This window comes from Cryptomeria japonica, chromosome 10 (genome assembly GCF_030272615.1).
Source record: "Cryptomeria japonica chromosome 10, Sugi_1.0, whole genome shotgun sequence".
In the NCBI taxonomy this organism is placed as follows: Eukaryota; Viridiplantae; Streptophyta; class Pinopsida; order Cupressales; family Cupressaceae; genus Cryptomeria; species Cryptomeria japonica.
In genome coordinates, this window is record NC_081414.1 from 494,408,777 (window position 1) to 494,552,955 (window position 144,179).

Genomic DNA, 144,179 nt, shown 5'->3' on the forward strand with positions numbered 1-144,179 from the left:
AGTGAAAACAAGTTACCTTTCTCCACCATTATACTCCACTCGATTTGTGTTTGAGAAACTTAGAATAATACCATATTAGAATAGTTATATCTTCCTTTTACTTAGAATAATCCACTTCATTGTCTGCATCAAATTTCATTAGAATATTTCTTCTATCATTCGTGATTCATCTTCAAAGTATCGCTAACCTTCATGTGTCCTTTGATATGCGAAGAGTATCAGATTAGAAAGTCACTGCGTTGCACCTTTAGTTGTATACATTACTTGATATTTCCTGATATTGAACCCCTGTGCATCATAGGGAACAACTTGCCCATCGCAATTTACTGTAGCCACTCTGGTTTCAACACTCAAACACTATAGAACCCTAAAATTGCCCTAATTTTCACTGTCTCATGCCTTTCATCTTCATTATGCCCTGCTATCATTTGTTCATTATCCCACATTGTACCTGTGAGGCCTTCTTTCATCGTGTGGGGGAGATTTCTTCCTTTGTATCCTGTTGGAATTGTTATCCTGCGTGTTCAACTTGCATACCTTTGGACCCCCTGGAGATAATGTATCCCTTCTCTTTAGTGTCCCCGCACTTATCCTGCACCATGCTTGCTCAAGCCACACATGGGAAATTTTCATCTTGCATCTCACGTGATATGCTTATCCTATGTGCACGTCCAACAAGCCTTCACCCTTGCGCGAGATAGCAAACTATGATCATCGCTTTGCATTTCCCTTGGTCTTTATCCCATGCGGTCTTACCCAACATCCATGCACGTGCACAAAGTAAAAATTCATTCATCTCACCTCTGCATCCGCTCACCTTATCCCGCATGAAAATTCATAGGCTCACCCCTGGCTGTGGGATAAAGAGATAGTTTGAGATTGCAAAAATCTTTCATATTCCTTTTGCTTTAATTTTGCCTCTAGAGATAGGGCCCACCATATAATTAGTTAGGTCCATTTGTATAACCAGGCATTTGAATCAATTAAATGATTCAAATGATTTTATTAGCAACCTCCTTTTGTATGGTTAAAAATTTTGAACCAATAAATTGATTCCAAAATTTCACATAACCCCACTCTTCACTTTGCTTAGATATATCAATATCTATTTAAATATAACATTATTTAAATCATTATGATTATAAATAATATATATTAAACATTATAAACCTGAATTGGTCATATGGAGTCTCAGCCCTAGTTGAACCCCAAAGTGGGCCCGACTAAATTTTTGTTTCGTTTCTAAACCATTGGTCGGCTTAGAATGCTTTGATTCACTGACTGGAAATGATCGAGATGCGAGAAATTGAATGATCAACCATCAAACTAACATTTTTGCAACTTTGAACTTTGTCCAAAACAACCGTGTTGCCTCTGGAACAGGCTTTAAAAATTGGCCCAGACACTTGACCAAACCCTGCAAGTTGGTACGCTGAAAGATTGTAACATGAAGAATCTCGGGCATTTGATGGATTGTCAATACGACATCTAAGGAAAATGTTATTAACGCCCAAAGCTGCTTACTTAGGCTTGTTTTAAACTGAAATTGTTGAATCAACTTGAGGAGCACTCAAAACCTGATTTGAAAAAATATCAAATCACTGCATCAAGAGTCGCCACCTGGCATAGAGGTAGATGAATATACCCTGAACATACGTGCAAGAAGTCTTGACCTGATTAGATCACATGTGGAAATTATTCACCCTCAAAGTTGGCTTCTCTGAAAATCTGGACATTGATGATGCTGAAACCTTGAAAACGTTCATTTGGAAAGGGCTTCAAAAACTGGTCAAATAATGAGCTGGGGAGCCACAAGTTGGGAATTTGGTTGATAATCTTACAGAGAATCATGGGGTATAGCCCTTTTGAATTTCAGGTCAATCAAATTCAAAATATAAATTTTTAAATTGAAGTCCTGACTATTGTTTGACAATGTTCAGTTTGCAAAACTGAACTTTTTGCAAATGGAATCAACTTGGGAAACTCGTCAAATGGATTCATGGGGCTAAGTCACTTGCTATGGGGCTTCAAAAAATTGCAGGCAAACACAGACAACTCTTTGTTCGACTTGACAATCGACTGTTACAAAGATATAACTGCTCATACAAGGCTACTCAGAAAAGTGAAATAACAGCAAATCAACAACCAAACTTCTGGACCTCCAAAGGAGACTTCACAAACACATCAAACCCAATATGAGGAAGCTAAAAACAAGTACATAGCATCTCTATAATGTATATAACCATCCCCCAAAGGGATTTTGCATGACCTTTCTCTGATGCAAAAATATGAGCTCACCAAATGAGCTACAAAGGCATGTTCTAAAACGCGATTCTGAATGCAATCTACAAAATTTTGAGCCTGGGTCTTCAAAATTGGACAAATTTTTTTAAGTCCCAACAATGGCTCTAGCTCAGGGATACATGCCCCTTGCGAGCATGGCAAGATCCCAAATCTCTGAGGAGCAGACCTAGTGCCTACTCCATTGGGTGCAGAGTAAAAAAAGGTCTTCTCCACCCCAAACTGATCTGGGTTGAGCATCAAACCACATTTGATGGCCCAAGGCCACCTGAAAATATCAAACGATGCTTACCCCTGTCATAAACATTGTTTTCATTGGAGTGCATTGAAGCCAATCTGAAAGTATAGTTGGATTGCCAATGATCAAACATGTTGGAATCTCTCATCCAACTACCATATTGAGAATCATTAGTGCACTCACTATCATTAAACATCTAAAAAATTGTGCACAAACTGAAAATACAAATCACTGTGTGACAAAAATGTGTTATGATTATTGAAAAACACACTTGTATGCTACTCATAACACTTATCATGACTAAAATCACTATCACACCCTACAAAAGCATCACTCAACTGAAAATAAAAAGGCTCATTACTCGACATAAAACTGAGAACATAGGCATCATCCAACTCATTAGTTTGCATCAGAAAAAAATTGCTTTGAAAAGAACCTCCTTGTGAGTCATGTACACCATGCAAACCATCATCAAGAAAGGAGAAAGAATCATTCATGATTCTCTCATGTAACTGCAAATCACTGAGTTGATAGAAATTTCAACTTCATCAAGCTCTAAGTCCTATTTGATGTCATTCACATCAGCAACTTGGATGCATGATGGATCAACATTATCATTTTTCAATAATCCCTCATATGCATGCACCTTGCCTTCCTACTCATATGAGAGTTCATCACCATGGGGATTCAACGCATTGGGTCAGGGACTTGAACATATTTGGTAAATTGAATTCATCATCACTCTCTCCCAACCCATCACCACTTTTTTCATAGCCATCAAAAGTCATTTCCCCATTTTCACAAAGAGTGCCAACATTAGCAACCATACACACGCCATCAAAAGAAAAATCTGAGTTTTTACCAGCATGCATATCCTCATTATCAGCACACATGTCAAAGTTGAATTCAAAAAACCCCACACATTCAAGCTCTTTGTTCTCTTGTACATTAGCTAGTTCAAACATGGGAAGGAGATCGACAACAGGTGCATTGCTTAATGCATCATAAGAGACAACCTCACTGTCAAAAACCATATCAATAGGGTGTATAAGTTCATCGCTCTTTCTATGTGCATATCTTAGGTACTTTGCTACTAGCAAGTCTGCGATCCCTTCACTGTTGATTGAGAAAGTGTCCTTTTGCTCATTCATATGTCCCATGTTGATGTCCTCTTCAACTAAAAGCTCATTGGTTTCATGAGAGAAAATGTGTGTCATGTTATGGGAGATTGAATCTCCAACAACCTTCTCAGAATCACAGTCACCACCCAGAAGAAGGTGTTGACCCTCATGGTATTCAATTTCTACTTCATGGTTGTCATAACATTCACTTTCAGGTTCATGCTCTTCATTCCCCTGCTGCTCACAAGTATTATCCTTCTCATGTTGACAATGTGACTGATCTTCAATAATGTAGGGAGCATCATTATTAACTTGTGCACTCTCATCACACTCTTTCTCAACCTTGCCATTATCAGCATGCAAGTTTTTACCATCAAGTTGCATCTTAGACTTGAAACCTTCAAACATGTCAATCCTTGCAACCATCTGATCCATATTAGCTGGTTTTGAATTCCTTGGCCAGTGAACAATATCGTGTTCATACACTTGTAAAAATAAGTCTATCCACTCAGATTCTTGAAGCATAAAACTCATAGGAATACTTTGAAGTGCTTTCAAGAATCTTGAGAATCGTGCATAAGGGTGCTCACCCACTTGTTCCTTCATATCCAATTGAGCGCTTGCATACGCCATTGGGATCTCAACATAGAAGTTATGTTCTTGCGCTATTTGGGGTTGATAAACTTGCTCATATTGTTGAAAAGTATAAGTTGGGACATCAAGGACATACATGCTTTGAAATGTACATTAGAAACTTGACACAAGTTGCTTTTGTGCATACATTGTATCCTCACATACTAGAATATTTTGAAGACTAGGAGGTTGCTCATAACTCACTGTATCATCACTGAATCTTTCTAAAAACAATCCCCTGAAGCAATCCCATGAGGATACACTTTGTGTTGCTAAACTTTAATACCAGTCCTTTGCACCATCTTTCAATGACCTCACAAAGAACTTCACGATTATGTCTTCATTGCAAAACTAAAAGTCTTCAACAAACTCATTGAATGACTAAATATGGTGTAGTGCTAATTCATATTCATGTGCATGAAACAAATGCACTTGATCCTTAAACTCAATGGGGGAAGGGATGTGGGTACCCCTCAATGTTGTCAAAATTCAAAGGTCTATACCTCCCAGGGATGAACACCCTTCCAGGCTGACCTTCTTCAAGCTACTGACTATTCATTATGCCTAGGACAACATAATGACCATACATCTTGCTTGTCTTTACAATCTTCTCATATAAACATCATAGTTACACATACTTGATAACCTTTACAATAAGGTCTTAAGCAAAAGTAACATATACAGACTGAAAGTCAAACTTAAGACCCTTTGAATGCACCTATTTAACAACATAACACAGTTCTGCTTGAAACAAATTCAAGACTGAAACTTACAAAAAGAAGCATGAGAGATGGAAATATAATTCTTTCCCTTCTAACTGGCGCTTCAACACTAGATAAGGGAACATTTTAGAACTTCAAAATTTTATGGTTTTCAAAAAACTTCTTAAAAGAAGAATACCTGGAAAATATTGTAGCAGCTGGTCTCTGGCTTTGGACTAAGAACTCCCTCATAACTAGATCTCTTCTTTGTTCTTTATTAGGTTCTTTTATAACAAAGTCGCCACCTCCTTGCTGAAGAACAAGTTTTGAACAACAGAGAGTTGTTCAAAGCATTTTTCCATTATGGGTCTTTTCCAACAACAAAGTCATTTGATTTTAATTCACACAAGCTACTACAAGACACCCTCCAAGTTGAAAACATGCAACTAGAGACTCATGGGCAGCTCAATAAGCTTTAGGCAAGCTTATCACAAATAGAGTTGCCAATCTATTGGTTCCCAAACCAACAATCTCTGAGTTCTAGAGGAATTTCCACTAACTCATCAACAAACTTGGAGAAGGATTTGGCCAACGAACGAGATTCAGTCACAAGACTAACATCTCCTACACTTTTGGCTCTATGAGACCAAGGTGGGTGAACCTATGCAATGTCAAAACAACTAATAGCTTGAAAATATTCAGGACATTACATTTACAGCAGATCATCTCAATGAAAATGTACTACAAAAGATGGGTAAACTTATAGTTTTGGCTTTAACCTTAGTTTCTAAGCATCTATGCACTTCATTTAGGGGGGTTTCTACACTAATCCTACTCCTAATGCAAAAATAAATGCAAAAATAAAAGAGATTTTAAATATGATGATGATTCTAGACTGGATGCAAGCCCCATGAATAGTGCCTTATTAGGGCAGCAAAGTCAACATACAACAAGAAACCCTTGAAACTCAAACAGTGTCAAACATAACCAACTAGGTCTAAGTATCAATACATGACACTAACACTCTTCATCAAAGCTTTCCTGCAATCATACTTGAAAACCCTACATATACAAACACCATTTCTCATTCTACCTTAGGCATTTTAATCTCTTATTTGAAGAGAAGCTGAAAGATAAAAGGACACCAAACTTGTTAGGACAAAATAAAATGATCCTGGATCATATATTTCATGAAATGAGAACAATACATATAGGAGAAAACCTTTAGAAAGCTTGTCGAACTTGCTAGCACAATGGTTATACCTATTTGAAATAACAAAATATTACATGCTGAAAGAGAAAATTCAAACTACGCTAACTCAGAACTGTGCATGGAAGTCTTGCTTCCAACACTTACAAAAGTTGCACTCAGAATCCAGAAAAAATGAAAAGAAGAGAAAAATATATACATCAAGCAAGAAGACCTAAAAGCATCTTTGAAAAAGACATGTCTTCATCCTTGAATCTTGCAATCTGAAATTTTTCTCTCTTCTCAAAATTTGACTTAAAATCGAACCTGCATACTGCTGTAATTTAAAAAATCTGATAAATTTCCCTTTGGTTGCACCTGTCAAGTCTGAGTTTGCACCTTTGCCAAGATTTCATCTTTTGGTCATTGTCCATCTCTGATTGAAAAAGATCACCTTTTCCCCTCTGTGCCTGAAAACTGAAAAATATCCTCTTTAGGTGAAAGTCAAATCTGCACATTTACCCCTATATCTTTTATTGATCAAAAGTACCAAAAAGACCCCTTTGGTTGAAGTGACCTCACATTGATTATTTTCTACACATTTGTCTCTGAGTGAAAAATAATTTTAAAAAATCTCCCTCTTGTCTCCATATGCTTCCACATTATAATATGCGAGCAAAATTTACTAGCTGTAGGATTACTTAATCACTTTTCCTCTATCACTTGCTTTGTGAAAACAATTCCTTTTCCTGTAGGTAATTTTGTAATTTTCTACTTAATTGAAAATACCCACTCACTGCATTTGCCCTTGAGTAACAATATTCACTCTTTGCTAAACAATTTTATGCCATTAGAAAAATTCTTTCCTCTGAATAGCATCTTATGGTAAAAATCTTTTACTCTTTAGCATTCACTTCCCCCTTTTCAACAATAACACTTAACTCTTTGACTTTATGCCTAGATGAAAAATATTTTCCCATTTGTAGGAGAAAAGAATTTCGGTGTGGTTTTCCACCTTTTGGTAAAGAAAAACATATGCTACACTTTCCAAACTACTGCTATAGTTATATTTGAGTAAAAGCAACCATTTATTATCCCAGTGATTTCTTGATTGCAATCCCTGTATATTATTCACTCCCTGATCTTTCCTTAGCACTTCTTGTAGAATAAACTCCCCTTTCATTAAAATTTTTCTTATTTGAGTAAAACCACATAATTTGTTGATGCACTTTATATGGTTTGCCCAAATGGAACTCAGTCACCTTTGGATGGAGTAACTTTTCCTTCCCCAAAGTATTCACTTATGCTCAGGAGTTCTCTACTGTGGGATGGCCTTATTATTGCATAGTGAAAACAAGTTAGCTTTCTCCACAATTATACTCCTCTCGATTTGTGTTTGAGAAACTTAGAATAATACCGCATTGGAACAACTATATCTTCCTTTTACTTAGAATAATCTGCTTCACTGTCTGCATCAAATTTTATTAGAATATTTTTTCTATCATTCGTGATTCATCTTCAAAGTACTGCTAATCTTCATGTGTCCTTTGATAGGCAGAGAGTATCAGATTAGACGACCACTACGTTGTAGAGAAAGGTGTCTTTGGCTGTATACATTACTTGATATTTCCTGATCTTGAACCCTTGTGCATCATAGGGAACAACTTGCCCATCACAATTTACTGTAGCCACTCAGGTTTCAACACTCAAACGCTATAGAACCCTAAAATTGCCCTAATTTTCATTGTCTCGTGCCTTTCATCTACATTATGCCCCGTTGTCGTTTGTTCATAATCTCGTGATGTACCTACGAGGCCTCCTTTCATCGTGCGAGGGAGATTTCTTCCTTTGTATCCTGCCCGAATTCTTATCTCGCAGGCTCAACTTGCATACCTTTGGACCCCCGCGGGGTAGCATATCCCTTCTCTTTAGTTTCCCTGCACTTATCCTGCACCATACTTGCTTAGGCCATGCGGGGGAAAGTTTCATCTTGCATCTCACGTGATATGCTTATCCCGCGTGCGCGTCTAGCAAGCCTTCACCCCTGTGCCGAATAGCAAACTATGCTCACCGCTTTGCACGTCCCTTGGTCTTTATCCCACATGGTCTTACCCAACATCCATGTACATGTGTGGGGTAACAATTCATTCATCTCACCTCTACATCCGCTCACCTTATCCCGCATGAAAATTCATAGGCTCACCCTTGGCTGCGGGATAAATGGATAGTTTGAGATTGCAAAAATATTTCATATTCCCTTTGCTTTAATTTTGCATCTGGAGCTAGGGCCCACCATATAATTTATCCAGGTCCATTTGTATAACCAAGCATTTGAATCAATTAAATGATTTAAATGATTTTATTAGCGACCTCCTTTTATATGGTTAAAAATTTTGAACCGATAAATTGATTCCAAAATTTCACATAACCCCACTTTTCACTTTACTTAGATATTTCAATATTAGTTTAAAAATAACATTATTTAAATCATTATGATTATAAATAATATATATTTAACATTATAAACCCCAACTGGTCATAGGGAGTCGCAGCCCTAGTCGAGCCCCAAAGTGGGCCCGACTAATTTTTTTTTCCTTTTTGAACCATTGGTCGGCTTAGAATGCTCCAATTCACTGACTAAAATGCTTGGGATGCGAGAAACTGAACGAGAAACCATCAAACTAAAATTTTTTGTAACTTTGAACTTTGCCCAAAAAAGCTGAGTTACCTCTGGAACAAGCTTTAAAAACTGGCCCAGACACCTGACTAAACCCTGCAAGCCGGTATGCTGAAAGATTGTAACATGAAGAATCTCGGGCATCTGACAAATCATCAATACGACATCCAAGGCAAAATTTATTAACGCCCAAAGCTGCTTACTCAGGCTTGTTTGAAACTGAAACTGCTGAATCAACCTGAGTAGCACTCAAAACTTGATTTGAAAAAATATCAAATCACTGCATCAAGAACCACCACTTGGCACACTAGTAGATGAATATACCCTGAACATATGTGCAAGAAGGCTTGACCTGATTAGGTCAAATGTGGAAATTATTCACCCTCAAAGTTGTCTTCTCTAAAAAATCTGGACATTGTTGATGCTGAAACCCTTCAAATGTTCATTTGGAAAGGGCTTCAAAAAATGGTCAAATGATGAGCTGGGGAGAAATAAATTGGAATTTGGTAGATAATCTTATAGATAATCATGGGGTACAACCCTTTTGAATTTCAGGTCAACCGGGCTAAAAATATAAATTTTCAAAGTGAGCTCTTGACTGTTGTTTTAAAATGTTCATTTTGCAAAACTGAACTTTTTACAAATGAAATCAACTTGGGAAACTTGTCAAATGGATTCATGGGGCTAAGACACTTGCCATGGGGATTCAAAAAATTGTAGGGAAACACAGACAACTCTTCATTTGTCTTGACAATCCACTGGCACAAAGATATAACTGCTCAAACAGGGCTACTTAGAAAAGTGAAATAACTGTAAATCAACAACCAAACTTCTGGACCTCCAAAGGAGACTTCACAAACACATCAAACCTGATCTAAGGAAGTTGTAAACAGGTACATGGTATCTCTATAAGGTGTATAACCATCCCCCAAAGGGATTTTGCATGACATTTCTCTGGTGCAAAGATATAAGCTCACCAAATGAGCTACAAAGGCCTATTCTAAAATGTGATGCTGAATGCAATCTACAAAATTTTGAGCTTGGGTCTTCAAAATTGGACAATTTTTTTTGAAGTCCCAACATGATCCTTGTCTCAGAAACCCCCTTGCAATTAATATTCCTATATGTGCCATCAATACAATATTCATTACCCTCATAACATAACATTATCTTGGTATGCTTCTCTATGACCGATAATTTTCCTTCCTTTTGATCATCCATTGGGACGTTGTGTCTAATCTCTCTCCATTTCTACTAGTATGGGAATACCAATACCCTCAATATTGCAACATCAATGGTGATGAATGACCTTTAATAAGATGATAAAACAAAAAATGAACAAATTACAACAAATCATATTCAAAATAAATTTGAACTTGGGTAGTTAACACACCTGAAGTAGAAGGATTTGCACTTGTAGAACCCCTATGTAATACAGATGGTGATGATGGGACCAAGAACCTAGTCAAACTTTGTTGGGACTTATCATTAGTAGGCTTCTTGGGTCTCCCGGTTGTGCCACTCCTTAAAATAATCTTATAATGTGAATCCTCATCTATAGCAGTGGTGTGCTTCTTTGTTTTCATGTGTTTATTTAGAGAACTGACAATATTACCACTTGCTGGTACCAAACAAAACCATTTATTGCATTGTGTACATTCCACTCTTAATTTTTTTAATCCTCATATCCTATAAGTGTTGCTTCCACTACCTTGAACAAATTAGGCTCTTGTGTCTTGTTGAAATCATCTAGAAGTTTAATTGCTTGATCAATCTCAAATTGATCTCTAACCATGGTTGTCTGCTTTTCTATATTCAATGCTACAACTTTCACAATGGATCTTTATTTTAGGTTCTCTATATTTTCAATATTCTTTGAGAGTAAGTTTCTCATTGACAATTTCTTCTATTAAACTATTCAATTTTTTATTCCAAGATGCCAATACATCAGGATCAACAACTATGGTTTGTTCCATTAACTCAGACCCATCTCCAACTCTTGGCTGCTTGTGCGTACCTACATCCACACTCTCTCTATTGTGTTGAGGGTTTGGTGTACTTTCCACTATATTTGACTCAACCCTACCAACATACATTGTGCCATGTTTCCTCTTAATGCCTATAAGTGTTGTTGTAGCTTTCCTTTTTTGTTCATGCTTTAAATTTAAAGGATGCCCAAGCGCACTGATAAAATCGAAAGGATATTCAATGAGTTCATCATCCACAATTTCATGACGGATGTTGACAAGTGTACAACCTTTTGGACAAATGACTATGCCAACAACAAAATTTTCTTCACTAGTGACAATTATATATTCCATATCTACAATTGGATCCATCTGCATTATTTTCCACATGTACCTATCAGTTGGTTAAGTATTGGATAAAATTATAATAAAAAAAAATAGAAGTCTAGTTATAATATTGCTATGAAATTATGTGTATTTTCATCTCGGTGCATCCATAACTAAATGAAAAAAGAAAGCCAAATTTACACATGAAGGGGTTAATTTGAAAATGGGAAAATTAAGAGTCAATGAAGGTGTTTGCTTTCCTTGGCAGTTGCCCCGAGGAACTGTTTCTTTTCCTTGCTATTCCAATTGGGCTTACCGAGGGATGATTTATGAGATCTTTTAGTTTCAGATAAGTGTAAATCAATATTTGTTACTTGGACAGAAAGACACGACTTCACATGGAACTGCAATTGCATTTTGTAAGATTGCAAATCTCCATTTTGGTAGCAAAGTCTACCATCCTTGAGGCCATAGAAAGGATAAAACAAAGATTACACTGGAACTCGATGAGTTGATTCTCTGCCAGAACTGAAAAGTAAATGATCGAATTATCCAATTGTATCTATTTTTGTAGTCAAAGGTACAATATGTAGGTTTAAACATAACAAGTGGCAGATGGATGAAAGGGTCTTATCCTTTTCAACAAAACGACGACGATCTATAACAAACTGAATATTTGGGCAATAATTTCAGAATTAAATCCCCAAAAGCTTTGTTTTGAGATTTATTTCTATCGTTAGGATATGAAAGCTATGAAGGCTATAAAGTAGTGATTCCTTCATCAAGACCATGTACAAAAAATGGTGAATTCCTTTGGTGTTAAGTGTTTGTGTGAGAGCACGAATAATCTCAAAGAATCCCAAGAGGAGCAGATTGCCCGCCTATTCAACAAAGGGAACGATGAGGAGAAGATGTCTGTGATAAACATCTTAGAGATGAATTTCTAGGCTAACGAGCATGTACATGACGGAATTGTTTATGAGAACTTATTCTCCCCTATCATCCAGATTTTGGGATATGCCCTTGACGCTTATGATATCGTGCATCACACAGTGAAGGAGGAGAATGCTCAAGGTGTGAAGATTGCGTTGGGGACCCTTGCGATTGTGCCATAGTCAAAGATCATGCTTGGTTTTTTTGATCTTAATGCAGAAGGCGGAAAGACCAAAATGGCTAAAGCATGGAAGTTATTCAAAGTTGGGGTAGGCCAAAATTACAACTTGGATGAGTTTGAGGCCTTCATGAATGATAATGACGATCTATTCCCTACAGAGATCATAGAAAGGTTGAAAGTGATTGGAAAAAGGATTGGTTATCTGTATCACTAATCACCCCTGTGTCCCCTCTCTTATCAATGATCCCCCCTGTGTCCTTGTGGTGTCCCCTCTCTTAATATCTATGTTCTTGTTTTCAGTTTTTGAACATATGGGAGCTGCCCCCTTATGACAGTACTTATGTTAAAAAAACTTTATAGTTTTCTAATATATTATGTTGTTGTGACAATTTCTTTTGCTCTATTTGACATCTCCATACTCGCTCACAAGCATTTCTCTAATGTTTTTCTATTTTTTATTTATTTATTTTTTTCTATTGGTATTGTTAGATATTGTAAATTATAATCAGTATTCACTAGCTCTTAGTTACAGATCAAATGATGGTTCTTAATGTGTTCTTCACCCTAGTTTACTAATTTTTTTCATAGATGTAATAATGATTTCCATGGTCGACATTACTAAGTTAAAACAAATGAATGAGAATAATAGTTAAATGGAGGGGACAAGATTTTTTCTAAATACCTGATTAAGTATTGTTCCTCGGTCCTCTTTGACTATAAATCTTGATAAGGGCTTGAAGTTGCAGGTTTTTGTGAGGTTTACTTCTCGCCTTCTAAATTAACATTGTTTGACTCAAAATGAATATAACTTAAATTCAAAAATACATTTACTGCATCCAACTTTTCTTTCACAACGCCAATTTGTGCCTATGTTAAAATTGTTCTCTTTTTGGTGGCGTCTAACACTAGCCACAATATATTTCTATCGGCTAGTTAGCCCTTTCATCACTTTTTGCCCCTACTTCTGAGTTTCGGCGAAGTTCAAATCTCATCTTTCCGACTTGATGATATATACATGGAGGCACACATTAGAAGGGATGACCATTGGAAAAATCTATTTTTGACTCCCACAATCCACCGATGATGACACATGTGGAAGTTGCTGGTGAAATTCTGAGTTCCGACAAAGTTCAAATCTCATCTTGTCGACTTGATGATGTATATGTGGAGGCACACATCAGAAGGGATGACCATCGACAAAATCTATTTTTGACTCCCACGATCCACCGATGATGACACATGTGGAAGTCCTATGTCCAACCCCTACTTCTGACATTTGACGAATAAAAAATACCTTCGAATATTTGTATTCGGGATGGCAATTTATAAAACCCCTACGTCCTTAATATATCAGTAATATATTGCTTTGGATTTTGGGGATATTAAACCCCCCAATATGAACACACGTGATATCATATTGCCTAGCGGGTGAAGCCCTCGTGCATTAATCCAACAACAACGAATCAAATGGCATGATAGGTACATCAAAAGAAAAACATTCAAACTAGACAATTGGGCTCTGTTGTATGACTCATGGTACAAGGACACCATGGGCAAACTTCAAACTTGTTGATTGGGTCCTTATGAAATTGCAGAGGTATTTCCCAACGGTGCTGCCAAACTCACAACCTTGATGATGTTAGATTTAAATTACTAGTAAATGGGCATCGATTATGTCTCTATATAAAAAATCAGCAAGGAGGAGTTCATGCAACAATTTGAGGACAACATCAATTCTACTCTTCCTGTAGCCTTGAAGGTGGACTTCCGAGTTCACCACGTGACTAAAAGGATTACTTTAATTCTTTCATAAGAAATTCTTTGCGCTTATGTGGCGACCCTCTTGTCATGCCCAAGCTTTTGGGCACAAAAACGGAACAACAATTTTTTTTTGACGACATGAACTCGCAACAACAAATGGGTGAATAATCCAACCAGTCTCTCATTTTTAATCTTTATACAGAGAATAAAAGAAAACAACTTAAAGCTCTTTATTTACATATATTTTTTTTTTGCAACAATTCATAAAATTACATTTTTGCTTTTCTGCATCTAAATAGAAAATCTGTATCCGAATAAAAATCTGCAACTCCTAGATTCTTTTCCCAGCAACCTGCATGTAAAATTTTAGGGTTGTGACCATGGGGTGCTCACCTCCTAGCCTAGGCTTACTAGAAGCCACCCCCAAGCTTGGAGAATCAAGAACTAGACGGGGTTACAACCAAGCAATACAACAAGCAAAGGGGAAAATCAACACAACAGACACATCCCTTCCCAAGCTGAAACTCCATCACAAAATGTGATGCCTTACTAGGGTGGAAGTGGACCAAGTACCCTAGGGGAGAAATCTGCTAGATAGAACTTACAGCCAACTCATGGCACCCATGAAAGCATAACCAAAAATCATCCTTAATCCCTACACCCTTATGACCCCCAAAAAGGCAAACATGCCATATTTGCTCCCCCTTATGACCCCCAAGTGAAATAACACAAAAGAAAGCAGCAAGGGTCTCATGGACAGACCCTTGAGATCACTCTCATAATGAGAGCCTCTCACCCTAAGGGCTGTCAAGCTCCTTCCACCCCCAAGACCAATCTTTCCTCCCAAGGAAAGGATGATCTTGAACACTCCCCAAACACAACAATACATAAAACTGAAATAAGCAAGAAATCACATAGACTTTTACAAATACAACACAATTAAAGAATTACAACAATTTCCATTCAAGCATTCTAGAAATATTTGCATTTACATAAGAGGGAAAAGTAACACCAACCTTGACCTGCCAAGGGAAATCTAGGGGAAAGCTTGATGAAGAGCTACCCAATCCTCAATCTTTTTCTGCAATTCCTTAGCCCCAAATTTTCTATCCTAAAAACTGGTTTTTCCTCCAAAATTTCTCCAAAAATCTCCAAGGATGGAGAGTGGGTGATTAGCTCACTAAGCTTCCATTCTTAGCCTAAGAAGGCCTCTCTCACTCCTTCCAACCTCTTGGATAGAGTGAGGGATCCCCCATTGGGTTGGTCTTCCCTAGGTCTTACACACTCCCTAACCTAGGTACCTAGAGAAGGGAAATGGAATGGGGAAGAGGGATTACTCCCTTCAAGAAGGTTATCCTACCAAGGATGGCACTCCTATAGATGGAATTCGTCCATCTTGGGAAACCCACTTTTTTGGGTGGTTAAACAAGTCCTAAGGGGAAGACACATGGCCAATTTTGGCCTTCACCCATAGGTACCCCATGAGGCCTAATAGAAATGCTCTAAAATTGACTCTAGGAGTTGATTTGACCCTTAGAAAGCCCACCTGAAGTTAACCTACGGGTCAACTCTGAGTTGACCCTCCTTGTGGCTCACTAACCTAGATTTCTTGGTTCCTTCAAGGATAATTAGGAGATATAACAATTAACAAAAATAAAACTCTCCAAAAAGGTGACATGACAAATTGCCAACACAACATACTACATAGGTGTCAAGGGACACTACAAAATAATTCCACATCACAATACACACGTGGCAATTGTCCCTCAAACAATTTAAACAATTCAATAAATACAATTTACACTCATGCAACATTTTACATTTACGAATAAAATACAATACATATGGGGTGTTGCCTCTCCAAATAGACAACCCCTGGTTTTACGAACGCACATAGGCCTAGGCTTGATTCTCCATAATATTTCCATGGTCACATGGATAATTTCCTACACATCTCAATTTAAACATTAGTACTTCCCAATAGCCTTATATAATATAAAACACATAATCAAAATACAATACATTCATTCTGCAAAGACTGGTCATTATAAAATACGATTTGTCACAAATCAAAGCAATTCATCATAATCCTCAAAATTTGATCCATCTACAAGATATGCAAACATATTTCTAACATTATAACAAATCCTGAAATTCAGATAATAACATACATCATCACAATATTACCCTAATCTAGAATCATATAATATTCTATAATCCACAAGGCATAGAAATGGAGCATCAAATACATATCAATATTACCAAAAATCGTGGGACCATATAAAGTTCTATATCCATAGGGTGTCAAAACTAGCATCCATAATAGTTCCAATATGAAAATAATTGAAGAGATAGGATGGGTCGGGTAGGACCTCACACCTCTACTCCATTTTTCATTCCACTTCATTTCATTTTCCCTTTCGCTCACTATCACTTCACATCATTTATTTTGATGTTCTTGTTGTCAGCTTCACACGTGCCAAAAACTTTATCACCTCGTGGTATCCATAACTCAGTTGCAAGGCACGTAAATGATCTTTTATGTTCATTATTACTTAAAATGTATCTCTTATTATCATTTCATCACCATAAATGTATATATTTACGCATTCAAAGTGCAACTTTCCTCAATGATTCTACCTGTGTGGACATCTATTCCATTTTAAGTTGGGGAAGAGAATTAGGTTGTTTAATATGTTTTCAAAGAATTATATTTTGCATAATTTCAAGGTTTGAAGGGGTCCATTTGCATGCTTGAGGAAACTTGTAAAAAATAATTAATATTTTTTCTTAATTTGGATGCCTAGATAAGTGTGCATAAGGTAAGCGACCTTTGGGATTCCATTCTTGTCTTTTACCTACAATACAAGTGCTTAAAATGGAGGGAAAAGCTAGTGATTTTTGAGAAAAATAATTAAACTCTTCAATTTTTAAATGAGAATGACTTGGTTTATGATTTTATTCATTTTTCAAAGATGTGTACAACAACAAGGCATTGTATATGGTGCAACAACATTGACGCCACATTCTAGAAGCAAAAAATATGTTTTATTTCATTTTTGTAAGGAATTTTAGAGGTCAAGTTGAGGGAAATGAAAATGTAATTTTGGGTGCCACTTTTTGGTGCTTCACAAGGGTTTAAAAACTCTATAAAATATAGCCTTTAATTATCTTAAAAATCAATTAAAAAAATCAACAAGTTTGAAGAAAGGATTTACAAGTCATTGTAGAGGATTACATGAGAAAATTGTAAGAAATCAACTTGCCAAGGTGACAGGAGTAGAAGAAGAGAAGAAGAAAGTTGTAGGTGTCTTTTAGGTGTTCAAGGAAACTGTGAGAGCTATAGGATGAAGGAAACAATAATTTTTGAAAATATGAGTGAATTCAAGAAGGTGTGAAGACACGAGGATTTGAAAACTTGTAGGTAGGAGCTGCCTAGTAAACAATATAAAATTTTGAATTTTGTTTCTTGTTGAAATCCTCACTATATGTACTATTTATGGATTTGATTGTGAGAGTTTTTGCAAAATCTCTCACACAATCGAATTCAGAAATAACAGATTAGCTACATTACTTTATACAAGCCCAATGTCCTTTTGTGTTTGAATAAACTATATGTTTGTGAGTGCTCATTTTCTTTGAATAAATGTTCATGATAAATTCACATGCATCTCAAAGGGAGGACACAATATAATGGTAAAATTTGTATACCCATGCTAATTTCCATTTAGTTATGGGCTCACTTGATGAAATCTCTTTATGCAATTATGATGACAAATAGAACTGTTATATAAAGTTGGGTTCATTCCTTTATCCATCACCTCTCCAATTACACCAATTCTCATATATTTAACCCTATCATATTCACACCTACATTCATTTTGATACGTTTTCCATTATTAGCCTCATATTATCCCCATGTTTGCACATAATACCATACATTCACATATCATCTCGATATTAGCAATTTTTTGTATATTGAGTAAAAACACATGATGTATAAGAGCAATCTTGTACCCTCATAGAATTGACCCAGAATTCAAAATTGAAATATTTGTTGACTGTTACCCATTCCATTGTTCGTTATAAACCAACTTGGTGCACATTTGTGATCAACTCCTATGCCTTAGTATTCAAAGACATTCATTATGCATTATTGAACAAGATCTTTTTAGATATCCTTACAAAATCATATGCATTAAAGAAACACATCACTCTACAAACTATTCACTATGGAGCACCAAAATGAATCTAATTCTAAATAAAACATCATTCTAGGACATTTGCATGACCAAATACCATTTTATTTGATCTTCTTACAATCATAAAATGGTCTAAACAAGGGGTGGCCAAGGAGAATATAGCCCTTGTGATATGGCAATTTTCCCAATTTTCAAGCATTGCTAGTTCTTAACAATTAGCAAAAAACAAAGATCAAGATGAAACAAATCACATTAGTCAATTGCATTGCTAGTTCTTAACAATTAGCAAAAAACAAAGATCAAGGTGAAACAAATCACACTAGTCAATTGTTAGTAGGTTTATTACACTAGTTACAAATCAATTCTACACATTATGACATTCTTGTGATGAACAAGATCAATCTCATAAGACACATATTTGATCCATAGAATATTAAAAATTATTCTAATTAAAAAAAAAATTTCCAAATAGAAAGATCTATTGTGAATACTAAGATAATTGAAATTTAATGTTACATAAGATTTATTCCTCATTATTATTCTCCCAACTCAATATCTTAAGATTTATTCCTCATTATTATTCTCCCAACTCAATATCTTAATCTCACATATTTAATTCTCTAATTGAACATTCCATCATTAATGAATTGCCCAATCCCAAAATGCTAAATTCATTATTATTATTTATGGATTACGTTAATTAATCATAATCATAAACAAAATTTCCTTTCTGGAAACTACTCATCGAAAATGGACCTTTAAGAGCCTTGCTTAATATTTCACAACCACCTGGCGTCGTTACCCTGTCCCCGTCCCCATCCTCACCGGGCCTGGACTCACCTCAAATTTGAACTGCAGTTCTCTGAATTAAGTGAATGTTACTCCAATCGTTTTATGACACATAGGCAGGACCATTTTGAGAAAAAGACATAAAGAACTTCCGAAAGACAATCTTACCTTAACGATGTCCGAGTGGTTTGGAATGGTAATAGTAAGGGTCCGTGATCAGAGTTAAAACTTTTGAATTCCGGGATCTGACAAAGCTTTAAATAAATTGAGGGTGTGCTATGCTGAAGCAGGTATTGCAGATGTTTTTCAGCTGTATATGATTAAGCCAAACTGTCCGTCGAATTAGAATTTAACTCCAATTACCAGCAATTTTGTGGTGTAATTTCCTCCATAGACTTCTAAACCAACGTAGGCGGAGAATATATGATGAATTTAAAGACTGCAAGGGCAGTTTGTATGGCAATTTAGCAGTGTAATGTCTGCATGGCTTTATGCAGACAAGGGCAGGATTGGCATTGCGAATAATTCATCTGATCGTACGATGAAGCAGGTGGATCCGGGGAATGGAATGTGCAGGGTTCACCCCAAATTCAATCGAGGCAGGAAGCTCAACCGGGCGGGAAAGAGCCAAAGCTATTCCGTTGGACTTCTTGTGCTGCTTTTCTTCGGCATTGTGGGCTTCTTGCTGCTGGGTAATCAATGCTCTACATGATTTTAATATCTTAATATTCATATATATGAATTGCTCTTGAATTTACCTCATAATCATCACAACCTTGCTACATGCTCCGTAGAGTTACTGGCACTTCTGCAATAAAGAGGAATTAATCTTGGGCTATTGTGTTAAAGAGTGTTCCCCATTACCATTACACTACATACCCTTGGACCTTGATGCCAAAATTTAAAAATAATATATATACTTTTTATGTTCTATTGTGATGTGGTTAATCCTTTTGAATTTCACCGTGTTCATACGTAATTTTCCTACTTGTTACTTGTCTTAAGGACTAGCTTTATTTCGATGAATGCATTTAAAATGCTTTTTGTTTCAGACTTTTTATCTTTTTGCATGTATGACTCGTCTTTTGTATGATATTTTAATTTTTCCCAGAAGAACTTACAGTTAAAAATTCATGTCATAGTTTCATACTTGCTATTTAAAACTATCAATGCAAACATAAACTCGACCTGAAGATTCAAGTAGCCTTAAAGGTAGGTTTTCTTGGCCTTAACATCATCAGCTATTCCAATGTAGGATGTCTGAGTTTAACGCCATCACATTTCCATTGCTCATTTCTAAGATTTAGTATAAAACAAAGAACTCTTGGACAGCATTCTCTTGGAGAGCATTAAAACCGAATTGGGCCCTGGGTACTCTTTTAGCTGGAGTAGAATGCCCGTAGACTTTTACTAAACTATGCTCTTGCACCTGAAATATTATGATGTTATATGTTGAATAAACCTATATTATGCTTCAACGTATACCACTTATTAAGAACCAAAATGCCTATGAGGATGCACTACAATATGGACCTGAACCAGTATCTGAATAAAACGACATAATAGAAGAATAAAAAATGAAACGTTGACGAAGGGTTTCACTATCCGGACTGAATGATACTCTCCACTGGCTCCTATAGAATCCAAGACATAACAAATCGTGCTCATAATATGACATGATACCCATGTAAATAGATCGAGTAAGTTTTGGATTAAATACCATATCCTATTAGTGATTGTCTGTCTCACACCTTAACTAATTAACCACACATATAACACAACTACCCCAAACTACTCAGAGATATATGTGCCACACGTAAGCCACTATGAAACCTTAATTAAATATTCTGAAGGTTAAGTATCTAGAGATCTCTTTAACATTTTTTCCCCAATAGTTTACAGTTCTAAGGGCAATTATAACATATAACATAATAAATTAACAAAGAGTATGGGTATAGATACATAACAGAGCATAAAACTTTTTCCTCGTGAAGGTGCAAAATACTAAGAGGAAGAAAAAGTTTCTTTTTCTTTAACCAATATAAATTTGTACTACAAGCCCCCAGAAAAGATGGTTTTTGTCTTGGATGCCACAGTTGAATGAAGTCTATTCTGTTAAAATTCACCAAGGACTTGCAGTTGGTGTCATGCATTTAAAGTGTGCTTTGAACTTAGATGATAGTAGCACTAGCTGTTCACCACAATGCTAGACCACAGGGTATATTATATTGGAATAATAAAGTCTAAAAAAGAAAGATGCCAAAAGTCCTGAGAACTCAAATACAAGGATTGAAACCTAACAACTGATTAATAAAGAACCTTTTAAAATATGAAGGTCACTAGCATATAGAAATCTTGTCGAATCTGTATTATACTTAAAAGACTGAGGTACGAGTTCTGAAACTTTGGTGATAATTATTATAGCTTTCCAAAGTTTTACATTTTCAGTTTTCACATATTTCATATAGAATAAATTGGCTTCCTTTAAAATAAAGTTCTCTTGTATTGTGATAATTACTAGAACTTTCCCATAGGTTTACATTTTCACATGTTTCATACAGAATAATGAAATGTCCCCTTTTGGGATTACCTTATATTTTGCCATAATTTCACAAAATCCAAATGAAACAAGGGACATAATATAGTTAGAGATATAATCCTCACCAAGAATAAGATGAGATAAGTCTGTCTTGGAAACCTGCAACCAAGTTAGATAATAATATAGATATTGATCCATTTAATACATCCATTTCTAGGGTTAAGAAAAGATATACTTATAACACATTAATCTAAATGATTACATGGGGGCTTAACCATAACAAGGGTTGAGATGGGAGGGACATGATAAGGTGCCCTAAATATCCCCTACCCTAGGCCCAAGAGTGGAAACTCTGTCCCCCTTGGCCCCATGTGGTCATTAACCATGCTCATCAGGTGGTGTACCTAGTGGACCTTATACACCGTTCCCCTTTACCATGCCATCCTTCTCTCCTCTTATGATTGAGGATCCCTTCTAGTTCACCTCAACAATTGACCAATATAGGTTTTGTAGGGGAGACTGCAATAGGGTGCCCTTAACTCGACCCTAGGCCCAATTACAGAATCTCTGCCCCCCTTGGCCTCATGTGGTCTTTAACCAATCTCATGAGGTGGTGTACGTAGTAAGCCTTGCATGCCATTCCCCCTCCTTGCACTCCCTTTCCTACCCTAGCATTGTAGGCATATAGTGGTTCATATATTATCAAGTGCATAGATATATGTCTATCATATGTAACAATTCATGCATCTATTAGATATATATACATCCACCTACATATAATCATTATAAACACATAGATGTACTGAGAAATTAATTCTGCATACCACAAAAATTTGATATGTTATTATTTTAATCAGATCTGCTGTGAATGAAATATCTTTGCTGACGTTTTAGTGGCCTTCTACAATCCGCATTCTCTTATTCTTATACCCCTCTCTATCGCTGGGAGGTTGTGTCTTTTTGGGTGGACATCCCTTCTTGAAGGGTGGCGTTTCTTCCTAGTTTAAACGCTGCATAACCACTGTCTTAACGAACTGTTTTAATGACTCAATTTCCCCTTAACAACATATTCAATCTGCCCTTAACGACGTTTCTTATACTCAACAAATAATTGATTACCAAGTCTGGAGATCGCTGTTATAAGGAGAGGAGGAGCAAACCATATAATATTCTTCCATTCCTTTGACTGGTTGTAATGATGCAAATTTTTACAATTCTGAAATTGTTAAGTCTTACATACTGTAAGACAATTTCAACGATTGGTTTGCTGTTCACCACATATCAGATCGGGGGCATGACAAATAAATTGGTAACATTTCAAAATAAAGTGCTCTTTTATTGTAGAAATTGCATATATTATTTATTTTCAATACTTACATAACTCCGGGAAAGGACGGAAACATATAAAATTGCAAACATGAGATATCAGTCTTGACATATTCTCTCCATCAGCTGTGGGGACACGAGGCATCTCATTGCTCATAAATTATCCAACAGTGATTATACATGAGTTCAATCTTGTGGTTTCACATTAGGTGTCATAATCGTAGCTTCTGTTCATTTGAATTTGAAGAATTCATAATATGGCTCCTGAAACCTAGGCATTCTATTCTTATTAGACAGATAGGGCTTCTGAGGAAAGTTCTGGCTTATACTGTTTACTATTTCAATTATCTTCTAGACACTATATTTGTGCATCCTATCAGATAAATGCATTATATGGCCATTGTCTATGTTGCTTATGTTCCACCCCAGTTGGTTACTTTTAAAACTCGGGTTAAAAAAGTTCCAGAGATGAAATTATCCGGTTCTTTTAATTTTTGTAAATAGAGATTGATATAACTTGTATTATTACAATTTCTGACTTCCTAAGGACAGATTTCAAAGATGTGAATTGCGATTGAGAATTATATTTACAATCTACAGGTTGGCAGGATTCATCTGAGCGGAAGGAGTTCTTTGATAACCAGGTAATCAACAATTTAAGGCTCAGTTCTTTTCCAATGATTGGGAGGAGCAGATATTCTAATAATTTGATGCTGAAAACTGTATGGGCGTGTAGGCCAGAAAACAGTGAATAAGATGTATTGTCATGTGGGAAATGTTTGCTGCTTTTTAACAGTTTTTCTGAAAGTCTGCTACCAAATTATATATTTTTTTCAGATTGCAATTTGTATGAGCTGAGCAGGGCCATTCAACTGATTATTCTTTTCAGAATTCAGGACAAGATTCTATTTGGGCGGAGACAAAGCAGATCATCACCAGAGAGGGTATATGTTTTTCTCCAATTATTCTGATCTTCACTACCTACAGTTTTTAAGTAACATAGAGGTTGCATTGGTAGTATCTTGGATATCAAATGTCCTGTGTTTATCTTTATACTTTAGTTCATAGGGTATTGTTGAAGTCTGCCTGGTTAATAGCGACATGCTACTCATACCATATATAGCTGCCAGCTTAGCTTGTTTCTTAGTCCTATGTATATTGATAACTTTCAAAACATCATAATAAGAAATACTAAATTAAAATTGTTTGTTGGAAATGATAATGCTGATTTTTTGCTATGTATGCAGGGGATAATGAGATCTTTCAACAGAAGGATGGGAGAAAACTTGGTCGTGTTTTAGTTCATGGTAGTGGCAGTTGGGCCTCAAAAGTTCTGGGCTTTGGTCAGGGTTCTACTGGTTCAGGTCAGGATTCAAGATACTGGGATAAGGATGACAGGAGAAGGGATGAGAAGTATGAAAATGACTTTGAGATCTTGAATGCGGATGTTAGATCTGTTTCGAAACCACAAAAGATTGGCTTGGGTGATGAGGAGGAGGATGCTAAAGAAAACGGTTTCAATAGTCATGGAAAAAGTGGAGTAAACAAAGATATTGTGGGTCAAAACACAGCAGCTGCTCACTCTGATTTGGATAAAGGTAACAAGTCTATAAGAATGTCAAATGGGCAAGATTTGCAAAATGAAAGCTTATACAATGAACAAGGTCGTAATGAGCTCAAAATATATGAAGCACAATATGAGGCAGACTTGAAAGAAGAACAAGGTCTAAATAAGACAGGCTATGATGGTGGTTTAGTCAATGCAGATAATGGCGATAATACTGGAGAAGATATTGCAGGGAATTTGTCTTTAATTGGAGGAAGAAATAGGCATTCTTCACAGACACAGAATTCAAAGCAGACTACCACGGAGTATGTGTATGGTGATGGTGACTTATTTACAGAGAAGAAATTTTTTGATGTCAAGGACCAGCATCCTCGTCATGTGTCAGGGATGGAGAAGGATCATCGTCAAGATTATAAGGGAAAAAACATAATTGAAACTCAAATCAACATGTCTTTAAAAAATTCATATAATTCAGAAGTTGATAATAACAACTTTTCTGTGGCTCAAAATAACAAGTCTTTTAAAAAATCAGATGATGGGAATCTGAAACAAAGAATGGAGACCAATTTTGAAAAAGAATCATCAGCATTCATATCTAGTTTTGATCAAGAGAATGCAGTTAAAGAAATACATGAATGGTCACAGAATCTTTCCAGAAGGGAGAAACTGGTGAACTTGAGTGAAATTGGTACTTGGAAAATGGATAGTCAGAAAAGGAGTACAAATTCCTCAAGAAGCAAACGTAGGAAGCCTCCAAGTAAGTTTGTAATCACAGTAATTTATTGCTGCTATCACATAGTTCATGGATTAAAGAAGTTCTTGATTTTTTTGCTTCAATCTGTTGACTTGCCTCTTGTATTTTTCTGGTGTACATGTTTCTAAATACTCATTGAGACAAGTATAATATGCTCCTTTGCCTAGGCATTGTGGGCTTCTAAATTAAAGTAGTTCTTCCAGCATGTGGCCATCATAAGTTTGTGATACATCCCTTGTTATCCGATATGCATTAGAGTGATATTGTAACACATCTCTAAATGTTTTCCTTCCTGGCTTCTTCCTAAGTTATGTTGGTTTGTTGGCTTTGGTTTCTTTAATGAAAATTCAATAATTATTGGACTTAAATGCCTTACATGGTTTAGGGTGAGTTATTGCATTACTTCTGGTATTAGGTACTGGCTTCAGCTCAAACAATGTCATTTGCCTGGCTAATATAGGGAGGTTTTTAAAAATTTGATTTAATTTTACTTTCTAGATGTGTTTTTATATTCAAGTTAAACATAGCCAGTCAAAGTATATCAACCTGCCTTGCTTTTATTGTGACCTGTATTGTTAACAAAATGACTGACAATTTTCGCATAGTTTGGGATTAGATCCCACCTTTGAGCTTGACTCTATCTCAATTGGATATGTTTTATGGTCATATAAAAGCTGTATATGCATACCAGATATGCAGGTATGTGCCTCTAGGAGATTATGGTATGGCCAGGATCATATTCATGCATATATTAATATTACCCTTTAAGTACGTGAAGAATTAGTAATAATAATGCAGTTGTTATTCAGAAAATCAGGTTTTGTGGTTTGCCAAATCAAAACATGGTAGTAGGATAGTTAATTGTCAATTGCAGTGTGTAGAAATTAAGCATACCATTAGAAATAGACAAACATTCAAAAGAAAAGATTCAAGGGCATACACACAAGTAGAACACACAAATAATCCTCAAGAGTGTAACATATAATGCTACAAATGTAGGCATGCGAGTTACAAGTAGAAGATTCCAGAAAGCATGCATGGCACAAGTACTAGCATACAAAGAGAAAATGAAGATTCCTGAAACGGGCAAAAAAGACAAAAGCAAAATCTGTTACATGGATAAGGTACACATAGTAAGCCTTTTATGGGCTATGTATGCACTACCTAAGTAAATATTATCACTAACACAATCCATTATTAACTAATTAATAAAGGTGGCTAAACTCTTAGTTTAAGATACTGGGTTCTTCTGTTTTAGCCTGGGTCTTGGTATGGGTACTGTTCGGGTACGAGTATGGTTCGGGTTCTTCTTGGGTGCTTGGGTTCTCTATGGGTTCTCCAGTGAAGGACCTAGAGAGAACCTAGGCACCTAGGAAGTACCAAGGGCCATACCCAAGCATAGTTTCATAAATTAAATCCCCAGTTTCACTCTCACAACTTTGTGACATCATTTTTTATCAGAATATGCCAGCAAGCAAGCAATTAAATTTAATTTCAGTTGCATTTGCAAGCTATACATATGAACATGGGGTTAGTAAACTTTATATCAGCATTACTAAGATTGATTTCAGTTGATTTACATTATGCATATGTAGCAGCTGTTTGCTTATGTTTTGTGAAATCACTTTCCTTGTGTCGTTAATGATTTGGCATTTTGTCAAATGTTTGAAAAATGAAATTGAACCAGCTTCTGCACATGATACAACTAGTGGTAGTGGCAATCCAATTGATTGTGGTTCAAATGAAATTGAACCAAGTGTTGATATTGACCTTGATACTTCTGATGAAGAACACGAATATTAAAATCAATCATAATTTGAATTTTCATTGTGTAATGAGATTTTGAGAGTTGAGTATTTTCATTTTTGCAAATTATGAATAAGGTATCAAAATATTATGAATGAGGTATCAAAATATATTTTTTTTTTAATATTTATTGATATTTATAGACAATTATGGATTTATGAGTATCACTCTTCTTATAGTTATACACTGATATAATTTATATTTCATAATTTTAATGTTTGAACATATATATGATTTATGTACACACACACACATATTGATATTTATAGGCAATTATGAATTTACGAGTATCACTCTTATAGTTATACATGGATACACTGATATAGTTTATATTTCATAATTTTGATGTTTGAACATATATATAATATGTACACACAACACACACACATATATACACATATATACGTACATACACATATACACATACACATACACATCCGCATATGCATCCGCATACGCATACGCATACGCATACATATACATATACATATACATATACATATATATATGTGTGTGTGTGTGTGTGTGTGTGTGTGTGTGTACACATGTATATGTATATATACACATACACACCCACATATATATTGGCATATCGGTACCCGTACTCAAGGATTTTTTTTTTGCCGTATCTGTGAATCCGTACCCGTACTTGTATCTGTATCTGTATCCGTATCCATACTCGAATCGGTAACTTAGCTCTTATTTGAAAGCTGAAATGAGTGCATGGGATTCAAAGTTTGGAAAATCTATTGTTGAGTTGAAAGACAAAAATAGAATCTTGACCTTCAACTCTAGTTTGTGGAATGGGCTATACCGACAACTTCATCCAAAGCATTTAAATACTTCTTGAGACTGGTGGGATCATAATAACAGATGCAATCAAAGCCTGTCAAAGCTTGACTAGTTGATTCTGCTTGGTCCCTGCCTTCTGTTTTGGAAGGAATTACACAGTTTTTTCAACTCTCTGGAACTTGTCAGTTCTTCAAGACTTTGCTTGACAAGAATCATGGCTTGACTTGGAAAAAATTGATTCAACTTTGAAAACTCAGCAAGCTAGGCACATCAGAATATGCATAGTTCATTTTGTGAAGTTCCAATCATTTAATGTATTGCTCAAATATTTATTTATTGTTGAGTTTCATTACTATTGCAAAGTGGATTCTCTTGTTTCAGTTGCTGAGCCTTTACATGTCTGAGTGGTGTGATGTTGGAGTGGACAACAGAAATATTGCCCTATTAGTAGGGAATGTTTGCTGTGGAAGTACCTTTCAAGTGTGCAAGAAATGTATATGCAGTTTTTGTTCTGAACTCATATTTCTAAATCTATTTTTTCCTCGTCTATAAGTTTATGCTTGTTGTCACATACCTGTGGCAAGCCATTACATGAGTGAACCCAAATCTTTTAATTCTTTTTGCTACTTTGGATGCTTGGATATAATTTTCTGTCAAGAAATTAGAGTGCTTGTGTGCTCATCCTTGATGTTCCATGCTCAAGAATATTTTCTTGTATTTATTATCATGTGTTTGGAATGAGTGAATGCTATTGTTCTGATTAAATTTGTATGTGATGATGTGAAATTCTTTTGACTTTTCCCCAGCTACATAGTCGATTGTGCACAAGGCCATTACTATATCAGGGACTATATTTATGCTCATATATCTTTCAGGTTGAACTATTTCTATTTATAATGATTCAAGTAGAGATATCTAAGCCAAAAAATGTCAAGTCCTTTTTCAATTGGATAAGAAATGCCTTTCATTTCTTGATATATGTCTGCTATAATTTTCCAATCTCTCATGTAAATTGCTTTATGCTTTGTGTTTGTTTGTAACTGTTCAATGCTAACCATTATTGGAAATTTTAATTTTTATTACTTGTGCTAGCTGAAATTTATGTGCTTGCTTTCTTGTGTAAATTTTCAGGTCTTCCATGTGAGGTGGGATTCCTGAACTCAACCGAGGAGCTTCAAGAACCTGAAGAAAATGTGAAGTTTGCAAATTTTTCTTTAGAATATGTTCAAAGAGAGGAGAAACCTGATGGAGTTGATACATGGGAGCCAAGGTTTGCAGGTCATCAAAGTCTTGACGAAAGGGAAAACTCATTTTATGCAAGAGACCAGAAATTGCATTGTGGCTTTGTAAAGGGGTCCGAAGGATCATTAAGCACAGGATTTGATTTGTATGAAAAGGATGCCGAGTTCTTACGCACATGCCATATTGCTGTTTCTTCATGCATCTTTGGAAACTCTGACAACATAAGGGCACCCACGAGGAAAAAGGTATGTATTGCATAATGGGAAAAGATCAAATCTGTTTTCAGATTCAATGACACAGTCTGTAATATTTTGTGGTTGAGAAAAAGGCAAACAAAGCTAGGATAAAATCTCAGAAAATGGATGGATAAGGTTTAGGGTGTTATTTTTCATTGAAATCAGAAATGAAATGGGTGAATACATAAAGTGAGGTAAATGGCCAACCAAATCTCAGTTTTAACCTTGTAATTAACCCTTCCTTATCACTGGTGAATACATAAGTGAGGGAAACGGCCAACTAAATCTCCTTTTTAACCTTGTAATTAACCCACCCTTTTCGCTATCTTCTACACACCACAATTTTATATTTTAGCACTGCATTTATTTCCTATGTCAGTAAGCATTTATAATATAAGTTGATGACTTACATATATAACCATAATATTTAATATTCTTATACTCTTCCTTTATGGTCGTATATTAAAACATGAAAAGTTTCTCACAATTTTCGAACCTTTTTTTTGTTTATGCTTGTAAACATCTCTGCTTTGTAAACAGAATGGCCACACACACACACACACACACAACCTTTTTTTGTTTATGCTTGTAAACATCTCTGCTTTGTAAAAAGGAATGGCCAGCCGCCACACACACACAAACACACATACATTTCAGAACCTTTTTTTTTGTTTATGCTTGTAAACATTTCTGCTTTGTATACAGAATGGCTACACACACGCAACCTTTTTTTTGTTTATGCTTGTAAACATCTCTGCTTTGTAAACAGAACGGCCACGGCCACACACACACACACGAACGATAGTAGAGAGCAAACCTGATTTGGTTTTGGAATATGTGGTGTTTATAAGCCACTTTCTGTTTCTTAACAGTTTCTCTCATGTCCTTCACGTTGACTTCCAACTGTTTTAGTGCAAGTGCACTTTGTAAACAGAATGGCCACACACATACACACACAATCTTTTTTACTTCTGTTTGGTGTTGGCAAGATGACAGCCTTCTTGTCAATAATTTCTTCTCCAATTCCGTTTCAGAATTTCTTTGAAGCTTTTAAACAGGTTGGAAGTAGACAAAATCAAAAGTGAAATAGCCTTGATTTACTTACCAAGCATTGCGACATCCCACCCAAACCCAGAATCTCCAGCACAGATTTGGAATTTTGTTTAGTTTGTTTGGTCGGAGTTGATGATGGGCTACCTCCATAACATTCAAATCTCCATTACTCTTTTCAATTTCAACACCTCCCTCGACTAAAAAGAATTTAAGAGCCTATGTTGCTGCACATACTTGTCATTACCACATTAGAATAGGAAGGCAGAGCAGAGAGGTGATCAAATTGCAACCTTGGTAGAAGCTCGCAACTCCTCACTTGACTAACCACCAACGGCAGATGCACCACTGCTTCCTTCCCAACTTTCTACGTTGTGATGATCCACACTTAATTTCAAGGACACTTAAGGGGCCGCTGTTTGTTGTACCCATAATTTTTTTTGTCAAGTTTAAAGCTAACATCTATTGGTTTCCTAAGTGCAAGCCATGATTAGGTCCTATCAAGTTTGTTTTATCTCTGTCTTTGTGGCTCTTTTCTTAATGTCCATAGGACCATGGAATTGAGTTTTTCTGTCTCCAAATCATTAGATTCAAATTTTCAAGAGGATTGTCGGAGATTCAGAGTTTTCAGAGGATGCACCATTATCAAAGCATTAAAAACACTTAAACATTCAGAGCTGTTTATTTTAGAAGCCAATTTTTAGCCTGTACCATTTTTAGCTGCCATCAATTTTGAGAACATATTTTAAGTTTACTATCTTTAGTTGGAGTTATTTATAGACTGCACTATTTTTAGAGGTCTCTAATTTTAGGTGATTAGCTATTTGAGGAGTCAACTATTGTAAGATCATCTATCCTTAGATCACTTGTCATGTAAGAGATATGAGTTCTAAATGAGAGTTTACACAATAATTTGCTATCATCAGTTTCACTGACAATCTGTAATAGAACTTAAATCTCATACGAGTATTTAGCATCTAAAGTAGAAGTGTGGTTCATTTCCTTGATTTATTTTCATGCAATGTTTTTTAAACCTTATAAATAAGTGTCATTTTGCACTTATATCTTTAATGGTAATTTTCATGCCTACTTGTACTGAAACCGCTGTTCACTGAGTATTGTTAATTCATAATTGTTATTTGGTTCAATACAATTTATTATGCTTATGTTGTTTTAAATTTCTAATGAGATCTTTTAGCGTGTAGCGGTTATATTAAATTTCTTTTAGCAAATTTACAAGCTTTGTATTGTAAGATTACTTGAAGTTAGAGATTGTGTCTTTGTATTGATCCTTTAACTTATTTTATTAAAGCATTTGTGTCCTTGTTTGTGTCCTTGTGTTTTAATCTATTCAATCCTTTTGTGTACTTGCATTGTTGAGTCTTTGCTTTTAGTTGAACATTGTAAGCATGTAGTCTTTTGCCTTGATTTGAAGAACTACTCAATCTTTTGCACTAGGTGAATCCAAAAAGAGACACATTTAGTTTTATAAGCATGATTGCGAACTATCCCAAAAAGCATTGTAAATAAAATATTAAAAAGTACATATTGTTCATGACATTACATTAATTTTTGCTTTATATAGATCTTCACCTTCTAATTTGAAGAGCAGTTTTACAACACATCTATTCTGTTTTGTTTGACAGTGGAAGGTGTAAATTTTAAATGCTAGCACTGCTGACATAACCACCTCTAAGTGCATTGTCACCCATGCTAGAAACAAACCAAGGGATCAAATTGTAGGATATTCCATTGACAACAATGTAGCCTCATTTGTAATATTTTAGGTTTTGCCATCCTCATGATATCGTGAGGAGTCCCTTTTGCATGTTTACTAATAATGTGACTTGTCTTTGTCAAGGATTGCCACCTTCATACGTGGTCTATAAAATCATGTTGGATCGTCAATTATGCAAGGTTAGCTAAGCTGTTTGCTGCCCTAGATTACTTTCTAGTTCAGTAAATAATTTCAGTTTTGGGTGACAGAAAAGAATCTCTATTACCAGTATACTAAGCTACCATTAATCATAATTTTGTTGCTCCTTGGTTGAGGAAATGTGTAAACATTTGAGGTTCTTTCTTGACAATCACTTAGTGTAAGTTAGTCAACATTATGTTCCAACGCCATCCTTAATCCATGCCAAATCCCATTGGCTTCAACATTGTTATTTGACATTACTTACAATGAAATACTTTGCATTGTCAGATGGACTCCTTTTATTATGTACATTACCACTGTTATCTAGCCCATCATTGGAGATGAGTCTTAAATATTTGTTGTATTAGCAAATCCTGCATGGGGATATGATTGTGCCATCATTAATCCATGTATATTAATAGCATTTCCTTTTCATTACTTGCAAATATAATAGGGTAGTATTTCTTCACTCTAGTAACAAAAAGTTGTGTTTAATATAATGGTTTGTTGACATTGGGATTTGGGAAGCACTACTCATGGAAGCATATTCCAATTGGAGGAGTCATCCATAATCAAGTCAATTAGGCAGGTGTATCTTGTATACACAATACCTTACAAATATCTAAGTGAAATATGTGATCTGATGAAGTCTTCTATCATATTAAATTCGATGTCTTTTTTAGCATTCCTGCATGATACCAGAGAAAGGTATGCACATGTAAGTAAAATGTTGAAAAGGAAATTCATAAGAACACCTACATATCTGAAGAACAATGGATTGCACTTCTCTAGGATATCTGTTTGTAATGATATGATAATAGGCTGCCATCATCAAAGTAAGGGAATGGCCCAACTGCAACAAAAGGTGTTTCTCAACAAGCAACTAATCCATGATTAGATACATTCAGCTCATCAAACTTTGAAGCATTGTCCTCGCTATAGAGAATGCTAGGTAATTATAGATGCCTCATTTAAAAACCATGGGCATGGGGAAAATAGCTCATAAACATGTTGGAAATAATATGCCGTGTCTCGGTATTTAACACTAACTCCTCCTTTGTACAAAGCCATGTTTGTGGGACCCAGTGCTTAGGTTGCAGGAAATAGTGGTTTTTTTTTTTTTTTTCCAAAACTGGGTTCTTGCAGAGGGATTGGCTGTCGGTTGAAGTGGGTCCAGGTTAGTCCTTTACATTTTTTTCAATAGTTTAGCGTCTCTTTCTTTCTTTCTTTCTTTTTGGCAATGGAAAACAAAACACCAGCAAATATGAAAAGTGAAAAGGAAAGGGCTTCTGTTGAAACAAATCACCTAGGTCAAGTAAAAATTGAATAATTGGAAAAAAGTGGAAAATGAGTTTGGTAAATGCAACTAGTTTCAGGGTATATTTAAGCATAGACTTGCCTGCTTTAAATGGGAACAGACAAGAAGAAAATAGTCCCAAAAGGAAAAGAATGTTGTTTTCAGTCATAAGTTTAAATCTTTGTCAAACAGTAAAAGGTTTATGGGCAACAAAAGTAGAGAAGATTCAACCATTTAGAGCCCCACTTCTACGCCCCTTACGTGGTCTACAGGTCTCTATGTGCAAGAGCTCCTAAATACCAATGCAAGGTTAATGGCTTTGAAAGTGAAGGAACAGGAAAGAAACCATAACACCCTTGAGATCATAGTAGCGAATTGGTCTTTAGTGGAAGATGATAAAGTTTTAAAGAAACAGGTGGGAATGTCGCAAGAAGATCTTTTGGCTGGGATGCTTGAGTGTCAAAAATTGAAATCAGATTGGCAAATCATGAAAGGCTCAACAATAGCAAGTAATGGAGGGGTCAACTCTAAAGCAGTTCAGGGTGAGGTGCAAGCAATCCATCAAACAAACTGTCAGGGAGTGGAGGAGGTCTATCAAAAGAAGGCAGAACATGGGCTCAAATCAGTAACAATCCCTCTAACAAGAAGAGGAAGCAAACACACAGATTTTAAAAATGCAAGCAAGAGAGTTCAAAGAGAGGCAAGTTAGGGAAACAAATGTAATTATTAGAGTAATAGATTATGGAAAAAATGAAAGCACTTAAAATCTTGTAAGTGATTTTCTAAAAGACAAGTTGCTTTGGAAAGGAAAAATTTGCCAAGCAAGGAGAGTGGGAAAGATTTGGGAAGAGAGGGTTAGGCCTATAAAAGAGGTCATGGCAAGTGTGCATGACAAACAACATCTTTTAAGCAAAAATAAGCTCTTGAAGGCTCACATTTCTTCCTAGATGAAGATTTAAATAGTAGGCAGCAAGAGGTGAAAAAGGAAGAAGTGGCAAAATTAAAAGCAGCAAGAGATGAAGGAAAATGGGCATGGTGTACAATGGAAAAGCTATTATTGCCAATTCTGGGTCCTACAGTAAGGCAGGCAGCAAGTGGACAACAAAGAAAAAACTTTTGATTCGATAGTAGGAAGGAAAGCAATAGGGTCATTTTGGGCAAATAAGGGTGAAGACTCAACTTTGAGTCTTATGTGTCAAAATGAATAGCAATGAAGGCTTTTCCTGGTTTACTTAACTTTAGTTTGTTGGAATTGAAGAGGATATTCATGGAGGAGGGGACTTGGGTTAGGACCTACTGTTGAAGGTAGAGACATAACTTTTCTCACAGAAACTCATGAACATGAAGGTTGCGAGACTCCTACGTTTGAGGGTTACATGAAGTTGGTGGTTTGGAATAAGGCAGCTAGAAATGACAAAGTTAATGGTTGTAAATGTTAATTAATTTTCAATTCAAGATGCAAGTTATATTCAAGGTTATCTTTTCTTTCAAGTATATGTTATTTCTTAATATAATAAATCTGATTATTATCTGGTATATTGCAGATGGAGAAAGAGCATTTATGAATTTCGATGTCCTTCTCACAATCACCGATCGATACATATATGCCAATCAAGAAGATCAAGCAATACCTTGACCGGTCATGTCTATTAGACATGACCGATCAAGATATTACTTGATTTGCGCCCCTTCAAATCATAATTGCATTTAACCGATGTCAACCGGTGTGTATATAATTAACAAAGAAAACGATACTAATCGGTATTTTATGCATTACGATTAACAACCGATGTTAATCGGTAGTTTGGGCATTGGTTGCGCACCCGGTGTTGACCGGGATTCATTGGTGAGGTTATATATGTATCGATTGAAGAATATGATCACGGCAAGATCATATACAAGTGAATATCTACGTAGACTTGAGTTATCATGCATATAATTATTAGTATAAGATGAAATCTCAACATAGCATATCAAAGAGTAATTAAAATAATTATCGGACAAGGAATGATAACTGAAGTCTTATCTAGTCTATCGATGAGATAGATGATTGAATGAGAGACTTCATTTATCTCTCATTCAATCATTTACCTTACCGAGGCTATCATGTATCAACACTCCCTCTTAGCTAGGGAAGATAAATAAAAGACAACATATCTAGCATCACATTTTACATGATGGTCGGTATTCCTTACGTAATCTTACTCTCTAGAGGATCATATCACCTAGGCATGTGACATGAAGTATCATCAATCATTTGATACAAGAAATCACATCACCTAAACATGTGACATGAAGTATCACCTAAGCATGTGATACAAACGTTCATCACATCAACTTGTAATGACAAGATATCACCTAAGCACGTGATATCAGTATTGCCTAAACACGCAATACTTTAGGAATAAGTACATGAGAATAGTTAAATTCTCAACTTATCCAAGTTGTGGTGAGTGCACTAACATTTTATCCAAATGTTTTACCACAACACAATCATGGCACATCCATGGCATACCAGAGATCCAACATGACAACTGGTTTTAGCATCATAAGATCGTCACCTTATAATGTCTACATACAAGTATTCATTATCTGAGAGATCGTCACCTCTTAGATATGAACACAGGGGGTTAAACCCATAAAAGTTCTAACATGACAAAGAAGTTTACACATAAAACATCTTAATAAGTATAGGAGTACAAAGAAAATTAAATTTCAATCATACCAAGACCTTTTCTGAAGTGTTCAACTTTCACCTTTGAAAGTGGTTTGGTAAGAATATCTGCTGTCTGCTCTCTTGTACAAATGTATTCCAACTGGATCACATTCCTATCTACCATGTCTCGTACATAATGATATGGAATCTCAATATGTTTGGATCTGTCATGAAACATCGGATTCACTGAAAGTTTTATACAACTTTGGTTGTTGCAATGAATAATTGTAGGCTTCATTGGTTCACCGAATAACCCCACAAGCAGCTTCCTAAGCCATACTGCCTCTCGAGCAGCCATGGAGGCTGCAATGTATTCGGCCTCAGTGGAACTCTGTGCTACTGATGATTGTTTTCTGCTAATCCAGGATATCATGGCTGAACCTAAACTGAAACAACATCCTGAGGTGCTTTTCCTATCAGGTACACTTCCAGCCCAATCCGAATCTGTGAATCCGTGTAGATCTAGTTCAACTCTCTCATATTTGAGACCAAGTTTTAGGGTACCTTGTAGATATCTCATGATATGTTTTACTGCTACCAGGTGTATCTCCTTTGGTTCACACATAAACTGACTCAAGGCATTAACAACATAACAGATATCTGGTCTCGTACTTGCAAGATACATCAGGGACCCAATCATTTGCCTGTATAGAGTAGGATTTGAGGGTTGTGATTCTGCTGCTGCTTCCTTAAGTTTATGAAGGTTTGTTTCCATTGGAGAGGTCATGGGTCTGCAGTTTAGCATTCCAAATCTCTTCAAAATGTCCAAGGTATATTTACCCTGGTTTAGTATAATGCCATCAGAATTTTGCCATACTTCCAAACCTAGGAAGTAATGAAGGAGTCCCAAGTCCTTCATGTCAAATTCTTTAGCAAGGTCTTTCTTACACTGATCTATGAGGTGATCTTTTCCTGTGATTAACAAATCATCAACATATAAAATCAATATCAGCATATCACCTTTGTTTTGCTTATAGTAGAGATTTGGATCTGCATCATTCTTTGAGAAGCCTAGCCCTGAGAGATAAGTGTCAATTCTTTCATATCAGACCCTTGGAGCCTGTTTAAGCCCATAAAGAGCTTTCTTGAGTTTACATACATGAGATTCTACATCATGAATCTCAAACCCTTCAGGTTGCTCTAGGTATACTTCTTGTGTAATCTCTCCATTAAGAAATGCTGTCTTTACATCCATCTGATGTACTTTCCATCCTTTTGCTGCTGCAATGGCTAAAACTGTTCTTACTGAGGTATATCTGGCTACAGGTGCAAAGGTTTCTTCATAGTCAATTCCTTCCTTTTGTGAGAACCCTCTGGCTACAAATCTAGCCTTGTGTTTCTCAATGCTGCCATCTGCAGCATGTTTGATTTTGAAGAGCCATTTGGAGGTGACAACAGATTTCCCAGCTGGCCTAGGAACAATCTCCCAAACATCATTTTTCATAATGGATTGGTATTCCTCAGACATGGCATTCTTCCATACTTGATGTTTAAGTGCATCTGATACATTAGTAGGTTCTGCTTTTGAGAGATCATTCATGAGAGCAACGTAGTTGGTGAGTTTGTTAGGCCTTTTGCTTTCTCTGAAGGTTCCTGAAAGAGCATCATACTTCTGAGCTTCTTCTACAGTTTTGGTGGCCCATAGTGGTCTTTTCTTGAAATTTTCTCTAGGTGCGTTTTGAGTTTCACCTACATTTTCCTCAAGACTCTCCCTCTGAAGCTCAGGAGTAGGGTCTTCCTCTATGCTAGGGGTAGGGATATAGACTTCAGCTTCTATTGAGCTTTGGGCTTTTTTGAAGGCTAAGTCTTCTTCAAAGATTACATCCCTACTCAGTTCATCATTCCTCTGACCAGGTATATAGATTCTGTAGGCCTTAGAGGTTTCACTATATCCTACAAGTATTCCCCTTTTTCCAGAAGGCTCTAATTTTAGTCTTTTCTCCTTAGGTACATGAATATAGACAGGACACCCAAATATTCTAAGGTGGTTGATATTTGGCTTTGTTTTAGTAAAGACTTCTTTAGGGGTTTTAGCTTCAAGATGGGAGTGAGGACATCTATTTGGTATACATACAATAGTGCTTGTTGCTTCTGCCCAAAGATTGGTATTTAGATTTTGATCAAGAATCATGGCTTTGGCAGCTTCTACAATTGTCCTATTTTTCCTCTCAGCTACCCCATTTTGTTGAGGATTATAAGGTATAGTAAGCTCCCTCCTAATCCCAACATTTTTACAAAAATCTTTAAACAAATTTGAGGTGTATTCCCCCCCATTGTCAGTTCTTAAGGTTTTGATTTTATTTCCTGAGTAGTTTTTTGTTAGTGATTTAAATTCCTTAAACCTATTAAGGATCTCTTCTGATTCTTTACATTTTAGAAAGTAGATCCAAGTTTTCCTAGAGTAGTCATCAACAAATATTACATAATACAAAAATCCCCCTAAAGAAGGTATGGACATAGGTCCACATACATAAGAATGAACTAACTCTAGAACTTTGCTTGTTTTCCTAGTACTATTTTGAAAAACACCCTTAGCATTTTTACCTAGGGCACATCCCTTGCATGCCCCTGAATGATATTGCTTTAACTTAGGTAGGCTTGTGACAAGGCTTCCCATTGATGATAAAGCTCTAAAATTCAGGTGACCTAGTCTTCTATGCCAAACTTCATTAGCATCTGTAGTTTCATGGATTAGGGCTAGGTTGGGCTCTGTGCACAGCTCATACAAGTAGCCTTCTCTTTGACCAATGGTTTTAGCTTTCTTGATAGATGAATTCTTTGGCCAAGCCAACATTTTGTTGTCCATGAAGGTCACTCTGTACCCATTATCCTCTAGTGCTGATATGGAGACTAGGTTTCTCTTGATGCCTGGGACATATAGTACTCCTTTAAGTTGCAATGATACGCCTGACTTTTAGTTTGATGGGGCAGGTTCCAACTCCTCTGATTGGATGTGTGGAGTCATTCCGATAGTCACTTCCTCATCATTCTCCTCTATCATGGAGTCTAGCACTTCTCTAAACCTGGTAATGTGTCTGGATGAGCCACTGTCGATCACCCAGGAGTTAACCTTGTTTGATGCTTGGTTTGTAAGTGCTGAGTAGAGTACATACTTCTCAGAGTCATCTTCCCCTTTAGATTTTCCTGCTTTGGCAAATGTGGCTTGTTGTTTGGCTCTTTTTGGACATTTGGCAACATAGTGTCCGAATTTGTCACATCTGAAACATTGAATCTGTGAAAGATCCTTCTTGAAGGTGTTCTTGCCATGACGACCTTTCCTCTTCCTAAATTGTTTCTGCTTGCTTTTCTTATTGGAGTTTGTATTTAGGACTTGAAGATCTTCATCTATATTCTTTTGTTTGATCCCTTTCTTATTTAACCTTGATTCTTCTTGGAGACAATCTGCCTTTAGCGTTTCAAACTTTGGAAATTTATCCCTTGCACTGATGCCTTGGACGAATGTTTCCCATATACTAGGGAACCCATCTAGAGCAATGAATGTTAATTCTCTGTTTTGGATCTCATATCCAAGGGTTGCTAGCTCATCCCTTAGGGCTGATATCCGCATGAAGTAGGCATTGACTGACTCCCCTTTGATCATAGCTATATGATTTATTTCTCTCTTTAAAGCCAAGGTTCTACTAGCATTGGATATCTCAAATGCATCTTTAAGTGCTTTGAACATGTTGTAGGCCATTTCATGTTTCCTTATGATGGACATAATATTATTCCTCACCCCATCAACTATGATTTTGATGGCCTTTTCATTTCCCTCTATCCAAGTTGCTTTGTCAAGTTTAGTCTCAGGTTCTGTAGTTTCAGTTTTAACAAATGATTCGACTTTATTTTCTCTTAGAATCATCTGAATTCTGAACTTCCATGCTGAGAAGTCATCACCTCCTCCAAGTCTATCTTCGAATTTGATAGTGCTAGCCATTAGGAGAAATGTGATGTTGAATATATGCTTGTCTTGGATTTTGCACAAAATTGAATAGCCTCAGGTTCGATTTAACTATAGCTCTGATACCATGTAAATGTTATTCGATTTTCAATTCAAGATGCAAGTTATATTCAAGGTTATCTTTTCTTTCAAGTATATGTTATTTCTTAATATAATAAATCTGATTATTATCTGGTATATTGCAGATGGAGAAAGAGCATTTATGAATTTTGATGTCCTTCTCACAATCACCGATCGAAATATATATGCCAATCAAGAAGATCAAGCAATACCTTGACCGGTTATGTCTATTAGACATGACTAATCAAGATATTACTTGATCGCGCCCCTTCAAATCATAATTGCATTTAACCGATGTCAACCGGTGTGTATGTAATTAACAAACAAAACGATACTAATCGGTATTTTATGCATTACGATTAAATAACCGATGTTAATTGGTAGTTTGGGCATTGGTTGCGCACCCGGTGTTGATCGGGGTTCATTGGCGAGGTTATATATGTATCGATCGAAGAATACGATCACAGCAAGATCGTATACACGTGAATATCTACGTAGAGTTGAGTTATCATGCATATAATTATTAGTATAAGATGAAATCTGAACATAGCATATCGAAGAGTAATTATAATAATTATCGGACAAGGAATGATAACTGAAGTCTTATCTAGTCTATTGATGAGATAGATGATTGAATGAGAGACTTCATTTATCTCTCATTCAAATCATTTATCTTACCAAGGCTATCATGTATCAACAATGGTGGTATAATGGTTTTAGTGAAACTAAAAGAAGGGCATATCATTCAACTAGAAAGAGAAGACAAACAAGCAATATACTTGATTCAGAGTTATAGAAAATGAAAATCACATAAGAATTGCAGTGTGTTATTTTTCTCCACAAGTCTCAAAAACTTACAAAAACAATGGGCTAGAGAACATAGATCCTTTTGCGGCTTTAAAAAAGGATATTGCAATATATTCTTAGCAAGGAGAAGTTCTCTTAATGGAAGATTTCAATGCTAGGACTGCAAATGAACAAGCTAGCATTCTTTATTGCAAAGAGGACTGTGATCCCATTTTGTTCTCAGAAAAGATAAATCACAAGTGGAAAGTGGATAAAATGTTTGCAAGACTACAAAGTTAGCAACCACTTTGGTGGGGAATTGCTTTCTTTGTGTGGAGCCTTTGACTTAATTATCTGTAATGGTTTGGATAGATTGAAGATGTCTGGAAATTTTACTTGCAATACATACAATGGAGCGAGCATCATTGATTATGCAATTTGCTTGCAAAGGTTGATTGAAAGGATAGACGATGTTATGATTGGTGAACACATTTGAGATTTAAAATCAGACCATTGCCCGATTTACTTAAGGTTATCTTTGCATATGAAGAGGCTTGGTAGCAAAACTCAATGTCTTTGACAACCTCCTCCAAAGGGTAAAATTCTTTTGACACAAGAAAGTTGTTTGACCTTCAAGACAACTTTAGAGAGGTTAATTAAGAAGGAAAAAAGTTATCTGCAAGGTCTCAGCAGTTATGAGTTAATAAATATAATTCAAGGTTATTTCGGGAAATGCAAAAGAGCAAAAAATAAGAAATCAAAAACTAATTCCTTTCCGGTTAATGCTTGGTTTGATGAGGAATAAAAAATTGCAAGAAGAAGTTTGAAGAGTTCGACAAGCAAAAGTTAAATATTAAGTTGTACAACAAATTTTAAGAAAGAAAAAAACTAAATTCATGAGCACAAGACGGGAATAGTTAATCTACCTTGGAAAGATTAACCCAAAGCTTTTTTGGAAGGAGCTTCAGCCAAGAAAGAAGCAAACTGGACATAACATTTTAGCTGTTCAATGGTTTGAATATGCAAGAGAACTTTATAAGAAGGAATCAAAAGTGGATCCCCCTCCCTTAGTTAACACCACTACAAAGCTTTTTACCTTACATGAGGTTGAGTTTGGTATAAAAAAAGTAGGGGATGGAAAAACAAAGAACTTGGTTGAACTTCAAGTGCAATTTCTAAAATGAGGGATGAGAACTCTTGTGTCGCACATTATGAGAATTTTCAACATCATCATTCTACAAGGGTTCCCAAGAAATTGGAGAACTAGCCTAGTGATATCTCTTTTTAAGAGTGGTGATGTTAACAACCCTTCCAATTAGAGGACCATAATTATCAACCCCTTGTTTGCGAAACTTTTTGGTAGTATGGTTGAAAATAGAATCAGCAAATGGGTAGAAGAATTAAAAAAACAAGCAAAAGGTCAAATGGGTTTTAGGCCTAAGCATTCTATGGTTGATCATGTAATCACTTCGAGGCACATCATTGAAAAAGTTTGGGAAGAAAAGGAAGTTCCTTTTTGTTGTTTTGTTGACTTCAAAAAGGCTTTTGACACAGTCCCCAGAGATAGCTATGGTGTAGAATGGAAGAACATGGAATTCTTATGCATTTAAGAGCACCTGTTCATAGGCTTTGTGAAGAAGTTAAAGTCAAAATTAGAACTTGAATAGGCACTTTAGAAAGTTTTAGGAGTGATATTGGGGTCAAACAAGGGTGTCCTCTATCTCCTACTCTCTTCAGTTTATATACTGAAAAGCTTGAAGAATGGTTGAACTAGAAAGGGGTAGATGGTGTCCGTTTGGGAGATTTTGTGATCGAATTTCTTTTATATACAGATGACCTTATTTTGATTGCTAAATCAGCTCACCAGTTGCAAGAGCATTTATATGCCCTTAAAACATTTTTGTGGAGTAGTGGGGATGCAAGTTAATACCAACAAGACCAAAATCATGATTTTCTCCAACAACAAAAAACAAAACTAGCATAAGTTCTACTTCGAAGGTAACACTCTTGTAATACTAACTATACAAATACCTTGGGATTGACTTCGACAACAAGCTTAGTTGGGAAGGCTGTAGAAAAAAGAGAACTTTGGTAGGTTGGAAAGCTTTATATGTTCTCCAAAATAGATGTGTAGAGGTAGAGTTATGGGATTGGAAAATCATTCAGATTCTTTTTGGGCTTTTAGTGCTTTCAGTGGTGCTCTATGGTGTTGATTTTAGGCAATCAGATGTTAATCTAGTTACTTAAATTATAAACAGACTGAGAATAAGCAGAAATAATAATAAAAGCACACAACACAAGACACAAGTACCCTGGGAAAACCTCCCTCTTGGAGGTGAAAAATCCAGCAACAAGATCTCAGTTTATATTAGACAATATCAGTATACAACTTTGCTTCAACACTTGAAGCAACATATAAATAAGAACAATAGAATGCAGATTCCAAACTAGGGCACAAGGAATAGCTTGATAGACTTATCTGCAATAGCAAGATTTGCTATTTGCTGTCATGCAGATCTTTTGCAGAGCATAGGAGTGAATTCGCTGATCTTTGAATGTGATTCGCTGCCACTGAGATAGTTCGCTGGTTCCTAGGAATGAATTGCTGCCTCAAGAAGATAGTTCGCTGGTCTTGGAAGGATGATTCACATAAGACTCGCAGTGCTAAAAGTGAAGATGATACATTGTGTAGAATGAATTGCTGCCTCAAGAAGATAGTTCGTTGGTCTTGGAAGGATGATTCACATAAGACTCGTAGTGCTAAAAGTGAAGATGATACATTGTGTAGAATGAGTCTTGTTTATATACAAGATTCATGTTCAAGTCTTCTAAGTCGGCCTTAACCAATTCCCTTTATTTTACATATTTCAATTTGCACTTTTGGCGCCCAAATTGGTGCCTACATAATGTTAACGTGTCTAAAGTCGCATCGCTGCAAACTCCATCCGGCCAACGCAAAATAGAATGTACTCGCTGAGTATCCTATCCTCTCTTGAGATAAGGAAATCCCTAATGCTGTTTTATTGATCAAAGGGGATGATCTCAAGGTTTTGATTGTCAGGTCTTGACTGTGGGATTACTCAGTGGTTTGTAGTGTTTTGCTGGAAACACAAGGGGACTTACGGTGAGATGGGCAATTGTTGGATGAGTTCACTAAAATTCTAACAGTCTCGTTATCGATTGATTTCAGTTGGATCAATACTACTTCAGCTGGACTGCAGGGTTTCTTGATAAAAAAGGGAAAAAGAGGGATAGGATAAAGAGATATAGAAGATCTAACTATTTAACCAAGATAGCATATTTAAGAAAAATAGACAGACACCTCCAAATAACCAGATTAAACACTATCAGCTATTTAAGCACAACGTTTGTAAGAATCTAGTGCGATCTTCAAGGGAAAATTAAGTTTTCATGCTATTAAACATAACTTCAGAACTTTAACATTCATTCACTAAGTGTTCAATAACCAAACTAAGCATATGAGAAGGTTCAGATTAACCATGCAAAAGGAATGACAATCAGTCAGTCCCTAATGGTATGAACAGCGAGGATTCTATCAGATGTTTATCTAGAGAATGCTATAGAAAAATGAAAGACATAACAGAATAATTTAAATGGTGAAGAAGGAGACCATGCACTCACAATGAAATAGAAACAGCCTTAGCTTTGCATTAAATCCTGTGTAAATTTCGCCAGAGCTTCAACAACAATCCATGAACTTCTTACAAAATAAGGGAAAACCAGTCCCTTTAAATAGGCTTCCAAAAATAGATGAATGGCCAAGATCTAAATTAAACAAGTGGCCCAGATTCATCTTTACAAAAGGTACCCATACCCATAAATGGAGGGTAAATATCAGCAACCACCCAAAAGGGAGCAATAACTACCCAAAAAAAGGTAATTAAAAACTATCCATAATAAATAAAAAAGTGCACATGCACAAAGTTTAAAACTTTTAAAGTTTACAGCTGACTTGGAAGTCAAATGTGAACTTTTGGCCAAAAAGTGCTTTTTTAATTTTGAAAGAAAAATGCACTTTTAAGAAAGCACTTTTTCTTTTCCAGTTGTAGATTCTTTTTCTAAAAATTCATCTTCGCCATGCAAATACCCGCGAACATACTCCTGGAACCTGATGCACAATTGGAACAACAAATTGAACTGAGGCATAGGGGGATGACGAATTTTATACTGCATGCCCTCTAGATAACGGTCTACGTGCTTCAAACCATCCTACCAGCTAGACCGATTACGCTCAAAACACAACATGTCTAAATGTAGTTGACCGGCAAAACCAAGGTCCTCGGTGGAGTTGGCGATCTTGTCTGTTCTTAATATTTTCTCCCAGTCTGGTTGCATTACGTCATCGGACGAATCATTTTTCCACCCCAAAACCATTGATCGGAGGATTGTCTTGTCAAGTTCTTGCATGTTCTTCAGAATTCCCTCGCATGCATCTTGCTCTTTGTCAATGATCTCTCTTGTCTCATTCTTCATAGTGATAGTCCAGTACCATTCTTTAAAAACGTTGATATCGTGGGGGTCCAGGATGGCGTTGAGTGTAGGGATCTGTGCCTGGGTCCAGAAAAGAGCTCTTACAAGAGGCAAAGTTGTAGCAGCTACCTCATGGATTCTGAGGCATTCCCGTTTTACCTCGAGCAGCTTGACCAAAATGGTCTCTTGATGGTGGGCCATTTCTTTTACCTCTTCAATGATTTGCTCTCCTCTTTCTTTAAGGCCTTGCATCCATTCCTTGACGGCCTTGGCAGTATCCTGTACTCCTTCAAATTCTGTTGTGGTCCTCTGCGTCAATGCTGTCGGGGGAATATGGGATTCGGGGGCATTATGCAATGGTCTCAGGAGTTGATCAATGTACCCCTCGGCCTACTCAGCACGAACTCGATACACGTTCTTTTCAGCTGTTATCTCTTTGAGTTGTCTGAGCATGTTTTGTACAGAATCCTTGAATTCTTCCCTTTCCTGTTCCTTGGTGGCTCGTCCGATGGGGACGGTCATGATGCTATAATCAGCCAGTGTAATTTGATCTGCTGGCTTATCGACAGGCGGGGTGGCGATATGAAGGGTACGGTTCCTTTGCTCATCATGGGTTAGCCTGGAATACGCTTTGGGCTTTTTCTTCCCCTTGGCCTTGGCTTGGCCTATGCGTGAGAAGATGTCTTCCAAGTCGATGGGTGGCTTGGTGGCTGCCTTGCGCTGAGCTCGAGCAACTAACCAGTCTTGAGGTATAGTCTATGCTGATGATATGGTTAAATTTGCACTTTGTTCTTTAATGTTTTCAGTCGGCTCATTGCATATTTGCAGCTGCTCCGTGACGGGAGGAGTGGAGGAAGTGTCAAGTCCTTTGCTCGTAGCTGAATTCTCTCCCACTTCACTGAACAACTGTCTGGTATCTTCATGTGATGGTTGTTCTTCGGTCTTTTCAGGCTCGCGGGTCTCATCTGTCCTTTGCTCTCCTTCAACCGTGGAGTCATCCTTGCCAGTACTATGCAGCTGCAATTCATGGCGGCTTTGCTGGGCGAGTTCATGCAATTCAAGCCCTTGAGTAGACAGAATTTCTCCTTCCTCAACTTAATTCTTCGGTTCGGCAGATTCAATGGCTCTTATCTTTGTATCTAGCCTGTCTTGTTCAGGAGGATCATCAGCTCCGAATGCCTCGATAAATCAAGGCTACCCATCATTTGGTAGGTGAATTGGACTCCCTCATGAATCAGTCGCTCAATTTGCTGGTGCAACCACTGGTTAGTGTATCTTCCTGGGGCTGCCATAACCGCCTCAAAATCAGTGATTGGATCTTGTGACCAATCGATGCCTGGCAAAAGATGCCTTACCGCCTCGAATTCTTGGACCTGTAGGCAATTTCTAGAATCTGTTAACTGATCTGGGACTCGATGGTATTCATAGAGTTGCATTTGCTGCACACTCAGCCTTGAATATCCGCGCTGTCAGACTTCATAGTCATCAGAGTAGTTCTTCCAATAATCTTCAACTGACTCCTTTGCTTTGTATCGCTTGCCGTAGGCTCTCTTTGCCAGATTGTTGTGATCAAAGCATTTCCTTGGGAAATGTTCTTGTAGGCCGTAGGAGGCTAGTTCTGTAAGGGATTCCTCGGCATGAGCTAGCCTCTTCAGATGGACATCAAGGTTACCTATGATCATAGGGAAGGTGAATCCTGTTTGCCTCTTATCTTTGAGTAAACTGTTCACCGAACGTGACTGCCTTGCGACTTCCAAGAGAACTATTTTGTCGGTCGGGTATCGTGGAAGTCGGAAAGGAGCACCCTCAAAGCCAGCTATTTGGATGTAGGAGAATCTTGGGAACTGGATGAACCAGGCGCCATACCTCTGTACCAAAATAGTAGCTTGCTTTGAGAGCCTTATGTGTAGTCCCCCTTGCATCAGCCTGACTAGGCGCATTGTGAAGGCGTCATTGACGTGCTCACACTGACCAACTGCATAGGCAGAGCTATTCTTTTCCCTTTGAGCTATGTCCTGATAGTGTAGCTGTGGATAACAATCATATACCTTCACCTGATTGGGTCCATTCCCAATCTCACCCTTCATGATTAAACCTGGAAGTGGTTGGTTTTTGGCGAACATGTAGACTAGATAGGATGTCATAGTAAAGTACTTTTTCGCCTCAAGTTCGATCAATTGGGTATGGATGTTGTCACTTATGATCTAGGCCCAGTCGAACTTGGATTTCCCAGCGAAAACTTGTTCTGTAAAGTAGAACATCCACTCTTCAAAGTAGTTGGATTGGGGGAGTCCCATAATCCCACTGAGCAATGTGACCATATCTCCATGCTCATTATGGAAGTCGCTTCTGGGGGTCTTTTTCCCAATCTTGATGCTTGGAGGTCTTCTCTCTTTGTACCACTCCTCATTTATCAGTGTTCTGCATTTGGCAGGGTTCGTATCATATGCCACCTGTGCTTCATCTATAGTTGTTGCTATGGGGTTCTTCGAGAAGGGGATGTCAAAGGTGTCGCCAATGGCTTCAGGAGTGAAGTCAGCGAGGACCATATTCTCGAGGAGCACCAATCTGGTGTTTGGTTGGTAATGCCGGCCATCCTCTACTACCAGCTCATAATTTTGCACTGACGGGGGAAATCTTGCTGCTTGACCGATGCCACTTTCCATCATCCGCCTAGGCTTGCCATAGGCATTAGGGGAGAAAACTCGGTCTTTGAAATCTTGAATATCAATGTGCCCCAGGTCAGTATCACCTACATTTTCCCACATTCTGAACTTTCGATTCCCTCGCTCCCCCTCTCTGATACTGATATTTCATCTTTTCGACTCTGCGAGGGATATCTGACTTGGATGCTCGTGATGTTTCGGCTGCACCAAGTGTCTTTGATGATTCTACCGCCGATTTAGGCATTTATCCTGCACAGTTGGATGCGAATTACGAGACGATATAAAGGAAACAAAGCGGGTTAGTTAAAAGGGATACGTTAGCACACAAGGATCAATTTGAAAACTGGATTTAAAGAAAAGCATGATACTTAAGCTAAAGAGCTTGATTATTTAGACATAAACATTTATGAAGCTTTTTGACTACGAATTTACTTATTCGGCTGCGGCTCAAGGACTTAGGCGATTTCGACTGCTGAATTTACACTTAGGCATTTTAGGATCAATTTTCAAAATGGACGAAGTTTAAGATTTTCCCTGATTCTGAAAAATGCGTTTCCTAGTTAACTCATGGGAATAGACTTCTAATTTCAATTGCTTCGCCTAACGCCTTATAAACGGGAAAAGATGCGGTTTACAGATTTAATCATTTTAACCAATTTTGCACAAACACATCTGTCCCATTTTGCATATATTTTAAATGATTTTAAGAGGGACAAAGCAAACTTACCTGGCGAAATTAATGGTTTCCTTTGGATTTTGAAAAATGTCTGTCTTATGCCCTACGTTTGAAAAGATAAATTCACAACTCGCAAATTTGGGATGGGAGAGTTCTGCAATTTCAAATTTCAACGGTTAACTCCCTATTCCCAATTTCGCACCTAAGTTTGGAGATAGAGATGCAGCAATTTAAAAACTTAGATTTGGCAATTTTTACCTTGGTGATTTTTGGCTTGGGCGTGATTTAGGTTAAAAGCGATTTTGAAAAGGTGTTGTAATGTTAAGAAATCGCGATTTTGAGTTTTGAATGGCTTTCAGACTTCACGTTACAACATTCATGCAGTTTTGGGCGAATTTCGGAGAATGGGGGAAGGGTTTGCGAACTTCAAACTCCGCGGTTCTTTCTCTCGCTGCGTCAAAGATGGGCATTTTAACCTCAAGATATCTAATACTTGCCAAAAAAAATCGCGGAATTACCTTGGATGGTGAATTTCGGCTATTTGGAGAGTTTTGCAAGTTTGTAAGTTTTACCAAAAATCGCGGTTCGGGGAGTCCTTCCGGATTTCGGTGATTTGGGACGCTTTGCAAGCTTTAAAACCTTCAACTCTCTCTCACACTTACCCTCCAAATTGCTATTTTTGGGATTTTGGTGGCACTTTTCAAACTTTAAACTTTTTCGCACTATTCCCTTATAATGCGAATTTCGGGGTTTATGTGCCTTTTGCAAACTTTTATCTTTCACGCACTTTACCTTATTATGCGAATTTCGGGGTTTATGTGCCTTTTGCAAACTTTTTTAATTTCTCTCATTTTTTCCTCCTTATGCGATTTTCGGGCTTGGGAAGGAGTTTATCAAGTTTTACTTCTTGCATTTTGTCCAATACTGGCGAATTTTGGGGATTTCACCCACTTTGCCAATTTTAGAAACTCACGTAATTTCTCCCCCTTAGTGGAAATTTCAGGATTTTGAGAGGTTTTGTCGACTTTGACATTTTGCATCCTTTTATCTCTCCTATATATCTTTTGGCGAAAATCGGCACTTTGGGTCCTCATGCGACCTTCAGACGCTTTATCTTTTACTTGGGGGATTTTGCCAGTTTCTATCATTCCAAGCCTCTCAGGTGATTTCACAAGTTTAAACGATCTCTTGGAATTTTTAAATGCCCGAAGGTTAAATTGATCTTGCGAAATCACAGGCTTCCGCACATGACATCATCATCTCATGGACTGATTACGGGCACGCTCAAAAGGACGTGAGACACCCTGCGCAGAACACAACAGGGCGAAGGTGGAAAGACCAAAAAAAGAAGAGGGGGACCCTGTCGGTGACGGGGAGCGTGTGCAATGCACAACACATAACTTGCAAGTTGTGACACGTTTCCTTTTGTGCCTAGCCCTATTTGACATGAGATGCTTAACCACACGTTACATTTGGGCCCAACACTATAGACATAAATTGCTTAATCCACACGGTACATTTGGGCCCAGCCCTATAGACATAAATTGCTTAATCCACACGGTACATTTGGGCCCAGCCCTATAGACATAAATCGTTTAACCTTATTACAATGAGATAATATTTTAATTGCCACAAGGCAACATTAAAATATGATCCGAACTAGCTAACCATTTCAACACTCCCTCTTAGTTAGAGAGGATTCTATGAATAATCAAGTCTCAAAGTGGCTACCACCATGGCTACTCCCATGGATGAAACAAATGATATGTTCACCATAGCTACTCCTAGAGGGTGAATGAACTCATCATGGAATTTCTTCCATGATACCCACCATACCTACTCGTAGAGGGTGGGACCACCATGCCCACTCGCAGAGAGTGGAATTTCTTCCATGATACCCACCATACCTACTCGCAGAGAGTGGAATTTCTTCCACCATACCTACTCGCAGAGGGTGGAACGAAAAACTATTACACAAAAGATGAGGCTTCCTTTGAAGCTGAAAGAAACTGGCTCCCTCTGAGCTTGACAAGCTCCCTCTGAAGCTAAAGATGTCAAGCTCCCTCTAACATTTCCTCCTTTTAGAAAAGGAAGTCTTCATTTGATCTTTGCTCCTCCTGAGATGTCCCTATGCCAACTTCTACAGAGGAAGCAAGAGGAGTGGACCTGAATTTGCAATCCCGAGCAAAATGACCATACTTGTCACTCTTAAAGCATTGGATATGAGATAAGTCCTTCTTCCTTTTTGACTTAGGGGCAGGATCTGAATCTCTGTCTCTATCCCACTTCTTTCCTTTGCCTTTAATCATATGCGAAGCAAGGACTTGATTGTCTACATCATAATGATCACACTCAATTCCTCTTGCTATCAATCGTGACTCTTCTTGTATGCAATCTGCTCTCAAATGATCGAACTTGGGAATATCTGGTCTTGCACTAATTCCTTGAATGTAAGACTCCCAAGATGCCGGAAGACCATTGAGGGCAAGCATGGTCAAGTCACTGTCATGAACAACCTTCCCAATGGATGAGAGCTGATCTCTCAAATCAGAAATCCTCATGAAGTATGCTATGACAGATTCACCTTTCATCATCTTGATGTGATGAAGCCGCTGCTTCAAAGCTAGGGCACGGTTGGTGTTGTTGATTTTGTACATCTCTTCCAATGTCATGAACATTTCGCTGGGAGTCTTCAACTTGGAGATGATAGGTCCAATATGATCCTTCACGGAGTCAACCAACATTCTTTGAGCTTGAAAATCTTTCTTCATGAAGTCTTTTCCTCTTCTGCCTCAGGTTCAATGGAAGATCTCTCCACAAAGTCTGCAAGATCACTTCCATTTAATGCAAGCATGATTCGGGATCTCCATGACATGAAGTTGGATGCACCATCCAATCTATCTTCAACCCTGAGACAGTTCAACATTTTGAATGAAGTAATAAGAGCAAAAATGGAAGGAGGAGGAATAACTACAATCAATCTGATTACCCCTAATTCGAACTTGGCTCTGATACCATGATGATTTTAGGCAATCAGATGTTAATCTAGTTACTTAAATTATAAACAGACTGAGAATAAGCAGAAATAATAATAAAAGCACACAACACAAGACACAAGTACCCTGGGAAAACCTCCCTCTTGGAGGTGAAAAACCCAGCAACAAGATCTTAGTTTATATTAGACAATATCAGTATACAACTTTGCTTCAACACTTGAAGCAACATATAAATAAGAACAACAGAATGAAGATTCCAAACTAGGGCACAAGGAATAGCTTGATAGACTTATCTGCAATATCAAGATTTGCTATTTGCTGTCATGCAAGTCATTTGCAGAGCATAGGAGTGAATTCGTTGATCTTTGAATGTGATTTGCTGCCACTGAGATAGTTCGCTGGTTCCTAGGAATGAATCGCTGCCTCAAGAAGATAGTTCGCTGGTCTTGGAAGGATGATTCACATAAGGCTAGTAGTGCTTAAAATGAAGATGATACATTGTGTAGAATGAATCTTGTTTATATACAAGATTCATGTTCAAGTCTTCTAAGTCGGCCTTAACCAATTCCCTTTATTTTACATATTTCAATTTGCACTTTTGGCGCCCAAATTGGGGCCTACATAACTTGCAAGTTGTGACACGTTTCCTTTTGGGCCCAGCCCTATTAAACATGAAATGCTTAACCACACGTTACATTTGGGCCCAACCCTATAGACATAAATTGCTTAATCCACACGTTACATTTGTGCCCAGCCCTATAGACATAAATCGCTTAACCTTATTACAATGAGATAATATTTTAATTGTCACAAGGCAACATTAAAATATGATCCGAACTAGCTAACCATTTCAACATATGGGTGTGAATTGTGGGCTAGTAGTATATCTGGCTCTAACTGTAAACAAATTGAGAGTTCAAAAGTGGTTGATCATAAGCAAGTTCAAAACAAGAGGTTCAACTCCATATGAGATTATGCGTCTATTGAAGCAATTGCAAAGGTGCGCCTCATAAGTTACTAAAAACAAATGGAAGGTAGTAGGTGGCCTAAGGTTTTTTTCAATGACACCATGAGAAAACACAAAAGGCCATGGATGAACCAAAACAACAAATGGATGAGAAAATGGAATATTTACTTAAATGATTGTCCTACAAGTAACAAAGAGAGAAAATATTTTGTTTTAGCTACGTTCCGCAAACATGTGTGGGGTAAAGTGCTTGGGAGAAAAAGAAGCATTATCTTGAAGAGTTCAACCCCACATGTGACCATCAACAGTAACTGTACATAGCAGCTACTATCTTGTGGAGAGCCAAGATTCTTATTGCTCAATTAAGATTAAACTCTCATCAACTTGATGTGAACTGGGAGGTGGAAAAGACCTAAAGAAGCATGAGAATACATGGTGCGCATTTTTTGCAGTACTGGGGTAGTGGAATCAGAATAACACTTTACATTGGAGTGTGATGCCTTAAAGGACATCAAAAACAAGCATGCCAATTTAATGAAAGCTGTTTATTGGCACGTTTTATTTAATGAGGAGACCATTGAGAAGACAGAGGATGCTTATCACCTCCTTGAATAAGAAAATGACTAAAATGTAGGAGATCAAAACAACAAGGCTGGCTGTCCCATAGGCTATATTTTAGCTTCGTGGACATTAAAGGATCTATCTATCTATCTTTGTTTTAAAAAGTAGTAAAATTTCTGAGGTTAACCATGTTGATTCTAGACTAGTACTAATATGGGTGACATTTTTTAGGAAGTTTTGGGATCATAGTGAGTAGGGGTTTAGTGAAAAGAGCCATTCCCATATCTCTTGGAGACTATTTAACTTAGCCCTCTATTTCGAAATTAGTCATCTATCCTTGAACATGTATCCCACACTCTTTGTGACTAAGCTTGGGACATTCAAAATTTTGAGCTAATGTGTTTTAGTATAGAATAAAAAAATATTGTGAGAATCAATCTCTGGCCTCTAAATCATATGTCATTCAACATACCACATAGCTAAATTTGGAAACAAATACAAATAAGAAAGGTAGTTTTTTTAAGAAAATCGTCCCAAGTCTTTATGGCTCTTTTCACTCAAATTTTCTATAAGTTTGAATGCTTTGAAAATCGTAGTTCCCATGCTACATCTTTATTTGAAAGTTCCATCCATTTGACCTTAATCATTTTGGCTACCTTGTCTACAAGCATCTTGTATGAGTTTGTATGATCCCTTTAGGTTCCAACAATTTGTCTTTACATGTAAGATTGTCTAATTGACTATGCTCATTTCTACATCTTCCTTAGTCACAAAGCTTGTTATGTATCATTTAACCTCAATTTGTTTGTGATGCCCAAAGCATAACTTTAAGTTGATGTTTGGTCAGTGTTGGTTTACTACTTGTTTATTTTTCAATCTTTATTCATTACTAGGTTGTCTTTGAATGTGGACAATATGTTATGCATTTCTTGTATGGTGGTAACTATTTTGGTAATTTTTAACATTCTAGATTGCAAAATCATTGAGCTATGGAGTTTCATAGCTATACATTGTGTTAATAATGGTCATCTTTGTGGCAGAGTAATGTGCGGTATCATACCAAAATTTTGCTAAATGCAATATTTTGTCATTTTTTAAAAAATCTCTTGGACATCCTCAAGTACACTTATAAGCATGGTTTAACAACTTTGAGTAACAATATCTACCCATTTATCTATAGTAGTAGGAATAACTCATGTTAGAGTTGACCACATATAAAGTAGTTAGGCAATGCATGGAATTTAGAGATGTGTTAGTAATTTTACAGTCATTGAATTCAGATTTGGTCGCAGAAATGAAAGGAGCATATTTAGTTAACTATTCTACCAAAACCAATATTTGATTTTTGCCTATGTTACACAGAGATTCGGAGATGGGTAAGGATGGGTTTTCAATACTACAGTTCCCCCCTTACCCCCATCCCCAAGATTTAGGAAATGGGATTAGTATACATATATGTATATACGCATGTAAATACACACACACACACACACACATAGATGTGTGTGTGTGTATACATACATACATATTTATACATACATACAGGCCAAGGGAACATTCTTATTGTCCAGTCCTCACCAAATTGACCAAAAATCCAATTTACGCTCTTTGTTCCCTATAATTACTTACATGCCCTCTAGTGAAATCTCTATTGAAAATACGGGAGCCAAAGGGCATAACCTTAAATTTGCCAATTATGATATCCCATGGATGCAGCTGTCCATTGAGGATGTGTTGTCCTCATTTTTGTTTCCAAAAATGAAGGACCACTACGAGGAAATTTTTATGAAAAAATAAAAATTATTACTCTATGGCACGCTTCCCGAGGCATAATTATGACTAATCCTTGGACTGGCTTAATCCTCAGTCCGTTCTCGAACTACGTTTCGAATTTCGTCTAATTCTGAGTTCGTTTGCTATGCCTTTCCTTCAAATTCGGGTTTTAAAACCCAGACTGCAGGTGGAGAATTTTCTTCAAACTGCAAGTTTTAATGATATTCATTGTTGTGGTCTTTGTAGGGGAATTTTTGATCACTTACATGTGCATTTTTTTATTTCAAATATGTCACTTGTAATTTATTTTAAGTTTCCCATTTAATGTTTTTATCTTTTTATTGTTTTTTGGTCATTTTTAGTTAAAATAGGGTTTTTTTTAGCTCAACTGCAAGTAAACATGCAGTTTGTCCAAAAAACCCCTACTTTAATGGGTTTTACATGTAATAGGGATTTTAAATCCCCATTACATGTGTGCAAGTGTTTAATACTTGTTGTAGGGATTTTATTTCCCCCTTACAAGGAATTTAAAACTTGCAGTTTGTCTTTCAAAACCCGATTTTAGCATAAAGTTCATTTTTGACAATTTTTAAACTTGTCATTTGTCCAAAAAAACCCGATTTTGGCTTAATGAGTGAAAAAGTGAAATTTTAAACTTGTTGTTTTATATTTAAAACCCGATTTTGAGCATGAAAAGGAAAAAGGAGAAAATCGAACTTGTCATTTTATGTTTAAAACCCGATTTGCTTCCTTTTGAAGAAAATCGAACTTGTCATTCATTTTTCAAAACCCGAAATGCAAGAATGAAGCGATTTTGGACTTTTTCAAGGCGAAATTCGTGGATGAATCGTTGGATGATGGGGGCGTTTTGAGTTTGCATCCTATCTTCTTGCATTTTTTGACATCTATCATGCCATTTCAAAGACAAATCCGCTGGTTTTTACCCTAAGAAACAGCAACTGCGTTTTTTTTAATGTGCCTCATGAATGCCACGATTTGAGCGGTTAAATCTTCAATGTTGCCCACACTCCTAAATCGTTTTGGCCTTTCTTCCTAAGGCGTGGAGGGTAAGAAAGGTTTCGCACCATTTAATGGTGCATTGAATGTGCAATATGCGATAAATGCCACGTTTTAACAAAAACGTGACTCTCTCTTGGCTGCGTGTTTAATCCTTTGGCATTAATATCTCTTCAAACACCTTTGGTGTTATTATTCCAGCAAATACCTTGATCGTTTTGCTTCAACAAACCCGGAAGGAACACTTTCATTGGCATTTTACTCTTGCAAGTTTAAGATTGCTGCCATTTTTGGGGGCATTTTCACAAAAACGTGATAAGGGTTTAATAGTTCAGTTTTGCTTCTTCATCTCAAGAAGTATTGCATTGTTGGAGAAGCATTTTGATTTTCCAATCAAGGTATGTTCTTCCTTTCTTCTCTTCTTTTTATTATTTTCATGTCTTCTTCATTTTTCGTTTCTTGTTACGTTCTTCGCATGTGTTGTTCTTCCCTTAAAATTGGTTTTCATGAAACAAATCTTCCCTCTAAAATGCAATTGTTAAATTGCACTATTCTTCTCAAAATTCCATCTTAACTTGTATTCGAGATTTTTAATCTCGATTGCAAGTTCGCTGGAAATTCTTGTTCTTCCCTTACGGTTGAAAAAATTAATCATTTTTGGTTAAATTTCCAAGCTTGAAAAATGTGAAATACCTCTCTCTTGCAAATTCGGATTTTGAAAACCGGATTACATGTTGAAAAGATCTTCCCATTTTCATGAAAATGACTATCCCGGATATTCCCATTTCTATCCATCCACGTTCCCCATATCCGCACTTTTCATTTCCATCATTTCCCGCAAGTCAAAACCCCATTTTCCATCCGTTTCTCCATTTTCGAATTTACAAGTATACTTGTATTCGGGTTTTAAAATCCCGATTGCATGTATGTACTTTCCAACTTGTATACTTACGAAAATTCCCCCAAGATCCGAAATTGGTCAAAGTCAAGATTTTCCCATTTCTACATGTCTTCCCTCTTCTTCTCACAAAACCGTGAAATTCAGAGATCAAAGTTTTACCCATTTGAAAAAAGAAAAAATGATATTTGCAGCTGATTATGATGTGGCCTTAACCCTTTTAAGTCTTCATCACAGCATTCCAGGTTCGCAATCAATGTCAGATTTGCCGGCATCGCCAACTCCAAAGAAAATGAAATACAAATATGACAAATACCAGAATGAGATTGCACCTTCCCAGGTATCTTCTCCATTGGATCGTATCAGGGATATAGAAATAGGGCACGTTGATATGGCGGAATTCATTCACAGGGTAGAAGATCCACAGGATAACAACTTGCAGCGGCTGTTGGACAGCCATATCCATCATGCGTCTTCTTTCCCAGTGGCTGCCCTAGAACCTGAATTTATTCTTGCATGCGCCCATCATTTTGACAAAGAGTCAAGAGTCATAAAAAATGATGATGGTGAAGCCATAATTCGTCTTGATGCGGATACGATCGAGAAGGTCTTCAAAATACCTCCTGCACCTGTTTATATGGAAATCACCAAAGAAAGTGCAGCAGAGTATTATGTGAAAAGAGAAAAAGATTGCAAGCGCCACATCAATAAGTGGATTCATGAGCCACGTCCTTCCTTCTCAAGATGGGCAAAGTTGTACCGTTGTGATTTCAAGTGGGAGATAGGAGACACCATCACTCTTCTTAGCAGAATGATAGGCCTTGAGCACTCTAATGTCTTTGAGCCATGGATGTATCAATTCATCATGTTCATACGGCAGTCGCATCACATTTCATGGGGTGAAATCATCAGCGATGCTTTGTGCGAACAACTTGCAGCAGTTCCTACCACTATGACCTTCTTTATGAATTCTTATTTGGTATATTTAGCAGCATCACTTAGACACTTTCCAGGTCTTTCTACCAAGGGTGATCGCTCGCTCATACCAGTTTGGGAATATTATGACCAGCTGCCCTTGAAACCTAGCAGACTACATTTCAGAAGAGTCCAAGACGCATTCTTTGGATATTTTATGTGTCAGTTTGACATGGATCTCCGAAATAAACGAGTGTCAGATGAAGCATGGGTCAAGGTATCTGAGTATGGCTGCTTATTCCTGCAATTTCCCACCTTCACCTACATGAGGATTGGGTGCTATGATGGACAACCATACATGCTTCCAAGATACCCGACCGATAGGATAATTCTTATGGAGTTGGGAAGACAGATTATGGCTGTTCATACTCTTCAGTCTGCTAGACACAAGGTCGGAATGGGAATCTCCAGCACAAATCCATTGAAAATTGGTCGATACTCCCTTGTCACATCTGTGAAGGCTAAGGCCATGGAGGTTGAATTGTAGGAAATCAAGCTTAAGAGGTTCAAACCTAGGGCTGATTTTGATTATAGAGGTATGAAGGAAAAGATCAAGAAATCCTTTGTACATGTTCATCGCATTGAAGACATCTGGGCAGATCTCCGCACAGAAGCTGAAGTCCTGAAGATGGATTACTGCAGGCTCACTGTTGAGCAAATTGTTGACTTGAACTTGGCAGATATCCCACAAGGGATGATTGATGACGGGCGTATACTTGATCCTGAATACATTTCACGGAGGGTTGAGGAAGCTCCACTTCCTTTGATTCAATGGTCACATAAAGAGTGCGTCTCCATTCTTGACAGATTTCAGCCCATCTTGGCCAACACTAACGCATGGTTGAAAAGCAATGCTGTTAGACTTATCAAAATCAAGGTTGGGAAGGAAGATGATTCTACAGGGCCTCTTGGACGGAAGTCTGAGATCCAGATTGATAATAAGGAGGGTGCTTCATCTTCAAGCACAAGGATCAAATTATGAGTTAGTCGTGCAGTAGTGCTTCCACCTGAAGAAACAACTACTCGTGGGAAGGAGAAATCGCGGTTCCATGTTCAGGTGGTTGATCTGGATAATCCAGAAGAGGGGCAGCAATCTGATGATGCGCCTAGGTCTCCAGTTCTAGACACGCCTCACGAGGTCATTCCTCCAGTTTCCATTGAGACGCCTCTTTCTCCTCCTGATTTGCTCATTGATGAGTCTCCTCAGAATGCAGTTCCAATTTCAGCATACGAGCCTTCTCCTGATCAACAGCGAGAAAGTATGTTGAAAGTTCCTGAAGATATTCCCATTTGCATTCAGTTATCAGAAATTGACACTTCCACTTCTGGTTTTGAAGAATTCATGAGGCAATCTTCATGTCCGTTGGTAACTGAGCAAAACATAGTTGCTATTCAAACAGATATTCCTCCCAGGGTGACCACAGTGATTCAAACAGAAACTGCTTCTCCTTTGCCTACAGCTGCTACAGGAAGTGAGTTGATGACTTTGCCTCCATGGCTTAGTTCTTTCACCCCGAAAAGAAAGAAGCAAGAGATCTCACCTGATGCCTTCGACTACCAGCAACTCAAACAGTCCAGATCCAAAGTTGCTAAGAAGGCGAAGACTATTTCCAGGGTAACTGTTGATAGCAACAAGATGAAGGTAGCTGAAATTGTGGAACCTATTGCGGATAAAACACTTGAGGAAATGTCAGCTGCTGATTATAGGGTTACAAAGGTAGAATTGGGCAAGCAAACACATGAGGTTATTAAACATGATGCCCAGTTTTCTGTTGCTTCACTAGTGCAAAGATGTGACGATCTTCTTGCTAAGAAAAACAAGCTAGAAGAAGAAAATCGACAGCTCATGACAACCATCCATAAAATCACAAAACCTGCTGCCGAAGGGAGTAACTCTATTGGTTCTTCTGGTTCCCAAGAATCGATTCGTGGAGTGGAAAGAGCTGCTCAGAAAGTACAAGCACTGGATTCCTGGGTTGATCAGCTTCATGATCAATGCGTGCAAGTTATAAAAGACATTTTTCAAATAATGTCTAAGCTGGAAACCATTGAGGAGAAATTGGATCAGACTTCTAACACTTTCAAAAAGAATCTGGAAAGTGTTGAGAAAAGTCTGGCAATCTGGCGTACCATGCCCCAACAACAGCTCAATATCCTGCAGGATCACGCCATCATTTCTTCCAGGGTCATGTACTTGGAATTCGAGGAACTCATGGAAAATAAAACTCTTGTTCTTAAATCCCTCATCGAAGAGATCAGCGATGCAAGGAAATTCCGGGATGAAATTTATCAAGGTATTGTCTCACATTGTGAAAGGGCCTCTTGCAATATAGTAAGTCAGGATGGAGAGCTGATTCCAGAAGAAGAAGTTCTTGCTGATTTACAAATGAGGATTCATAATGAATGGAGGAGCGAACAATTCTCGGCAGCTTCAATTCAAGCATTGATGAAACACCAAGCCTTTTTGCATGAGATCCAGTCCATCCTGGATAAAGACAATTCTGCGCTCCTCCGCTGTCACGACACTATTGTGAAGACTATGGTTGTTGCTAAGAACACCCATGAACCGAATCCCGAGGAACTACAAGTGAGCATCAGAAAATTTCAAGGATTCGTGTCTTCACAAAAGGCAACTTAAGTGTTTTTCAACACTTAGTTGAATTTTCCCTCTTTTGTAATTTTTAGTTGTAATTTCGTTTTGACAAGTTACATGTAAAAGTAATTTTTGTAAAATACAAGTTACACATTACTTGTACTTTTGTAATTACATGTAAGGCAACTACAAGTTGTGTCCGATTAGAACTGTAGTTGGAATAAGTCTTAGTTAGTTAGAGTAACTCTTAGTTAGTTAATGAAGTCTTAGTTATTTATTGAATAAGTCTTGGTGGTTGAGAGAATCTCTCAAGTTAGTTAGGATCCTCCCACCTTTTTCTCAAGGCTCCTATTCTATAAATACTTGAGAGGTCCATTGTAATTTTTATCTTTTTGGAAAGCAAGCAAAAACTCTGCCAAATTTACAGCAAGAAGTCTTTGAGCTTATGAATGTGAATTGAAGGTTTTGGAAGAATAATAAAGAAGGATTACTCAAGTTTTGAGTCTTTGAGCTACATGTTTGAGTTTGAATCTTTTTATTTCTTCTATGCAAAGTGTTTCTAAAGGAGCTTAGTCCAATCTGATTTGAAGTCTTTGAGCTGCAAGTAGAGAAGATTAATTAGAATAGGAAACTCTCTTGAAGGAACAGCAAGTCTTTGAGCTTGCGTCCATTCTTGAGGAAAATTATTGTTTGATAAGAAATAGCAGCAAGTCTTTGAGCTCGCATTATTTCTTGTCTTTATGTTGAAAGAATAGATTATTCCAGTCTTTGAGCTGTTATCTTTTATTCATTGTAAATTTTAGTATAGCAAAGGGTAGATAGGACTTCCAATAGTCAAGTCTTTGAGCTTGATATTGCTGTCCCGTCCCGAAGGAAGTGACGGAAGTCTTTGCGCTTTCAGGAAACTTCATTTCCTTTCTCTCATTTCACTTGAAAGTAATTACTGCTGTTCATATTCAATCGCTATCCTTTTCTGTGAAGAGAAAAGGATATTGTCTTTCTTGAAGAAAGAAGGAAGACTGCTGTCCCATCCTATTTTTATTTCAGTTTTAGTTAGATAGGGGGAGCCTTCCCTTAATTAGGAGAGTTTTTACTCGTGTGCTGTGGTTGAAACCACAATTTTGTATATTTCCCCTAAGTGTACAAAATTTTCAACCAACAGGATGCTTCATAGGAGAGGTACTGACCATATTGTCTCTGACAAGCTGTTTCCAGTGCTCATTACCTGTCATGGCCTTAACTATCCATTTTGATTTCATTGCAAGAGAGATGCCTTGGACAAATAAGTTTTTTAATCCCATCCCCCCAACCTATTTAGGTTTATTACACAGATTAGGTTTATTACACAGATCCCAGGCTATTGCATGCCTCTTCTTATTACCATTTCCATTTGACCAGAAAGCTCCTAATAAGCTTATTCATTTGATTCAAGTGTGATAAGTAAACCAACCAGCATGAAGAAATGTATAATGTATAGGGTATATGATGAAAGCACCTATTGGTAAAATTGGAACCTCCCTGCAAGAGACATCAAATGCCCTTGCCCCTTACAAACCTTGTCATTCACCTTGTCCATAATACATCTCTACTTATCTTTGAAGGATGGATTAAAGGCAAAGGGTATAATTATTTTATTAGGATCAACAATAGTTCGAGCCCTCATCAACCAGCCATCCAAGGAGGACTGCATCCCAACCGATAAAATAAGATTTGTGGATAGCTATTTTAGATCTAGAGATGACACAATAAACATCTAACCTTGTGTTGAGATTGAAAAGTTCTCTTCATCCAACTCATTAAACAAAGTGGCATCATCAGCAACCTCTAATAAAAGTGTTAAACCTGCGCGTAACATAGTATTTGTCTTGCAAATCTTGTGCCTGTGGATTGTTCCAAAACGAGTGAAGAATATTTTTAATTATTGACCACTCACAACATGAAAAAACTCTCGTCTATCAATTTTGAATTCTTTGCAGCCATGGAAAGGTGAAATGGGAATTTATTAAATGTTTGTATTAAAACACACCTTATAAAATGCAAGAAGTTTGTCAAGTTAGGGAAGTGCAGGTGTGGATTGTACAAAATAAATGTAATAACAATGATGCTTCTGAAGAACTGAGGAGCATGTTTAATATCGCTTCTTTGTCTCTGGAAGTTGAAGATTGTGATTGGTCTATCAACATTACTGTATTTTTCCAAAGCAAATTGATTGACATTCTATTTTGATTTAATATTGAATTTTGTTACAATAAGCTATGCTTCAATGCACAATTATTGGGGTACTTTTATTATCAATTAATCCATGGAACTCATTTGTTGTTGCAGGTCAGTCAAGCATCCAAGAAGATTGTCTGCTTTGTAATGTTTATTGATGAGAAAACATTGGAGACACTTTCTTTAGAAGGCCAAAAGCCAGATGAAAATGGTCAGATAGGTTTATGGAAAATTGTGGTGGTTAGAAATGTACCATACACAGACATGCGTCGAAATGGGAAGATTCCGAAATTTTTGTCTCATCGTCTCTTTCCATCTGCCAGGTAGATTCATGTTATTAAGTCAATCAACATAACAAGAGTGATATTACATATTTAAAATTGTTATGCTAAATCTTCTTTTTCATTTAAGTTCTTTTTTCATTTATGAAGTCTGAAATCTTAAGGTTGATTTTAAAATATACTGTATTTTTATCCCACAACCAAGTTGGGGTAAGTATATCAGACAATGATACCTGGAGTGGATTTATAGTATCAAGGTTGAGCTTTTCTTGATTGTCGAAATTGGTTCCTTTGAACAGAGAATTTGCACAATGGTTGATGATAAATTCAGATTTCTCTTAATGAAAATTTTGCCTTAAGTTTTTCTTTATTATTGTACTTGTTTGGGAGTATGCATTTTTTAAGGTTAGGCTTCCTATGTGTGCTTTATGTTTGGGGCCTTTTGCTTTTGCAGCAGTCCTTTGCTATTGTACCTTCTGTATTATGCAGTCCTGTTGATCTATTTTGTCATATGTGGACGTTAGTATATTTTGTTTCTCTCTTAATTGAAAGTTTGCTATGTAGTATGTACTGATTGTTGTAGCTCCACACTACCTTTGCAATTCCAGTGACAACTAGAGGAAGCAAGAATCTAGTTGTTTGATTCAGAGTTGAAGCATAATCTATTATACTGGTGAATGGGATTCAAAGGAAAGTTACCTAACTTGTGCATATCTATGGATTAACATATGTTGAGTTTTATATGTAAGTACTATTCAATTGCTTCTGAAAAAGACATGATGGGAACTTTTACATTTTGTAAGACTCTTTGGAGTTTTCTTATTAAGGATCTCAGTTTCATTTTTGATTGGGACCTCATCCCTTGTTTGCCTCCTACATACAAGGTTTATTGGGCCGACAACAAATTGAAATACTTCTACTAATCAAGACTTGCCCTTTCTTTATAATTCCTCATTTTGGTTTTATGAACAATTCTACTTGGCCAATTACATATCTGTGCTAGTTTGAATTTCAGTGCATTGAGTGACATAAAAATTCATATAAATTTGAAAGAATATAAAAGAAGGATGGCAATATGGAATATACATTTGTACATACATGCATACCATGTACAGATGCAATGGAATGGATACTCTTAGATAAATCAAAACAGATCAATAGCATCAATATGAATGGTTACTTAAGTCTCAACATGCTTTCTTTGTTCAGTAACAACAATATGAATGGTTACTTAAGTCCTCCAAGCTCTTCCTGCACAGGCCTATGAAATTGTGCTTTTACCTCAACATCCTCAATCTCCTACATGTTGTCATCATGAAAATCTTACTGAATAGAAGAGACAAAGGAAGAGATCTTTCGTTTGGCATCATACAACTTTCACTTCTGCTCCCTGAGAGTTTTTATCATGTAGTCAAGGAGCTGAATGATGAATCTGTTTTTTGAGCCCCATTTGAAGGCATGTTCTTCCTTTGAGTCAGCTATAACTCCCATATGCAATGACTTCACAGTACTTATGGATTGCATCTGATAAAAGGCTCCAAAAATTTCTTGTAGGTAGACACATCATCAATCATAGAATATTAAATATCTGATAATCATTTCTGATTTTCTGCACTTTGCTCAACAAGTTATATACTTCATCAATTGTTTGAATACCTGGTTGATAGATTTGGTCAATCCATTATTGTGTGATTCTCCCGTATGCAAAAAGTTGATCAAGCTGTTTTCTTTTATCCTCCTTGGGCAACTCTCTCCGTGTTGATTTTGAAGCTGAAATACTAGACATTAGTTGTATCAGATGAACAACAAATTCAGGCAACTCTTTGTTTTTGGATTTGAGGGTGTCTTTGACCTCATCATGCTCAACGACTTTTTCCTTGATATTGTCAGATGCTATATCAGACAAATTCAAGTCTTCTTGCCTTGATTGTAGGTCCAAATTTGTTTGTATTATCTGAAATGAGAGGCTTCTACCTCATGTGCCAAGTTTCCCTCAAGGGGTATCATCGTCTCAACAATAACATGACCCTCAGGGTTGTTTTGATCTTTGACTTATTGTGAGCCAAGTTTGGAAGAAGAGAAGAAAATGCTGTGATATACATAGGCCAAGTTGGTACATTCTTTCTTCCTAAAAAGCTTTGTACTAATCGATTGATGTGTCTTTTCCACTTGAATGGTTCCTTATAGGAGATGAAATGGTGATGGTGGGTTGCTTGGGACAAAGAAGAATCGAAAGGATCAGAGAAGGAGGGTGTTGTGCTGTGTACACACTCCCCGTCTCCAACAGGGGCCCCCTTCCTTTTTTGCCCCACTAGCCATGAGAGAGAGAGAACCTTGGGGATAGGGTGAAGCTGAAACATAAAAGATTTAGGCCATGGAGTAAGAAAGAAAATCTGATCATTCAAGAACCCAACCTGACCCAAGGGAAAGCATAGGGAATGGGCCGTAATCTTTTGACCCGCCTTCCTCAGAGGTTTGTCTCATGTTTGCTCCCTAAAAGACTCTTGAGAATGCCTAAGAAAACACCGAAATTCATTGAAAACCTCTTCAAGTTCGGCTGTGGCAAGAAAAATGTGAATAAGTCATGTTTCTAAAGGTTCTTCTAGTCCCCTTGAAAAGGTCGAAGTTCCTATTTGCCTTGCAAAGTTTGCTAAGTCATGTTCCTTCTGCCTTGAAAATGCCGAACTTAGGGCTGAATTTCACCAAGGCATGAGAAGATTTCGGTGTTTGCTAAACTTTTTGCCTTCCAAGTCCAAACTTTGGGCCGAAGATCATGTTTTTCCTCCAAGTTCATGTGTTTGCAGTAAGAAAAGGGGTGTGCTTTAGTTTTTTTGTGCCTTCCCACCACCAAGTTTCAGTCCAAGGCATCAAGGACTCATTATGAACATAAGCAAGAGGGGTTGCAGCACAAGATCTGTGTGTTTAGGAGGCTATAGAACAAGGTATGAAGCTGAATGTAGACCAAACTTTGGTGTTTTGACCTTATTCCCTAAATCCAATGCCGAAGTTTGGACTGAAGTTTATACTTTTCATGAGCAAAGTTCGAAGTTTTCTAGAACGTTGGCATTCCAAAATACTTGAACATGCCAAAGTTTTGGCCGAAGTTAACCTTTACCTAAGAAAATTTCGGGATTTTCAGATTTTTTGGCTTGCAAATCCCATGGAAAGGGCCAAAATTTAGGCCGCGATTCATGCATTATGTTCCAAGCTTCAGTGGGAATAAAACCTTAGTTCCACTGATCTTTCAAAGGTAGAAGTTTAGGTCGAACTTGCTTAGTTTGTGCCAAAATTCAATGATGTTCTTAATACTCCTTTAAATGCCGAGGTCCATTCCAAGTTTTCTTCTTTAAGATGAATTTTGTAGTCACAAAAAGGTGCAATTGAGGGCATCAAGGACCTTTCATCCACAAACAAGGTGGTATTCCAAAATCATTGTTGATTGAAGCTCAAAATCAGGAGTAGTCTCCATTGCAATGGGACTCCCTTATGCCAAGTTTGATCCTTGGATCACTTCCTCAAAACCAAAAGACCCTTGTAGATGCAATTGTAGGGTAATGTTCAAATCACAAAGGGGGTAATCAATTTGGGTTCCTTCGGGGAATGAGTGAATAGTAAATGAATGACTAGATGAAATAATGATTCATCGTTGATTTGTGTATTCATGTAGGATGGAGGACTCAAAGGTCATGTGGAGATGTTTAGGACAAAGAGGGCTCTCAACACTACCATCCGGAGCACTGATTGAGCCGAAGGATTCCCAAGATAAAGCCAAAGAGAGAATTCCATGCCAGCATCTTGAAGATGTCAGTGAGTGGAGCCAAAGACAAAGTAAGAAGGGTTGGATGAGCAAGGACCCCTACCACCATCAACATGGCAACAAGTTAAGAGCCAACACGCAAGATTGAAGGAAGAGTTACAAAATGGTGTGTTGTAGGGCCAATTGGTGCCATTTGCAGAACACTGGAAAATAGCAACAAGTGCATTCACAGAACGCTACAATACATGCAGAAATAGAAAACGAATAGTTGGAGATAATAGAAAATAAATTTATTGTAAAAGCAATTGCTTTATTATAAGATGACTACTTGTGGGCCCAGTTTAATGCAATTCAAAAGGGGGCCACAAGTTAGTTATTTCCTAGCTACCTAATTCACCTTTTTGTGCCTCAAGCCCCGTGCATTTTTGTCTTCTAGTATGATTAACTTAAAATAGTTGAAGGTAGCTGAAAAAGTGGTTGATGGTTGTTGAAGTCATTAACTAGAAAGCTGTAAGGACTTCTAGAAGGCAAATTAGAGCCATTGGATGGATGGAATCCTGGCCATTGATTCAAAATGTAAAATCTATAAAAGGCCAATGCCTCTCTCATTGTAAAGGGTTAGAAAAGGTTAGAATTTTAGAGTTAGACAATTAGAATTTTAGAAGTAGCAGTAGTTAGAAGTAGAATAGAGTAGGATTGTTGGACGGAAATTGTTGTAATGGCAGTTGGAGTAGATGAATAAAGCATTGAAATCTGGTGTTTTGCCATTTGCCCTAATTTGTTTGCATGGTTTCTCTTCAACTAGCTAATTAAAGTTCAAAGATCTTAATGGTGAAGTGTGAGGGTATTTGATTTGATTTTAGGTTCATACCATTGGAGGCTTATTGACTATAAGTCTCTATGCATGGTTAGTTTGAGCCTATTGTTGCTCTTAGTTCAATTGTGAGTGTTCCTTTTGGATTGCACCAGAATTGGGTATACAAAGGAATGTTTGTGGTCTGAAAATATTTTACTTACCCTTGGAGCTTGCACTATTCATGTGGAGTTGTGAGTCCATCTTTGGTTGAGCAGGAACAAGTTTTATTCAAAATCTATCTACCCACAACACCAACCATTAAATTCATTGTCCCTAGGATCTCTAAACCCTGTCCCTTTGCTATTTATTTCGCCCAATTTGAGAAGTAAAGCATCACTATATTGTCATACCAGATGCAAGCCAGCTTGTCAAATGCATAAGTCTCCTCGTGATTACCAGCAAATCACATCAATCATTGAGTTATCCTAAGCAAGTCAAGATTTGACAGTTGGAACCTTGAGGTTATCTCATGTGATCGACCCGAATTGCACGAGAGATTTCCTTATTCAAGAGAGGGTAGGTTACATTCAGCATTCTATTCTGTGTTGACCGAAAGAGCAAGCTTTTGCCATCAACAAAGGGTTTTGAGGATGAGGTTGAGAAGGTCATGACAGAAAAGGAATTTTGGAAGTTGACAGTCATGGGAAGGTGTCCTAGAAGGTGACTTGGAAGGAGAAGTAGGAGTAGGAAGGGAAGGAACAATAACTGGGGAAACATCATGACGAGGCTCAAGGTTTTTCCTTAATTTGACAATTATATGAGAAGTAGAAACATGAGGTGCCACTTTCTCTTTACTTGGTTAGGATTCACTTGCTCATGTTATTTTTCTTTGATGCACTCGAAGCTCCCTTTGAAATTTTGGCCTGAAATATAGTTCATGCTTCGATCCATCACTGCCTTGGTTTTATCTTGAATTTAGGTTTACTCCCTGATTGACTAGTTTGCCAAAGGCAAGGGCAGATGATTCATGTGTGCCTCAATGATTCTAGGAGATAAAATCTTTTTCTGAATATAAAAGTTACCTAGGCACCTACTTGGTAGTGACATTAGCCAAATGTTCTATAGTCAAATTACTGTTCTCACCTCTTGACCTTGAATTCGTCAACACAATTGGCCCAATAGTCTTCTATTTGCAACATGCTTATATTTGCTTCCAAATTGCTCTACCATGAAGTACTTTGTGTCATAAACATGATTCTGACAGTTTCTCCACCCATGTATTTGGTAATTTGTATTGCTGGGACACCTGTATATGTGATTTTGAATTGGGAAATGGATCCTTGTTTGGTGCTTTCCTCTCAAAAGGAAACACCTTTCATAGCTGGCAACAGTAGTCCATTTTGCTAATCTGATTGCCAGGATACTTATGAAGCATGTAGGGGTATTAAGAGAAGCCAACCTTGATATATGTGAGGGTAGAAAGCTGAATGAGCCAATCTCCTACCTTGAAATTACTATGCTATATTCTGTTATAATTAGCACTTTGATAGTGTTTCAAGGATTCATTGTATTCTGGTTGAGGATGATGCTTGTAAATCCAAGTTATGTTGCATTGAGTCCACTTTAGTCAAGCCAGCAAAACATGTAGTCCTCACTATGCTATAGACTAGGTATGCTATCATATAAAACTTGTGAATTTACCCAAGTTCACACAATTCCCTATGAAAACACTAGCTGATCAAAATACCCTAGTTGAAAAAGATCTCACCTTAGCTGATTTTATAGAACATCCAAGACTTGAATGTTTTTGCCTCCTCTTGTCTACTTACATGATTGAGCAACATAATCATGATGGAAAGATCTTTGAATTTGTTTGTTGTCATCACGTTGGACAATCAATTTAACCTATTTGCTTCCTTCAACCAGTGTGTTCTCCTTTGCTTAATCACACTGAACCATGTTTGTTTCCTATGCCTCATCATAGAGCAACAAGCTGAAGTCCTCTTCAACGAAATCTACTCTAAATTCTTCAATGACATCATTGTTTATTGTGTGGATTTCACTTGTTTCTAGGTCACAGTTCTTGGCACAAGCAATGACCAAATTTTGGCATTGGGCCAAAATGGAAAATGTTGTGGCTTGGATGAACCCACTATCTTAGAGCATCTTTTCAATCTTGTTTCTGCACTTGATCTTTTTATCCAGATTCAGCTCTTGCACATCCACATGCCCTATCTTAGTGCCCTTGATTTTTGGGTAATCCATGCCAAGACTGAGGGAGACATTTTAATCTAGAAATGCTATGCCATCGAAAGAAGGGATTTGGGAAACCCTAGCAAGCAAATTCGACACAGCTGAAACAATCTTGGCGACTTGAATTTGAAGAAAACTCTCTCTTTGCTGAAAATGCACTTCCAAACCCTAGCTGCCCTTGAAAACTTGCAAAACTAGTTTTGAAACCCTAATACCTTGGGAAAGATAAAACTGTAGATGCAAACCCAATGCCTTTGCTTTCATGATGGTTAGATATTAAGCCCTAGGCAAATCTATGAAATCTGCAAAAATCTTCAAAAACAATTTTGCACTTCTATGATAGTCTGTGGTGTTTAGAGAACCTGCTGAAAATCTTGATGATGTTGGTGCAATTCTTGAGAAATCTGCAACAAAGTTTTGCAAAACCTTAACAATGGTAGACAAAGGTGCTGCAATCTTTTTGATGCTTTTGAAACTTCCCACTCTTGCTTTTCACTTTTCACAAGTGGGACGATTTGTGATTCATAAAAGTGGTAGGTCTAAATAGGCTCCTAATTTAGGGAAGGCTCACCCTATCTAACTAACAATTAATTATAACTATGCACAATTAACTATAACTATGCAGTCAACCTAGAAATTGTTGTTTTAACAATTTTTTATATCATTCAGAATTAATGCTTAGATTGTAACTCAGAAAGATAGAACTTATCCTCTATATCAGCTCTTCATTTTTTCTGAAATCTGCAGTAATCTATCTTTATTAAAATGCCTTTGAATTGTCTTTGAGACTGCCTGAATCTGGGGTTTTTGTTCACCAACTGAGCAATGAAAATTAAGGGGTATTTGTCCTTTGATTTTAGACCTTTAGGGGTTTCATCCTTAGGTTGCTGAACCACAGGTTACACTCCACCCACAAGGAGTACTAATATAAAATCCCTTCACAAATTGATGTCTCCTTCCCCTTGATTTATCTTCCTTCTATGCCCTTCTAATAGATGCAACTCTTCACTCATGCCTTTTGACTTTTCAATAAAACTAAGCTTTATTAAATTTTAGTATTTATCAATTTCTCCCTTAAACACTTTAGTTATAACCCTCTATGACTTGTAAGTAGGATTATATTTAGGTGGGGACATTTCACTTTCATGTAATTTTTTCACTTCTAATCAACTCATCATTTTTCTGTTTTGCCAAGTTTTGAGCACTATTGTCCTCATTTTTGAATTTTCAAAAATGACAACCCCTACAATTTTTTGCTTAAAATGCATCATTTTTGTCTCCAAGGCATGTTTTACGAGGTGCAAAACTCACATTTGATAGTGTCAAATCATTGGGGGTGTCTTTGCCATCATTGTCCAAGTTTTGGTGAGTTTTGGTCTTCATTTTCCTATCTTTTTGTGCAATTTCGGGTTTTAGAGCAGTCACTGCAGGTTGAAGATTTTACACTTAAAGAACGCTTCCCGAGGCAAACTTTTTGCTTCTTGTTGGACTGGACTAATCTTCAGTCCATCCTCGATCCACGTTTCAAATTTCCTCGTGTTTCGAGTTCGTTTGCTATGTTTTTTTTTCAATTTTGGGTTTTTTCTTCCTAACTGCAGGTGGGAAATTTTCTTTTGATTGCAAGTTTTAATTTTCTCTTGTTTGTGTGTTGTAGGGAAATTTTAAAACAATTACAAGTGCACTTTATTTAAAACTTGTCACTTGTAACTTACTTTTTATTTCCCCCTTGCTTTTTATGTCTTTTGAGTCATTGTAGGAACTTTTAGGACAAATTACAAGTTTAAAAAGAACTTGTTATTTCTTTTAAAAGTTCCTACTTAAGTGATTTTTAGATGTAATAAGGATTTTATTTCCCTATCACATGTTTTATGTCCTTTAAGTCATTTTAAACTTGTAAAGGGGATTTTATTTCCCCATTACAAGTTATTTTGACATGTCTTTTTGTTCTTTCTTCCCTAAAACCCAAATTTTCCCAAGTGAAAGAAAAAGTGATGCAATTTAAAACTTGCAATGGGGTTTTTAAAATCCAATTGCATCTTTGGAGGGCACGTTTTGCTTGAAGATGAAGAGGAAAAACCCGATCTGCATTCTTGCTCTCATGAATCCGTTTTTTTGTGGCATTTCTTCCCCTAAATCCGCCCCATATTCATGCTAAATGGTTAAGAATCAATGCTGGTTGCCACGTTTTTCACCAAAAACGGTTTTGGCAAACACGTTTTTCATTTTTGAAGATGTTGTTGAAGACGTTTTTGGATCCATTTTTTGCTGGTTATTACCACGTTTTGGAGCATGAAATTTGCCCTTGTTGCCACATTGCAAACATGTCTCACATTTTTCCTCAATTGATGAGGGTTTGAAGTCAAATATACTTCTCTTTTCAAGCTTTTTTTTCTGCAACAAGGAATGCAACGTGGTGGTATCATTGTTCTTCCCCTTTGGTAAAAAGAGTTAATCTTCTTTTTTCAAAATTTACAAATGTTGAAGAATTGCCATGAGACTCATTCATTTGATTCCGGGTTTTACAAATCTGATTTCAAACAAGAGTTTTTCCCATTTTCCAAGTTTGCCATTGCCGGTTGGTATCATTCTTTCCATTTCCCACATGTCAAAGCCTCATTTCATCCATTCATTTCACCTTCATTCTTTTTTCCCATTTAAAGTCTACTTGCAGTCGAAATTTTAAAACCCGATTGCAGTTGTGTCTTCACTTGCAGTCAGCGTTCCAAAACCCGAAATTGGTCCAAAATGCACTAAAAAACACTTGAAAATGAGTCTTAAAGGTCCGATTACAAGTGCAAACTTGTAGTTACCCATTACACATATGAAGTTGCATGTTTGTTCTCCATATTTGCAAGTCAATGCTCTTGTTTTTCCACACATGTAATGCAGTTTCCAGAACCCGAAATTCACTTGTGAGCCCATTTTTGCATCAATTTATCCTTCCCTTGTCAGTCTTGTTTGCACACACGACCTACCAAATCAATGGATTAAGGCATGGGCCTTATTTTGCAAGCAGATTCCAAGATTGGAGGATGATACAAAGCGAAAACAACAACATGATGAAGCCACACAAGGAAATGGATAAGTGATATGAATAGTTGAGAGAATAGAATGCTTTCAAGACAGAGATAGGTTTCTAACTTCAGCCTTGCAAAGAACTTCCCTCTTGAAAAGCTAGTACTACCCCAAGCAAGAAGATAAGGTTGAAGTTCGTTGGCGAAAGACATAAAGACTATCAAGGGTGCAAGTTCTTGTTCCGATTCGAGATGTCTTCACCGATCCAGAATACTTCAAGTTCTAACATCTTGTAGCAGCATGAAGATTGTCACAGACAAAGGATGATGTAGTTAGAGTCGTGTCTTCGGACACATAGAATAATTTCAATTATGCATTTGTAATTTTGTTTTGACAAGTTACATGTAAAAAAAAAACAACTTTGTAATTGCAAGTTAACTCATCACTTGCACTTTTGTAATTACATGTAAAGCAACTACAAGTTGAGTTCAATTAGGACTGTAGTTGGAATAAGTCATGGTGGTTGAGAGAATTTCTCAAGTTAGTTAGGATCCTCCCACCTTTTTCTCAAGGCTCCTCTCCTATAAATACTTGAGGGGGTCTACTGTAAATGGATATCTTTTGGCAATGCAACAAAATTCTGCCAGTTTGTATGTGCACTCTAAGACTTTGAGCTTAGATGTAAATCAAATTGCTTTCAATAAAAGAGGCAAGTTGTGCTGAGACTTTGTGCCAATTCGAGTTGTTATGAGACGACATTTTTTGGAGTTGATTGTGAGTTTTGTTCTATTGTTCAAGAAGGATTTAAATTCAATCTTGCAAACTTTGAGCTGCTAATTGTATTTAGAGTTATATGTTTGGCTTTCAGATTTGGTCTTGCAGACTTTGAGCTGCTTATGATATTTGAAGCTAGTGTGGAAAGCTCAAGTGGGAAGATAGCTTGTAGACTTTGTGCTGCTTCTATTTTTAAGACTTGTGCATGTAAGGTATAGTGCATCATGTAGTTAGACTTTGAGTTGCTACATACTGTGCTTAGTTAGTAGGAAATCATCTAAAGAGGTTGATAGGACAGTAGAAGTGTTGAAGACTTTGTGCTTTCATTTCTGTTTTCCTGTCCTGGGGAAGTGACGGAGGTCTTTGTGCCATCATGGAAACTTTGCTTCCCTTTATATTCCAAAAATCCTACAAAAAGTCTCATTTCTGTATTTGCTATTATTTATTTCCAATTGCTATTGCTTTTCTATGAAGAGAAAAGAGTATAGTTTTTCTTGAAAGAAGAAGAAAGACTGTTGTCTCACCCATATTAGATTAATTTAGTTTGTAGATAGGGGGAGCCTTCCCTAAATTAGGAGAGTATCATACTCACACACTGTGGCTGAAACCACAATTTTGCACATTCCCTAGGTGTACAAATTTTTCAACCAACAAGCACCTCATGAGAAGTCGTGTGATTGTGGTATGCTTGGCACTATTGCGATTTTTTGACTTTTGGGTGGCTAAAGAAAGTCACACAATTAACCTTCCCGTGCCACTTTTTTAGTGTGGTATTGATTTGTCATGCACTAGGGGATACCTGTATCTTTATGTTTTAAGCCAAACTTGATCATCACATGGAAGATCATGTGATTGAAAAGACTTTACTGCCTTTTTTATGCTTTAAAAAAAAAATGGTTGTGTAGTGGTGAATCGCGTGACCTAGGAGCATGTCAGTTTTCACTTGAAACTTCTTTTATGTTTCTTTAACTTTTTGGCAAGCGTTCGGTGAACTGTGTGACTTACCACTGGTATGCCACTTTTCTTGCCTTAGCAACTTTTTGCCAAAATTTGTTTCTAAGCTCCAATTTATGCCTCATTTGTTTCATCAGAAATTGCTTCAACTCACCAAAGTGGAGCCTTTTTGTATGCTTCTCTAACTTTTTGGTAGACCTTTGGTGAATTTTGTGTCTCACCACTAGCATGCCACTTTTATGGCCTTAGCACCACTTTGACAGAATTTTTGTCTAAGGTACAATCTATACATTTAATGCAACAAAAAGTGTCTATTGCTGGCTACACAATGACATAGGTCAAAGGTAAAAAATGCAACACCAATGCACATGGGACAAGAGCATTCTACAATGACTAACTAGATGAGAAATGATTATATGATTTTTTTTGTATGGGTAGGACATAGAGTTTATTGGTTTCTCTTGGAAACTGAAAATAAGTGAATTGGTTTTTGAGTTTGCTCTTCAATGCTGCAATATCCTAGATGGTCTTATCCTTCTCATCTACCATGCAGTGTTGTTGTCATAGATGATTGGAGCAGCAAATACTAGTAGGGAAGGTATGCTCAATGATACTTAAAGAGTGCAACACCTTTCACATTGGAGAATTAATGATGTGGACAGGAGGAGTGGGTAGCCACTGCACGTGCATCTTATGGATGTCATGATTTGGCCAGCCTTGGTTGAAATAGTTTCAGGTGAATGCTAAGTGGTGCCCTTGTTGCACTACTTTTTGTAGGTGTGGGGCCTCATCCATAATCATCTTGATGTGAGATGGACCACTAACAACATCTACATGTTGCACCACACTCAAGATACCTTGAACTTTCTATACCATAGATCTCATAATGTGTAGAAATATAGACAAGGTCTCATATGTATTGGCAAGTTTTGTGCTTGGAAGAAACATGTCTATGAATGAGGGGGTACAGTGTTAAGGCTCACTTTCATATCAACCTCCTCTAAAGCCATATAATTAATCTTCCACTAGCTCATGTATTGATGTTGGAGATTGTATTGGACCGGGCTAATAGCGATCTCAAACTAGCATTGCAAGACTCATCAAGGACTCTATAAACTCACCAAGTCTTGAGCCCGAAAACATCAAAGAAGGCTCCTAGACTTGGTTGTGAGTCTTTCTTAGACTGGTCAAGTCTTGCACGTCTTGAGGATTGGACTTGATTGTATTGTAACCTCTCAAAATCTTTAAAAATGACTTTGGAGCTTGGTTAAAAGTGATAAAATTATGAAAAATGGCATGCATCATGAAGGTCCTTGTGGCCTCAAAGGCCCTAATTTGTGCATGGTGACATGGGCTCTATTGCTTGACCTTGTCCAATATCATGTATGGAACATTTTAGGGGCATTTCTCTTTGACTCCATTGGGGAGTGTTGTCGCCAAACCCCTGCTTTGTTTTTAAAAAGAAAAAAATATAAATCATTTTGGGCTGATCTAGATGGAAAAGTAAATTGTTTTTCCTTTGCTAGACTTTAAATAATGAACAAGAAGGTTTTTCCCTAATTTTATGATTTGTTCAGCATTTTTTGATTTATTGATTTTCCCCAATTAAATTGCAAGTAATTGAATTACAATTACACTTTTTGTTTGTTGAGTCAATCTTTATCCCGGCTAATGCTATTATAGCTGCAACAATATCGACTTATTTGAGACATGAGCATAAAACCTGTCATAGTGCCAGTGATGTTGGGTCCCTTGTACCATTGGTCATAATTCCATGTTGTGATTTTAGTTTTTGAAGCCCTGGATATTGTAATTCATGAGTTTTGTACACCAAATTGAAATTCACTTGAGAATCTTTATATATTTAAAAATCGTTTTTCCTTAAGCTCAAAGTAGCTTGTATTTAATAGTTTTTTGTTTTTGAAGTTGCTTTAGTGAAGAGTTTATAGAAAAACAATTAATTTCTTTAAAAATATGAAATATCTATTTTCTTGGTTTTTTCGATTTGCTCAATCTATGTTAAGACTAAGCCAAGGCTGAGTTGGAGTCCAAAATCAGCCTACCCAAGTTTGGTTGTATCAAACTCTAAATTAATTGGTTCACCTAATTGGTTCAACAAGTCATCTATTTTCTATCCACCTTCCCTTGTGGGCCAAGGAATCCCTATGATAGATTCAGTTAGAGACGGTGACTCTAGTAATGGTATGGGTTCCTTAGGTGAAGTAATAATTTGAGAATTTGTCATTTTGACCATGTGTCCATCCCTATCTTCATTATCTTCAGCCTCAATGTATAATTGCTTTCCCTCATCTTGCTTTGATGTAGTTGGATCCATAACTTGCTTCCTCTTTTTGGTCACTGCATGGTCTTCTATGCTATTTATTAATGTAATATCGAGGTGTCTCCATCTGACCAATGATAACCAACTTGGATCATATGCATTCTTAGGAGTGAATTCTCGCTCCACAATCAAATGTGAATATAGTCCATCCAATAAGGGTCCAATAGCATGTTGTGTCATTTAAAAGCCTATTTATGACAAAGGGAGAAACTTGTTAATCCTAGCTAGAAGAAGCTCATCCTAGTTGTATATCTCACCCTTCCTCAATTTGAGCATATAGTTGGTCATTCACACAACAATATCAAATGCTCATGTAATTGCCACCAATTGACATTAGATGACATCTTTGATGCCTTTGTGTCCTTTAGTCCACATGAGTGTTGACTACTCCATTCTCAAATTTATGCAAAAAATTGTTTCAAAGGTGAGCTTTCTGAGCTTGCCTAATTTAGGGGGTTCTAGTTAGTTTGCTTGTTGACAATCCAAGAGAAGGTATGCTAACTATTCATGTGAAATCTTCTATGGTTTATATGCTTTAGATTTCTATGTCTATGCAAGGTACAAACGAACACCAATTGTTCTAATGGTAACAAATGTGCCAAGGGATGCACCCTTGTTTGTTCAAGGCTTCATTGGAGTGGTAGGTGGTGTTGATGGCTCCCCTTCGAGTGTAGAGTGCTTGGGCACTCAGGTTGCAAGAGCAATCTTTGATTGTATGAAGCAACAATTGGAAGATCTCATGAAATCTCCTCTTTAGACAATTATTCCTAGTATATGACCTTGTGTTTTATAGTTTGTGCACTAGAGGTCATTTTACTTCCTCTGTGGTAGCCTGCATCTCATTCATTACCAAAAGCATGTCCCTCCAAAGAGCTTGAACAATTCCTGCTTCACTATCACTTGAGTCAAAGCTGTTGTCTTCATTACCTTTTGAGCACAAGGATGTCTTATTCTTGCTTTCAATATCCATTAGGCAGTTTTATGTATCCTCATAAGATGAATGTGGATCCACCTTAATCTTCCTCCATAATGAGGGTATCAAAGCTTTAGTTAACCATCACTTCTTCAAGCTGTTAGCTGACTTTTGAAGTTTGCTGAATAGTTCTTTGAGCCTTTTATTGTAGGTACATAAATTCTCATGCTTAACTTGTTGGGTAATATAGATTTTTGCTACTTCTTATTGTCATATCGTAGGAATTTAAATTCTCTCTCGAACATCCTCGTAAGTCTCTCCAAGATGACTTTTTTAGCAGCTAGACCATCAATCACCACTCCTCAAAGTTTGGTTGGAAAGTGTCTCAACCAATATTGCTTGTTTGTCTGCCACTTAGTAGTCCAGATTGTTATGCATGCCCTACAATGCTAGATCAGGTCTTCATATCTATCACTAGAAAAATTTGGTATCTTTTCCATTTCATGAGGTTACCTTTGGCAATGGATATTAGATTCCTCTAAGGTGACCGTCCAAATATGAACATCCTTTGAAAGGTCTACGGTAGAAATTTTTTAACACTATCAAACACATTTCTATATTTGAACCTTCCTTAGGTATCAATATATACATTGTCTTGGTTGAAGGGAACACAATATATTGTGGGCGGGGGAAAGGGGGGGGGGACGGGGGTGTATATCCAATTTCAGTTCAAATTAATCATTGATTACCATTAATATCTTCTTTGAGTGTAAATCAAAAATCATCAAATCAACTTAATTCAATTTCCTTAACAATGCAGCAATTAAATAACATAAGCAAACACACAATCACATAATGAACACTAAATATACGTGGAAACCCGAGATGGGAAAAATCACAATGAGAATAGCTGATTGGATCTATTGCCCAAATCCAACCTCACAAAATAATGAATCACTTACAATCATGAATTAGGCACCGATCTACCAAAGACACCAATCCCCTTTTGTATTTGCAGGCACCAACCCATTGGAGACACCAATCCCTAACATAGAGATTTGAGCCACAATTGAGTAGGTAAGTGTTGACGTGTATTTTGTACACAATCATACACAGAATAAAATACCGACAGGCATCTTATCCTCTCTTGAGAAAATAGTCTCTAACTGCTGAAGATCTGCAAAAAGGATCAGTTAGATAGACTCCAAGGTTCTTTTAGTGGGGTCTCCACGTGTGGACAAGCTTTTAGTGGTATGATGTGATTTGCTGTTTCCTTCAAGGCTTCTTACGGATTCAATAGTTCGAAGATTTCACTAATCTAAAAAGAACTTTCAAAAAATGGAAAAAGATAGGGCTTAAGAGGTCTAATCTAGCCTAACCCTATGAACGACTTAGCATGAATGAGATTTGGCAAGACTCAACCAACTTCAATTTTGCCATAAGATAACAACTTAATTGAAATTAGTGCGATCTTCTAAGGTAATAATGGTGTTCAATGCATCAAAGATCAAGGACACTACTACGAAGGTACATATCCTAGATGCGAAAATGCTTGAAGGTTAAGGACTCAAAATGTTTTCCAGTCGACCACGCAAGGCGTTCCTACAATCAGCAAGAAGCTAGTGGTTTGGATTGCGAATCCTACCAAATATCAAATCTCACACTTAGCCTTTCAAATTAACAAACTACTTTGATTGAGCGAGATTCAAGTACATCCAACAACCATGAAGATAACTTAAGAAATTTGCAACAAAACACCATAACTTCAATATTTTATTGATTTCCAAGTCATCATATACAACAATTGCTTGAACTTCTCTCTTCAAGACTCAATCTTGCTACAAAATAAAAATTGCTTACAACTCTAATTTCTCTCAACTCTATTCTCTATTTTCTAATTGACTATTCTGTTACAAATGAAATGAAAAATGGGGGTATAAATAGCATCCCCAGTTACAATGAAAGGTCCAGATTGAAAGTAAATCAATGGACAAGATCATGACACCTAAACCCTAATTAGGGTTTGTTACAAATGACCTCCCTTTTACTGAACAATATTAAATACATAGCCAAATATTAAATTTGGCACAAAAATCTAGGAGGTATCAGCCAATGAGAAATAAGATGTCATGTCATCTGTAACAACCTTTCATCTAGAATCTTATTCCCTTTCCAATTCTCTTTCTTAGCATATGCAATGAATTTTGTCACGATTCCTTCGATTTCTGTGCTTGGAATCTCGGGAAGATTCTTGATACTCTCTTCTAAGTGGATAACCTGATCAAATGCATCTAGAAGAGCTGTGTCCCAAGTAGGTTCAAGTTCCTTTGTTCTATCAATCAGGAGCATGGTGGCATACATTTGATCATACTGCTCATCTGTAACATCTGCGTCCTTGCGGAAGATGATCTTGATTCTATCTTCAAATTCTTGTAAATCCACATCTGTCTCGACCTCGATCCTTCTGCCAAGAATGGTACGAAGTACCTCAAATACTCTGTCCTGGATCGGATTGATCACCTCCTCAACTTGACCACATCTAATACTGATGTCCTCAAAGAGAACACTCTTTATATGGAGTAAGGTTGACCACTGAAACAAACTGTGAGAATCGCCTTCCAAGATCTTCTCTTGTGCTAAAATTCTTCTGGATGTATGTCTTATAACTTTCAAGACAGGAATGACAACGTCCTTGGTATGGGCAAATGCAGCTACTGTTGCCATCAATCTGTGGATTATCTCAAGAACTTGGATAGCCTGGTGGGTGATCTTCGACATCCTTGTAATAAACTCAATGGCCACCGTGTGAGATCTATCCATCCAATTACATGTACGCTGGACCATATTCCTGAATCTTTCTGCTTCATTGATTGATTGAAGGGGCAATGCCTGCAATGGTGATCTAACTGGATCCTGACGTCCCAAAGGTTCATTGATGTGACTGAAATATGTTCTCCATGCACCGACCTCTTTCTCAAGCTTTCTATTCTTCTCTACTTCTCTAAATTTATCCTTCAATGCCTCAAATGTGTCGGTGGCATCATCTAAAGTCTGCTCTGCTGTGGATGGTCCTAACTCAATAGTCTGTATATGATAGTCTTCTGCTAGGATCTCACCCTCATATTTGTCTGCCGCCGGTGTAGCTATCTGCAGTTTTCTAGATCCAGTCTCATCTCGAATCATCTTGGACATCTTTGTAGCCTTCTTCTTCTCTGTTGTCATATGTGAGCGTCCAACAAGGCTCTCTAGATCGATTGCACTGTCCTCGTCCTCAATTACGATCACCTTAGTCAATCTTTCCTTCAACCAATCTGGGATATTTGATCTTGTCTCTTGAACTTGAATTTCTTTGTGTACTACTTCTTCTTGTCTGGGAGGAGATGTTACTTCATTATCATTATCTAAATCATAGTCTTGGAGAGATCCATCGGATGAAACATGCTGTGCCTGTTCTTCCTCCTGTCTATCATTCTGTACCATCGATTCCATGGATTCTTCCACTCGAACTGTTCTATCTTCTGGCCTGGAAGAAGTACCTGGTGTTTGATCTTTGTTAGCACCTTGCTTTTTCTTGGAAGGCTCTTTCTTTTCTGATCTTTCCTTTCTCTTTGAACCTCTCGGATGGAGATTGCCCTCACTGGCACATCGAAGGTTACCTTCTCCTGAATTCCTAGGATTAGGATTGCCTTCACTAACACTGGCTCCACCTTCGGCTGGCTTTTCTTCCAAAGTAAAAGACATGGCTATGCCTTGTTCTCTCAACTTCTGATGTTGAATGTCTACCCATCTGCGAGTACAAGACAAGACTGGTGCCATCAAATCATCTAAATCCACGGCTTCGGGCTCATTCCAATTCAAACTTATTGTTTTGCTCTCCCTATCATATGAAGATTGGATGTGCCTGCCGTTGTCCTGAGCTTGGTCGGCTACTCTGTAAATCTTACATTTCCTGATGAAATCCAAAGGCAATCTAGAATGTATCTTGCGTTTTACTTCAAGATCATCTAGGAGATTCATCATAAAATCTTCAATTTGGTACTCATGTCTAAATCTTCTACCGACTGTCTCCTCTAAATGTCCATGTGGATCAAAACTATTCCTCCAAGCAAAAGATGAAAAAGGATACAAGGCTAACTCCCTCTCTGCGTCATCCATGGCTGAGACATTGGGACATACCTCAACTGAATTACCCAAAATAATAGGTACCTGAACTCCATTCTGATGTCTGTGTCTGAATGCCTTCACATATGCTGCCAACTGCCTTGTTACTTCAAGTAACACAATCCTGTCTGTCGGGTATCTCGGCAACATATATGGAGGTAAAGGACATCCATACACTCTAATGTAAGTGAACTTGGGAAACTGAATGAACCAAGCACCGTACCTCTTGATTAACTCCTGGGCATCCTGAGATAATCTATTGTGAATCCCTCCTTGCAACGTCCTTGTGATGTTCATCGTGAAAGTATCATTGATTAACTTGTAGTTCTTCCCTGGTGGATGATGCAAGTGGGTATAGGATTCACAAACTCTGACCTCGCCGGGTCCTCTTCCAATCACTCCTCTGTGAGGTAGTCCTGCGTACTCAACGCTCCTGATTAAGGCATAGATGACATATGAACTCATGTGGAAGGACTTAGTAGCCCTGAGTCTTCTCAACTGTACGTCTAAGCAATGGCTAATTATCCTAGCCCAATGTATTGTACCCTTTCCTTGAACAATCACCTGGATGAAATAAAACATCCATTTCTCAAAATAGAAGGCATGAGGTGCTCCTGTAACTCTGTTGAGCATGGTAATCAAATCTCTGTACTCCTCTTGGAAATCGATCCGGTGTGGTGTGTTCGGTACTTTGCTCAGACGGGGACGACTCTTGAGTAGCCAGTTCTTGTTGATTATGCTTAGACAAGCATCTGGATCATCATCGTACACTGATCTGGCTCCTTCAATGCTCTTGTATATCATGTCCCTGTGCTCTGGAAGATGGAAGGCTTCACTTATGGCTTCCTCTGAAAGGTACGCCAAAATGTTTCCCTCATTGGACACAATTGTCCTGGACTGTGGATTGTAATGACGGGCACACTCGATCATCAACTCGTGGCACTGAATAGCTGGAGGAAAACCGGCCGCCTTGATAATGCCACTCTCTATTATTCTCCGGGCGACAGGTGATGGCTTGCCGATGTAAGGGACCTCTCGGAACTTCTTAATGCTAAAGTTCCCCAAGTTTGTATCTCCAATGTTGCTCCACTTGGACACGATCTTGGTCTCCACCTCTTCAGTCTTCTGATCTTCTTTCATGAGAGCCGAGCGACTGGTGGATGCTCCCGCCTTTGGGGTCGCCATACCTACACAACATTTCATTATAAGAAATAGATTTTGCAATAAATAACGTAGATAAGAGAGATAGATTTTAGGAAACCTCATGATAAGTCCCTAGAGTTATCATTTCCTAAAATACAACGATTGAGCTAAGAGATTTTAAAATTCAAAATTTGAAATATGACGATGAATGAATAAAACAATAATAATTAAATCGCCATACCTCGATAGAGAGCTAACTCTAGAATGCAAAAACAAAATTTGCCTAAGCAAAATTGAGGTATAAAGATAATCTTCAATATGATCCCCTCAAATTTGATTTCGCCACCTCTGGAGAGAATGTGATCTTCAATTTCGCACAAATAAATCACCAAGTCCTTAGCAAATTCGCCTTAGGCGTGGTCTTGGATGGATCTTCAAATTCGCTCTACCTTTGATCTTCAATGCAATTCGCACCTCTTCCAACACACTTCGCACGCCTCACACCACCTTGGGAATGTCTACGCCACCTTTGGTTTGAAGTCGCACCACCTTTGGAATGTCTAAGCGCGCCACCCTTGGTCTTCAATGCAATTCGCACCACCTTTGGAGTGTCTTTGCCACCTTGGATAAATAAAACTCGCACTATATTCGCCTCTTGTCAACTCGCATAAAGGAAGGTAAAAATAATGATGTAGAAAATGATAATTCTACCCCCCTTATATAGCGCTTGCATCCTTTACCCCTTAGGCCGACTTAATAAAAACAAAACCATTTTTTAAATGATTTGCAATGAAATAACAAGGCCGACCTCCATATATGAGCGTTCAAATCGATTTTTTATTAATTAATTAATTAATTACTAATGCCTTGCGTTTTTTAATTGCAAATTTCGATTTTTAAATAAGGCAAAAATAATTAATAAATGTTAACGCCACATTAAATGCCAATAAAAATGGATTTTTTAATTTTTAAATTGATTTAGCATTTAAAGTAAATTCGAATTGTTTAATTTGGCGCCAAAAAATATGTAAATAGAGGGACGTACCTCATCGCTCTGGTCCCTTGATGAGGGACAGGAGCGATTCACCATCTTTGGCATGATTCTTGCGTTTTCGACGTTTAATTCCTTCATTTCCACGTCCCAAATCGATCATCTGGTGGTCTTTCGAACTTGAATTTCTTCCTTGTGCGAGCAAGTGCATCCTATGACCATTATCGCCCTGGTCCCTTGGAGAGGGACAGGAGCGATCTCCATGTTTTTATGTTCATCTTGTATCTTTGACCTTCGAAAAATCATTGCTTGTGTCCTTTGCGCTTATTCCCATTCGCTTCATTATGTGTTTGGACGTATTTAAAGGGACCATCGCCCTTGTCCCTTGGAGAGGGACAGGAGCGATCCATGTTTTCTCCTTGACCTTGGCAACTTTACACTTTGATCTCCTTTGCAATGTCCTCCAAATGTCGTCCTTCGCATTTCCTATCCTCATGTCGCCTTGATCTTGGCAGGAACGTGAGTGTTTTTAATGATATCGCCCTGGTCCTTGTCCAAAGGACAGGAGCGATGGGAGACTTTTACCTCGATTAGCAATGTTTGGACGTTAAAAACTCTTGCAAATTGTCTTCAAACGATGCCTTGGACCATATGCTATCTTAAGACGTCTTGACTTAGCTTGATCTTGAAGCAAAACAAGGAATCCAAAGCAAATCGCCCTGGTCCCTTGGAGAGGGACAGGAGCGATCTATTCTCCATGCTCAAAATGATGATCATTTCACGTTCAAAACTCTTGTTTATCATCTTTTTACCATACCATGGACCTTCCAAAACATTGCAATGTCTTGTCCTTACGTAAATTTTGCATGGATTAATCTAATATATCAATATCGCTCTAGTCCCTTCCTGAGGGACAGGAGCGAAGTTCATCATAACATGCTTGTTCTTGTTTGTACCGACTTGCAATCATCTTCATTGCGTGGAATGATGTCCTTTCGACCCTCTTGGTAGCTTGAAACTTGCTTGTCTTTTGAAATCGATGCTTTAATAGAAATATCGCTCTGGTCCCTTGGAGAGGGACAGGAGCGATCCAGGTCTTTATAGTGCAAATCCTTCCATGTGATGACCTTTGCAACGTTGCGCTTGATGGAAATGCCTTGAAATGTCCTCGCCACCCTTCGTCCTAACTTGGATCGGCCTTGAACCTTGGAGGGACGACCTTGAACTCTGGAGGGACGCATCATCACCATTGTATCGCCATGGTCCCTTGGAGAGGGACAGGAGCGATCCTTCCTTTGTGGCCTTCATCTTACTTTGCCAGGTTCCAAGTTTATATTCAACGGAGTCGTCCTTCTTCACTCTATCCGCCCATGCCTTGACATTGTTTGTAATTTTGCAACAAAGGCAATTATATCAAAAATCGCTCTGGTCCCTTGGAGAGGGACAGGAGCGAACTAGGCATTTAATGCTGGTATGGACGTCCCAAAAATCTTCAATTTATATTCAATGCATTCATCTCATGTTCTCCTTCGTTTTTGAACGTAAACTTGCCTTGACCCTTGTCTGGATTTTGCAAAATGGAGGAAATCGCTCTGGTCCCTGGGAGAGGGACGAGAGCTACAAGGTACCTCGCCCTGGTCCCTTGGAGAGGGACAGGAGCGATTTAGTCAATATAGGTCATTTTCCTTCGTTTTTTGCATCTCAAATTATATTCATTTGGCAAAGTATCTTCCTTCGGACGTCCTCAAATCATTAAGTTTTCAAAATCTTGCAAGGACAAGGCGAAATTTGAATTGTAGCTCCGGTCCTTCACTGAGGGACAGGGGCGATTTTCCTCCTGGAGGCATTTCTGTGCTCATGAAAATCTTCAATTTATATTCAAATGAAAGATCTTGTCGTTCTCTATCATTTCAAACGTAAAATTTGTCTGGACTCTGTAGGGACGATGAGATATTTGAAATTGAGCTCCCGTCCTTCACTGAGGGACAGGAGCGATTTTGCTCCTACAGGCCAAAATAACAAGATTTTTCACATTTTAACACTTCACGAGGCAAAAACAAATCAATTCCGATGCCCAGGATCAAACTTCAAAAAAGTCAAAATTTGGTCAAAATATTCAGTCAGACAAAAATTCATATTGACGGTCAACACTTAGACAAGTTTAAGCTCTGCATGAACATTCCAATTGAAAATTAGACCATTTTGGCGAAATCATTGCATTCAAAATTTGCATTCTAGAAAAGAAGCTCAAAAAAAACTCTTAAAAGTGACTGGATTTTGGCTTGAAAAGGCAATATTTAAAACCCTAAGGCTTAGCCCTAAATCCAGACAACTAACGGACTAACAAAACCCTAAAAACGAAAGCGAAAACAAGCGAAAAACAAGCAAAAAGAGGGGGTCCCCATTTGCGATGGGGCGATGTGTGAAATGGTCACAACAGTAAGACACTAGTCCTACTGGATTACATAGATATGATTTGCAGACCTTCAATGGAAAAAACCACGATGAGAATAGCTGATTGGATCTATTGCCCAAATCCAACCTCACAAAATAAGGAATCACTTACAATTATGAATTAGGTACCAACCTATCAGAGACACCAATCCCCTTTTGTATTTGTAGGCACCAACCCACTGGAGACACCAATCCCCAACATAGAGATCTGAGCAACAATTGAGTAGGTAAGACACTAGTCCTACTGGATTTGTGAAGACCCTAAGTCCTCCAAACTGTGAAGTTCTGAAATCTTTGATGAAAACTACTGAATTTTGTTTTGATTTTTTTGAATTTTGTATTATTTTTGTTTTTTATTGATATATGAAGCGATGCAAATAAAGAACATGGGAATGCTCAAAACTAAAAATTAAAAGATTCAGAAAGTAATAACTGCAGCAACCATTTTAATTCTTTATTCATATACTTTTGAAACCTTTACATATGCATGCATACCCGATTAGGGCTGAACATATCACTTCTGGACTTCTGCTGGTGAAAAACAGCCTCTGGATGATTCAGTATGCCCAAAACCAGGTGTGTATTCCTCTAAAGTTGATGTCAAAGTCTTCCTTGAAGCCTAGCGCCCACTTTGTAATTTTTTTGGAATTTATTAAGCCTTCTTTATTCAAAATCGCCCTGCTGGTAGTGGCGCCTTCCTTGCTGCAATAATGGCTGCCAAAAAGCAGGTCGTGCAGCCTTGAAATGAGAGCCAACAATCACTAAAATGCAGACGTCTAATCCTCCTTAAGCTGGAACCTATAATCTGATTGATTTCTCTGAAATTCCTCTTCCAATTTGCATAATCTTGACCTCTGAATGAAGCCAACAGATAAGCAATATTCAGCTGATATCTCACAACCTCAGAAAGATGATACAATGAAGAGGCTACGCTCTCCAATGCCCAAAAAGCTCTGGAATTGCAGAAACCCTTGTCTCTGTTCTCCAACGCTCAGTGAATTCATGAAAATAGTTTATCAAATGCCAACAGAATGAATTTGATTTCTTCTTGGCAACCTTTGTATTCCTTCCATGAAGTCGAACTTCTCCAAAAAGCATTTAATTGGCATTTATTATTACATGATCTTGCACATTAATATTTTATATCCTTGGCCTAGGCATTCAAACAATTAATATCATGGCCCCCTTTTAATGATGACTTGACCCCTTCATTTAATGTGCAATTATAACATTATTTTATAATATGCCATTAATGAGTAATTATTAATAAAGTATTACTTTATTAATAATTAAAATAACATAACTCCATGAATATTCATTATTTCTCAATTCCGTTTGAACCAAGGAGTCAATCATTGCATCCACTGCGCATCTGACTGCCTTACTAAAAATAGTAAGGGTCCCTCTCCATCATCCCCTGACTTACTATAAATAGTAAGTATGAGAAACTGAGCCCTGAAATCCATACAAATGCCTAGTCTGAAACTATTGAGCTTTGGAGTAGAAAAATAACTCATTCATTGACTAGGTCTTTGCCACAAAGGACCCTCTATCCAACCCCATTAGCCTACGAGGGTCAACTGATAGGCTAATCTTGCTGAATAATTGATGTCTAACTAGGAGGGGACATTACGGATTACATAGATATGATTTGCAGACTTTCAAAACTGAAAAACCAGCTTATCTTTGATCCGATCAACCTTCAAGCACTTCCTCACACAACATATGATCTTCTGATAATGACATACGTTATTGGAATGCAACTCACATTACACACATTCTGATTTTTGCATGAGAGCCCTAATTACATAGCATTCCTCTAAAACAATACCCTAGGATGTATCCTAGACATCTATATATGTGAATTACATTTACAATTACATTCATGTGTTGCCCCAAAACATAGAAACAACATCCACAAGTCGGCCACACAAACACTCCTTAACCGAACGTTGAATAGGTCAGGTCCAATAGCCCACACACTACACCAAAAGAAGAAACACGCCACATGGTTCTAGTGAAGCCCTATCTGGTCCTAATGGTCATCCGCACGCTACCTCCAGAGGCCACACACCAGAAGCCGCCATTGCATCTAGCCAAAATTGCAATTGGTTAATTCCTTGGCATAGTGACCCTTTTGTCACTTCAAGCATGCAGACCACTACACACCAACTCTGGATATTGATGAATTATGTGTAGACATACTCTCCTTTCAAACCACATGACATGATTCCTAACCATGAAGAAATGTGGATCGCAACAAGCTACCTGAATAAGCTTACTGTCTGGGTAACATACTCCAAACACTCCAGAACAGACTTCTTGATCACTTCCATCAACATGAAAAATGTAACGTGATATAACATACATTCCTCAACTGAATCCACTATCAAAGTAATCTGCAGTACTACAGCAACTCAAATGCTCTAATATGACATGACAATTCTATACTTTCTTCAACCTTCTAGATGCCACAGAATTGAGTAGCATATTTGACACACATTTGACATCAAAGACAACATTCCTTTGACATCAATGACAACATATGTCCAACATTGGTATCATGGAGAGGTTCATTGACATCTACATTCCTTAGGTAGAGAGTTCATTATTTTGGTAGTGATGTGGATTCATCATTTGTTGATGGATGATCTTCTACAATGGTTGTAGGTGTCATGGAGGAGCTCTTGAATCTTGTTTATTATATGCAATGAGAGTTCATTGACATCTTGGGTTCTATTGACAGGAAATTTTCCCCAAGATTTTCCCCTTTGCAAAGCAATTTGTGAATTGTAAAATTTTCCCCATTTACCCTCTTTACTTGTATTTGGGATTTTAAATCCCGATTACAAGTTGGATGAAAATAATTGGTCTTCCCTTATGGTTATAAGAATTTAACCATCTTTTGTTGAAATTCCAAGTTGCAAAGATGAAAAACACCCGTCCTTCCAAAATCGGGTTTTTAGATTGCATGTTGAAAGTTCTTCCCATTCTCTTGAAAATGACATTACCAAAATCTTCCCATTTTTATCCATCCATATTGCCTATATCCGTGCTTTCCGTTCACGTCATTTCCCACAAGTCTAAATCTCATTTTTCACTCATTTCTCCATTTTCCGTTTTACAAGTATACTTGCATTTGGGTTTTAAAAATCCGATTGCATGTTCGTTCTTCCCCACTTGTATACTTGTAAAGTTTTCCCCAAGATAATGTTCTATTCATCATATTGTAAGCAAAGATCACCATATTATTAAGATAATCTCTTGTTTCTGCTAGTAATTTCTTGAAGTGATGCTAGTTTACTTTGTCTAGTTAACATCTTGATGTTGAAAATGGTGTTAGTGCCCACAATTCAGAAGGATATTTGGTTTCCCTGAGAACATTCTGCAACATGGAAATCTATTGTTTGACCTTGGTCAATCATTATAATTAATGTGTCTGTTGATTTGCAATGAATATACTGAGCTGAAGCATGAATTCATATCTTTCAAGGAGCTTTATCTGTTATTTTGATTTATTTTTTGTAGGAAGAATATTAACTACTAAGTTCCCCCTTATGGTACCTTTGAATTTCATATGGGTTATAATCTAATTTGATTTGTGCCTTTTTTGACAGGTACTCCATATGGATAGACAGTAAGATGCGACTGAACAGTGATCCACTTAATATCTTAGAATATTTTTTATGGCGTGGTGGCTTTGAATATGCTATTTCCAATCATTATGACCGGCATTGTGTCTGGGAGGAAGTGATGCAGAATAAACGACTGAATAAATTCAATCATACACTCATTGATGAGCAGTTCTCATTGTACCAGGTTGATGGGCTTACAAAATTTAATGCATCTGATCCAAACACACTCCTCCCAAGCTGTGAGTAATCAATCTTTGTTATTAATGATATCAGATTTCCACAATCCATAATATAATTGATGTTGCTTCTGGATAAGAGCGTGTGTGTGTTTTTTAATCAATGTTTTGGATCACACTCCGTGATCCATCATCAGGATAATAGAGAGCTAAGAGAGATAAAAGATGGAGCTCTCTATTATCCTGATGATGGATCACGGAGTGTGATCTGAAACATTGATTAAAATACTCACACACGGTCTTATCCAGAAGCAACATCAATTATAATATTTGTTATTTCCTCTGTTTTATTATTCTTTGTTTGAAAAGCTTTGTCCAGATTTGTTGGAAAGCTTTGAAAAGTTTTATTATAAGTTTAGGCTGACCTCTTTTTTTTGACAATTCCAGATGTGCCAGAGGGATCTTTTATTGTGAGGGCTCACAGCCCCATGTCAAATCTCTTTTCATGCCTTTGGTTCAATGAAGTAGATCGTTTCACACCAAGAGACCAGCTTAGCTTTGCTTATACTTTTTTGAAGCTCAGGAGAATGAATCCAGAAACACATTTATGGTTGAACATGTTTAAGGTAACTTAACTAATTCACATAGGGTGAACTATGATTTTTATCCATCAATGGAGATAGGTTGTTATGCTGTAGACAATAGCCTCATTGTCGTATAATTTCAGTGAATTCACAAATTAAATGGTTCCTACAATAACTATATAAGATTGAACAATGACAAATTTCTGATGAGTATATCTGTCAAGCACCAGCATTCACCCAGCAGCAGTGTAATGTGCCGTTTGGATTTTTTATATCCTGGAGGGAATATTACATAATATCCAGTCAGGTTTAACTTTTTAGTTTCTATACAAAATTTATACACCAGAAACCATAGTTGAAAAACTCAGACTTAGCAATGACTTGGCTGGCCCAAAATTTTAAAAAACTTGGGAGTTGCCAAAAAACTCAGTAAAAAATCGGCAGTAACTGAGAAAATTTATCAAACATTTTAAAATACATAAATTTTTAAAATATTCTTCAAAACACACATTAATAAATTTGTTGAGCATATTGCTAATTTCCATCATATATACATCAAAATTTGAGTTTAATTCTGGTCTCCACTCCCAGACCCCCTCATTGTGATCAAATTTCTTATATGACAAGAGTTACCAATACTAGTGGGATTTTGGGAGTGGAGACCCTAATGGGTTTGAGGGGCAGCAATGATAATCTACACAAGGTGTTAGATGTGAGGAAAACCCAATGATTTTTTTTTACTGAAAATGAGAAAAGAGAGAGTGAATATCATCAGCAATGAAAATCATGCTTTTTTAACTACAAGCAAGAAAAACTAAATTATATAAATTTGAACTAGTTTTTCAAGAAAAAATTGCGATTTTTTGCATTTATTCGTGAGTTTTTCAAGCAAACATTGCTGCGCGTTTTTAAAAACTTGTCGGAGACTGACTTGCTTGGCGAATTGGCTTGTAAGTACTTGGCAAATTTTTCAACTATGCTTTAATCCAATTGGTATTTTGATAATTATTAATTAATCAAATTCGCAAAATTAAATCTCTTTCAAAGATAGCAATCAGATATGCTGATAAACAACAAATGTTATTAACTTGAAATTATAATAATGTTTGCTAGAAGATCAATCAACTTAGCGCAATGGTGATTTCCATGTGAAATCACCCTTGAGAAATTGTGGTTTTTGTCCTTCAATTCTTTCCATGAGGTATTTCATCTTCAGGTTAATTCAACCACAGTTCCATGCTCCAAAAGAGTAATAATCAGATAATAAAAGAAGTATTCTTCATATGGTGGTTACTTATCCTTGTTTGGTGTCTCTTATATATCATTTTCCTTCCATAGTCACAATCCTTCACATACCTCTTGACTTTTGATAAAATTGAACCTTAATTTAATGTTTTATGAATATAGTAAATATTAAATATTTTATTTTTAATATTATAATTTATTATTATTATAGTTTATTATTGTCATCGTTTTAGGACTTAGCGAGTACTCTGCAAGTTTCGCTAAACTCGAGTCCTTGAGCTGGCTGTGTCGAGTTGACTAGATTTGCATGTCGAGTATGCAAGTCTTGGAGACTACTTGGCTGAGTCTTGCTCGAAGACTCTTTGAAAATTAAGCTTGGACTCCTGAGTCCTAAGCTCAAGCTCTTCTAGCTCTTGGACATAATAGCCACACTTTGTAAAGTAAAGTGAAATTTCAACTTTTTTGGTCTTTTTTTGCCCTCTTTTGTCCATTTCACCCAACGAAGCATCAACATAGAAAGAAGATGACTTGAGAAGAAGAATTTTTAAGGATTCAAAGTTCATCAAATCATGAAACGAGTAACTATTATTCTTTTTTTTTTATTTGAAAATAAAAAAAAAATTGAAAAATTAAGGGAAATGTTGTTTTCAATACATCGTAATACAACAAAATTAAGGGAAAATGAAGACATTGCAGAATTGGAGAGAGGAGCAACATAATTGGATGCAATGGAGGAAAACGAAGACAATTTTGAAGAAACAATCTATCATCATTTTGATACCGGCTTACCTTTCTTGGAGTTAAAAGAACAAGATATAGATTATATTTGTTTTTATTTTTTCATTTTGACATATCATCATATGTAAAACTGTTATAATGCTATTAAACATCTATTATTCATAAATTTATTGTATTACAGTGTATTGTTCGACTTTGAAACTATGAAATTTCAAAATTTGAGAGTTTGAATATCTTATGACGTGTAATGTTTGAATTATGACAAATTGATAGTCAAATTAGACTTTTATGTTTTCTAAATGCATTAATTTTTTTTTTTTAATTTTATTATTCTGGCATCATTATAAGTTTTTTTGATTTGCTGAGTCCATGTCTAGTCCCCCGAGTCTGAGTCAATATTTTGGGCTGCTGAGCTTGAGTCCTAAAACTATGATTATCATAACCCCATTTCAAAAATGTGACAATACAGTCAGCCTTTCCCAAGATTTTTTCTCCTCAAGCAATTACAGATTGGGATACTCCTAGAATTTCTTTACTTGCCTTAGTCTTTTTGAAGATATTGGGATCCCAAATTGATCTTGGAAATTTGCAATTCCCAATCCTTGATCCAAAGCTAAGACCTATATGCTCAATTTCAAGAACTTGAAAATAATTTGGCATGATAACACGTAGATCATCTTGAACATTCATCTCTTTTAACTTTTTATGCAATTTGGTAGTTGCATCGTCAATCTTCACACAATTTGAAGCTGGAGATGTTAATCTGCTGATTTCAAAAACACTAGTGTTAATAGTGGGTGTATCTATTCTTATAGGACTAATGGTTGTAATCTGATCTGTTGATTTTAGCTTCCATTCATTGTTAGGTCCCACTATTTTTTGAGGACCAACAAATTGTTGAGATTTGATATAGAATTGGATGCTTGTGCTGCCCTTTTAATAAACAATGATCCCCATACATTGTTTGAGACATAGATGAAAAACTCGGATTTTGCAATAACTCGGCAAGGCCAAAAAATTTTAAAAACTCGGGACTCGCCAAAACTCGGCAAAAAACTCGGCAAAACTCGGCAACTTTATCGAACATTTGAAAATACATTTTTTTTTTATATATAATTCAAAAACACACATTTACACCAAATTTGTATAACATATATGATTTCCATGATATATAAATCAAATTTTTTTGGTAATACATAGCAACAAATGCAAGTATCATAGCATAAACCAAAAACCAAGTGCAACATATGTATAAGAGTTCAATACATATCAACGTATCATAGTGATAGTCTCATAGAGTTATAGAGTCATAGACCACAAAACAAGAACCTCTGAAATTCTGATTACATATCAAGTTCAAAGTTTGGTATCAATGAAAATAAGAAATCATAAATTGTGTCTACGACTAAAGCTCAAAACAGATTGTGGCCGCTGGATGGGTGGTGCTGAAGTAGTGGCAACATCCTCAACACTAACAGGTGCCTCTGCTGCATGATCAACCTCCTGCTCCTCCTCACGTGCTGCCACTTCCGCATCCCATTCCTCTCCTGCCCTCTCCAACTCACTCAACTGCTCATTAGTAAGGAATGGATCCAAATCATTATCAACATCATCAGGAGAAGCAACCCATTCTGCTGCATATGGATCAATGTCATCCAAGTCAAGTGCTTCATGTGAATCTTGCCCTAGCACCTTCTTCTCATGTAATCGAATGTTGTACCGCACATAGACAAGATCATTCAAGTGTTGTTGAGTCAACCTATTGCGCTTTTTTGTGTGGATGTTCTCAAAAACACTCCAGTTGCGCTCACAACCAGAAGCACTACAAGGCTGTGATAATATGCGGATGGCAAGCTTTTGAAGATTAGGCGTTGTGGCACCATAATCTTCCCACCACAAATCTGCAAGGATACAAAATGTGATTTATAACTTGTAAAGATTTCAATAATCTTAAAGAGAGAAATAAATGGTAAAAATTAAACATATGTTTTTTTTTACCTGGTCGTAAGGTGGCTCTCCTACGTTTGCAATCAGGTGAAGAAAACAATTCCCCTAAGGCCTTCTTATAACTCTGCAACTCATCAAGTATCAGGTCTCGAAGGATCTCATCATCAACTAATCTCCGAATGCATGTGTCAAGGCCAATTCTAACCTCTGCATTTGCTCTGAAACTCGGAGAGTAAAAAAACTTGGGATTCAAGAAGTAGGCAGCAGCATGAATATGTTGGTGGAGTTGATGGTTCCACCTCCGATCAATTATGCGCCATATGGGTTCATACTTGGTCTTGTTTGACCCATACAAGTGTTGAATCGCCTCTTTGGCCTTATCCATGGCCTCATATAGATACCCCATGGAGTTATGATCCCCATCCACCATTCGTAGCACCCTCACCAACGGTTCCGACACCTAGATATAAAAAATCTAACAAAATCAGCAGATTGAAATATTAGAAAATTAAATAATAAATCATCAATTAAAGTTTCAAAACTTACATTGATGATCTCCTCCACTATCTTGGCAAAATTAGTATCAAAAATGGCAATCACAACCTTCTCTGCTTCAGGCTTTGTAGCATAAGGACTCCCCAACCATCTTTCACTCACGAACATCCGCTTCAGGTTGGGCAATGTAGCAAGTATGCTCTGCAAGGTGAGGAAATTGGTAGCAAAGCGTGTGACCCCCGACCGCACAAGATCCTTACCTTCAGTGTGCTCTCTCATAAGATTCAGGACCCATGTGTGATTGTAGATGTATTTGGTGATATTCCTTCCATCTTCAACCACTTTCTTTACCCAACTTAGTTTCCCTATGTCCTCAAGGAGCAAGTCAAGACAATGGGCAGCACAAGGGCTCCAAAATAATGTCGGATGTCTAGCCATTAGAAGTTTGCCGGCTGCCACATATGCAGCTGCATTATCAGTCACAACTTGGATGACATTCTGCACTCCCACATCCATCACCACTTCATCCAACATGTTGCACAAGGTCTCCGCATTCTTCACTTCATTGGAGGCATCAATTGATTTTAAAAATACTAACTGTCCTCCTGAAGCAACTAGAAAGTTGATGAGTGTCCTGTTCCTACCATCTGTCCATCCATCAGAAAGAATGGTGCAGCCATTCTTTTCCCAAATAGTCCTTTGCTCTTCCACTAATGCATGAGTGTTTTGGACCTCATCCTGCAATAACGGTCCACTTACCTCGTAACGGCTTGGGGATTTGAACCCCTTACCTGCCACAGTCAACGCGGTGACCAATTGGTCCCAAGATGGACTAGAAATAGCATTGAACGGAACATCGTTGTAGATAAAAAATCTAGCACACGCCACCTTGGCTTGTTGGTGAGCCTCTTTATTCCATGCAGTGCCAAGCAATCCAGGTTGTGCACCAGGAGTGTTACGTGGAATAAAGAAGTTTTCCATGTTGCTGTCCAAAGTTCCCTTTGCTCGTATCCGTGGCCCAAGGGAAGAACCAGATGTCCCCACATCTGTATGTGACCCCATGGAACTCAAATCTGCCCTTGGGGCTGCCATTGCCTCTGCTGTTCTCTTTTTTGTTGCCTTCCTTTGATCATATGCTTCAAGCGTTGCTATTGCATCTCTCGTAGTCTCTTCAGTACATTCCGTACAGCTTGTGGTATCTCGGCATTGAATTTTTGCAAGGTGATATTTGAACCTATTAATGCCACCTTTTACAATTTTTTTGCAATGGTTGCAAAAAACATCTCCTCGTTTTGGACCTGGTCTCCCATGTTTCCAACAAGGGTCTCTCTTTTTGCCACCAACTTTAACTGTAGAAGCTGAATCCATTTTCTTTCAAAAAGATGTGGAAAAGAACCTAGCAAAAGAGAGGCAACATTTAGAGATAAATAACATTGTTACCAAAAAAAATCACAAACATCCAAAAATTACAATGACTGTATAACTGTATTTTATTTATAGTCATCTATTAATAGATGACTCTCTAAAATTAAAATTTTTAATTGGTTGTGTATTTTTTTAAGTTTTTAACTTCAAATTTAAATTTAAATGAAATACTTTAATACACATTGACATTACACAGTTGACAGTCATTTCAAATGACTATGAGTATTTCACAATTGACTGTGTAATACACAGTCATTAATTACAATGTACATTAATGATTAATGTATTACACAGTCATCAGTCATTTGAAAATGACTATGTATTACACAGTCATTTCAAAATTTGAAAATGACTCTGTATTACACAGTCATCAGTCATTTGAAAATGACTGTGTATTACACAGTCATCAGTCATTTGAAATTTTGAAATGACTGTAATGACTGTGTATTACACAGTCATTTGAAAATGACTGTGTAATACACAGTCATTTCTCATTTGAAATGACTGTAATGACTGTGTATTACACAGTCATTTCAAATGACTGATGACTGTGTAATACACAGTCATTTGAAAATGAATGTGTATTACACAGTCATTTGAAATGACTGTGACTGTGTAATGATGACTGTGTAATACACAATCATTTGAAATGACTGTGACTGTGTAATGATGACTGTGTAATACACAGTCATTTGAAAATTTGAAATGACTGTGTATTACACAGTCATTTGAAAATTGAAATGACTGTGACTGTGTAATACACAGTCATTTGAAATGACTGTGACTGTGTAATGATGACTGTGTAATACACAGTCATTTGAAAATTTGAAATGACTGTGTATTACACAGTCATTTGAAAATTGAAATGACTGTGATTGTGTAATGATGACTGTGTAATACACAGTCATTTGAAAATTTGAAATGACTGTGTATTACACAGTCATTTGAAATGACTGTGACTGTGTAATACACAGTCATTTTGAAATGACTGTGTATTACACAGTCATTTGAAATGACTGTGACTGTGTAATACACAGTCATTTTCAAATGACTGTGTATTACACAGTCATTTCAAATGACTGTGTATTACACAGTCATTTCAAATGACTGATGACTGTGTAATACACAGTCATTTGAAATGATTGTAAATTGTAATTACTAATGATTGTGTATTACACAGTCATTTGAAATGACTAAGACTGTGTAATACACAGTCATTTGAAATGACTAAGACTGTGTAATACACAGTCTTAGTCATTCGAAATAAAACAATACAAAAAGATACCTGGTCGTGCGTGCAAATGCAAACAATATAGTCATTTTGACTGTGTAATACACAGTCATTTCTCATTTTGACTGTGTAATACACAGTCATTTGAAATGACTGTGTATTACACAGTCAAAATGACTGTATTGTTTGCATTTGCACGCACGACCAGGTATCTTTTTGTATTGTTTTATTTCGAATACACAGTCATTTTGACTGTGGAATACACAGTCATTAAGACTGTATTGTTTGCATTTGCACGCACGACCAGGTATCTTTTTGTATTGTTTTATTTCGAATACACAGTCATTTTGACTGTGTAATACACAGTCATTAATGACTGTGTATTACACAGTCAAAATGACTGTGTATTCGAAATAAAACAATACAAAAAGATACCTGGTCGTGCGTGCAAATGCAAACAATACAGTCATTTTGACTGTGTAATACACAGTCATTTCAAATGACTGTGTATTACACAGTCAAAATGACTGTGTATTCGAAATAAAACAATACAAAAAGATACCTGGTCGTGCGTGCAAATGCAAACCCTATGCAAATCGCATGGCGTTTTTTGCCTTCCGGAGTCGCGCGAGCCACGAAATGGAATAAAGACTTCGGTTTTTTTTTGCCTGCGACTTAAGTCGCGTTTTTCTCGCATTTTGTGCCGCGTTTCGGGCGGGTTTTGGCCATTAACGGCGATTATTTGCCAAAAAAATCGCGGCGAGTATATAAAAAAATCGGCCCGAGTATTTCCGCGATTAACTCGCGTGGCATTATGGATCGCGATTACTCGCGAATTTTTGAATTGCTTGCCGAGTTTTGCAAGCCTGGTTTGAGACTTGTCAACAAGTCAGTCATGATAAAAGGAATGCAATTGAGTTGGAACTTTTTTTGTGCATTATTTGACTTCAAAATATCAATCATAATGCTATTTTTATATACAAGTATTAAAGTTAATATGTTAATATTTAATAATAATATTAGTATATATTAATAGAATTAATATATTAATATACGTGTAATAAAAGAAATAAGAAATTTATATATATTAATATTAAAAAAGTTAATATGTTAATATATAATATTGATATTGATATATTAATGAAGTTAATATATCAATATATAACATTAATATTAGTATAAATTAATCAAGGTTACTAGGAGAAGGGGATACTTGGAAACGTCGGAGATGTAAATGTTATTCGATTTTCAATTCAAGATGCAAGTTATATTCAAGATTATTTATCTTCTTTCAGGTATATGTTATTTCTTAATATAATAGATCTGATTATTATCTGCTATGCTGCAGATGGAGAAGGAGCATTTATCAATTTCGATGTTCTTCTCATCATTACCAATTGATATATATATGCTAACAAGGAGGATCAAGCAATACCTTGACTGGTCATGTCTAATAGACATGACCGATCAAGATATTACTTGATTGCACCTCTTAGAATCATAATCGCATTTACCTTATACCAATCGGTATGTATATTACTTAACAAGTGAACCGATACTAACCGGCATGTATATCATTAACAAGTGAACCGATACTAATCGGTATGTATGCAGTCATTTAATAAGCCCGATAACAATCGGTATTTACATAGTTAACATGTTTGACCGATACTAATCGGTGTGCATATGATTAACAAGGTAAACCGATACCAATTGGTATTCTGTGCTTTATGATTTGCAACCGATAATAATCGGCAGTTAGACATTAATTAAGAATCCGAAGTTGATCGGAATTTTGCAAGCAAGGTTATATATATATAAATCAAAGAATAATCATCAGATGAAGGAATGATAAATGAAGTCTTATCATAGTCTATCGATAAGATAGATGATTGAATGAGAGACTTCATTTATCTCTCATTCAATCATTTATCTTACCCAGGTTATCAAGTATCAACAGGAGATTGGTACTAGTAGAAGACACCAATTTTTCTTTTAATATTATTTAATAATTTCCAGAATATATCATGACATGGAACATTGAAAACAAGAACAGTGGTGAATTTTAACATCAACTTTAAAATTGAACAAAAGTTGATATTAAAATTGCTTATACTGCTGGTACAATAGCCAATCTAAATGGTTAGTGGAATTAAGGTAATATAGGTGTTGAGCATACTCAATATTGTCGGCTGAATAGTAAAGGCAATTTTTCTTTAGACCATTACAATGATAGGAAATAATTCATACAATTGTTTATGTCCCTCTCAAAAATTCTACACTGTTAGTAGATCTGATCACTATAATTTTGCATGGATTTTGTCTTCCTGCGATGTGGTTTCCTTATTAGCTATTTCCCTACGACTTTGCTTTTCTATAGGCTTATCTTATTTATTTTCCTTTCGTTATTGCCTTTTACCATGTTTTGCCTTAAGTTTTCTGGTGGGAGATGTCAATTTCTAGTCGAGAGACTTTGGAGACAGCAACCAAAAGCACCCTATGTGTCGGGAAGTTTCCAAGGATATGTGTCGGGAAGTTTCCAAGGATGTCTCCAGTATTGGGACGCGTCCTCATCTTCGAGACGTGTCTCAGGGGTTGGAGACGGGCTTCCTAGTAACCGTGATATTAATGGAGTTAATAGATTGATATGTATGTAATAAAATAAAGTTAATATCATAGTTTTGGGACTCTAACTTGGTTCAGACTTTGCAGCCCAAAATAGGACTCGAACTCGAGACTCGGCATGGACTTGACAAAAAAAAATTTGTAGTTTTACAAAAAACAAAAAGAAATTAATGCATTTAGACTAATTTGACTATCAATTTGTTATAATTCAAACATTACACATCATATGATCTTAAAACACTTAATATTTGAAATTTCATAATTCATGCTCAATAACTAGTGGGGGTTTGGGAGTGGAGATCCTAATGGGTTTGATGGGCAGCAATTATAAGCTGCACAAGGTGTTAGATATGAGCAAAATCCAATGATATAAGGGGTGCAAGGAAAATATTAAGAAATGGACGAGTATGAGTTGCAACATACTTGTTTTGGACAAGAAAGCGCAAAAAGAAGTGAAAAAAAAATTTTAAAAATTGTTTTTTAAAGCTGTTGGATGTCCCAGTCGGATGCAAGAGTCTTGCGTCAAGACTCACATGAGTCTCATGCTAGGAATTGATAAGTTTTGGTCGACATTCTCTAGGACTCGACTCGCGAGTCCGTGGTGAGCCTTAGGTTTTGTGAGTCGGACGAATCTTTGCCAAAACTCGCTGAGTTCCCAAACTATGGTTAATGTTAAAAGTGATAAAGTTAATATATAATATAGTGTCAGCAAAATTAATATATAATGCTATAATGTAATAATAGAATTATAAAAAAATAATATTAGTAAATAATAAATATTAATATATATTATTAATTTTAAAAATTATGACCATTATTTTTTTTTAATTGCAAAATTATAAATTATTGAATTTACTAAAATAATTTTTAATTCATTTGCCTTGATGGAAGACAAACCCAAGACAATTTACAAAAATGCAAGTTGAGAGTCAAAATTGTAGGAAAAAATGCTGAAATTCATTCTAGTTGTAGGAAAAAAATGGTGAAATTTGTCACAACTGTAGGAAAAAATGTCAAAATTTGTCGTGGTTGCAATGAAAAACGATGAAGATTCAATCGACATCATCTAGACAAACATGTGGGAAGATTTTTGAATCCTATTCACACCTCTTGCCGAACCGAACCTGAATTTGGACTTGGGCCAAATTAGACCTAAACCAGCAAATTTAGGGGGGCGAACGAGTAACATAGGGGTTTTAAGACTTTTCCAGAGGATCTATCATGGATAGAACAAAAGAGATTTGTTAGAATCAATGCTATGAGCCAACTATCATATTGGCAACTTTTAGGTTGAGCTATTAATAGCCCATGCTCTTTTAAGCCATCATTGTTTTTGAGGAGATAATCATCTTTTGAGAAGTCTATTTTTAAAATATATATATATATATATATATATATATATATAGATCAGCTAAGTTTAGAAGGTCTAAAACTATCAATCGTAAGGTTTATTTTTTAGTTGTTAGTTATCTTTATTAGAAATATATTTGAAGATTTCCTGATTTGGGGTTTAGAATTTGTGGACAAAATTTTACACTAAACGTGCTTTGTATGTAAGCAAATTATTCATTGCATAGAAGTATTAGTTAGCTTTTAAAATTATTTCTTATATAAAACTTATAAAAACTTATAAGTGCCATTTGCACTTCAGATTTCATGGAGTGGTATTTGGTATATCTATATTGCTGCTGCAATTACTGTTCAATCTTTTTAAGTTCTTGCGTGTGTTTAGGTAAACCGATTCAATTCTTGTGTTGTACTTACAATTCTTCAGTCTCTGCTTTCAGTTGGAAAGATTAGGTTTTAATTAGTTGCTATAGGTTGTTTGATTAAAGTGAAAAGACATAAAAATCTCTCAGCTTGAGTAAAGTGTCGATTCACCTTGGGCCCTTGCCTGAGAACTAAAGAGATAGGCAGTTATTTAATTTCTTTTGCAATGTATATTGAAAACCCTTAGAGCTAAATTGTTCATATTGTAAAAGGCAGTAGGTTGTGTCTAGGTTTTAGAGTTTTTGTTCTATTTTTTGTTACAAGGAGCTTCTCCTAATTTGAAGAGAGATATATCCTCATGTGTTGTTCTGTTTTGTGTTGCATTGAAAGGTGCAAATTAAAATGCTAATAATTTTTGGCAACTCTATTGGAATGATAGTTACAGCCATTGTTCTCCTCTAAAAGAAGGTTCTTCTTCCACATCTATGCCAAGCTTATTGCAATACTTTTAGCTTTAGAAATAGGACCGTTCCCAATGATGGTTAATCAAGAGGGCAAAAATCACAATGATCCGCCTCCTCCTTCCTTGCTTTGGGGAGACCATATTGGTCAGTTGGCTCAGATAGACCATTATGAGCTTCAATGACTAATAACACACTGGTCAGATCCCATAAAATAAAAAAATCTGGCACCTTGTTAAGTTACACAAACGTACTATATAATGACACTAATATTGAGTTAATATTATTAACTTAATATCTAAAATTAATACAGCCTTAGAATTTTAGTAATTTATATGGGAATATTGATTCTAACATTCAATCAAACGGTGCATGGTGACTATGAACCTCTGGAAATTGAATGGAGCAGTACACAACTATTGGTTGCAATCAATGGAGTAGACAATTCTTCAGTGGTAGTGACATCATTAAGCAATAAAGTAGATCTAATTTATTGCAGTTTGTAAGCTTTTAGAGGGGGGGAAGGGCTTCAAACTTGAGAACTATTAGATTTATACTTGGAAGAAATTCAAGAGGTGGATTACGGATACAATAATAGTAGGCTATGGTATGGTGGAGTTTTTATGTCGTTGATTAGTTGGATGAAATGAATCACTTTAAGCTTTTATGTTATAAGAGGGTTGGCTAACAGCTGGGTATTAATTAATTACGTCATGGAAAAAATCATGATGTAAGGCCTTTTGCATGGTATTGGGGATGGCCATACCTCCATAATTCTGGGTAATTACAATAAAATTCCTAATGATAGTTGCTAAAAACTATTTCGAGCCATTCTAGAAATTATTGATGGGCCTTGTTGATATTGCATGTAGTGGAGACAATAAGAGTTAAGACAAAGATTTTTGTTGGAAAAGTCTAGATTTTAATAAGTTGATTATGGCAATCCAATTTTAGGACCATAAATTTTAAGTATTTATCTCGAAGAGTGCTTTTACAAGTATACAATATATTGAACATGTATCCAAGCAATGAACAAAAATTGGCAATGGCGTGGAGACATCAACATCTACATTTTTTAAAAAGGGGCTTTGGGAGAAATCACAAAGAAGTATATTGTCATCATTTCCATTTACTACTATGTAACCTATCATCTTGATGATGATAAGAAAGAATAAAACATGCTACTTAAGTGAATTAAATGCCTTGCCATTGAGATCTAGGAAACTATTTGTAGTTTTTGATTTCAAATTAAAATTAAATTAGCAAAACTAAAAGACTTTTATTGAGTATATGGAGAAAACGTAGAAAATTCCTAGTGCCCATCAAGGTACAATTGCTAAGTTCATACTATAAATGGATATTCTAGTGCTCCATAGGGATGCGTACTTGGCCATGAAACAGGCATCCTTGTCCCACTTTGTGTTTTAGATATGGTGGGACAGAAAGGGAGTTCCCTTGGCTGTCCCCATTTTTTCCCAAATATGTGAAGTGTTCTCGAAATGGTTTAGAATGCAAGGATATGTGTAGAGAATCTTGGGAGTTTTTGTAGGAGTCGTTGAAAAAATCTCGAGTTTACAGACATGTTTAGTGAGTTTGGATAGTTGCAACTTTCAAGGGGTTTTTGAATGGGATTTGCAGAATCAAAATGTTGGTTGTAGATGTGGGTATGGCATCTAGACAAATGGCTAGGGCATGGTGGGGGTAATAGTCATGAGAATCTGAGTATGCGTTTAGTTACAGAAACAAAAGTTGCAGAGACATTTCCAGCCACATTGAAGGTTTTTCTTAGTTGCGAGAACATCAATGGGTATTTTACTGTTTTCCAATATGTATAGTAATCTTACAGAAATTTGAGAGTCCCTATATATATATATATATATATATATATATATATATATATATATATATATACTGCCGTCATGGTGCTCTCCCCAAAAAATGCCCCCTGGACTGCTGTCTCACGATCCCCAACCCCGAAACACCATGGAACATAGGGATATGCAAATGCTGAGTTCTAGAGCTAATGATCTGGTATATGAGCTCCAAGGTACCCAGAAAAGGAAGACAAGCATCGAATGTGTATCATCAAGGAGCAACAAATGAAAAGTAAAACCTAAATTGAGGTTAGCTCCATGCCCTTTGTTGTTATTGTTGTAGGGTCATATCCAAGCAGCTTCTTTATTTAAGAAACAGGAAGGGGGGATATTTTGTCCTCATTTTTGTTTTAAAAAATGATGGACCATTACATAAAATTTGTGTCAAAAAATGAAAATTTTACTCTATGGCATGCTTCTCGAGGCATAATTTTGCTTCGCCCTTGGACTGGCTTAATCCTCAGTCCATCCTCGAACCATGTTTCAAATTTCATCACATTTTGGGTTCGTTTGCTATGTCTTTCCTTCAATTTCGGGTTTTTTCTCCCTGACTGCAGGTGGGAAATTTTCTTTAAGTTGCAAGTTTTAATGTTTTCCTTTGTTTTAGTCTTTGTAGGTAAATTTTTAGCTAATTACAAGTGCACTTTATTGAAAAAGAACTTGTAACTTACTTTTTATTTCCCCCTTGATGCTTTTTGGTTTTTTAAGTCATAATAGGGATTTTTTGGATAAGTTGCAAGTTAATTTTAAATTGCAAATTTAATAAGTCACTTATAATTCTTTTATAAAGTTCCTATTTTAATCTTTTTACGTGTAATGGGGATTTTATTCCTTCCCCTATTACATGTGTTAAGTTATTAAAACTTGTTGAAGGGATTTTATTTTCCCCTTTACAAGTTATTATAACTTGTCTTTCTCTCTCCAAAACCCGATTTGCTCCATAAGAAAAAATAAAGGCATTTTAAACTTGCTAAAGGGTTTTTAAAACCCGATTTTGCCTTGTGGAAAGAAAAGTGAAATTTTAAACATGTAATATGGAGTCCAAAACCCGATTTTCATTGTTTCATGCAAAATACAACTTGTTCTTCATTTCCAAAAACCTGACCAGCCAAGAAGGCGGATTTGTTGAAGATTTCAAGCAAATTTTGTGGAGATTTTTTGGGAAGAAGAGGCGTTTTGGATTCTCATGCTATTTTCATGCATGTTCAAACACTTTCCACGCCATTTGGTATATTCATTTGCTGGTTTGAAGGCGAGTTTGCAGCAAACACGTGATTCTTCCAAGCCACGTTTTGGTGGATTCAAGTGCCACGAATCTCTTCTTCCCTAAGTCATTTTTGCTTCCTTCACCTAGGCATTGAGGTTAAAGGAAGATTTGACTGGTTCTTGTGCCATTTTACTTGCATTTTGTGCCAAGTTTTTGCTGTTTAGTCTCCAAATCCGAGTTTGGAAAACGTGGCTAGGGTTTTGGGAGTTCGTTTGGTTGCTTATTTAAGGATTGTCTTCTTCATTCAAAAATTGTTTCATCTTTTGAAGAGGTATTTCAAATTGAAGCAAGGTATGTTTTCTTTTCTTCTTGTTTCATTTTCTTGTTTTCTTGTTTTTCCATTCTAGTTGTAAATTTGTATATATGTTGGTTTTGCCCCAAAATTGGTTTTGTGAGAGAGATTTTCCCTTTTGCAAAGCAATTTGTGAATTGTAAAATTTTCCCCATTTACCCTCTTTACTTGTATTCAGGATTTTAAATCCCGATTACAAGTTGGATGAAAATAATGGGTCTTCCCTTATGGTTATAAGAATTTAACCATCTTTTGTTGAAATTCCAAGTTGCAAAGATGAAAAACACCCATCCTTCCAAAATCGGGTTTTTAGAACTAGATTGCATGTTGAAAGTTCTTCCTATTCTCTTGAAAATGACATTTCCAAAATCTTCCCATTTTTATCCATCCATATTGCCTATATCCGTACTTTCCGTTCACGTCATTTCCCACAAGTCTAAATCTCATTTTTCACTCATTTCTCCATTTTCCGTTTTACAAGTATACTTGCATTCGGGTTTTAAAAATCCGATTGCATGTTCGTTCTTCCCCACTTTAATACTTGTAAAATTTTCCCTAAGATCCGAAATTGGTCAAAGTCAAAATTCTAGCATTCCCATTTATTTCCCATCTTTATCTCACAAAATCGTGAAGTGCAAGGGGCTGGAGTTCTTCCCGTTCAAAGAAATGATAATGGTGAGGCAATAATCCGCCTTGATGCAGATACTATTGAGAAAGTCTGTTGGCGGCATTATTGTACACGAGAATAACATTAGTTAATTATGTGTAATTGTTTGGTTAGTTGGCAACCGAGGGGTGGAAGTTGCGGTGCGACGGTTGGCGCTCGCACCCCCTCGGTACCCTTTTATACTCCGGAATGTAACTTGTAACATAGACTTATTATGAATAGCACATCTGATATACTTTGTCTGACATTTACGGCATTAGTCTGCGTTATGTTCTTTATGTCTTAAGTTATTCACCCGAGAGGGCAAACAAAGTCTTTAGAATACCACCAGCACCTGTTTATATGGAAATTTCAAAGGATAGTGCAGTTGAGTACTATGTCAAGAGGGAAAAGGACTGCAAACGTCATATTAACGGGTGGATTCATGAGCCACGAGCCGCCTTCATGAGATGGGCTAAGTTGTACCGTTGTGACTTTAAGTGGGAAATTGGAGACATCATTACTCTCCTCAACACGATGATGGGTCTTGAACACTAATGTTTTTGAGCCCTGGATGTATCAGTTTACCATGTTCATAAGGCAGTCCCATCATATATCATGGGGAGAGATTTTCAGCGATGCTTTGTGCGAGCAACTTGCAGCAATCCCTACTACCATGACTTTCTACATGAATTCGTACTTAGTGTATTTGGCAGCATCACTCAGACATTTTCTTGGTCTTTCATCAAGGGTGATCGCTCGCTTATACCTGTGTGGGAATATTATGATCAGCTGCCTTTGAGACCCAATAGATTACATTTCAGAAGGGTTCAAGATGCATTATTTGGTTACTTCATGTGCCAATTTGACAAGACTTTAAAGAACAGAAGGGTGTTAGATGTAGCATGGGAAAGAGTCGATGAGTATGGGTGCTTGTTTCTTCAATTCCCAGCTTTCACTTACGTAAGAGTTGGATGCTACAGTGGGCAGCCATACATGCTTCCTAGATACCCAACTGATAAGATCATTCTTGTGGAGTTGGGAAGACAGATCATGGTTGTACATGCTCATCAATCTGTTAGACATAAGGGCGGAATGGAGATTTCTACAACAAACCCATTGAAGATTGGCTGGTATTCTCTTGTCACATCTGTCAAAACCAAAGCTATGGAGACTGAGATGCAGGAGATTAAACTCAAAAGGTTTAAGTCCAGGGCAGATTTTGACTACCGGGATATGAAGGAAAAGATCAAAAAGTCCTTTGTACATGTGCATCGTATTGAGGATATCTGGGTAGATCTCCGTATAGAAATGAAGGTTCTCAAGATGGACTAGTGCAGGCTTACTGTTGAGTAGGTTATTGATCTGAACTTGGTGGACATTCCACAAGGAATGATTGATGATGGGAGTTTGCTTGATCCAGAGTATGTCTCATGAAGGGTTGAGGAAGCCCCACTTCCTTTAATCCAATGGTCACATAAAGAATGCACTTCCATTCTTGAAAGATTTCAGCTTATCTTAGCTAACACCAACACTTGGCTCAAAGGTAATGGTGTTAGACTCATCAAGATCAAGGTTGGAAAAGAAGATGACTTTACGGGGCCTCTTGGACATAAGTCTGAGATTCAGATTGACAACAAGGAAGGTGCATCATCTTCAGGCACTAGGATCAAATTGCGGGTTAGTCGGGCAAAAGTGCTTCCTCCTGAGCAGGCGACAGTTCGTGGGAAAGAAAAGTCCCAGCTTCACGTTCATGTGATCGATCCTGATAATCTAGGAGGACAACAATCGGATGATGCTCCCAAGTCACTAGCTTCGAACTCACCTCATGAGATTCCCTCCTCAGTTTCCATGGAGCTGCCTCTATCTCCTCCTGACATAATAGTGGAGGAGTCTCCTCAGAATGCCATTCCTATTTCAGTAGTTGAGCCAACTCTTGATCATCAACAAGAGAGTTTGCTGGAATTCTCGAGGATACTCGCACATGTATCCATTTGTGAGAGATTGATACCTCTACTTTTGGCTTTGAAGAATTTATGAGGCAATCTTCATGCCCTTTGGTTACTAAGCAAACCATGGTCGCCATCCAAACAGATACTCCTCCCAGGGTGACCACGGTTGTTCAAATAGAAACTGCTTCTCCTTCGCCTTCAGCAGCTACTAGAGGAGAACTAATCGTTTTACCTCCATGGCTTAGTTCTTTTACCCCAAAGAGGAAGAAGCAGGAAATCTCTCTTGATGTCTTTGATTATCAGCAACTCAAGCAGTCTAGGCCCAAGGTTGCTAAAAAAGCCAAGACAATCTCAAGAGTAATTGTTGACAGCAACAAGATGAAAGTGGCAGAAATTGTTGAGCCCCTTGTGGATAAGCCACGTGAGGAAATGCAAGCTGCTGATTACAGGGTTACAAGGATAGAATTGGGTAAACAAACGCATGAAGTGGTCAAGCATGATGCCCAGTAATATGTAGCTTCACTAGTACAACGGTATGATCAACTTATAGCAAAGAAGGACAAACTAGAAGAGGAGAATAGGCAACTTGTTGCAGCTGTTCATAAAATTACAAAACTTGTTGGTGAAGGGAGTAATCCTACAAGTTCTTCCGGTTCGCAAGAATCAATTCGGGGAGTTGAAAGAGCTTCTCAGAAAGTACAAGCATTGGATTCTTGGGTGGATCAACTTCATGATCTGTGTGCACAACCAATTCATAGGATTGGGAGACCATTGAAGAAAAATTGAATCATACCTCCGAGACTTTCAAACAGAATTTGGAAAGAGTTGAAGGTAGCTTGACAATTTGGTGCAGAATGCCTTGACAAGAGTTGAGTGTTCTTTAGGAGCATGCCAGTATTCCTTCCGTGGGGTCATGTTTTTGGAATTTGAAGAACTTCTAGAGCTGTTCATAAAATTACAAAACTTGTTGGTGAAGGGAGTAATCCTACAAGTTCTTCCGGTTCGCAAGAATCAATTCGGGGAGTTGAAAGAGCTTCTCAGAAAGTACAAGCGTTGGATTCTTGGGTGGATCAACTTCATGATCTGTGTGCACAACCAATTCATAGGATTGGGAGACCATTGAAGAAAAATTGAATCATACCTCCGAGACTTTCAAACAGAATTTGGAAAGAGTTGAAGGTAGCTTGACAATTTGGTGCAGAATGCCTTGACAAGAGTTGAGTGTTCTTTAGGAGCATGCCAGTATTCCTTCCGTGGGGTCATGTTTTTGGAATTTGAAGAACTTCTAGAGAACAAAGCCCTTGTTCTCAAATCCCCCATTGAGGAGATTGATGATGCAATGAGATTGCGAGTTGAAGTATTTGAAGGTGTTGTTTCCCACTGTGAGAAGGCCTCTTGCAACATAATGAATCAGAATGGAGAGTTGATACCAGAAGAAGTGCTCACAGATCTACAAACGAGGATTCATAACGAGTGGAGGAGCGAACAATTTTCAGCTGCCTCAATTTAGGTTTTGATGAAACATTAAATCTTTTTGCACGAAATCGAGTTCACTTTGGAGAAGAACGACTCGATGCTTCTTCGATGCCATGACACCATCGTGTAGACCATGGTTGTTGCCACGAACACCCACGAACTGAATCCTGTTGAGCTACGAATGATCATCCAGAAGTTCAAAGGATTCATGTCTTCACATGCTGCAGCTTAAGTGTTTTTCAACACTTAGTTGCATTTTTTCCATAATTGTAATCTCTTAGTTGTAGTTTTTCTTTTGACAAGTTACATGTAAAAACTTTTTTTAAATTGCAAGTCAAGTCTTTACTTACACTTTTGTAATTACATGTAAAGCAACTACAAGTTGTGTTCAGTTAGGACTGTAGTTGGAATAAGTCATAATTAGTTATTGAATAAGTCTTGGTGGTTGAGAGAATCTCTCAAGTTAGTTAGGATCCTCCCACCTTTTTCTCAAGACTCCTCTTCTATAAATACTTGAGGGGTCTATTGTAATCTTTATTTTTTAGAAAGCAATCAAAAACTCTGCCAAATTAACAGCAAAAAAGTTTTTGAGCTTTCATGTGTGAATTTAAGAATTGAAAGAAATAGAAGAAAATTGCTCAAGCATTGAGTCTTTGTGCTACATTCTTGAGTTTGTGTCCCATATTATCTTTCTTGCAAGTGTTTCTTTAAGAGCTTAATCGAATTTGATTTGCAGTCTTTGATAAAGATTACAATAGACCCCTCAAGTATTTATAGAAGTGGACTCTTGAGAAAAAGGTGGGAGGATCCTAACTAACTTGAGAGATTCTCTCAACCACCAAGACTTATTCAATAACTAACTATGACTTATTCCAACTACAGTCCTAACTGAACACAACTTGTAGTTGTTTACATGTAATTACAAAAGTGCAAGTAAAAACTTGATTTGCAATTTACAAAATATTTTTACATGTAACCTGTCAAAAGAAAAACTACAACGAAGAGATTACAATTCTGGAAAAATGCAACTAAGTGTTGAAAAACACTTAAGTTGCAACATGCGAAGACAAGAATCCTTCGAACTTCTAGATGATCATTTGTAGCTTAGCACGATTCGGTTCGTGGGTGTTCTTGGCAACGACCATGGTCTTCACAATGGTATCATGGCATTGAAGAAGCATAGAGTTTTTCTTCTCCAAAGTGGATTGGATTTCGTACAAGAAGATTTGATGTTTCATAAAAACTTGAATTGAGGCAGCTGAAAATTGTTCGCTCCTCTGCTCATTATGATTCTTCATCTGTAAATCTGCAAGCACTTCTTCTGGTATCAACTCTCCATTCTGACCCATGATATTGCAAAAGGCCTTCTCACAGTGAGAAACAACACCTTGGAACACTTCAACTCGCAATCTCATTGCATCATCAATCTCCTCAATGAGGGATTTGAGAACAAGGGCTTTGTTCTCTAGAAGTTCTTCAAATTCCAAATACATGACCCTGGAAGGAATAATGTCATGCTCCTGAAGAACACTCAGTTGTTGTCGAGGCATCTTGCGGCAAACTGTCAAGCTACCTTCAACCCTTTCCAAATTCTGTTTGAAAGTCTCGGAGGTATGATTCAATTTTTCTTCAATGGTCTTTCAACACTTGTGCACATAGATCATGAAGTTGATCCACCCAAGACTCCAATGCTTGCACTTTCTCAGCAGCTTTTCAACTCCCCGAATTGATTCTTGTGAATTGGAAGAACTTGTAGGATTACTCCCTTCACCAGCAGGTTTTGTAATTTTATGAACAGCTGCAACAAGTTGCCTATTCTCCTCTTCTAACTTGTCTTTCTTTGCTAGAAGTTCATCATACCGCTGTACTAGTGAAGCTACAGATTGCTAGGCATCGTGCTTGACCACTTCATGCGTTTGTTTACCCAATTCTATCCTTGTAACCCTATAATCAGCAGCTTGCATATCTTCACGTGACTTATTCGTAAGGGGCTCAACAATTTTTGCTACTTTCATCTTGTAGCTATCAACAGTTACTCTTGAGACCGTCTTGGCTTTTTTTAGCAGCCTTGGGCCTAGACTGCTTGAGTTGCTGATAATCAAAGACGTCAGGAGAGATTTCCCGCTTCTTCCTCTTTGGGGTAAAAGAACTAAGCCATGGAGGTAAAACGACTAGTTGTCCTCTAGTAGCTACCGAAGACGAAGGAGAAGGAGTTTCTGTTTGAACAGTCGTGGTCACCCTGGGAGGAGTATCTGTTTGGATGGCAACCATGGTTTGCTCGGTAACCAAAGGACATGAAGATTGTTTCATAAACTCTTCAAAGCCAGAAGTAGAGGTATCAATCTCTGACAAATGGATACATGTAGGAGTATCCTGGGGGATTTCCAGCAAACTCTCTTGTTGATGATCAAGAGGTGGCTCAACTGCTGAAATAGGAACGACATTCTGAGGAGACTCCTCCACTATTATGTCAGGAGGAGATAGAGGCATCTCCATAGAAGCCGAGGAGGGAATCTCATGAGGTGACTTCGAAGCCAGTGACTTAGGAGCATCATCGGATTGTTGTCCTTCCTCCGGATTATCAGGATCAATCACATGAATGTGAATCTGAAATTTTTCTTTTCCGCGAACTGTCACCTCCTCAGGAGGAAGTACTATTGCCCGACTAACCTGCAATTTGATCCTAGTGCCTGAAGATGATGCACCTTCCTTGTTGTCAATCTGAATCTCAGACTTACGTCCAAGAGGCCCTGTAGAGTCATCTTCTTTTCCAACCTTGATCTTGATGAGTTTAACACCATTACCTTTGAGCCAAGTGTTGGTGTTAGCTAAGATAGGCTGAAATCTTTCAAGAATGGAAGTGCATTCTTTATGTGACCATTGGATTAAAGGAAGTGGGGCTTCCTCAACCCTTCGTGAGACAAATTCTGGATCAAGCACATTCCCATCATCAATCATTCCTTGCGGAATGTCCACCAGGTTTAGATCAACAACGTGCTCAATGGTAAGCCTGCAGTATTCCATCTTGAGAACCTCTATTTCTGTATGGAGATCTACCCAGATATCCTCAATACAATGCACATGTATGAAGGACTTTTTGATCTCTTCGTTCATACCCTGGTAGTCAAAATCTGCCCTGGAGTTAAACCTTTTGAGTTTAATCTCCTGCATCTCAGCCTCCATAGCTTTGGATTTGACAGATGTGACAAGAGAATACCGGCCAATCTTCAATGGGTTAGTTGTAGAAATCCCCATCCCAAACTTATGTTTGACAGATTGATGAGCATGCACAGTCATGATCTGTCTTCCCAACTCCATAAGAATGTAATATCCCTTGGCTAATCTGACCCTGTTTTGCTTATATGAACACCAAGGAATATTGTCAAACATTTAGCATACAACGTTTGAAGCCGCTGTAGTGAATTCTTAATTTGTCTTCTTTGGGTTTGTAGGCTGCAAATGAAGTTATGGAAAGCTTCTAACAATGCAAAGTTGTTATAGAAATGATATACTAGCTGTTTTAGACCTTTCCACACATATGTAATGACTGAAATTAACTAGTACAGCTAGTTGACATTAAGACAAACACTTGTCATGCATCCGAAAGTACACCTACAACCATTAGGCATTTAAGCAAACAATTGGCATGAAAGCTAAATGGCTGATCAATGTTGAATGTGGAATATGCAAATTATATCTCCATTAAACATATGCAACCTCCAAATATTTCATGATATAATCATAATAGAAAATGATGCAATGAAGTAATGATTTTCTAATACAATGACCATAGATAGAAAACTTGGTATTTCAATGGCTGCCTTGATATATTGGTTTGATTCTTCTCATATGCAAATCCCTTGTTACATATATATAGCTGTTCAACCTCTCTAAATCCCCTTCTATAGAACTCCAACTACTGTAGCGCACTGTTCATGCGCACTGTAGCGCACTATTCACGGCACTGTTCATGGCACTGTAGCGCACTGTTCACGGCACTGTTCACGCGCACTGTTCATGCGCACTGTAGCAGCAAGAACAAACTTGCAATCTGCTCTTAAAACCTTGAATAATTTGTTGCCAAATAAGGATGATTCACAACCAACTATAAATGTTCTTCAACAATAAACTTCAAACCCTTGTAGAAAACTTCACCAATTTGCACAAATGAAAGAACTGAAGTATTCTTTCCCACAACTGCAATAATTCAGGTGTTATTTCACACCTTCAAAATTACTATCAATAGGAAGTTTTCGTTTCCTATGATCAAAGAAGAAAATTGCGAAAGCCCTAGGCTCCACAATAAAAATCAATCAAAATACTATTCATCAACTGGATGCGGAGAATGAACTCTTGCCTTTCCTTTTATTCTTTCCTTAAGAGAGCTCAAACACCTTCCTGGCCAATGTGGGATAAAAGATTTATTCCCACATTAAATTATTCACTTAACGCACTTTATTATATTAAAGTGACTTTATTATTATAAAGTTACTTTAGAACTTTATAATAATATTAAAATATTAAATAAATCACTTAAGTCATTTAAACTTTAATATCTCTTGATGTACTTGTCTGATTGCTAAGCCGTCTGAGCCAGGAGTCGACTCTCCCTGTTCTCCATGTGATTGGATGCCTGTCTAAAAATAGAAACTCTGAATAGTGACTTACTATAAATAGTAAGTATGTGGAACTGAGTCTAGAAATAGCTGCAAAGGCCCAATCAAGGTCGACACTGCCAATAAGCTCTGCTCAGGTGTCTTACTATTAATAGGAACCCTGACTCTCCCAAAATAGTAACTTACTATAAATAGTAAGTGTGCCAATCTGAGTCAAAAAACCTGTGCAAAGGCCAAAACCTGAATCCAGCTGAAGAGTAATGTCTCTAATCACCAAGTAACTGCCACACGAGGCCCTCTATCAATAATTGTTAGCCTACGAGGGTCAAATGATAGGCTAATTCTTACAAACTCTAATGCTCGCAAAATGGGGACATTACAAAGAATGATCTTATCGGTCGAGTATCTAGGAAGCATGTATGGCTGCCCACTATAGCATCCGACTCTTACACAAGTGAAAGTCGGGAATTGAAGAAACAAGCACCCATACTCAGTCACTCTTTCCCATGCTTCATCTAACACCCTTCTGTTCTTTAGAGTCTTGTCAAACTAGCACATGAAGTAACCAAAGAATGCATCTTGAACCCTTTTGAAATGTAATCTACTAAGTCTCAAGGGCAGCTGATCATAATATTTCCACACAGGTATAAGTGAGCGATCACCCTTGGTCGAAAGACCAGGGAAATGTCTGAGTGATGCTGCCAAATACACTAAGTATGAATTCATGTAGAAAGTCATGGTAGTAGGGACTGCTGCAAGTTGTTCGCACAAAGCATCACTGATAATCTCTCCCCATGATATATGATGGGATTGCCTTATGAACATGGTAAACTGATACATCCAGGGCTCAAACACATTAGAGTGCTCAAGACCCATCATCTTGCTGAGGAGAGTAATGATGTCTCCAATTTCCCAGTTGAAGTCACAACAGTACAACTTAGCCCACCTCGTGAAGGTGGTTCGTGGCTCATGAATCCACCTGTTAATGTGGCGTTTGCAGTCCTTTTCTCTCTTAACATAGTACTCAGCTGCACTATCATTTGAAATTTCCATATAAACAAGTGTTGGTGGTATTTTGAAAACTTTCTCAATAGTATCCGCATCAAAGCGGATTATTGCCTCACCGTCATCATTTTTAATGGTTCTCGTCTCCTTGTCAAAGTGGTGAGCGCAAGCGAGAACAAATTTAGGTTCTAGGGCAACCACTAGAAAAGAAGATGCATGGTGAATGTGGCTATCAAACAGCCGCTGCATATTACTATACTGCGGATCCTCTACCCTCTTAATAAATTTCGACATGTCAACATGCCCTATCTCCGTATCCTTGATATGATCCAAAGGAGAGGAAACTTTTGAAGGTGAAACTTCATTCTGGTACTTGTCATATTTATACTTCATCTTCTTTGGAATGGGAGATGATGGTAAATCTGATTTTGAAGAACAACTTGGTATGCTGTGATGAAGACTTAAAAGTGTTAAAGCAACATCATAATTAGCTGCAACTAACATTTTTCCTTCTTCAAATGGGAAGAACTCCAGCCCTTGCACTTCACAACTTTGTGAGAGAAAGATGGGAAATAAATGGGAATGTTGGAAACTTGACTTTGACCAATTTCGGATCTTGGGGAAAGTTTTACAAGTATACAAGTGGAGAAGAACGAACATGCAATCCGATTTTTAAAACCCGAATACAAGTATACTTGTAAAACAGAAAATGGAGAAATGAGTGAAAAATGAGATTTGGACATGTGAGAAATGACGTGAATGGAATGTGCGGATATAGGCAATGAGTATGGATAAAAATGGGAAGATTTTGGGAATGTCATTTTCAAGAAAATGGGAAGAACTTTCAACATGCAATCTGGTTCTAAAAACCCGATTTTAGGAGAATGGGTATTTTTCATCTTTGCAACTTGGAATTTCAACAAAAGATGGTTAAAATCTTATAACCATAAGGGGAGATCAATTATTTCATCCTACTTGTAATCGAGATTTAAAATCCTGATACAAGTAAAGAGGGAAAATGGGGAAAAACAATGCAATTCATAAATTGCTTTGCAAAGGGGAAAATCTCTCTCTCAAAACCGATTTTAGGGCAAATCCAACATATATACAAATTTACAACTAGAATGAAAAAACAAGAAGACACGAAAATGGAACAAGAAGAAAACAAAACATACCTTGCTTCAATCCAAAATGCCTCTTCAAGAGATGAAACAACCTTTGAATGAAGAAGACAATCTTTTAAATAGAAAAAGATTCCAAAACCCTTGCCACGTTTTTTCCAAACTTGGATTTGGAGAATAACAGCAAAAACGTGTTTCAAGATGCAAGAAAAATGGGTTGAATCTCTATCCAAACCCCACGCCTAGGTGAAGGAAGCAAAAACAATTTAGGAGAGTGTTGAAATTGTCAAAAAGTCTTAAGTTTAAATCATATGGCAACCACATGAAAAGAGTGCGCTGTTTAAGAGTGTTGACAAGAAACGGAAATTGATAAGAATGCCACATGGGAGCCATGTTGGAAGAGATTTTGCTAACCTATATTAAAGGTTCTCAAACATTGAATCTTTGGCAACATTTTCAGTAGGTTTTCAACCTTTCAGAGCTACCACGTATCATTCATTGTTTCAAAAGGTTAGTTGCAGATGATTATAGTTTTCTATTCTTCGTAATGATGCCTGGGATTTTGTGATCGAGTTTTCATCAAACAAGGACCATGATGAAGCCTAGGGTTTCAGAACACTAAGTATTGTAAATTTTCAGAGGCATACATCATTTTCAAAGATTAGTTGCAGATGATATATAGTTTTTTTAATTCTTCATAACAATATCTAGGATTTTGTGATCAAGTTTTCATCAAACAAGGACTATGATGAAGCCTATGGTTTCAGAAAACCAAGTATTGTAAGTTTTTAGAGATGACGAGGGTCTGTAAGTACATTTTCAACAAGAAATCAGGTTCAAATCACCAAGATTGTGTGGGGATTTCCCAAATTTGTTTGTAGGGTTTCAAACTCCTTCTGATGGCCTATCATTCAGTGCAAGGAAGTTGCTCTTGATGCATTGGAATCTCTGAATGTACTTGTGGACATTTTGGACTGGCTAGTTTTAACCAATGCTATTTTTGAATAACCTTCTTAAAGGTTTATTTTGAGAGTTCATATATTTAGATGAAATCTACTTGAAGATTTCCTCATTTTAGATATGTTTCTTGACAGTTTTGTGTTTAAAGCTTGTTTTGATTGCAAGCAAGCTACTTTCAGCATAGATCTTAAGTGGTTCATTTTGTATTTATCTTGAATGAATTGCATTGACTTCAAAATATGCAACTAATTGATTGCATGGGCATGCAAATCTTTGTAAACAATTATAAATAACTAATAAGTGCTTCATGTAGTTAGATTTAGGCCAACGGTAATTTTATGCCTGCTTATGCTGAGATTGCTGTTCATCTTTTGTATGTGCTTTTGTGAGTTGAATAACGCTTAATGACTATTGCAGACTTTGTATTGCAATCTTTATTAATTTTTGAGTTTTTGTACCTTTTTTTTGCGAATCTTTGAGATATAACTCATAGTACCTTGTGTCTTTTTTCTAATGTAATTCTTGGGAGTACTCTTCTTTCTGGTCTCTGCTTTTAGCTGGAAAGTGAGTGTGTGTTAGCGTCATAGATTAGGTCATTATCTCTAGTCAAGATTATAAAGTCTCTTGTTTTGTATAGAAGAGTTGTTTAGCCTTCTGCCCATACCAAAAAACAGATAAGTTATTTCTGTCGAGTTCTAGGATTTAATTTAGTTTTAGTCACAAGGAAGCCTCTCCTTGTACTTTGAAAAAAGGTCTATTCTTATATGCTTTTCTGTTTAGCATTTTCCTGAAAGAAAAAAGTAAAACATGTCCTTAGTATTCTTAGAATCTCATATTTTAAATTTGGTAGATGTTAATAAAAATTCCAAATTTGTTTATGTTAGATGATATATAGAAAATTGACAAGTTTTCGGGTGGGGAAGAAACAATATTATGGAGACAGGCAACTCTTAATTTTGATTTTCAATATTAGCCGCTATAATGTTTTGCTAAGCATGGAATAAGAGTTAGAATTTGGTGATATTTGATGCGTCTAATTTTTAGCTATAACAGATGTTATGCTTTAAAAATTTCAGCATAATAAATTGGAACTTGATTACCATGTTGAGGAAAGTTTGTTCTAGTTATTGTAATTTACTCTACCAAGAAAAGACAGCATTACTTTTTAAAGGTAAGAGATTGAACTATACCAAGTTTTCTTATAAAGTTCAATATTTAACATAGCGATCATTTTCCAGCATATCCTCACTGTATCCAGCGTTGAATTCTGGAAAACTTGTGACTACCCTTCATTACAACTCATATCAACTTCAAGAGTAATGTTTACTGAATGTACATTTGATTGCATTGCCTTATTAGTCTTCACTTTTTAATAGCTTTAAGCCCCCGGGTAATGGAAGATCATGACTGTACAAAACTTTCTTCCTCGTCTTATTTGCTTGAACTTGTACAATTTCATATATAGCCAAGCAGGTCATTGTTTTTATGCTTTTACCTAAAAAAGGTTTAGCTTGCAGTTTTAATGATTGTTTGTTTCATTTTTGAATTTTGTTTTTAGGATTGCGAACGAAGGTTTTTGTCAAAATTATTTCACCACAGGACAGAGTAACTGGATGGTTGCCACCAACATTGTTTGGCAACTGACTTAGGCTGTGCTGTATTTGTAACTGAGAAAATGAACCCCGGATATAGCTGGAGAGAATGGAAGGGACAACAGGGCATTCTTTTCTATCCATTATTTACAAAGTTTCTGAATGCATACACGATGCATCATAGAAAAGCAATTTTCTGTTTGGATGGCTTTATAATCAATTTGATGCATTCAGACTTCTGTATCTGTGATTAATTTGGTATTTAATGTCATCTATTCATTATTTAACGGCTGCCTTACTAGTGTATATGGAACAATTAGTTCCAGGTTTTGGCATTTGTAGCAATATTATAATTATTTTAATGATAATTATTCAGTGTTGTGGAGTGAAATTTCTTTGCAATGAAAGCTGCTCATTAAATTTGTTGAATTTTATTGATATTAAAATCAGGTCCACAAAATACGACAGTAAACAGAAGGTAAAAGATGCCATTTTGTGCAGTTGTAGAAAGTAAAGGGAAGGAAAATGTTAAAACTGTGCTATCTCAATGGCAGAAAGTGAAGACTTGGATTAGTGAAGCCTTGCATTATTTTTATGCCAAAGCAAAGACTTCTATGGGTTAAAGTTAAACAGAAGAAGAATGCTGTAGCCTCCCACCAATCTCTACAAAATTATACAGATATATAATACTGTATACTAGTTAGTAAGACATTCATTGATATAGAGAAGCTCAAAATTTAAATTGATGTGGAAAATGTTGAAATTGACTTGATATTTTACTTGAACATGAATAAGTCAAGGTTATCCTCAAATCATCAGAAAAATGGACTATATTGGCATTAAAAATTTGGGATTGATTTGTCATATGGGATGATCTGAAGTTTGAAATCGGTGGGCCTTGAATAGTGGACAGTTGTATTCAAATCCATAGCAGATGGGTTTTAATGTTGAGTGTTGAATTGGGTGAACTACCACAACCAGTTTTGGGTTTGTTGTAATCACCCCTTAAAATCATTCCACTTGTATTCATTACAACGGATTAAGGGTCAGTCAAGGATTGCATACATCATTTTCCATTCAAAATATCTATTAAAGTTTTCAGCTTGCCTTACACAACATCCAATTCGTAGATTGGCTGAGAGACTTGTTAACTCTCTTGACCTGCTTGTCCTTTTTGTTTCCTATAACTCATTCATAGGATTGGTTTGGTTTTAGCATGGTTACATTTTCTTCCTCAATTCAGAGCACTATAATTTCATAGTTCAAGGACAGATTTAAGGGATCTCATTGTTTCGTCGTGATTGTTCTGTCATTTAGATTATCTTAATTTGACTCACGCCATTATATGTAATTGCCAATTGAGTTGTTTGATGTAACAACTTTGTTTCATAAACAAGAGGTTTAATAACATTAGTCCATTCGTGATTTCCCCACATCTACTTATTAGTTTTTCTTAATTCATTTGTTTAGACCTAAGTCCTTGTTCCATTGACACTCTTTGTCTATTCTTGAATATTTTATTCGTAGTTTCCTTCTTGGCGTTCTAGACATTTATGACGAGTCTATTTTAGAATTTGCATATTCTATCTGATGAAGTATAGTTACCTTTGCACATAGTTCAACCTTTGCACACAGTTCAATAATTTTTGAACAAACCCTGACTACCATTCTCATATCCATATACCAAACAACAAAATATTTAATGAATGCCCGTCAAGAGATATAATAAATAGGAAAACTCATATTCATTTGTCATCTATGACTAGTATTTAGTTGAATATATCATCAAGTGAGGACATATACAATTATTGTCATCTATGACCATATTTAGTTGAATATATCATTCCACGGGGATCTAAGTGTGCACATATATCAAATATTTATTTCTTAAAACACTACAAGTTTTTCTATCAAAATCTTGTTAAGCAAGCAATTTCACTAACAAAACTTGGGTAGGACTAGATTGATGATCAAATCATTTTCCTAACTTCAAAGAATATAATATTCCTTAATTATGTCTTACGGGCTATTTCACTTTCTTGCAAACAGTGGCACACCAAGTTCATTTAAGAATTATAGTTTTCATTGCATGTATAAGATTCATGAGATCAACTAGCAAATAAGCTAAGATCTAGGTCAGTGACACTATCGTATCTCCTTAAAGTTGTGTGCATTTGCATTTACAATGTTATCACAAAAGTAGAATTATTTCAATTACGAGTCCAAACACTTACAAGAGTACAATACAAATTAGATTTGACATGAATAATCTGAAATCAATACAAGATAAATGTTAACAACTCCTTGATGATATTAAAAGGCCTCCTCATAAGCATAATACGGTGTAATAAGTGCACCATATAAGTAAATCCAAGTACATGTGGTGACCAAGTAACTCTTGAAATCAGGTGGTGGTATTGAGTAATACGATATGATCCGTCCACATGGGCGACATATCATCTACCCACTTATCGAAAGGCTAAAAGATAGGTGAAATGATTGCTAATTTAGGATTATAGGAGAAACAAACACCGCAACACTTTTATCACGTTACTAATAGGTATGGTACATGCAAGGTTGTTTCGTACATGACTTATGTTTAAGTGATATTTGGCTTGTCACTATGCACTTCCAACAATATTTCACCTTAGAGAAAGAATAAATTTGAGTTATTTGAGGTTGAATTATAGTTTGCAAATGAAACAACCACTTAACCTAGGTCCTTTCGTTACAATGCATTAGTTTAATCTTAATGAAATTTGAAATGAACTTTTGATTACGATAGAGAACATAAACACAACTATTTTTTAAAAAAAAATAAAATAAAATCAAACAATTAAAAAAGTGGGACATGAACTAACAAAAAATAAGAGGAAAGTTAGGAATGTGCACCTTGGAAGCCTTGAAAACTGGATTTGATCGATGAATTAGAAAGAAAAGGACTAGAACCTAGCACTTGGAAATTTTCAGACATTTAAGATTGCTAGGATGCTATTATTGGGCTTGGACATTGTTTGTGTCTTTGAATACAAGGGCTCTATTTTTTTTTTGAATTTGCTTACCTTTATATCCTTATCCCTGTTTTGCCTACATCTCAACTAGAAAAGCTCATGTTCTTTTGTAATTACAATATGAAGCTAGATGGGTAGGATAAATGTGGTTTCACTATTTATGATAATGTTTTAGTCAGTCCCTAAAGTGGTATTTTCTAGCCTTCATTTATGGCCTTAAATTATTTTTGTGTGAAATATTTGGTGATTGTGGAGTGACATATAGATTTGTATCTATCAAGGCTACACCCTAGAAAGGAGTTCTATGTATGGTGTTTTGTGCAAATCATGGAGGGAGATAGGTGATGAATCTATTGGATTGATTCAAGGAAATGAAATAAGGGAATTTGTAATTTGATTTGTGGAACACAATGGTTGATGATGATGCAAAGGAATGAATATTCTAGGAGATCATTAGAAACAAAATTGGGAAAATAATGATTAATTAACAAGGGAAGCAATGTCGATAGGAGGATGAGGCAAATCTAGCTATGGTGAGGAAGACATTAACAATAGAGGATTAGAGGAATTGCAACTAGGATATATCTACAAATATTTTCAATGTAAATAAGCTAAATAATGGGTAAAACTCTAGAAAAATGGTAAATGAGCCTTGAAACACATTTATGGGAACATTCACTAAAATAATTGCAAAAATATAAGGTGGATATTGCAAAGTAGATAAAATTTGACCTTATGCATATATTCACAACTTTTTGGCAATCCTAAAACTTAAACAAGCTAATGTGACCATTTTGTAAATGATGTAATTGATATACGCTTGCATGTAGACCTACAATTTATATTTACATTGACCAACACGATACATTAATTTATCATATATAAGTTGAGGTCACAATACTCTAACAAAAGCTCCATCAACCTTAATCCATATCCTCTATTCTAATTAAAAACCATCATTATTATGCAATCAATCTTAATAGTACTCATTATCTAACATACTCAATATATACTTCATTGCCAACTAACAATAAAACATGCATTCCTCAAATGGGAAGGAATGTGAATTTCAACCTAACAAATGAAATAAGGGGAAGACAAGACTTGTATTAACATAATTAAAGTCTCCTACATTCACATATAAAAATTATACATCAATCATTTATTTTGAAAGCATAAACTAGTCATAGATAAAAACATCATCCTACTATTTTATGTAAATCAATATGCAATAAATGCAAAACTAAACCAATCCAATGTAACCATCTCATAAATAAAGCAATCAACATAACCATGTATATACTACTGCATATGTTACATCCAATGGGTTGATAATAAACAAAACATTGAACCACTCATTTTTTCCATAATAAATATCAATATATGCTTTACTAAATATGTTGGCATGATTTACATATTATTGTGCCTAGTACAACCTTTCACAATTGACCATGTTGTGGATGTTGAACACACGATAAGACTAAGAGGGGGGGTGAATTAGTCTGAAACTTCAAAACAAATTAATTATAAACAAAATCAACTTACTTAATCAACAACACAACAATCACGAACACATGAACAACATATTTATGTGGAAAACTCTAATAGGGAAAAACCACAATGGGAATCTAACTCACAATATGAACAAGAATGAATACAATGTTTTAGGCTTATTGCCAAGGAGCAACAACACCTGAAAGACTTGCAAGGCTCTGACACACTGCCTTAGGGCAAGGTACAAGGACTTACACATTCGAGGCTCACTACTTCAGGGCAAGATACACACTACTGTAGAAGGACTCACTGCCAATTAGTAATGAAGGAAATAACTGAATTGAAATTGAGAAGGATTCTCCAGAACATCAAATTGTCCTTGAATAATTGGATCAAATGACCAACATCATGGCAAACATCTCTAATAACTTTTGTTGTCACAACACACTATCTCATTGAATATATCACCTTCAAAGCTCTTCTCAAACTAACTTTCACACATTCACAATCTCGGATATGCTTGCATATCATTCACATACACTTCACATACAATTCACTTTTCCATACACACACACTCTCTCTTCCGCACTCCTTAAATATGAGATACAACATTGAAAACCTAATTGAGAGTTGACCAAAAACAAAATAAGCAATATTACACAAAATAAACCACTCTGACCAAAACTACTCAAAACAGTCCACTCTAGGAGAAAGAAGGAACCAAAACATATTACAATACATCCTTCCAATATTAATCCAATGAACTGCACACACTAATACATTCTCCAATTTCGTTACCAAACGTAATATGTAGATATAACAATCAGTTGGCCACAAAACATCTTTTGATGTAAAATACTCCATGTGGATCTCCACACACCAAGGTGAGACCCATAATAACATCCCAATATAGCTTTCCACTCATATCCAGACCAAAATAATATCATCCAATTAAGAAAACTTAATTGGATATATCGAGTCACAACATAACTGAATATTGTGAGTATAACTCAACAAAGCTCTCTTGCGAAACAAAGAAACCATTTGGGAAACATATTGAGAATACTACACATGCCATGAAACAATGTCCGCTAAACTGCAACACAATTTGCAACATATCCAGAGGGCACCAAAATATTTCTGGACCATTCTAATAGACACTCTTCCTGTTAGAGAACAAAGATAACTATCCAAAACAAAATGCCACAACCAACACTAAAAGTGTTGAACTCAATCTGCAACACAAAGCACAATTGTAACAACCAAAAACATATCCAGACCAACATCCATCCGAATAACTAGGTTTGATATCAATGACGATCATACAAGCTCATGCTTCCAATAATCTCCTTGCTTGTCATTGATGACAAGACTTGATCATAACACTTGAACAATTCTGACAAATATCACATCACTTTCTTCAACAATCTCACAACTCTCTCCTTCTTTGACAACAATGACAAAGGCCTGCATAACACACTGACCAACACACGTCATAGCTCCCCCTGAGAGAAACAACAACATCAATTCAAGAGATAAAGGATAAGCATTGAATCTCCCCTTGGAAAGATGCACCATTGAAATGCATCGAAAAAGGAGGGGCGGTTACCCCTAGCTTCTCCCCAAGATACTCAAAAGTATCCTTCACCAACGCCTTAGTAAAAATGTTTGCTACATGTTCTTTTGTAGAAATGTATTCCAATATGACTTCTTTCTCTACAACCTTCTCTCTTAAGAAATGTTAACGGAATGAGATATATTTTGTCCTTGAATGCATAACCAATTTTTTTGAAATGTTTATAGCACTTCTATTATCACACATGATAGGAATAACTTAATCATATATTACTCTGATATCCTTAATAGTTTGCTTCATCCACATAACTTGAGTACAACAAGATGCTGCTGCAATGTAATCTACTTTTGTAGTAGACGATGATATTGATTCTTACTTCTTAATTATCCATGAAACCAATCTATCTCCCAAAAAGATTGCACCACCACTAGTACTTTTCCTATTGTCAATGCTTCCGACTCGATCAACATCTGTATATGTTTTCAACATGAAATCTCCATCCTTTTTGTACCATAGACCAAAATCCTAAGTTCCATTCAGAAACCTAAAAACCCTGTTCACTGCTTGATCATGAGTTTGCTTTGAACTACCCTAAAATATTGCAACTAAACATACAACTTGCATAATATATGGCCAAGATTCAATAAGATACAATGGTCCTCCAATCATAGATCTATACTTCTTATGATCAACATCCGAAGATGTATCATCTTTACCTAGTTTGCAACCAACAACTAAAGGAGTAGTAAGAGGTTTAAAATTATCCATTTCAAACTTTTAAAATATTTTTTTGACATATTTAGCTTGAGAAATAAAGATTCCATCACTGAACTGAATAACTTGTAGACCAAGAAAGAATGACATTTCTCCAAACATAGACATCTCAAGTTCCTTTTGTATCTCTTCCGTGAATTCTTTACACAAACCATCACTTCCTTTGAAGATAATATCAGCAACATAAAAAACAACAATCAATAGCTTAATGCTTTCAACCTTAAAATAAAAATTTCTATCTATAGTACCTTTCTTGAAGTTTTGTTGTAACAAATATCTGTCCAATCTGACATACCATGCTCTAGGTACTTGTTTGAGTCCATACAATGCCTTCTCTAAGCTGCAAACCACATCCAGATCATCTGACAATCTAAATCCATCTAGTTGCTCAATGTACACTTCTTCTAGTTCTCCATTCAAAAATACTGACTTAACATCCATTTGATATACCTTGAAGTTCTTGTAGGTAGAAAAAGAAAGAAACATTCTAATAGCTTCCATCCTAGCTACTAGAGCAAAGGTTTCCTCAAAGTCAATACCCTCTTCCTAAGAATAGCCTTTACATATCAATCTCACCTTGTTCTTTGTGACCTGTCCTTGTTCATTTAGTTTGTTCCGGAACACCCACTTAGTTCGTATCACATTTTGGTCCACTGGTCTAGGTACCAACTCCCATGTGTGATTCTTCTATATCTGATTCAATTCTTCTTCCATTTCTTTTACCCAACTCTCTTATTTGCTTACCTCTCATATGATTTAGGTTCAATAAGTGAAAGAAAATAGTAATTTGCTTGCTCATTTACCTTTGTAACACTTCTTGTCTAAACTACTTTGTTTTTGTCTCTAATTATTTGATCTTTTGAATGATTCCTTTGCACGTATTTTGAGGTCTTGATTGCTTGATTTAGTTCTTCTTTATCTTCTTCAGTTTTATCTATTTCTTCCACATTGTTATCTTTTGGATCTATCTTTTCTTCTGCAACAACTGGAATAATCTCAAATTCAATCTCTTGAACAGGTTCAAGGTAGTCTGATCCCATGTCTCACATACTTTTACATTTGTACTTTCCACTATCTTTTTCAATCTCTTATTGTAACACCGGTAGGTTTTTCTATTCATAGCATATCCTAAAAATATTCCTTCATTTGCTTTGGTATCAAACTTTCCAAGATCATTTCCATCTCTAATATAACACTTACTCCCAAAGATTTTGAAATACTTCATAGTAGGAGGTCTTCCATTCCATAGCTCATAAGGTGTCTTATATGATTTACTCTTATTTGTACCCTATTAAGAATGTAAATAACAATATGCACAACTTCTTTCCAATACACATTAGCTAAGTTAGCATCATTCATCATAGTTCTAGCCATCTCAATAATAGTCCTATTCTTCCTTTCCACCACCATTTTGTTGAGCAGTTCCTGGAGCAGTAAAATGTCTTCTAATACCATATTTCTCACAAAAATCGTAAAATTCATTAAAAGTAAATTTTCCACCTCTATTAGATCTTAAACACTTGATTTTAGCACCAACTTGATTTTCTACCATTGATTTGAAAAATTTAAACCTTTCAAAAACTTTAGATTTTTCTCTTAAAAATGTAAAGCTACCTTCACTTCCATATATGCTAAATATATTAATTTTTTTTCTAGCAACTCATGTTTCCAATATTTTTCTTATTCTATATTTTCACATCTTAGCATATTTTTCTAATTTTTATCATCTTTATTATGGTATCCACTTTTTCATTATTTACTATTTATTACTTTATTTCAACAAACCAATTTCTCCTTCTACAACAAACTATCTCTATCCTACCATTTTACATCCTTTATTAAAACTTATCTCTATCCTAGTGATCTCAAATTCCTATCCATTTTAGTTTTCGAATTATTTTCCATCCTAGTGATCTCATATTCCCATGAATACTCTAGTAGACAACATTCTCATATCTTACATCTAAGATTAGATATACACAAATCTTTGTTTCATTTGCCTCTATATCCGTCATTGTCATTTACTTTCACTTCTAAGCTATCTCTACTTTGTCTTCAAGCATTTATTTATTTCATTAGAGACAAAAACACATCCATTTCCCTCTTCATCTAGCTTTGCATACTCTTTATATAGTCATCTTGGATTACCGTTTTCAATTAAGAACTTTCTTTCATATGTCTTCCTTCAACAACATTGATTTGACTATCTGCTAATATGTTGTACTCATTTTATTTTCCTTTCTCTAATACATTTTGTAATTTTCTACAATATTCTCAAATATCTTTTCAATTAATCATCATGTAATTATATTGCCAAAAAACTTCCTTATCAATGATTTTCCTAAATTTTTCAATCTTCATTCAATTTTTTTCTTTATATTGTGTATTATTTTCCCACTTAGATCCTTTGATTCTCCATCATTTCTTCTTAATCTTATTCTTTTCCATTATTTAGTGTTTTCTTCATTAGCAACTATTATTTCCTCCACACTCAACATTCCTTTTATAAGTTGTTTCAAACTTTTGTAATTTTGTTACACACTGAAGCTCCCTATCGTCAATATACTCACTTTCTTCATTGTATCACTACACTCACCTTTCCATCCTCATACTCTAAGTACACAAATATTGCATGCTTCATATCCGATACTTGCTTTTCTTCAATGTGTAATCCCACAATTTTCCTATATTCCATTAAAAAATACCCGATTCTCGATTCTTTTCATTTCTTCAACAACAACCATGGTATCTATGACTCATTTTTCTACAATTCTTTACTTGAATGATTTCTTCCTACTTTAGAATACACCTAGCTCACTACAACTTCATGTTCCTCTTCCAACTTAGTATAATCACTTATGTCTTGATTTGCATTGGCTTCACATCTTTTATATTACCTTATCTTCTCCAATATCATTTCTTATCACTTTCATACTCTAGACACCTAAAATTGACTTAATGCCTATGACAAAATACTTTACTAATTTTCTTCTAATTAATTAATTAGTTTTAATTAAATTTATAATTATTTAATTATCTTATTTTATTGTAATGTTTTATTATCTAATCAATTTCTCCCTCTCTCCTTTAATTAAAAAATATATTTATTATTCAATTAAATATATCTTCCGATCAATTAAATAATTATTGGAAACATGAAGAACTTGCCCAAGAGTACAAACAACAACAAATATTGCCCAAGAGTAGCAACTAATGTTTCCAACATTCAACAACAACAAGAACTTGCCCAAGAGTAGAAACAAGAAGTATCAGTACCAATGGATGAAGCAGAAGTAGAGAATCCTAAAGTACCTGTTACCTTTGAATTTCCCATCTCTAACCAAGAAAGAACAATAGAATTAAAAAACATACCTCCATCTACTCTGCTAGTTTTTTTATGGTCTAATCACAAAATACCCTAATATATTTCTATTTGAATTTTATGCTCTATGCAAAATTTATGGTTATGTTATTTGATGCCCTAGTGTTAAGATTTTTCCAACAACCCTAAAGGATTTTACATTAAGATGGTTTATGGGCTTAGGAAGAAATGCAATCACTAGCTAGGCAACAATGAAAGAAAGTTTGGAGATACTCAAAAGGAGGATATCTTCAAGATGTCCTAGAGAGAAGCTGAACCTCTTGACAACTATATTGAGAGGTTTTGGTTCTATCTAAATAAATCTCGACAGAACAAGCTCACTCCACAGTCTCCCAAGTTGGTCTTCCTAAGGGGGATTAACGAAGACTACATAGATGCATTAAACCTAATGGGAGGAGGTCACATTACCCAAGAAAAATTTGATGACATTTGTAAGCTAGCTAGGAATTACTCTGGGTCCATTTTGAGGAAGCACAAAATTCCTAGGCTACTTCCAACCACTAAGACATCTACTTGTGTATCAAGGGTTGAGTTGAGAAACCTTCTCTTTGACACGAAGATGGATATAATTAGTCACTTGACAACTCATCTGGAGACTCTTCACATAAAAAATAAATAAGAAGAGGCAAAGGCTATTCTCATAGAGTACTATCCTCACTATAGACATAAGAGGTCAACTTGTAAATGCAAAATGATTGTTGTAATTTTTAAAGAGAAGCCAATTTATCCTGAGTTCCATGCACTTGAGGATGAAGAAGGACAAGTCTTCTACATTTCCCAATACAATCTATGGAAGCAAAAAAATGAGCATGCCACCTGACACATTGTCATACAACCTTTCATTTCCTGGGGTTACTCAAAATAAAGAAAATTGGAACTACCAGTGTTGGAACATCATGCTGAACTAGAAATGGCAATGTAATGCATCAAGATGGATGCTACAAAAGGATCATGGACATCACAATATTGGTATCAATAACCAAGCTACAATCAATGGAAAAATCCTCAGAACCCATGGTCTCAACCATGTCGTGGAAACCAAAAACGGCAACAACCTAATGTATCCTACATGCAACAACACCAACCTTTAATCAAACAACCTACACTTATGCCTAATACAATTCCTCAACAACCATCTGTTGTGTCAAATCAGAATACGTCTACCTCTACCCAATTACGAGCACCAAAGTTGTCTACTCAAGTTGCATCAAATCCTAACAATAAGCCTATCCAACAAGATTACTCTAATGAGACAACCCAATATTCAGGAAAGACTCTAGTTGGTCCTATAGCTCAACAAATCACCAATCTATCTAATGAGGAATCAATGGTAGACATTGTTGACAATGATCCATTTGAACATAATGCATCACCTATTGAAATTTCAACTAAAGAACCATCCTTTCTAGAAATATTAGCTACATAAAAATATCACATAAGACTAAGTTTGATCTCCTAGGACAATTAAAGAATGTGTGCGTGAAAATACCTCTAATTTAGGCCATCAAAACACACTAATAGATCTTGGAGAAACAATCAACGTCTTGAATGAGGAGACAATGATGGACCTACACCTAGTCAACATTAGGCCAACGTCGACAATGCTACAATTGGCAGATCGATCCACTATCAAACCAAGAGTCATTGAAGATTTGGTGATGATAATAGATTAATGGGAGTACCCTATTGACTTTGTGGTTTTACAGCCTAAGGCTAGCCTAGGCAGGAACCCATTGATTCTTGTTAGGCCATGGTTGGTTGCTGCTGACACATTTAATGGTTGCAAGTCAGGAAATTTAATAATCTCCAAGAGGGATGTGACTAAGTAATTGGTACTCTATCCTCCAACTCAGCCCCATTCTAATTTAGAATATTTCATTTGACCTACCATGGAGGAAGAAGAACAATACTCCTTGCAAAATCTCATGACAATAGAAAGGACCCCTATGATGGAAGTATAGGACGAGGATGTTGTTCTTGCTCAAATCATGTAGCATACTTATGCTCTGGACCCACAACAAGTGGAGTTCCTATCCTGTTTAACTTGTCCACTCAATAGCTTGATAGCCAGAGAAGATTAGTCTACTTCAAATATGTTTTATAATGTTCTTCCTCATGATTGTAGTATTAATATTTTAGGATTGGACATTGCCTTAGTCATGATAGCTGCTAATCCCACAAAAGTGTCTCCATGTAAGATACTTAATATCAACAATGAATTGACAAGAACACAACATGCTAGCTTTTTGTAGATGTTGCAAGCCCATACTTAAATATTTGCATGAGATTATCATGATATGAAGGGAATTGATCCAAGATTATGCATGCTATAAGGACCTCCCTAATTTCAGATCAACATATTTAACAAGTTACACATAATCAAACAAAAAATAATGCCATGTGTTCAAATACACAAGATAGAGACATAAAATTGCAAAAAGACATAAATATACAGTACATAAGTGAAATACAAGGCACAACATAAGGAAAACATATACTTTATAAGAGACCACAAGGTTGAATACATAAGAGACAAATCGTGATGACCACCCTGAGAGGATCTTCCAACACCTATCTCCCTCGAGCACACCATGAGTGAGAAAATTGTCAGAGCATGTTTCCACTCTACCATGAAGTAGTTACACTTCTTCGAAATCTTTCATGACACGAAAGATACCCAACCCAACATGAGAAAGACTAACAATGCGATATTGGCAAGAGTAATGAAATTTGTGCAACATGATATATCTAAATCCTAACAATAACAATATCATGGACACACAAGATGCATATAACATACATATGAAGACAAAAGCAACAATCCTTGCTTAAATATCTAAAATAATTTCAAAGAACCCTTTTCCATCTCAATCACGTTGCTCCATGAGGTAGATATAACACGAATTTATCTCAAACGTTGAGAAAACACAAAAATACATCTATGCAACATAAAACAAGAGCATAGAAGTGTAGAGTAGAAAATTACATACCCCTTTGCAATTCCACCTACATGTTTGTAGCCACTTTAGTGTCCATTCCCCTAGCATTTGGGTAGATTCATTTTAGCCCTTGTATCAACCTTTTCCCTCTCATGATGCTCAGGACACCTTTTCAACACCTATCTTTCAACATTTGTTTTGCATTAGCCATGTGTTTCTCTTGCCACTTGTCGTTTTTGAGTGTGATTCATTTGGACACTAGCATGCCGCGTGGATGTTCGCATGTTGCACATTCATCTTGCGACATCTTAACGTTCAAATGTCAGTTGTGCACATTTAGACACTTGTCACCTATCTTGTTCGATGGAAATGACTTAGAATCTTCTAAATGGCTTGCCAACCCTCTTTTTCCCTCTTCTCTCATTTAAATCCATTTTTTTCTCTCCATTCAATCTCTCTTGGTTCTCTCATGAAATATATCTCATTCTTTTCTCTCTCACAACTTTCTCTTTCTCTCTCACTTGCTACAACAATATCTCTAATTTGCTACAACACGCTCAAGCTCTCACAATAATCTTTTGCAACGCTCTTGGCTTTCTCAAGCCTCTTTGGTAATATCTTTCTATCATTCTATCTACCTTGTCTTTGAGCATCTTAGGATTTATCACATCCCCTATCTATTTGATCATTTTATCATTCTATCTATTTATCTATCTATCTATCTGGTTGTCGTGGAGGTGGAAACAACAAAACAAGGACTTGACTTAGGCAAGTCTCCAAACAACCCCAAATATTTTTCCTCTTCTTCATGCATGTATGTTTATTAGAAGCAATCGAACAAACGAGGGTTTGCTTGTGCTTTATTTATTTCATTCATATTCATTTCTATTTCTATTTATTATCTTCTATTCATTGTCACGTTTCTAACTTCTGGGTTTTGCAAGTTATTTGAAGAATAAAGTTAGGTTTTCTCCGTTTTCTGAGTTTATTGTTTGTGGTTCATATGAGGCCACAACGCGCCACACAGATGTCTGCATTCCGCATTGGCATCCTTGACCAAGATGCTTAGATTTAGATAAGAAACTCCCTATCATCTTCTCTTACCATTTCTTTAATTAGATATCTTCACCAGTTTCACTAGTTGGAGATATCTGAATGTATGTTGTGAAATTGTCTCTCAAGGGAACATAGTTCTTCCCTTTGCAAGGTCACTTTTGCACCATTACAAGAAGATCATACAATACATATAAAAAAATACAAGAGCATATAAGTATATGCACGTGCAATAGTCTAGGTATATCGACAAGTCTATAAAAGCACTCATAGGTATACATAAGCATCTATATTTGCATCACTAGATAATAAAACTCACACATAAGCTTATACACATGCATATTGTACACATATCTAAGTGAAGACAAGCACAACTCAACCACATAAAATGCATGATCCTTTTCATAATCAATTCAATTAATATATAAAAAATATTTCATGTAATTCCCACATAATTTTTTTATAGATCAATGTTACATTATCGACTAACTCTTCTATTAACATAAAATGAAACTATACATGATTTCATTATTAAGTAATGATAAATAAGTTCTCATTGGCATTGGTCATTTGTAATTCAAGAATAGAATTATTTCCATAAATGGTCTAGGGTTCCATAGTCTAAAACTATTCTTAAGGTGAGGTATCCAAATGATATCTATGATAATAAATAAAACCCTTAAAGATCCCTATACTATTCATATCATGAATATTTGTAGACTATTTTCTATTTTGGTGATAATATCTAAATCTTTATTTCCTTTTATTCAACATATTCAAATAAAAAAATTATATACCCATATGACATATTCCTTTGTGAATCAACTTATGATAGTGGTTACTAAAACTCTAGGTTCTTCAATCTTTATTTAAAAGTTAAATAGTTAGAAGATCTCCTAATACAAGAAATCAACATTCAATCCTTACAATTTGGCCAATAATATTCTTTCAAGGATTCATATGTTTTATTGAAGGAAAGATCCAAGAATTACTCCAATTACTTACTAAGATTTATTGCAGCCATATAAATTTGTTCATTAACCTAACTCTATCTATAAATAATGTAAATATAATGAGGAACACTCCACAAAACATATGTCTACATTGAACATTAGATTTCCCCATCATAAACTTCATCTCTTTTCATAACCAAAATATTTCAATATACCTATCAATATGCATTGCATCATAATATATATGTATATATAATTATAGATTCTCATAAGAATCATATGTAGCTCCCTCCCATTAATTGATATCTTAAATCACTATATAATATAACATTGTGTACTTACATACTATTGTATAATTACATAGGTACAGTCACAACTTAAATCGTCTTTTTGCAGGTCTTACTGAGTACCCTAATTGGTAAAGTTTGAAGGCATAACTTGACCCAATAGTCCATGCATACATACATATCCCTAACAAAGGTAGTCAATATTATTGTGAACATTCAAATCAACAAGCTCTACAGTTGGTTTTCAAACTCAAATGAAAAATTGTTTAAGAAGTTTATATATATACGTATTACAGTACTAAATGTTGGGATGTGAAGCCCAACAGTTGCATGACTGTTCAATTTCCCAGACTCTTCACTTGATTGTTGAATATGATTGTATAAGTAGATGCGTACATGCCATGTAAACATCAATTGATTAATGAAGAGTATTCCCTGCTTTGAGTGTGGATGTAGGCATATTTGCCTAACCACGATAAATCGTGTGTTGTCTCTTGTTATTGCTTTATTATGTGGTTGTTATCGTTTTCTCTGCTCATTCTAATCTTTACAATTGGTATCAGAGCCATGTTGGCTTGAGCAGAGTGGAGGAAGAAGGAGAAGGTAAAATTTATAACTTCTATGGCAGTTTTACGTTCCATGTAAAACTATGCTTCAAGCGCCGCGTACATTGGTGGGATGGCTGGAAGAAAGAGGGGAACTCAATTGAAGAGGAGAATCTAGCGAAAGGAAAGGATGTTGGGATTCTTATTTGCTCTCCTCTTGAGCCAGATTTGTTCGCTTATTGGCCAAACTGTTAATGGCCGGGAAGTTATTGGCATTCGTGTGGTGAAGGTTGAACGTCATGATGCCTCAGCTGGAGTTGAAGATAGTCCCCGTATAGATGCTGAAATTTTTGAGCAGAAAGATGTTGGGAAAGAGGTTGTTGTTGAAGAGGATGAACCTAAGAGATTGCGGGAGGAAGAATGTATGCCATTGGAGACCCAAGTTGAATCTGCTGTTGACTCCCGGGATGAGGGTGGTGCAGATTGGAGTGAAGTACCAGAGCAAGGAAGCCTGGGAGAAATTGTGGCTTCGGAGGGCTCTGCAGATGGCATGGCCTTGGTAAAAATAAAGAGACACTCCCATGATGATGACAACCTTTGCACATATAATTTTATAGAAGCCTATGAGTCTATGGACCTGAATAAAGAAGTCCAAGATAAAAGACAATTTTCTGGTTTGAAGCAGAAGCGTCCATTGATAGGAGTAGAGGACAATGGACATCGCTCCAAGCGGTTTAAGGCTAACGATAGAGAAAGAAACTACGACAATCCCCCTCACAAGCGATGAGAAAGAGAGAAGGGAGATATTGTTCACCAATCTGATTGGATGGATATTGATGATTGTGTCATCGAGGATTATGAGCATAAGAACGAGAAGTCGGGCTCTCCCAAGGTACAGTTTCAATCTGTGGTCCAGGTAGGATCCCCTGTCTCTGAAGCCGAGCCCCGATCTATCCCTAAGGAATATTTTAAGGAGAGAAGTAACACAGAGAGCAAGCAAAAAAAATATGGAATCGATGATGAAGTAGTGAGGTGTTCCAGCAGGGCGTTGCCGAATCTAAACCGATAACGCACCAAAATGAAGTCACGACTACTTGATCCACCTTTGTTTCCTTTTCACTCTCTGCAAGGTGAAATAATGGTGGAGCATCTGCGTGGCTGGTGCACGGAAAAGGGCGAGGTACTCGTCATTTACGATTACATGATGAATCATTCTCTTAGCAAGATGTTATATTTCAAGTTCATCAAGGGTCTCGTTGCGGGTTGCTTTATTGGCATGAAGAATGGGCACAAACCGTTGTGCACAAGAGTGTCACATCTGCAAACATTTTTCTCTACGAGGATTTGACCCCACAACTTGGAGGTCTTAGGTATAGGAAGGGGAACCGAAAGGGTGAGATAATGTTTGCCATCTTGATGGGGACTCAAACGAATGAGGTGGATGAGGCCTTTACGGAAGCCTGACACTTAGATGTTGCAAACGACACTGGAAAGATCTGCATTTTGTCTATTGATGGAAATGGCATGCGCGGCAAGATGGTGACATTTAAGTTGTCCTTTTTAAACAAACTGCAGTTATAGGAGCCACTCACCACATCCATGATTACTTGTCGATTGGATAGTTCCCTTAATTCTATGCCTTCTGATTCCAAAAGCTAGGTTGAGGGACGTTGCGTGGAGGAGGTAGAAACTCAAGTCCAATTGTCAACATGCAAAGAAGAGGAAATTGTTTATTGGGACATTGAAGGAGGATTTGTTAACAAGAATCATGACACGTTTTTTGAGAGGGAAGTGAAGCATTGCGAGGGTAACAAATTCTATGTTGCAGAGCCGGAGGTGACTTTCTATTGTCAGTGCATTTAGGACGAGTGTCTAATTCTGGCCAACAACAGACTGTGGGGCGTAGTCTCCAACGAAACCGCATACAAGGTAGCAAGACGGTGCCTAGCCAGTCATAGCAAGAAGAACAGATATGACAGTTTTGAGCGCGTGGATAGGAGATGCATAGACATGGTAGTGGTATGGAGGACCACGTGGAGAAGATGTGGTTGGAGCATCCAGAGGCGTTACTGAATGCTTTCAATGATCTCGTGATGTTGGTGAGTGAAAGTTAATATTGAAATTGATGGTGTCAGAATCTCTGCTCAGAGGGGAAGCGTTTCACTACTGTTTTGTCCAAAGCGATTTTTAATAACAAATGGGTTGCATGATCTGAGCGCAGAGGAAGGGAGTAGGTTCCATAGTCAAGTCACACACATCGCATCACTGAAATGGGTAACTGAAGGGAATCGTTATAGAATTACTATTGTGGAGGGTCTATTACCACATGTGGTTGGGTATTCGGTTTCTCTAACAAGTGTATGTGTCAATTGTGGGTGATACCTACCTTTCACGGTTCCTCAGTTGACCATTTGGAGTGACATTTGTCAGTTGCAAGTTTTCGTGGATGTCCTACCTGGGTTCCAGGGTTTGGTTGTGATACACCTTGAGAGGGTAGAAAATTTTGTGGTGAATCAAGAATGTCTCACTCAGCAGAAGGAGAAGACCAAGGAAGATGACAAATTTTTTGATGTTCTATCATGGGTGAGCACCGATGATCTTAAGGATTCATTTCAGGATGAAGGGTTCATTTTAGAACCAGTTAATGATCTTTTCAATGTTTTGGATATATTAGTTGCAGGAGTTAGTCATAATGTCATTCAGTCTGACGTACTTTGGAGAAGATTAATCCGAAGTGTATGTGAGCAGAAGATCGCGAAGCTAAATTCTAGCAGGCTGGTTGTAATGTGAATTTGGAAAATGGAAGCAGGGATGCCAGTGCATGGCTGTACTGGTTGGCTTTCACGGGGGAGATTGTTGGGATGTGAAGCCCAACGGTTGCATGACTGTTCATCTTCCCAGACTCTTCACTTGATAGCTGAATATGATTCTATAAATAGATGCGTACATGCCATGTAAACATCGATTGATCAATGAAGAGTATTCCCTGCTTTGAGTGTGGATGTAAGCATATTTACTGAACCACGATAAATCGAATGTTGTCTCTTGTTATTGCTTTATTCTATAGTTGTTATCGTTTTCACTGCTCATTCTAATCTTTACACTAAAGAGTGCGCACAGTCATTTACGAACAAAGATTTTATCCCAGATGGTTGTTCATACTACTTGAAGGCCTGCTCAAAATTCTTCCTAGCGATGCATTCTACCTGAATTAAACTCAATACTATCAAGGATAATTGGGTTCATGCGCTAAAAGAAAATAAGGAAAAACCATACCATATTCTTCTTACTTATAGATAGCATGCATGCAAAATGTGGAAATACAGAAAAAGATAATCGAATTACTTGTAGTTTAGGCTTATATTATCCTTAGATTTTCCACTGTGTGGTTGAACATGCAGACGCGACATGATTACGGAGTGAGCACATTGGGGATTCACTAAAAGAAGACGGTGTAACCTAAATCATTCCATTAGGTGAAGAAAGATTTAGACTCATTTCTACCAAGTAAGAAAAGAAATAAGCAAGTCATGATGCACCAGTGAGCTCCACGGATTTGCAAGCTAAGCCCAAACGGATTTAATGGTAAGACTATATGATGTTCACGCAGAAAATAAAGAGAGATTTAAGAGTTGAGTTTAGTTTAAAATAACTTTTTTTTAAATTAAGCATGCATTTTAGTAAAGGAAAAAATACAAATGCTTATTTTTTAATAAAATAATCTTTTAATTACAGAAACATTTAAATTAATAATTTTTTAAAATACTTTTTTTCTATTTTAGATTTTGCAAAGGTATGTATTGATGTGGAGGATGAAATATTAAAATCAACTAGAAGTTTTGCATTAAAGAAAATATTTATATTTATATAAAATCAGTTTAATAATATTATAATAATAGTAATTATTAAGGATTGTGACACATGCATATAATATATATAAATGAAGGTTGTTGATCAGTGAGGCAATCACAAAGACAAATGAATCCAACACTCAGATACATAATAAAATTTGAAGTGCAAAATATCCTTGATGCAGGATTTATATACCCCATATCAAATAATGAATGGGTATCACCCTTGATAATTGTGCCAAAGAAAGGAGGCACGTGACGTGTGTATGCAAATTATAGGGAATTGAATGCAGCCACAAGAAATTTTCATTGCCCTTTATTGTTCAAGTCTTGGATTCATTTTTTGGAGAAATGTATTTCTCCTTTCTAAATGGATTCAATGGACACAATCATATCAAAATAGCCCCTGAAGACCAAGACAAGACCACCTTTACATGTCTATGAGTGATATATGCCTATTTAGTCCTTCCATTTGGACTATGTAATGCATGATATACATTTTAGAGAGATGTCTTGAGCATCTTCTTAGACTACACTCATGATACCATGGAGATCTATATGGATGATTTCACAACCTATGGTAACAATTATGAGGAAGAATTAGCAAATTTAGAGAAAGTACTTCAATAGTGTCAAGACAACAACCTCTCTCTTAGCCATGAAAAGTGTTTATGATGATGGAAGAGGGAGTTGTTCTTGGACATTTTGTCTCACACAATGGAATCCAAGTTGATCTAGCAAAAAATGTAATCATCTTAGAGCTTTTGGTGCCACAAACAAAGAGATGTAAGTATCTTCCTTAGCCATGTTAGATACTATAGGCGCTTCATTAAGGACTTCAATATAATTGTTGCACCTCTATTCTCATTGCTTACAAAAGAGGTAGAGTTTGAGTCGACTGCAAGATTCCAACAAACCTTTGAATCGCTTAAGTCTTCTCTCACAAAAGCACCAATTCTCAGAGGATCTAATTGGACTCTTCCTTTTCACATACACATGGATACCTTTGACTTTGCAGTTGGACCAATCCTGGGTCAAAGGGAAGGTAATATTGAATATGTAATTTACTACATTAGTAAGAATTTGCAAGTTGTTGAGGTCACTTATACAGTTACAGAGAAAGAGATGCTTGTTGTCATTTCTGCCATAAATAAATTTAGACACTACATCAATGCATACCCTATTTTCATTCATACTAATCATGCAACAATACATTACTTGATGAACAAACTAGTGGTAAGTGGATGGCTTGTCAGATGGCTACTTTGGTTATAATAGTTTAACATCACCATTGTTGACAAGCCTGGTAAAGCTAATGTGGTAGTAGATTTCCTTTTCCGATTGACAACCCTAATAGATGATCTAGTGGTGTATGGCTCTTTTTTAGATGAATATCTCTTTTCCCTATTAGTCTATACCCCATGGTATGTTGATATTGCTAATTATTTAGTTGCAGGTTAAACACCTCCACATCTATCACCTAGGGAGAAAATGTAACTAGTCTACCTCAACTCTTCCCATTCTTGGATAGTTGGGTACCTATTTTATACAGGACTTGACAATATCATATGTAGATGCCTTAGAGAGGATGATACATTTGATGTCTTTAAAGAATGCCTTTATGAACCATGTGGAGGCCATGTTGTAGCCAAAAAGACAACTATCAAGAGACTTAATGTAGGCTATTATTGGCCTACAATACATAGAGATGATGTCCAAAATATAAGAAGATGTGATCAATGTCAAAGGATGGGAAGAACCACAAGAAGTGATGAAATGTCACTTTAACCTCAATTGGCATTTGCACCATTTGACAAGTGGGGGATAGATTTTGTTGGACCAATGAACCAACATATGATAACAAAGCTCACATCCTGGTCTACATTGATTAACTAACCAAATGGGTGGAAGTAAAGGCCTTGAAGTCTGTTAGGGATATCAATGCCCAATTCCTAAATAATGAGATATTTACCATGTATGGTATTCCTCATGAGACAGTAACTGTTAAAGCTCCACAATTTACTTATGATTTGATACTACAATTAGTAAAGAATTTGAAATTAGATATAAGAGATACACCCCCTATCATCCATGATCAAATGGTTAGGTAAATGTTACCAATAGATAATTGGAAGGCATTCTCACTAAGATTGTCCAAATACATAAAAAAATATTGGGCTGCAAGGCTGCCCGACGCAATTTGGTCATATGGAATTGTATACACCTAAAAATGGTCTGGAGATAATTGATTAAATACACAATTATTTAATTAATATACCCTTCCTAATTGATTAAATAAACAAGTGATTAAATTAATTACCCCTGTTAATTCTTCTACTTGTGACTAAATCTACAGATTTATTCATATAGTTCTTTCATCAAATCCCCCCTTTGATTTATTAATCTCAATTAATTAATTTCCCCATAAAATTCAATTATTCTAGTCCCATAATTAATAAAAGAAATTAAATCAATTTGTTGAAGTTAATTATCCATTTTCCAATTTATTTGAATTTCTAAATTCAAACGAGCACATGGCTTTTAACTTATAACCACCTAGCCTAACCACCTTCTAACCTAACCCATTCAATCTAATCCTAGCTCTAACAAACCCTATCCCTTCTTGCACATCCTAACCTCCTGTGGGTTGTATATTCCCTCTTGGAGACACATGAAACCTTGGCCACATGTCTTCTCCCCTTTGACACTTGCCTTCTTCTGGGCAATTTGTTAGAGATTCTTAGACACTTGTCACCACATGGATGACATGTGTCTCTCCTTCCAACTTACTCAATCTTAGCCATTGATATCTCCAAATCAAATCTTGACCATTGATTCCTGCCACCTCAACCTTGGCCTCGGAAATCCTATAAATGCACCTCATTTTGATCAATCAATCCCCCCTACATCTTAGTTTAAATCTTCATCATTACTCTAGTGAATTCATTTTGAGCATTTAGCATATTTAAGCATAATTTGAGCATCACATTATCATAATCTTGCATTTAATCTAGAATCATGTACTCATATCTTGAGTTGTCATCTTGATGGTCATTGCTTGCTGCTGAGAGGCACACCTACACACCTTCAAGGTCCTTGAGATTAGAGGAAGATGAGACATTTCAATAGAGAATAGCTTTTATTTCTTAATCTTCATTTGCTTTCCATTTTATCAATTATCTCATTTATGTGTTGTTTATTGATTGACACACATTTTGAACACATAAGAACAACATGGAAAACAACAACAAGTTTCACACTCTATTTGATTGTCTATGAAAATAAGACAATCCTCCCAATTGAGTTTCAATATAAAACCATAAAGACAACACCAAATTTATATATGAATCTTAACAAAGCTCAAAAGGATATGTTGCATCGATTGAATGCAGTTGATGATATGCAAATGAAAGCAATGCTACATATTAAGATTTTCCAAAAATGGAGTAGTAAATGACATGATCAATATAGCAAAACCAAAGAGTTTAAGGAGGGGGATTGTGTTGTAAATATGTTTCTCATTGATGTCAACCTGACGTATAATAATATATGTTGTTTTTGTTTATTGACAATTGTTGTGTTGTCATTGATGATATGGTGATTGATTGGATAGAATTTGTTGCAATAGTTGAAGAAGCGATGATGATATGTTTGTTGGATATTGCTGGTCATTGTTGCTAATAGGATATGTTGTTGTCATTGATGTCAACATATTCTTGTGTATTGATATGGTGATTGCTGATTGGGAAGATCTTATGATCCGGTTTTGCTACTGTTGCTTTGTTGATCCCTGTTTTACAGAGTTCGGTATATCCTTTGGTATATTCCTGTGTGATCAGATCTGGTTTTGTAATTTTGGGATATTGTTTGGGATGGTCTTGTGTATCTTCATTTCAGATGGTTCATGATTTGGTATTCTACAACTTATTATTCTTCGTGACAGTTGCTGATTGGTTGTGTTCTTGAGCTTTCAGATGAAGATTTGATAAGTGGTGTTGGTGCAGCCGTTCCTGACGATTCTAACGTGCTTGCTGATGCTTCCTGGTCATGTTTTATTTGTTTTGGCAATCCACATTGATCATTGTGTGAGTTTTTGGTGGTTTTCATCAACCGATATTGATTTACGTGTTATGCGGTATTTCTAATAGTGTAGCATGTTGCGGTTGATCTTGGCATGATTTTTGGTGGATTTGTGCGTTTGGTAATTTGATTTAGGACCATGCTATGCTATGTAAACCATTATATTGGTCTGGTAGTCGATCTTTGTATCGTGTGATGTAATTTTGTAATTATGAGTTGAGGGTTAGGGTTTAGTCGACCTTGTTATCAAGGTTGATGAATTGTATATATAGGTGATATATTATTGTAGTTTGGGTGTCATTGTCATTTCTTCATTATTAGAGAGAGGTGTATGTGCCAACAATTTATTTATCCTTCGGTGTTGAGTTTGAGGAGAGATTGGTATTGCAGAGCAGACATCTGTGCTTAACCGGAATTGTAATCAAGCATTT

At 36.6% G+C, this 144,179-nt stretch overlaps 1 protein-coding gene across 2 annotated transcripts; it reads left to right on the forward strand.

Moving 5' to 3' along the window:
* Nucleotides 1-19,016: 19,016 nt before the first annotated feature.
* On the forward strand, nucleotides 19,017-120,194 carry LOC131039369 (uncharacterized). 2 transcript variants are annotated; one of them, XM_057972099.2, is made up of 10 exons: nucleotides 19,017-19,310; nucleotides 19,518-19,712; nucleotides 23,486-23,529; nucleotides 23,775-23,829; nucleotides 24,133-25,209; nucleotides 28,936-29,291; nucleotides 63,009-63,220; nucleotides 90,348-90,604; nucleotides 90,989-91,167; nucleotides 119,770-120,194. In XM_057972099.2, exons 2-10 carry the CDS (start codon nucleotides 19,562-19,564, stop codon nucleotides 119,818-119,820), a joined length of 2,382 nt encoding a protein of 793 aa, XP_057828082.1. In that variant the 5' UTR covers nucleotides 19,017-19,310; nucleotides 19,518-19,561; the 3' UTR covers nucleotides 119,821-120,194. The 2 variants fall into 2 exon arrangements, with proteins under 2 accessions (XP_057828082.1, XP_057828080.1); XM_057972097.2 differs by having other exon boundaries at nucleotides 19,017-19,712.
* The last annotated feature ends 23,985 nt before the right edge of the window (nucleotides 120,195-144,179 follow it).

Bases quoted from the DNA above. Each gene is read 5' to 3' on its own strand.
- LOC131039369 (XM_057972097.2), top strand. From the start codon at position 19,496: ATGTCTGCATGGCTTTATGCAGACAAGGGCAGGATTGGCATTGCGAAT. The intron at 23,530-23,774 runs GTAATCAACAAT...TATTCTTTTCAG, and splicing joins AGGAGTTCTTTGATAACCAG to AATTCAGGACAAGATTCTAT. The intron at 91,168-119,769 runs GTAACTTAACTA...TTTTGTTTTTAG, and splicing joins TATGGTTGAACATGTTTAAG to GATTGCGAACGAAGGTTTTT.